The sequence below is a fragment of the Peromyscus maniculatus genome, chromosome 2 (genome assembly GCF_049852395.1).
Source record: "Peromyscus maniculatus bairdii isolate BWxNUB_F1_BW_parent chromosome 2, HU_Pman_BW_mat_3.1, whole genome shotgun sequence".
In the NCBI taxonomy this organism is placed as follows: Eukaryota; Metazoa; Chordata; class Mammalia; order Rodentia; family Cricetidae; genus Peromyscus; species Peromyscus maniculatus.
The window spans coordinates 50,864,424-51,008,602 of record NC_134853.1 but is presented as its reverse complement, the minus strand read 5'-3'; the positions used below and the strand labels follow the sequence as shown (position 1 = coordinate 51,008,602).

Below are 144,179 nucleotides of genomic sequence, written 5' to 3'. Positions count from 1 at the left end.
TCCTGCTCCTGCCACCATGCCTTTACCCACCATCAAGAACTCTAACCCTCTGGAACTATAAACCCAAATAAACTACTCCTGTAAATCACCCTCATCATGGTGTTTCAATGGAAAAGTAGCTGATACACTACATGATTCCAGTTTGTGTCAAGTTCACAAAAACTAACATAATTGACCCCTTGTCAGTCTGACAACACAATCACCTCACTATTAAACCATAACTTTTCATTTCTATCTTTTTATTATTATTATTATTATTATTATTATTATTATTATTATTATTATTATTTTACAACACCATTCAGTTCAACATAATAGCCACAGAATCCCCTGTTCTCCCCCTCTCGCCCACCCCTCCCCCTAGCCCACCCCCCATTCCCACCTCCTCCAGATCAAGGTCTCCCCCGAGGACCGGGGTTGACCTGGTAGACTCAGTCCAGGCAGGTCCATTCCCCCCTCCCAGACCGAGCCAAGTGTCCCTGCATAAGTCCCAGGATTCAAACAGCCAACTTATGCAACGAGCCCAGGACCTGGCACCAATGCACAGCTGCCTCCCAAACAGATCAAGCCAAATGACTGTCTCACCCGTTCAGGGGGCCTGATCCAGTTGGGGGCCCCTCAGCCTTTGGTTCATAGATCCTGTGCTTCCATTCATTTGGTTATTTGTCCCGGTGCTTTATCCAACCTTGGTTTCAACAATTCTCGATCATATAAACCCTCTTCTTACTCACTAATTAGACTCCCAGTGCTCCACCAGGGGCCCAGCCGTGGATGTCTGCCTTCAGATTCCTCAGTCCTTGGATGGGGTTTATGGCACCACTATGTGGGTGTCTGGCCATCCCATCACCAGAGTAGATCAGTTCCTGCCGTCTCATGACCATTGCCAGCAGTCTTTTGAGGGGGTATCTTTGTGGATCTCCGTGGGCCTCCCTGGCTCTCTGCTTCCTCCCCTTCTCACCTTCTCATGTGGTCTTCATTTACCATGGTCTCCTATTCCTTGTTCTCCCTCTCTTTTCTTGATCCAGTTAGGATCTCCCACTCTTTCCCTCGACTGTCGCCCTTCATTGTTCCCACTCATGACCAGGCTATTCATGTAGATCTCGTCCATTTCTCCGTGTCTTTTTTTGGGGTCCCGTTTTCCAGGTAGCCTCACTGGTGATGTGAGTAGCAGTCCAGTCATCCTTGTTCCACATCTAGTATCCTCTTATGAGTGAGTACATACCATATTTGTCTTTCTGAGTCTGGGTTACCTCACTCAGGATGATTTTTTCTAGATCCATCCATTTGCCTGCAAACCGTGTGATGTCATTGTTTTTCTCTGCTGAGTAGTATTCCATTGTGTATATGTGCCACAATTTATTTATCCATTCTTCAGTTGAAGGGCATCTAGGTTGTTTCCAGGTTTTGGCTATTACAAACAATGCTGATATGAACATAGCTGAGCAAGTGCTCTTGTGGTATGATTGAGCATTTCTTGGGTATATGCCCAGGAGTGGTATAGCTGGATCTTGGGGGAGATTGATTCCCAATTTTCTAAGAAAGTGCCATATTGATTTCCAGAGTGGTTGTACAAGCTTGCATTCCCACCAGCAGTGGAGGAGAGTTCCCCTAGTTCCACATCCTCTCCAGCATAAAGTGTCTTCAGTGTTTTTGATCTTAGCCACTCTGACAGGCGTAAGGTGGTATCTCAGAGTTGTCTTGATTTGCATTTCCCTGATGATTAGGGAAGTTGAGCAATTCCTTAAATGTCTTTCAGCCATTTGGGATTCCTCTGTTGAGAATTCTCTGTTTAGTTCTAAAGCCCATTTCTCAATTGGACTATTGGTCCTTTTGATGTCTAATTTCTTGAGTTCCTTATATATTCTGGATATCAGTCCTCTGTCAGATGTGGGGTTGGTGAAGATCTTTTCCCATTCTGTAGGCTGTCGCTTTGCCTTGTTGACCGTATCCTTTGCTCTACAAAAGCTTCTCAGTTTCAAGAGGTCCCATTGATTGATTGTTTGTCTCAGTGTCTGTGCTACTGGTGTTATATTTAGGAAGTGATCTCCTATGCCAAGGCGTTCAAGACTATTTCCTACTTTCTCTTCTAGCAGGTTCAGAGTAGCTGGATTTATGTTGAGGTCTTTGATCCACTTGGACTTAAGTTTTGTGCACAGTGACAGATATGGATCTATTTGCATCCTTCTACACGCTGATATCCAGTTATGCCAGCACCATTTGTTGAAGATGCTTTCTTTTTTCCATTGTATACTTTTGGCTTCTTTGTCAAAAATTATATGTCCATAGGTGTGTGGGTTAATGTCAGGGTCTTCAATTCGATTCCATTGGTCCACATGTCGGTTTTTATGCCAATACCAGGCTGTTTTTATTACTGTAGCTCTATAGTAGAGCTTGAAGTCGGGGATTGTGATGCCTCCAGAAGTTGTTTTATTGTACAGGTTTCTTTTAGCTATCCTGGGTTTTTTGTTTTTCCATATGAAGTTGAGTATTGTTCTTTCCAGATCTGTGAAGAATTGTGTTGGTATTTTGATGGGGATTGCATTGAATCTGTAAATTGCTTTTGGTAAGATTGCCATTTTTACTATGTTAACCCTGCCTATCCATGAGCATGGGAGATCTTTCCATTTTCTGAGATCTTCTTCAATTTCTTTTTTCAGGGACTTAAAGTTCTTGTCATATAGGTCCTTCACTTGCTTGGTTAGTGTTACCCCAAGGTATTTTATGTCATTTTTGGCTATTGTAAAGGGTGATGTATCTCTAATTGCCTTCTCAGCTTCTTTGTCCATTGTATATAGGAGGGCTACTGATTTTTTTGAGTTGATCTTGTATCCTGCTATGTTGCTGAAGGTGTTTATAAGCTTTATCAATTCCTGGGTGGAATCTTTGGGGTCACTCAAGTATACTATCATGTCGTCTGCAAATAGGGAAAGCTTGACTTCTTCCTTTCCAATTTGAATCCCCTTAATCTCCTTATGTTGTCTTATTGCTCTGGCTAGAACTTCAAGTACTATATTGAATAAGTATGGGGAGAGTGGACAGCCTTGTCTCGTTCCTGATTTTAGTGGAATTGCTTTGAGTTTCTCTCCATTTAATTTGATGTTGGCTGTTCATTTCTATCTTTTATCAGGGTCTCATGTAAATATTGCAATATAAAGATAATGTACTTTTAAGTTTTAAAAAATGTCAACATTTTAAAAGTTCTCTTTAAAAATCCAATGTCTTTTCACTGCGTGTTCCAGTAAAATCCAAATTAAGTTATACACTTGCTGATTTTAAAGGGAAGAGTCAGAACATAGCTGCAATCAGATCAAAGCAAAACCAAATTCCAACAGTATAAATAGCTTAATGCCCAGTATTTGGGATTCATTCATTATCTTCTGGGCTCTAAAGAGCCTAGATAGCTCCACTTCTCTGGCTCTTTCATCCACAGCACATTCAGCATTCTTGTCATCTCAGGCTGGCTCCATTCCACACCTATTGCTATCCTTGCTGGTCGTCCCATCATCCTGGTATCTCCAATATGCTGAATTTTCCACTACACCTGGAACTGCACCTTCACCAAATGCCTCCTGGCTTTCTGTGTGTACTCCAACCCTACTACATGTACTTCAACCCTACCAAGTCTCAGCTTCACTCCATGAACCTTTTATGCCTCCAAACTCAGCACCATATGAGAAACTCCTACATATTACAAAGTTGTGCTACCAGCTGTAGGCAAGCCTTGGCCACTTCTGAATGACAGCTTCTGTTTGCTGACATTAAGTAAATATTTCCCAGAATTCTTCTCAATTATGCTGGTCTCTTGTTAATCATAGCTGATTTTTTTTTTCATTGCCAGTTAACGAGCATCTCTTTTCCTGGTTGAGCAAAGGTAACATTTCAATTATGCTGGTCTCTTGTGTATCACAACTGACTCTTCAGATTACCAGAAACCACGGATTCTTAATAAAATGCAAATTCAAATTTGCATAGGAATGGCCTTTATAGAGTTTTTGAGGACCTCTCAAACTTCCTATTGAAACTTCACAAGCCAAGTCTGCATTTCCTCAAATATTATCTTCTAAATTCCAACAACAACTCATAAAGGTCTAAATATTCAATGACTTTTCCAACCTAAAGCTGCAGAATCCTCCATTTTCCTCTGTCAAAATAGTCCAAAGCATAAAAACCACATGGCCAGATCTGTAACAACAGTGCCCACTATCTTGTACCAATCTGTGTCCTAGTTTGCTGCTCTGTTTCTGTGATAAGAACTGACCAAAAGCAACTCAAGAGAGGAAGAGTTTAGTTTCACTTTACAGGTTACAAGGTAACAGTGTATGGTCAATTGAAATCAGGACCCAAACTCAGTGTAGGAAGCTGGAGGAAGAAACTGAAGCAGAACCAAGGAAGAATGCTGCTTATTGGCTTGCTCTCCATGGTTTCCTCAGTTTGCTTTCTCTTAGAATTCAGGGCCACCTGTTCAAGAGTGGCACCACCAGAGTGGACTGGGCCTCCCAAATCAATCAGTAGAAAATTCTCCTACAGATATTCTAGAAGTCAATCAGATGAAGGCAGTTCCTCAGCTGAGGTTCACTCTTCGAAGAGGAACCTAATTTGTGTGAAATTAAAAAGAAACTAACCAACACACTCAATGTACATTTCATTTTACACTGAGCTGGGGCAATTTCACTTTTCAGCTGTCCTCAAGGCATGACAGGATCTCCATAGCCCACACACTTATCTGCTGTGCATTTTCAGGTGGTATATGTTTAAAGATAACATGTGCATTAGGATCTCAATGCTTATAACAAGATAGGATTTAATTTAATGCTTCTGAAGTGCAAATACAGTACAATTATATATTTAAATTAGGAGTAGGCATCACATCAAAATATTACATTTATTACAGAATGTTGGATTATGCATAAGTAAAATGCAAGTGATAAAAACTATCTTTAGTTTTTTCCTTAGTATCATAACCGTGGGTTTTTTTTTCTTGACATGTTCAAATCCAATTCTAATCCATTCTTTTAAAGAGGATGCAAATCAACTCCATACTCAATTACATATTCAAATCTATTATGATATTTATTATTAATAATGCTAATCAATGACTTTCATTAAGCAAAACATGAAACTAAGAATTTCATAAACTGTGTGAGGTTGCAAAAACATGGAACAGAATAAAGCAAAATGACAAAACATTTTTGAGATAGAAGCCTAGTTTCTCTCTCTCTCTCTCTCTCTTTCTCTCTCTCTCTCTCTCTCTCACACACACACACACACACACACACAATTATCGTGATTTGTAATGACACTCAAGTGATAAGATTCCTCTTGGTAACTTATTACAATGGTTAGCAAATTTCTCTAGAAAAGAAAATTTATATGTAGCATGAATCCCTTGTGTTTCTCTTTGAACTTATTGTGAATAAATTCAAAATTTATTGAACATTTTCCTTGTTAAAGCCACTAGGGTAGGATCATTAAAGAAGAAAGAACATATTAAAACTATCTGTATCCTGATTAAGGCTAAATATGTATGGAAGATATATAAATATTCATGTAGTTAATTAAAAATATAAAGAATATGATAAATATTAATTAGATGGCAAAGACAACAATGAGTCTCTAGAAAGTACATATAAATGTGAGATGTTCCAATTAGTAGTGTTTCATAGAGAATATTCAACTTCCTTTGAACCTGTAATCACTCATCAGTAGTAGGGCTTGAGTTTGTGATGATACTGTGCTCCCCAAAATATTGTGCACCCTAATAAACTTACTTGAGGTCAGAGAACAGAACAGCCACTAAATATAAAGGCCAGAAAATGGCAGCACACACGCCTTTAATCCTATCACTTGGGAGGCAGAGAACCACCTGGATCTCTGTGAGTTTAAAGCCACACTGAAACAGCCAGGCATGGTGACTCACACCTTTAATCCCAGGAAGTAATAGCAGAAAGCAGAAAGGTATATAAGGCGTGAGTACTAGGAACTAGGGCTAGTTAAGTTTTTAAGCTTTTGAGCAGCACAATTCAGCTGAGAGGCGTCCAGTCTGAAGAAACAGGATCAGCTGAGGAATTGGCAGGTGAGGTGGCTGTGACTTGTTCTACTTCTCTGATCTTCCAGCATTCACCCCAATACCTGGTACTAGGTTTGTTTTTATTAATAAGACTCTTTAAGATTCATGCTACATGAGTTGGTAGAAGAAACCATGTGAGTGCATCCCAAATGAGGAAAATTCAGAAATGATTCCATACACAATAATGAGTATATATATAGTGCTTTGAAAACTAAGGGTAGATAATCTAAACAGAACACGAGATATGAGTGAGCACATGGCAGGGGGAAAGACAGTGTGGCAAGATGGACAGAGCTTATAGATAGCAATAAATACAGGCTAGCTTGACTGCTATGAAGAGCCATCAAATATCATTTTCAGAAAAGCAACATAGGAAAAGTATTTTTCAAAATGCACATGATTGTGATGCGCTGCCTGCATTGTAGAGGGAACAGTTTATTAAGTCTGCCTTTAGAACAGCCAGAGAAGGAGTTTATTGTGTGGGGTTCTTTTTTAAAATTAGCACATAAAGCATGAGGTATCACCAGTAGCATGTTCAAACAAAGTGTGTTTTAATAGAATCTGCTTGTCCCGTACCTCCACTCTCATCCTAGCTTTCAGCCCTCCTCCTGTCCGTCCTCTTTTACTTTCATGTCATGTGTCATTCGCTCTTCCCTGTCTTCCTCAGCACCTCTCTGTACTCACTTGATCTCCTCTCTAGCCTCTAAGGATTTACCAAAATTTACATCTATTTATCTGTACATACATGCATTAAAATGAGAATTCATATATAGAAGGACATGGAGGCTTTTTTCTTTCTGAATTCAAGGTCATCTCATTTATTATATTTTCCAGATCTACCCATTTTTTTCCAAAAAAAAAATTTTTTCAGGATAAAGAAGTGTTTAGCATTAGTAAAGGCATAAGTGAATCTACTCTGATCTAATTTTGTAAAGCAGGTAAGGCAGTGCTTAGATTAAATTAGTCGTGTAGGCTGTTGAAATGTCATGTTTTGGGGATTTGAGAATTTTCATTAAGGAGAGTTTCTATGATTATGGGTATGATATTTTAATAACCATATAACCTTCTATACACTCAGTTAGAAAACTCACTCTGAGAGAGCACACAGATTTAAAGTCTGTCATTGGCTTAACTTTATTAGCAACTCTTTCTTCACAAAAATAGACGAGTTCTACAAAAACACAATTTCCTTATTAACAAAATAAACTAGTAATGTTCCCATAGGGTAATTTGAGCCTGTTTCATTTTGGCTTCAGGCTTATTTCAACCCTGTGTGATAAAGCAAAACACATCTTTACCTTTACTTATCTAGAATAGACTGATGTGACTCAGACAACATAATATCTAGAGCACCTGCACACATCTGGAAACTTTAGCATGAAAACTAACACTAGCACTTGTAGTGGGTAGCCATTCCACCTTTGATCTGGAAGTTCCAACCCCCATTGAAGCTTCGGCAACTGTCACACCTACAAGGCGGGGCCAAGAGAGGCTCTGAGAGACCCGAGATCTGGATGGGCCAACACTCGCTCTGTTCCTGGACCCTAGACGGTGGAGGTTGACTGAGCAGGGCTCCAGAGAACACTGCTGGACTTCGATACACCTTCCCCAGACCCCGCGACCTACCTATCCCTTCATTTGTAAGTTATCCACTAAATAAATCTTCCTTTTAACTATGTGGAGTGGCCTTAATAATTTCACCAATAAATGCTAACCACAATACAAGCACATGAGACGAAATTGCTTCTTTCCTGATGCAAGATATTTCATTATACTGTGTCACTGTGATTGGTTTAATAAAACGCTAAATGGCCAATAGCTAGACAGCAGGTATAGGCAGGAAAGAAGAAAGGGGGAGTCGCCATCCAGACACAGAGAAAGCAGGACATGCAGGAGGAGAGGTAAAAGGCACAAGTCATATGGCAGCACATCGATTAATAGAAATGGGTTAATTTAAGTTATAAGAGCTAGTTAGAAACAAGTATCAGCTAAGGCTTAATAAAAAAAAAGATCTCTGTGTTGTTATTTGGGAGCTAGCTAACAGGACAGAGCTAGACTCATTACACATGCTGTCCAGAGTCTAGCCATGCATATCCACATAAGGCCAGAGTATGGTGATATATTGTATACCCTAATAAAATTTGCCTGAAGATGAGAGAACAGAACAAGCCACTAGATTAAACATAGTGGCCAGTCAGTGGTGGCACACACCTTTAATCCTAGCACTCCAGAGGCACAGATTTGTCTGGATCTCTGAGTGCAAAGCCACCCTGGTCTACATGAAACTGACTCAGTCTAGGCAGTGGTGGCACACACCTTTAATCCCATACTTGGGAATCACATGCCTTTAATTGTAGCACTTGAGATCTCATGACTTTGCTTGGGAAGCACACACTCCTTTATTCTCAGAAAGTTAAACCTGAAAAAAAAGAAAGATATATAAGATGTAAGGAGACAGGAACTAGAGATGTTTTCAGGCTGAGGAGCTAGTGAGGTAGGAAGTAGTGGCTGTCCGTTGTCTCTCGGATCTTTCAGCATTTACGACAATATCTGGCTCTGGGTTTTTTATTATAAGACCAATTTAAGATTCAAACAACATCTAGAATCCAACTTGTGGGGTACTAATTTACAAAAAGGCCACTTGCCTGTGGCCTTGCAGTCCTTGGCTCAGGCCCGAGATATACGAGATCAGAATCTCCACCCTACATGGGCCAAACTCCCTAACCTGCTGACTAAATTTTTATTGCAATCTCTCTGCAGCAAACATCATAGGTTTTCGGGCCCCCAAAACTGAAGGAGTTAGCCACATTTCTATATTTTCCTTGTGAGATAGCTGGATCTTTCACCCCTCTCTTCTCCTGGTGGGTTTTGGCTTTCTTTGAGCCCCCTCCTCGGGCTGCTGCCACACCATCATCTGAATCATCACTGTCAGCAGATTTGGTGAGTCAATGGGGATTTCATAAAGGGAGGAATCAGTTAAAAGAGAGTTTTTTTCCCCCACGTTCAAAGATGGGAAACTTTTTTACAATGGAAGACATTTGGTCTCTGTTTGATAATACATTAGTCACTCTGAAAATGGAACAATTAAAATGAGAGGATAATTAATGTTGATGGTATTTATTTAATGTCAATTATAAATGTTATTTGTTTGATCATTTCTGTTTTATCATTTAAAAAGTTGTTTAATATGAGTGCCAAGATAAAAGTTTTAGAAAAAAAAACTGTTAAAACAAATCATAACAATATTCAGACCCAGACAGAAGAATTTAAAGGAGAACCAATCTCAATGTTGCATTATAAGGTTACAGAGAAACAACCTAAGGCTTTCAAATAGCCAACCTTAATCTACCCAGTAACCTTACAGGTACTACCCAGTGGTCGATATCCTCAAGGCTGTGTAAGAGTTGACTGGATTATTGTGAAAATGTTAGATTTGAGGAGACTCAAAGAAGCAGTAGTCTCATATGGCATCCACTCATCTTTTGTGAAGCAGATGTTAAACTTGTCAAATTGTAATACAATTATCCCTCAAGACTGGAGAGATTTGGTTATAGCTGTCTTAGAGGCTGGTCCCCAATGGAGGACCTGGTGGAAGGATGAGGCTAAGACCATTGAACAATGGAGTAGGGCTAGAGGTATTGGAATTTGCCAAGATCAACTTCTTGGAGAAGGTAATTATGCTGACATACAAAGACAATCTTTATAAGAGGACCACACCCTGTCTTTATGCCACATGGTAGCCTTGAATACTTAAGACAGAATTGAAGAAGTAGGAAAGAAAATTGAGTCATTTACCAAAGTTATACAGGGCCCAAAAGAAACCTTCACTGATTTCTTACCAAGACTGACTTCAACAATAAATAGAATGTTACCAAATTCAGCAGCTAGACAGATAATAATTGAATCTTTGGCTTTAAAAAATGCTAATATAAAAAGGGTAATTAGGCTGTTAAAGGCAATATCAGTACCCTCGGAAGAATAGATCCATGATACAATAAATATTCAATCTCATGATCATGATGATGCTTGGATAGGAGAGATGATTTCCAGAGGATTGAAGAAAAATAGTAATGTCAAAAGTTTTAATTGCAGTAAACAAGGTCATCTAAAAAGTGCTGTAAACAGGGCATTCCTAGAAACAGTCTTTTTTCAAGGAATAGTCCCAACAGAATGCCCCTTCCTTCTGGATTAGGTAGAAAGTGTGGCAAATGCAGACATTGGACTAACAAATATAGATCAACAAGGGAGAGACAAGGTAATCCCTTACCTTTGCCATCAGGAAACTCCCTAAGGGGCCTCTCATAGGCCCCCATGTCAAATTCCATTCAGTCATTTCCTGCCATTGTAGAGGAAACACCTTCTCAGAGCAATTAAAGAATCTAATGCCTATTATAAAAGATCATACTGCTCTGAATGATAGAACAGCTATATAAGAGAAAAAAATCAGGAGAAACCATAAATCAAAATTGAAAAAGATTAGATTTGGAAACTCTCCAAAGTTAGGGTTAGGGAAGGGTTTTGCTTTTGTCTTTCAGGAGAATGGAGGCTAAGGCATCTGAGGAACACTGGACAAATGAGACATCTGGAGAAAAAGGACAAATAATCCAGAAAAAAAATGTCCCACAAGAAATATTTTATGCAGTGAACCATGACCAAACCTAAAAGCAACTTTGAAGTCTCCAAAAAGATGATGGAACCCCACAATGACATTCTATCAGGACAATGATAACTCCATTAAGCTGACAAACACCACCCAAAGATTGGCTTTGGACCACAAACTACTCAGGACAATATCAAGATAGTTACTTTAAAGGATACAGTCTCACAGACTATTCCAATCAGGACTTGACCATAATCTTAAATTTTCTTGGTCTCCTCACAAGTCTACCAGCACCCCCAATCAGCAGGAAGTAGCCTGGAAACCGATGCCCACATTCCCAAAAAAAAATGTATTATGGACCTTTGTCTTTGTTTAGAGGTTGGTTAAAAATTGTTATGGGTCACGGTCAATCTCTTTCTAAAAAAAAAGAAATGGAGATATGATATAGAAAGATATTATATAGAAATGATAGGCTAAAGAAGTAGATTATTGAATCTACTCTGAAAAGAAAAAAGAGAATATGAATAGGATAAGATAAAAAGTTAGATTATTGAATCTACTTTTAAAAGGCAACTACTAGTTTTAAATATTTAACATTGGATTGGATTTTTGTATATTGTATACAAATTGTGTAAACTGATACAAATTTGAGATTTTGTTAGAACATACTGTACATACATTTCTAATCTTGCTCAAGTTATTGTACCTATGAAACTCATTTAACAATGTAATGCATATTGCTAGTCCTTGAAAGTTATTATTATCAACTAATTAGGATATAAAGTAATGCAAGATAGTAGTTAGTCATTACAATCAAACTTGTAAGTCATATTAGGTATGTTTTCAAGGTCAAACAGATATATTTTAGATAGGTCATCTTCAAACACTTCAGAGATCTACAGATTATGGCATTGAAGATGTTTTAATAACATAGATTCTTATGTTTTTATGACTGTGCAACATATCTGCTCCTGGCAGCAGCAATCTACTTATAGAAGATGATGGACACTGAAGAAACTCCTTATGGAGTTTACTTTCCTTGTGGCAAAAGTTAGCTGGACAAGAAAGTGCCCCTGCCTCAACTGCTGGCAGTATGTTGTCTAAATGTACAAGCAGGACACAAAAGAAAGGACTGCTGAATCTTGCCAAGACAAGATGGGACAGCCCTTCAGAATACCCTGCTTCACAGAAAAGTCTGTCAGGTATGCTAAGCCTCTAGGCCAAAGATGGATGCCCCAATTTTGCAGAGCAACTTTGGGTGATTGTCCAGGGAGCCAGCTGTTTCTGTCAATTCTTACTTTTTTTTTTGGAAGTCATTTGTTTGCATTTCCTGCTTACTTAGGTAATATTATTTCCTTCTTGATTCTCTGACAGAGTTAAAGGCTAGATCATTATAGTTTTTGTTGTTGTTGTTGTTGTTGTTGTTGTTGTTGTTGTTGTTAACAAATTCTGAAAAGAAACTCACTAAAGAGGTGTCAAGTGTCTAAGTTTGAAAGACATCAAAAGATAGTTTTTGGTTGGTAATACAAGTTAGAACAGAACATGAATTAGGTACAATATTTTGGACTCACAAAAACAAGATGAATAATGGAGTATTTTCTCTGAATTTATCAAATGTTATGGACTGGACATTGTTAATGTAATGCTTAACTGTATATATTATATATACTTATTGTATATAGTTTTTCTTATATTAGTTATAACCTACTTTTATTATTTTAGAAAAAAAAGGGAAAAGTGGTGATACATTGTGTACCCTAATAAAATTTACCTGAAGATCAGAGGACAAAATAAGCCACTAGATTAAACATAGAAGCCAGGCAGTGGTGGCATACACCTTTAATCCTAGCACTTGGGAGGCAGAGATTCATCTAGATCTCTGTGAGTTCAAGGCCACCCTGGCTGAAAGCCTTAGGCTGTTTCTCTGTAACCTTATAACGCAATGCTGAGATTGGTTCCCCTTTAAATCCCTCTGTCTGGGTCTGAATATCTCTATGATCTACTTTACCAGGTTTTTCTAAAACTTTATCTTGGCACTCATATTAACCAATTTTTAATGATAAAACAGAAATGATCAAACAAATAATATTTATAATTGACATTACATAAATCCCATCAACAACATCCTCTCATCTAATTGTTCCATTTTCAGAGTGACTAATGTATTATCAAACAGAGAGCAAGTGCTTTCCATTGTATTGTTTCCCATCTTTGAACGTGGGGGAAAAAAAAACTCTCTTTTAACTGATTCCTCCCTTTAAGAAATCCCAATTGACTCACCAAATCTGCTGACAAAGACAGTTCAGATGATGGTGTGGCAGCAGCCCAAGGAGGGGTCCCAGAGGAAGCCAAAACTGGAGAGGGAAGAAGCAAAAGTTCCAGGGGTCTTCACAGGGGAACATACAATTGGAGCCTGATCCTGGGGAGTTCACCGTAGAGAGGCTGTAACAAAAACAGCCTGCAGGGTAGGGACTCCAGCCCAAGTGGAGTGGAGACTCCAGTCACATGCAGCTGGGGCCTCAGCTAGGGACTATAAGACCACAGGCAAGTGGCTTTTTCATGAATTTGTACCCCAAAAGTTGGACACCAGGTGTTGTTTGAATTTGTATAATGATCTTTTAATAAAAAAAAAAAAACTCAGTGCCAGATATTTGAGTAAATGCTGAAAGATCGGAGAGACAAAAGAACAAGCCACTGCCATCTCATGTCGCCAATTCCTCAGCCTGAAATGGCCTCAGTCAATAAGCCTCCAGCTAAATGAGCTTCCTCAGCTGAAAAGGTTTCAGTCAAGAAAGCCTTTAGTTCCTGTCTCCTTACACCTTATATACCTTTCTCCATCCAACCATATCACTTCCTTTTTTGTGCTGGGGTTAATGTTGTGTGTGCCTCCCAAGTACTGGGAGCAAAGGCATGAAATCCCAAGTGCTGGGATTAAAGGTGTGTGACTCCCAAGTACTAGGATTAAAGGTATGTGCCACCACTGCCTGGCTTCTATGTTTAATCTAGTAGCTTGTTCTGTTCTCTCATCTTCAGGCAAATTTTATTAGGGTACGAAATATATCACCACATATTCCAAAAGTAAAACTCCTTTTTCCTACGTCCATCTTTTGTGCTACTGCTTACAATACTTTTCCTGTATTCTAAACATATTATTAACCTCCAACGTCAACTATCTTAGACTAGAGATATAGCTCAGGAGCAAAGTCCTTGTCTGGTATGTGCAAAGCCCTAGGTTCAATCCATTCTACTGAAAAAAATGTCAACTATATTTAAAGAAAATTTTTAAAAAAGTATCTATGCCCCTTATATTTACCTACATATTTAACATGTATTGTCCTCTTCTTCCTTTTCAGTGGGGGTAAGATTCACAGAATGTCATTTTCCTCTTATGCCAAAGAACATTCTTTGCCACATCTTAAAAGCTCAGACATTGTAATATCTAATTATCTCTCATTTTGTTTTAATAAAAAATTAGTTTATTCAATCCTCATTTTAAAGATTTTTTACAGGAAATAAAATCCTTCACTGATAGCTATATTATCCTGCAGTGTTCTAAAGTACAAGTCTATTGTTTGAGTCCTTCAACATTCTGATAAGTAAACATGTGCTGTCCTAGTTTGTTCTGTGTTACTCTGATGAACCCTGACCTAAAGCAATTTAGGGAAGAAAACGGTTTGTTTTACCTCACACATTACAGTCCATCATAGAGCGAAGGTATAGAATGAACCCAAGGCAGGTACCTGGAGGCAGGAACTGAATCAGAGACCACAGAGAAATGATGTTCAGCATCTTGCCTCCCCTGGCTTGCTCTGCTTTGATTCTTATACAGTACAGCTCCACCTGCATCAGGATGGGACCACAAACAGTGGGCTGAAACTGCCTACATCACTTAGAAATTAAGAAAATGTCCCAAAGATATGTTATCAGGCCAATCCTTTGGAGGCAGTTTCTGGACCGATATTTCTTCATCCCAAGTAGATGTAGGTTTTTGTTAAGCTGACAAAAAGTGACCATGATGTCTGTCATTTGTACTTCTGCTACATATGTAATCTTCTTTTTTCCTCTTATAACTTTTTACCTTAACCTTGTCTTTTCGATGCTCTGACTAAGATGTGCCTAAGGTGTGGCTCTACGTGCACTCATGCTGTCTAGAGTACCCTAGTTCCTAGATCCAGACATTGATGTTTCCCATTTAACTTCAGTCAGTCTATCTTTGACAACTTGTCATGCTCATTCTGTGCCTTCTCTCTTTCTAAAGTTCAATTTAGGCAAGTATTACACTGTTTGGTGTCATCTCATAAGTCACTGAAACTATGCAAATCTTTCTGCAGTCACAATCTCCCCTATTTAGATTGAGTAATTATCATTGATCTGCCTTCTAGTTTATTGATTCTCTTCTGTGACATCCAATTTACCGAGAAGACCATTAGTGAATTTTTCATTTAAGAAATAAACTTTTCAGTTACAGGATTTCTAGGTTTTTCTATAATTGAATCTTTGAGACAGTGTTTTCCCATACTCCCCAGTCTGACATTTGCTATGCAGCTCATCCGGGACTTGAACTCATAATTTCCCTTAATTTCCCTCCCAAGCACTGAAATTACATATATGTACTTGATTATTTTAAATTTAATTTCTCACCTGAGATCCCCTGTATATTAGCTTCTTATTAGCAGAGCTTTCCATGGGTTATTCAACATTTTTTATAAAGGAAGGCTTAAGTTCCTCAGATGCTGCTTTCACAGATGAATCCCCTGCTTTTCTTTCTTGATTGTGAACTGTACTTCCCCAAAACTTTATTTTTTCATTGAAGAAATATGAGTCTATTCTTTTCTTCAGGAGCTCATTTTGTTTTGAAAATGAGTTACATTCCTGGCTTATCACCAAGAACCTGAGTAGTATATTGGAGCGTGGGTGGGAGGTCTATCAAGGTTCAGTTTGGAAAGGCTAATGTACTAAACTCTATCTTTTTTGCCACAAGAAAAATCTCAACTCTGTTATCTCTGGTTTTAGTAGCGACTTTCTAGTAGGCTTCTTGGTTTCTCTCCTGTGACTGCAGGGTGCACCAAGGAATGATGAGAATCTTTGGACGGAGTACATTTCTACAGATGCCTCTCCAACAAGTATCTTTAATTAGTCTTTCATCACTTCCTGTACTTGAACTCTATATTCTGATCCTTCGAGCCATTAGAATGTTGGTTTTCTGTGTAAATGTAGATATTTTATGTCATCCTAGTGGCAGAGTAAATTGTATTTTTAAAAAATCCTTATGAATGTGACTATCCCCAGGGAGTATGAATCTTTTACAACAGGTAACTCCCTTCAAAGCTCTGTCTGCATCAGGCCATTTGCCATTGCCTTTAAAACATTTGCACAAATACCTTTAATGGGTTGGTCTAATTTTCTGCAGTTACTGGGACTAGTATGTTTTTCTCAGCATTTACTTTCAAGTCATCTGTCTGAGGTACAGCAAGAGTCTCTAACTAGTTTCCAAGGGCCTTTAACTATTCTTTGGCTTATAATTTTCTCTGTTCAAATCCATTCTCTTAATGGCCTCCAGAGTTATTTTATTAAAACCACAATTTTATTTGATCATGCTACTCACCTTGAAATCTTTGAATTGAGTCTCATTATTTGTAGCATCCAGAATTCTTAGTTTGCAAATCTGTTCACCTGTTTCTTCCACTTTTTTCTACTTTCCTATTTGCCCCTTTAACTAAATTTATACCATGAATCCTTGAGTGAGGGAAGGGACCCAGGCAGAGATCACACATGCTGTTCATTCAGTTAGACCACTGTCCCTACAAGCTACCTTACTAATCCTTGCAATTTTAACCTAAATGCCACTTCTAGATCTGATTCCATTGTTTGTATCAGTGAAATGCTATACAGTCTTTTAGTAAAATCAATAAATTTCATAAAGAAGCCAAAAGCTATCACTCTTAGTGAGAGTGCATTCAAACAAGAGATATATATATTAAAGAATGAATAGGGCACTTCTGTGTTCCTATACAGACATCTGAAATTTCACAGACACATAGAAAAAATTTTTTTATTTATTTAGAAAATTCACAGAAGAAATGGGGAGGGGAACATTACAAGAAAATTAAAATATGTAAAATCCATAAATAAGTAAAAGTAACACAGTTGCTTGAAAATGAAAGAATATAAGCTTATCTGGCAAATAGAGCTTCCAGCATTACAGTAAGGCTTGGGAATTGGGAGCAGGATCGCATAAATTTGTCAGTGGTTATATAAAGTTGTTCATATAGAGTCTGGATGAAAGACTGAGTAAAAAGGCTAACCCTCTTTGCCACTCATCCATACTTATATTCACTGAACATGCATAGGAGGTAAGTAAAATCAGCAGTATTTGAGGAAGCTGAGTTCATAGGAGCTTGAAATTTGGTGATAGTATCCAGCTGGGGAAGAATGACATGTGATACTTGAAAGAAGAAAAGCAGCAAATGATACAATGAGGGGATGCATACCTATAACCCAACACAAATGGGCAAATACAGGGAGGGTCAAGGGTAGACAGAACAGCTGTGAAAAGAGTAAGAGAAGGAATAAGAACAAAAAGAGAGCCAACAGTAAACATATACATCATGAGTGGTGAGACTTTAGCATCATATTTCTTCATTCTGAAGAAGCCATCAGTCAAGATTCTACCCATTATACCTCCAAAGCTGGATTCCATATTTGCACACCCCTTCATTTTGGTTAACATGAGCTCTTTCTTTCTCCAAATGCAGTCTGCTTAAACCTTTGCATTCAGCATGCTCCCCTTTTCTGATCTCATATCATGTATGTCATGTGTGTTCTACTATCTTTGCTGTCTTGAGGCATTACCCCTCCCAAACTTTTCCCAACTCATTGGCTTCTACAGGAACTCCAAGCAGAATACACAAAGCTAGAGGTTCTGAGCTAGTATCTACATAGGAAAGAGAATATGTAGCATTTGTTTTCTAACCCTGAGCTACCTCCATCCATTCACAAGCAAATTTTGCAATTTCATTTTTTTCTTTACACCTTATGAAATTACATTATATATCTGTGCTATATCTTCCTGATACATTCATCACTTGATAGACATCTAGGATGTTTCCATTTCCTGAGAAGAGCAAAACAATGAACATAGATGAACAGGAATCTCTGTAGAAGAAGATAGCATTCTTTGAGAGGAAGCCCAGAATTAGCCATTCACAGAGCACTTCCATCTCTATCTTTCAGGGGATTCTACAATGATTTGCACAGTAGCTGTACCAGTCTTCACCACCATCAGTGGTGAATAAGGATCCCTCCTTCCCTGCATTTGTTGTCCTTTGATTTCCTCATGGCATTCATTCATACTCGGGTGAGATAGATTATCAGAGTAATTTAATTTGCATTTTCTGTTGACTGTAGATGATAGACATTTTTAAAAAGTGTTTATTAGCCATTTGTATCTTTTTCTTGAGAATTTTCAGTTCAGATATATATCTCACTTGTATTCGATTATTTATTCTCTTGGTGTTTTGTTTTTAAGTTATGTATTCTAGATGTTAAACTCTATCAAATGTATAGGTGGCTATTTCTTCAATTGTTTTCTATATGTTGTCATAAAATTTTAGAAACATAATAATAATAATAATAATAATAATAATATAGTTTGACTAATCCCAGACGCTGTGGGTTAGTAAACAAAACCTCAAGTGCCAGGGGTGAGGTGTGCCCTTCAAGGAGGCCCCAGAAGTACTTAATGTAATACAGGCTCTTGTCATTCCTTTGGGTAGCCCCACCAGAACTCGATTTATGATGCAATTTACTGCGGGGCTGGAGAGGTGACTCAAAAGTTAAGAGCACTTAATTGCAAAGGACCAAAGTTCAGTTCTGAGAACCCGTATGTGGGTAGTTCACAACTGTCTGTAACTCTAGCTTCAGATGATCTGATACCTCTGACCTCTAAGGTGCCAGCACACACATGCACACAACACACAATACACACATTTCAAAATAATAAAATAAGTATTTTCTGTTTCCAAAAAAATATTTTATTGATGAATACATCAAATACTTTGGATAAGCAATATATAGAAATCAAGCTGGAATGGAACTAGAAGCTTCCTCCTTTCTGATTAGTTTTCAAAGTTCCAGATGTGTAATATGAAGACTGCTTGGGTGGGGAAATGCATTAATTGTCTTAACCAGTTGTGAAACCCACAATCAACATGACCAACTTGCCAAGCAAAACCAACCCACTTCTGTAATAGAGGTACTATGATTATAGAATCAACCAAATGCTCTGTGATTATATTGAGGAGCAGCTCTGCAGGAGAGAATATATGTCTGGCACTAGACGCCTGGTCAAATATCCATGCTGAGAAGAAATAGGCCCTAGTGGAAAAATGAATACTTCCATTTAGCTAAATAGACAAAGCATCAAACTGCCTTCTAAATACTAAGACTTATACCAATAGATAGACATTAATGACACCTATAATCAGAGAAGCCTCTTTTCAGTGAATGGTGATGAATGCAGAGATACATGGGTAAACAAGATGCTGAGAATAAGTGATGGATGAGTGCTAATTCCTGTACAAGTCATTTATGCAAATTTTTAAGGCTCTTTGATTGCAGAATATGTGTTATAAAGATTGTAAGAGCCAGAAAATAGGGAGAAGCACTGGAAAATGTCATTCCTGGGCCATTGACACAGCCATTGCAGTCACAAGCTCATAACAATTGCAGATGTGTACATTGGGAGTACACAATAATGAACTCATTAACAGTAAAGGTGGAGTAGGAGCTCAGGAGTCCCTATCTCTTATGGCTGAACTATTTGCTACTGATAGATTCATGGAAGGGGAAGTCATTACCATCAGTTGTGTAACCACTGATTACCCCATCAGCCTCCAGTGGATAGTTCCAATCCATGGGATGATCCTGATCAAATGGGTCATCAAACAAAACCAAAAGTCCTGAATCTGGAAAGGATACTAGTAGAGATGTGTGGAGAAGATCAACAGGGAGAGGGGAGATAAGAGAAGATGTGTGGGGAAAAGGCATCAGAATCCCCTCTCTCTCTCTCTCTCTCTCTCTGTGTGTGTGTGTGTGTGTGTGTGTGTGTGTTATCATAAAATAACAAAATTAATCAAATAAAAAGGAAAAGGAGGAAAGAAAGAAAAATAAATAGAAAAATAAATAAATACATAAGATAGAGACCTGAGGATTGTTTTCATCAAAGGAAAGGAAGGACTAATGAGTCCCTTTTCACTAGAGTTTCCAGGTGGTTACATTACAGAGAAGCTGCCAAATAACAGCTCAGTCTCCATGCAAAAACAGCTTCCAGTCAACTCTTACTACCTGTCTCTACAACACAATCAGATAGCCAAAGATCACTAGACTATGGAAAGGATATCATGTAAAGAATGAAGGGTATAGGATGTCACACACTCCAAAATGAGTTTGCCAGAAACAGAAATTATAGATATTTTTAAAGGTTTGGTTAGAAACAACATTAATTTAGGAAAACAGCAGAAGTGAGTTCTCCTCTAGGTTTATGATTTCTCCAGTTACATGTAATTGGCTAGGGTTACAGTCCTAGGCATGAATTCCTACCTACTGAGCTGGCTTGAAATTCAGTTGGACAGGCATTGGATATCCTCATCATATAACTGTGATGACTGCACCACCAATGATGTCTTGCCAGGATAGTTATTCTGTGGTTCACAGGTGTACTGGCTAGTTTTATATCAACTTGATTGACACAAGCTGGGGTCATCAGTGAGGGAGCAGTCTTAATTTAGAAAATGCCTCCATTAGCTCCCACGATAGGCAAGCCTGTAGGGCATTTTCTTCATTAGTGACTGAACCCCTAATGAGCTGGGCCTTCCCTGGGCTGGTGGTGCTGGGTTCTATAAAGAAGCAAGCTGAGCAAGCCATGATGAGCAAGTCAGGAAGCAGCACTCCTCCATTGCATCTGTGTCAGCTTCTGCCTCCAGGGTCCTGCTTGAGTTGCTGTCCTGACTTCTTTTGATGATGAACTGTGGAGTGGAAGAGTTAGCTGAATAAACCCTTTCCTCCCTGAGTTGCTTTTGTCATGGTATTTCATTACAGCAATAGTAACCCTAAAGCAAGAGAGTTTACAGCTGGGGCAGGCCAGCTAATGTCTGAATGCTAACAATAAGAATTTTCAATCCAAAGTGAACAGCCCTAAACATGAAAACACACACACACACACACACACACACACACACACACACACACATCTATATCAGCAATACTATATGTACTCAGTAGATTATATGTTTTATTTAAGTGTATATAACAATAATAACCAAAGAAGAGGTCATTAATTTGAGGGTTAATGGGGGGATACAAAAGGAGTGAAAAGAAGGTGAGGGACTGGTGAAAACGATGCACTTATGTATGAAATTCTCAAAGAAAGAAATTAAAATTAAATTTTAAAATGTTTCTAAATAATAAATCATTGAGGGCTTGGAGAGCTAGCTCAATAATAAAGTACTTGCTATATAAGTATGGGAACTTAGGTTTAGATCCCAAGAACTATCCTAGAACCTAGGTGTGGTAGTGTATACCTTTGACCCCAGAGCTGAGGGGAAACAGATGAATCTCTGGAGTTCACCAGTCTAATTGTGAACTGGTGTGTTATACATTCAGTGCAAGAAACTGTCTCAGAAATAGGAGAGAAGCTGAAGAAGGTCACTGGAGGATGACCTCTAGCCTCCAAACTCACATGCATTCATGTGCTTGCACAATCACACACTTACACACTTATGCACACCATATAGCATAAACCAATCATTGATATCTTCACATGACTGAACTTTTGTTTCTATAAAAGATATAACAAGAAACTTCAACTGTGGCGCTGTAATTAACACCAGAAATAATATCAAGTCAAGAGCTAACAATATTAAGAATTTACACATTTTCCAACTGATATGGTTGAGAAGTAGTTGAACAACTAACTGCTCAGAGTTTTATCTGGTGAATGTATTTGGAGAAATTGTTTGGGAGAATTCCTTATGTGAGAGTTCACTGGATTCTGTGAGCAAAGGAGCAAAGAGGGTCTTCATTAGAGATATTCAAAGTGTCCTGAAATGTAGGGAGTCCTTGAAAAGCTGGGCCTGACTCCAGTCCAGCATCTCTGGTGTGGCAAGAGCACACTGTCAAGCGTATTTCTTTGTGGCAAGGATGAGAAATGCAGTGATCTTCCTTAAAAGTATGTGAAGAGCTGGAGAGAGTGCCTCATTCTGAGTCTCAAAAGATATTTCAGTCTCCAAGGAATTCACTAAACTGCTCATGAATAGAGGACCATCAGCATAAAACAACATCCAAGAGGCCCAAAGTGAAGTGACCATAAGGCAGGACACTCATCAAAGGATTAGTAATGCAGAGAGAATGCAAGCCAGGTGCTGATAGAACTGATGTTGATAGGATTGCTTGCTGCTCTTCCTCCTCACAACAGATCGGTAAAGTCGTGTTTACTGATCACTTATGAGAAATGATGGAAGACCAAACATTTATCCAGCACTGAGTATCTTCTAATTACTTCCTGTGAACTTCACAGGAAGAAAGCCATTTGAGCCTTACCACACAACAGAATTGTTGCTGGAGTTATCTCCAATCCCACCTGGGCCCGCAACCACTCAGACCCAAATAAACACACAGACGCTTAGATTATTTAAACTGTTTGGCCTAATGGCTCAGGCTTCTTGCTATCCAGTTCTTATATCTTAAATTAACCCATTTCTATTCATCTATAAGTTGCCACTTTTACATCTCACTTCCTCTGTGTCTGGCTGGTGACTCCTCACTCAGCCTTCCTGTTCCCAGAATCATCTTCTCTGCTTATCCCGTCTGTACTATACTTTCTGCCTGGCTACTGGCCAATCAGCGTTTTATTTATCAATCAATCAGAGCAACACATTCACAGCATCCTCAGCACAGAATAGGTGGTATCAGCAGGCGAATTGTTCAGATGATGAGTCTAAGGCCCTCAAAGGTCATGAATCACTATGGTCACACAGCTGGTAAGTGGCAATTCCAGTATCTAAGAACTTATTTATTGCTTCCTGTCCTACACTCATAACCACCATACTTTATGGTTAGCTCTCTCATTCAAACTGAATTAATTATCCTCTGGTAAATCTTGATAACAACACATACTACTAAGTATTCTGGTGTATGTCCAGCCTCGTGTAAACTGTGTTCTAAAGAAGCAAGTTTCTGCTGTTTCAGCTGCCTTTCTATGCATTACCTTTTTTCAGAAGAAACAAAAAGAATTTATGGTCCTCGGGGACTACTGCAATCACAGGACTTGACCTCTGAATACTGCAGTGCCAGCTTTGTGCTGAATTAAGCGGGAAGTGGATTTTTACATTGATGAAAAGTCTCCTGAATGAAGCTGCCACGCTAGTACAGGACTATAATCTCTGGACTGAGAAGGCTGAGATGAAAGGATTTTTGAATTCAAAGGTATTCTGAGCTTCATCTTGGGCCCATAGAAAGACCATGTCTCTCAAAAATAAAAGTTCTTTTGTTGGGACAATAATTAAATATAGTATATCATAATTTAATATTTGTTAATTTTTTTGTTTGTCGAAAAAGGGTTTGTCTGGGTAGTTTTGGTGCCTGTCCTGGATCTCGCTCAGTAGACAGGCTGATCTTGAACTCACAGAGATCCTCCTGGCTCTGCCTACCAAGTGCTAGGATTAAAGGCATGCACCACCACCACCCAACCAATATTTATTATTTGTAATGAATCTGGTTTAAGAACACTATAAAAAGATACCAATCAATCTTCTACTTAAAGATCATTATTTTAAATTTGTCTCAGTTTATGTTGTTGATAATGTGCATTTGTTTGTTGTTTATTTTATTATCAACTATGCCTTTAGGCTTAATTTTGCTTTCAATCTCTGTAATTGTCAATATTAACAATTAAAACTTCCATAATATAGGTCATTCAAGACAGAACTGACAAATTTCAAAATAGAATAGAATACATCCCACTTGAATTGTCTCTAAAAGGCAACACTGAGAGCATCATAACTGGGGTGTTTTGAATTTCAAGGTTATATCATGCATTTAGATTTCTTGACTAGGCTCAATTAATTTCCACCCATTCATTCTGCAAATATCCCTTGGCTGCTATTACACAGTAGGCATATGCTAGGCATAGGAAGTCAAGACTAAATAAGAGAAAAATGGTCCTTGCTCTTATGGGTTGACATACCTGTTCTACACTGGAGCTGCAGATAATCAGAAACACAGGAATGTCATGTAAAACACATATGTAACATCTGGAGAGTACCTAAGGGATTTTGCTATAAGCTGCAGGATTCATAATACAGTTCTATCAACAGGAGGCTTATTTTTTATTTTTTTCTTTACTCTCTACTTTTATTAGTCCTGCTACCATTTTTGTAAGAACTAGTAGCATTTGCCTTATTTTTAAATAAAAATCATAATCATCTGTGTTTTCAGTAATCATGTTTCAACCAACTTTTCAGCAGTCCTCCATACAGTGTGTTCATTTTGAAGGCAGAAAAGAACCAAGGACTGGATGAATATTGAAGTTTCATGCTAGGGAGGGCTCAGCAAACTCAGAACTTTGAAAGGAGTCACTTACTCAAACTTCCTGGAGTCAAGGTCAGAAAACTATAACAGAGATCGCTGCTGGAGGTAAATCTGAGCAGTTTTTATAGGCCAGAAATATGTCTAATTCTCACGGTCTTCCAAACAAATACCACAATGATAAAATGCCCAAAAAGAAAATATTGGCAATCTCTACAATTCTCACCACCAAAATTAAATGAAACAACTAAGCTAAGTACTTGTTTGTGCTCATCATAAATCCCCCCAGGGTGCTAAGCTAACAGGAGCCCCCAGAGCCAAGACTTGCAGGAGATGCCAAGAGCTGGGAATCAAGTCAACTGCTACTTAATTGACTCTGGGCACTTCCCATGCTCCCTCACCAAACCATTTTTGGAAATCCTTTCTGTGTGCAATCTGGTCTTTACAAATTTAAAAGATATTTTTGATCTTATTAATTTTTTTCAATTTATATCACTGCTTATTGCTTGGGATTCTTGTTGTTTTTCCTTAATTTTTTTTTTCAGGATATCCTGAAACAAAGGTTCTGCTTTGTTTTTTGTCTTGTTTGTTTGTTTTCTCATAGAATCTGCTGGGAGTGAAATCAACAAAGCTTGTTCATCCATATTTAATTTTCTTCCCAGCAGGTGCTGTGGCTCTGCAGCTCATCTGGATAGAAACATGATAGGGCTCTTGTTGAGGCTGTCATACTACTTGCCAGATCAAGAAATGATTAGAAGACCCAACTAACACACAATGATGGGTTCCAACAACTGCAATGACAAAACAGTAAAACCCTTAAAATGCATAGAATGCACATTTTGAGCTACCTAGATATTGTGTAGTGATTAAGTAGTTTTGGAAACTTCTATTTAACCATGAAAGTTTGTTTGTTGTTATGATTTTTACTTTTCTATATATAGTGAAAGAAAAAATTATTTTTCATCAATCATCCAAAAACCTTGTCACTTCAAAAAAGTACAAACACAATAAGTAATAAAGAACCCCAATGGAAAAATGGAAGAAATTACAGAGAAAGAATTTTAAAATTATTATAAGTATTGTCAAACAACTAAAAGAACATGGAAATGAATAAAATAAAAAAGTCAATCTAAGATGTGAAAACAGAGTTTGAAAATATTTTATTTATTGAAAATAACTTTTGTCTCACATATTATATCTTGATTATGGGTTCCCCTCTCTGTATTTCCCAGTTCCTTCCCAACTGCCCTCCCATCTAGATCCATCCCTTTCTGTCATTAGAAAACAAACAGACAACTAACAAATTATAATATAATAAATATAATATAATAAAATAAGAGAAAAAAAAATACATCAGAATAGGATAAAACAACAAACAGAGGAACAGAGCCCAAGAAATGGCACTTGAAAGACACAAAGATTTAATCATTTGCATCAAATATCCCATAAAAACACTAAACTAGATGTCAGACTATATAGGCCAAGGACCTATAGGGCAAAAGGAGAGGAAATACATACATACATACATACATACATACATACATATGTATAAATACATATATATGTGTAAGTATAACTTCTTTAAAATGTATGTATGTATAACTGCTGTGGGATGGTCTGTATGTCAAATTGCTCTGATTGGTCAATAAATAAAACACTGATTGGCCAGTGGCCAGGCAGGAAGTATAGGCAGGACTAACAGAGAGGAGAACAGAGAAAACAGGAAGGCGGAAGGAGTCACTGCCAGCCACCACCATGACAAGCAGCATGTGAAGATGCCAGTAAGCCACAAGCCATGTGGCAAGGTATAGATTTATGGAAATGGATTAATTTAAGCTATAGGAACAGTTAGCAAGAAGCCTGCTACTGCCATACAGTTTGTAAGCAATATAAGTCTCTGTGTTTACTTGGTTGGGACTGAGCGGCTGAGGGACTTGCGAGTGACAGAGATTTGTCCTGACTGTGGGCAAGGCAGGAAAATTCTAGTTCCATATGACTTCTTTAAAAAGCTCTGACATGACATTATGACACAAGGAACCACCAATAATGACACTGAGTTAGTTTTCTTTTGGCCATCAACTGGTAAGGATCCAATCTACACTTAAGAGAAGTTTGAGCTGATCGGCAGTGACACATGCCTTTAATCCCAGCACTTGGGAGGCAGAGCCAGGCAGATCTCTGTGAGTTCAAGGCCAGCCTGGTCTACAGAGTGAGATCCACGACAGGCACCAAAACTACACAGAGAAACCCTGTCTTGAAAAACAAAAACAACAACAACAAAAGAGTAGTTTGTTTCACCAAGTTTCCTTGTAGAAAACTAAATTTTAATTTGTAAGAGATTATCAGTTGGAGATTGATTCTGGGTTAGGGTTGGGAAATGTGTCGACTTCTCTTTTCAGAACTAGGACTCCATAGGTTCACACCCGTGCAGGCTCTTTGCATGTTGTCTCAGTCTCTGTGCATCAGTGTATATGGTAATTGGCCCCCATAATCTCATAAGGAGTAACACTATTAGTTGTGGCCTAGTTGGAGGAAATATATCACTTTAAGGGGCAGGCTTTGAAGTCTCTTTTGCTCAGGCTTTCCTCAGTGTGACACTGTCCATTTCCTGTTTCCTTCTGATCAAGATGTAGCCAGCACAATGTCTGCCTACATGCCACCATGCTCCTTGCCATGATGATAATGGACTGAACCTCTGAAACTGTAAGTGAGCCATCCCAAATGTAGGACATTTTCTTTATCCGTTCTTCCGTTGAGGAACATCTAAATTGTTTCCAATTCCTGGCTATTATAAATGAATATGAGTGAGAAAGTATGTTTATAGTAGGATAAAATGTCCTATGAGTATAAAACCAAGAGTGATACAGATGGATCTTGAGGGAGATGGATTCCCATCTTCTTGGGCAACCACCGCACTTTTTTCCATAGGGGCTATACATGTTTGCACTCCCAGGAATGGATGAGTGTTCCTTACTCCATATCCTCTCAAGCATGAGCTACTGAGAGAATCTTAACTATTTATTGATCTTAGCTATTCAGATAGATGTAAAATAAAACCTCAAAGTACCTTTGATTTGCATTTCCTTGATGGTTAAGGATGTTGAACACTTCTTTAAGAGTTTCTCAGCCATTTGGGTTTCCTCTTTTGGGAATTCTCGGTTTAGATATCTACACCACTTTTTAATTGGATTATTGCTTTTGTTTATCTCTAGTTTCTTGAGTTCTTTATATATTTTAAATATGAGTCCTCTATCAGATGTGGAGTTATGTGGCCAGCTACAAGAATACGTTATAAGGAGTCCAGCTGTGTATTAAAGCTGTACCTTGACTAGGCCAAGGGCCAGTCAGGTAGAAAGCCATCTAGCATGATCTATTTGGGGTTATACAGCTTAATATTCAGCTGTGCCTTGTTATGAATTTCTGGTGCTCACAATTCCCACAGAATGTGTGTGTGAACTTCCCTGTTCCAGTCAGTATTTGGATAAGGTCATGTAGGCAAAGACAAGCTGGTGGGAGATGCATAGATTTGCTTCTTGTGCTAACGAAGCTCAGACCATCCCCTTGCCTTGAGACCTAGTGGCTCTCCAGAGCAACTGACTGAAAACAAAAGAGATTTTTACATACCAAGGTGGAAGGTAGGATGGAGCAACATTCCTGAGGAGGCAGAAAACTACATGGTGAGAGGAAGAAGGAACAGGCATTTTCTGTAGAGGCAGACACAAAGGGAAGAACACAGAGGTTCTGTGGATGGTAAGGCGGAACTTTTATAGAGTTCATCAGAGCCAGCAGTAGAGAACAAGTAGAGATGGAGTGTGAAGAAACAGAGGATGAAGATGAGGCTGGAAGCATAAAAGCTTAGTCATTAGCAGGACCATGAGAGGGCAGTAAATGAGGGGACAAAGAGGAACTGAGTGTCAGGATAGAACTGAAGCTATGTAGACAGGATTTCATCTGAGAGAAATAAAGTAGACGGACAAGGAGCTTGGTGTATCTAGATTTATTTCTGCCCTGAATGCCTGATGGAGTTGTAGCTGTAAAGATAGAATTTTGTCATAGAGGAACAGACATAAGAGCATAGTGTACATAGATTTTTTTTCTCTCAGATATCCCACCCCAGACATAGTATCTTCCCTGGACTTTGGACAAACCATAGAGTTGGTAAAAATCTTTTCCCATTCTGAAGGTTGTCGTTTTATCCTAATGACAGTGTTCTTTGCAATATAGAAGGCTTTTAGTTTCCTGAGGTCCCATTTATTAGTTATTGCTCTTAGAGCAGTGTTAGCAATGTTCTATTCCAAAAAGTCTTTTCTTGTGCAAATTACCTCAAGGCTATTCCCCACTTGCTCTTCCTTCACATTCAGTGTATCTGGTTTTATGTTGAGGTCTTTGACCATTTGGAATTGAGTTTTGTGTAGGGGCATAACTATAGATCTATTTGAATCTTTCTACATGCAGCTGTTTAGTGGAACAAGCACCATTTGTTGAAGATGATGTCTTTTTTTCCCACTGTATTCCTGGCTTCCTTATCAGAACTCTTCTTTTGGTTCTAGAGCTTTCAGGTGTGGTGTTAAATTACTAGTATGAGATCTCTCTGTTTTTGTTTTTGTTTTTATGTAGGCACATAGTGCTATGAACTTGCCTCTAAGAACAACCTTCATTGTGTTCCACAAGTTTTGGTATGTTGTGTATTCATATTCATTTAATTCTATGAAGTCTTTAATTTCTTTTGTAATTTCTGTCTTGACCCATTTTTCATTCAGTAGAGAGTTGTTCTGTTTCCATGAATTTCTAAGCATTCTGTCTTTTCTGTTGTTGTTCATAGCCAGCTTTAATCCACGGTGGTCAGATAGGAGTCAAGTTGTTAATTTAAATTTTCCTGTAGCTATTGAGACTTTTTGCTTCCGAGTATGTGGTCAATTTTGGAGAAAGTTCCTTGAGGTGCTGAGAAGTAATATATTTATAGTAAGTACAGCTTACAGAAAGCATTAGAAAACAAGATTATTAAACACACATGTTTTAGTTCAAGGCAAGAACATGAATGATACCTGGTTACCCAGAATGCTGGAATGGATGTTTTCTAACAGCTTGGTGATCTTTTGCTAGTCTGTGGAGCCAGCCTTCAACTGAATTCCCCCAAATCTCTAGCCCTGGAGCCTTATCCTCAGCTTTGTTTCTTAGTGAATAGAACTCATCCTTATGAAAGAGGTCCCATAAACTCTGCATCCTCGATCAATAGAATAAGTTCTTGCTCCCTAGGCCCTTGACCTGAGAAACTGTTTATCAGTCAATAGAAGCCATTCTTGTAAAGATTACAGGTGCTTTGTTATAGAGATGTATGTTGCAACAGAGTTTCAGTGTAGCAATCCATAAAGCTTTGTTGTAAAAAGTTTCTTGTGGAATCCTTTTATTCCAAAGTATACTGTGTTTAAATTAAGGTCAGATTCTAGAAGTTTTTGCCCCAGCTCCTGTTAAGGTGGTGCTGACCTGAGTTTGGCCCTTTATCTCATTGTTTTCTTACCAGCCATGATACTTGTCTTGGGGTGAAATATTATGTAATTATCTCATCCATTTGGGTTGTAATGTCCATTCGCTCCAGCATTTCTCTGTTTAGTTTTTGTCTAAATGATCTGTGTCTATCAATGAGAGTGGGGTACTGAAGCTTCCCACTATCAGGGTATATGGTGAGTTGAAAGAAAATGGCCCCTAAAGGGAGTGAGAGGTACCATTAGGAGGTGTGGCTTTGTTAGAGTAGGTATGGCCTTTTTGGAGGAAATGTGTCACTGTGGAGATGGGTTTTGAGGTCTCATATATGCTCAAGCCACGCCCACTGTCTCAGAGTACTTCCTGTTGCTTGTCTATCAAGATGTAGGACTCTCGCCCCAGTAGTATGTCTGCCTCCATGCCACCACACTCCCAGCGGCCAAGCTCCCAACCAATATGATAATGGACTAAACCTCTAAAACTGTAAGCCACCATCTTAATTAAAGGTTTTCCTTAAAAGAGTTGTCATGGTCACGGTGTCTTTTCACAGCAATAGAAACACTGACTAAGACTGGGAGTGAGGGTCAAAATGTGATTCTTTTACAAACTTGTCCTCTTGGTGGATTTTTCCTTTGATAAGTATGTAGTGTCCTTCCCTATTTCTTTTGATTAGTTTTGGTTCGAAGTCCATTTTGAAGACATTAAAATGGCTACATCAGCTTGACTCTACTTTTTTTGTTATTGTTTTTGGGTTTTGCTTTTCAAGACAGAGTTTTTCCATGTAGCCCTGACTGTACTGGAACTCACTCTGTAGTCCAGGCTAGCTTCAAACTCACAGATCCACCTGCCTCTGCCTCTCAGTGCTGGGACTGAAGGCATGCACCACCACCACCAAGAAAGATTGCTTCTTTTTTAAAAATAAATGTTTAAGTATATTTTTATTATTTAAAACAATTTTTAAATTTAAATATATTTGATAGTATTCTTCCCCTTCCCATGTCCTTTTATGCCCCACTCTATCCAGCCAACTTCAAGTTTTTTTCTCAAAAAACAAACCAAAGCCTAATAAAACAACAAGCCCCCAAAATCAAGAAAACAAAATAAAACACTATACAAAAGGAAAAGCAAACAAACAAACAAACTGTAACCAAGCAAACACACACACACACACACACACACACACACACACACAGAAAAAAAAACCTGTGGAATCCATTATATGTTGATCAAACATTCCTGAACATGAGGCCTATTCTAGAGTGGTTGATATACCCAGTGTCACTCCTTTGAAGAAAACTGATTTCCCTCTCCCAACAGGTATAAATGACAATTCAATTGTTAAACTTTACCCAAGTGGCTAGTTATTCATTCATTCATTCATTCATTCATTGATTTTTTAAAAGATATTACAAAATAAAAGATAAAACAAAAGCTATCACATCAAAGTTCAATAAGACAAACTGCTAAAAAGAAAAGAGTCCAAAAAAAGGAAAATATATCAGAGACCAACTCATTACCACACTCAGAAATACCATAAAACAAACTGGAAGCCATAATATAAGCACACAGGACCCAGTGCAGACACATTTAGCCTCTGCACATGCTGCGTCAGTCTTTGTGAGTTCGTATGAGCTTTTTTCATGTTGATTTAGAAGGTCTTGTTTTCTTGGTGTCTTCCATCCCCTCTGCTTCTTACATTCATTCTACATACCCTTCGTAGGGGCTCCCTGAGCTCTAAGGGGAGGGATTTGATGGAAACATCCTATTTAGAGCTGAGTGTTCCAAGGTCTCTCACACTCTACATACTATCTGACTGTGGGTCTCTATATTTGTTTCCATTTGTTGAAGGAGGAAGCTTCTTGGAGGAAGCTTCTCTGATGATGACTGAACAAGGCACTTTGTAACTAGAGTTTTCCTGCCTTGCCCACAGTCAGGACAAATCTTTGTCACCCGCCAGTCCCACAGCTGCTCAGACCCAACCAAGTAAACACAGAGACTTATATTGCTTACAAACTGTATGGCCGTGGCAGGCATCTTGTTCTTATAGCTTAAATTAATCCATTTCTATAAATCTATACCCTGCCACATGGATCATGGCTTGCCAGCATCTTCACATGCTGCTTGTCATGGCAATGGCTGGCAGTGACTCCTTCCTCCTTCCTGTTCTTTCTTTTCTCCTCTCTGTTAGTCCCGCCTATGCTTCCTACCTAGCCACTGGCCAATCAGTGTTTTATTTATTGACCAATCAGAGCAATTTGACATACAGACCATCCCACAGCAGCACCTTTCATCTATCTATGAGTATAGAAAAATATCATTTGGAGTCATTTTATCACTGTATTTTTTTTCTTTTTTTAAACCAGTAGTATTTTGTTTTAACCTGTGGTTCCTGTTTGAGTTCTTAAATTTTTTATTTCCAGAATTACCTCAGTTTAGTTTTTCTAATTATAATTATTCTATTTCCACTTTTAGGTCTTGAACTGATTCATTTCATTCCACTGTTTTGAGGTAGAGGGCTCTTTTTTTTCTTTTTTGTATTTCCATAGCTTTCTTTAAGTGATTTTTCATTTCCTATTTTAGGACCTCTATCATATTCATAAAGGCTGTTTTAAGTTCCTCTACTTGAGTACTCTGGACATGCTGTGGGAGGGTTTCCGGGCTCTAGTGGAGCCACTTTGTGTTATTGATTGTGTTTTTATGCTCGTGTCTAGGAGTCGTTGATAGGGAAGATATAATTCTGGGTGTGATATCTGATCTTGTCTTTTTTTCGCTGGTGTTTTGTTCCTTGGTTTCTATTTCCTCTCTGGTTCTTGGGAGAGTGTGGTGGCTGTATGTTGCCCTGTAGAAAATTCTTCTGGGTTCCTGAGAGGTGTGGCAACTGGGGGTTCCTGGTAAAATGTGTTAGTGGGTATTGAGAACTGATACTTAGGAATGGGAATGGCTTGTGGGGGCTGACGGGGTCCACAGGAGGGAGGAAAACAGAGAGGTCTGCCAGTATCTGCGTAGTCCCCTGGAAATTGGGTCAGAGAGTAAGGAGAGGCCAGAGCATGTGTCCTGCTATGGAACTGGGGATGAGACTGGGGGATTGGACTTGGAGGAATAGAGCAAATGGTGGAGATCTGCAGTTAGCCTGCTTGCTTCCATGGCTGGGGTGATCTGTGGCTTTCCAAGGAGTGCCTGCTAAAGTTGGGGGAAGGGAGCCTTCGATAAAGCACTGTGTTGAGGGAGGTAGGCTAGGAGGGGAGGTCTGTATAGTTCACTGGAGATGGGTGCAGGACAGAAATGGAGCCTGCAGCAGGTGGTCTGCTACAAAACCAGGATGAGACTGAGGCATTGCTTCTGGAGAAGAGGGAGATGTGAAGATCTGTAGTGAGCCTACCTCCTTCTCTGGCAGGAGTGGCCTTTGGGTTCCCAGAGAATGCTTGCTGAATATGGATTCTGCTTCCCTGGTCAGAGTGTCATTTTGTTTTTTACAGGGTTTTAATGACAAACATAAATCATGTGAAGCCCCTGCATGCCAATGTGGGATTGTACGCTATAGAAGAGATTCTCTATTCCATCCATCCCAGCATGTATCATTTGCTCGAAACATGAGCAGTCTATACTGCAAAGACTGGTGTGGCTGTCTGTTAGAGTGATGAAAAAACTCTAGTGAACAATGTTTTCTAAATGGATTATAATTAATTGAGCGCCACTTCCACACTTAAATTAATTTATCCTCTCGTTAACAGCAAACATCACCCAACACCCTCCATCCTCACCTGTCAAAGTGAATATGATAGCAAAAACAAGATTTAAGAAAGCATTTCTCAGCCGGGCGTGGTGGCGCACGCCTTTAATCCCAGCACTCGGGAGGCAGAGCCAGGCGGATCTTTGTGAGTTCGAGGCCAGCCTGGGCTACCAAGTGAGCTCCAGGAAAGGCACAAAGCTACACAGAGAAACCCTGTCTCGAAAAACCAAAAAAAAAAAATAAAAAAAAAAAAAAAAAAAAAAAAAAAAAAAAGAAAGCATTTCTCAACAGTATTCAACCATAACCAAATTACAAACTTTATTTATGAAGAAAATCCACTGAGCTGTAATGTGTTGCAGGCTATCACAATGTAGAACATCATGTCATTTCAATATTTCAATGAAGCAATTTTTGTGAAAGTTGTTTCCACTTTAACCAACATAATTAGGAATTCCCAACAGTTTATAAATCACCATGCATGCCTTGAGACAGACATGGCAATAGCAACAATGTATTCACTGTCTGATCCATTACTTACACCTAAATTTTGAAAGACATAAAACCAAATGCTTTTTCTGTCTTTGTATAAATGGTAAAAAGTTTAAAAGAACCCACTTTTAACTCAATTTGACATTGTCTATATACAAGGTAGTCTACCAAACAGAAAAATTAGAAATGTCCTAAGGGCAATATGTATAAATTGAACATTAGTTACTCACCATGGTCATCTCCAAGACATTGTGTGATCACCCTTGCTTTGGAGGGCCATTTTTCAAAGGAAGAGATTTCCCCTTTTGCACCTGTTCACATTAGCTCACCATGACTTCCAAAAAATTAACGCATACTTTGTCATTTGGAACAACAGAAATGTCTTCTCTTCTTACATCTTCAAGCTTCCTGTGGTTCTCACTGTGTCAGACCACATGCCCCCAGTTTTCTTATCCTCTGTATCTCAGTCTTAAGGATGTCTCGACTTCTGTCCAATAACGATATATGAGATTGTGTTTAAGGCCCACCTATGCAATAATGGATAAGCCATTTGCCCTAAGAGCCTTAAAATTCATCGCATCTTTTATCGCATAAATAGTCTCAGGAATTTGACTTCGTTTTGGTTTGGATTAAAGTCTCGCTACCTGGACTAAGCCAGAGAGCTTCCTGCCTTGGCCTCTACCCTGAGTGCTGCTAGACAGGTGCACGTTACACAAGCAACTTGGCATGGATTTCTTTTGCTGCCACTTAACCGACCATGCCACTTTCCATGCCTTTAGTCCTACCTTCTCTGCTAAGCTTAAGGTTTTCTCCTCTGATCTTTCCCCTCTCCTTGCCTCCTCCTCTTTCCTCATCATCATAGATGCACAGTTTCAGTTTGCAGGGGCTGCCATAACACCTTACTACCACCTGGGAGGCTGAAAGCCAGAGTCAGGGAGACTTGGGTGTCCACAGATGTGGCTTTTTCTGAGTCTCCACCATGGTTTGTTACAGCCTCTTGCCATGTGTCTTCAGACAGTCTCCCCTCTGGAGATGCCTACTTTAACCTATTTTGTGAGTACCCAGACCTAAAGATGTCATTTAACTTAATTACTGCTTTATAGACTCTAACTTCAAACACAATCAATCATGTCCTGAAGTACTAGGCATTAGGACTTTAACCTATAAGTTTTGGAAGGACAGAATTGAACCTGTAATTCCTATCATTCTTTCCCATTCTTGAAAGAAAGATAAAACCTTCCATCTAAAAGTTGACTTCAAATTACCAAATGCATTAGACTTATAATTCTCATCAGGTGTGCTGTGCCTTTCCTTTTACTTAGGCTCTTGCTATGGGAGATGTGTTGGAACCAAGTTTGAGTATGTAGTATTACAATCCTAAATGACCGGAGAGGTTTGTACTTTGCGTATTAGAATAGGAGAAAGGAATGTAATTTCAGTTTGGAAAACACTGCCTCATAATACAGGTTTGGTGGTTTGAATGAGAATGGCCCCTATAAGCTCATACATTTGAATGATTGTTTCTTAGTTGGTGGAATAGTTTGGGAAGGATGAAGAAGTGTGGCCTTGCTGGAGAAGGTGTGTCACTGGGGATGTGTTCTCTTTGCCTCATGATTGTGGACCAGATGTAAGCTCTCAGCTAGTGCTCCGGTGCCATGCCTGCCTGTCTGCTGCAGTGCTCCCTACCATGATAGTGTTGAACTCTAGCCCTCTAGAATGGTAAGCCCCAAGTTCAGTGCTTTCTTTTGTATGTTGCTTAGGTCATGGTATTTTGTCACAGCAATAGAAAAGTGAATAAGACAACTGGCAACAATTAAATCACACTTTTTCCAAAAAGCAGTTTATATGATATTTTAGATGCATTTTTTTTTATTCACAGGCTCTCAGATTTTATCAGTAGAAGCTATAAAAAACAAAACTTCAAAAGTCAGTTGTGACATTAGCACATGAAAATTACCCACTACACTTCCAAAAATGTTTGTATCCCTTGATGATTTCTTTTAATCTTTTGGTCAGAAATAATCTTGTAATTGATTCATTTATTAAGTTGGGTCTTGCTTATCTTTGCTCTACCCAAAGCTTTACCTGTGATATAAGTTGCACAACTATAATATAATCACACTGGGAGCAACTGGTCTACCTTAATTATTTGCTTGTCATATTTCTAGAATAGGTATCCCATAAATATTTATTAAATAAACAAATCAGCTATTTGTAGCCTAAATATAACATTGTAATTTGGGAGAAATGTTGATCTTATTTTCTTATTTATATTTTTCTGAGCCTGATTTTTCTCTACTTGTGCTTGTAATTAATTCTATGGTAATAAGTTTGGGGGTATTTACTCTACATTATGAGTTTATACACTTACAAAAGTCCTAAGCCAAATGTGGTGGCACATGCCCGTGATCCCCACAGTTGGGAGGTGGAAGAAGGATCAGAAGCTGCACAGTGAGCTTGAGGCCAAACTGGAATATATAAGCTCTTATATACTGAAAGTATATCCAATAAACATTGAACAGAGTTGTATTAACATACAAGATGGCATATGCAAATTTCCTGTCCTTTTTCAATGATACAATGTAAAGGAGAATCCTAGCAAGGGATGTTCTGCATCTGCATTCATCTTACATCAAGTCATCAGTCACTTCAGGACTGGGTAAGGCGGCAGTTCGCAAAGTATAAGTCAAGAATCTGTGGTGTTTCTAAATCTCAGAGGAGGTCTGTTGGATTAAAACTGTTTTCAAAACTATACTAAGTCATTTGTCTTGTGCACTCTGATTTTCTCATGAGGATACAGTAGCATTTTCCAGATGACATATAGTGTCATAAATGAAGCAGTTCTACTAAGTCAAATATCTAAAATATTTGAGAAAATATAAAATTATACCAGTCTTATCAGTAAAATATTCTAAACTAATATAACATTTATGGTAGCTAGTTTTATTTGGCAAATTGAAATAGCCTACAACCATCTAGGAAGACAGCTTCAATTTAGGATTGTCTAAATCAGGTTGGCCTATGAGAATGCCTATGGGGGACTGTCTTGATTAGGTTAATTAATGTGGAAAGACCCAGAACACTGTGAATAACACAATGTTATAACTCAAATTCTGGGGTTTGAATTCTGAGCTATAGATGAGTAAAGAGGTAATAAATAATCTGACTAGTAGGCATGGATGCATTCATTTTTTTCTCTCTGCCCTTGCCTCTGGATGCAACTAGCTTCTAGAATGTTTAACAAAAAGTAAGAACCATGAGATAAAAAAAAAAAAAGGCCTTTTCTTCAATGTTATAGGAAACTAAAGCAAAAAGGAAAGGCCACCCCTTTTCACTGCTCCTTTGGATCATTGATCATAGGGAATACCCATGTTGCCATCATTGGGCACCACATTGGGCCATACAAAAAGTCACTCAATGGAAGGATAGAATTCTGAGTAATGGTGTCCCAGACAGGCAATCTAAGGGTCTAGGGACACACCCCAAAAGTGTGTATTCAATTTATTTCCTTTCTGTTTCTACCTTAAACCCAAACCCCTGTAAATTTCTAGCTCCTGATAAAAAGTGATATATCTATAGAGGCCTTCCAGCAACTATCCCTCATTCAGAGAGAGATTCCTGATCTCCATCAGTGGCCCTCATGTTGCTGATGCCATCACTCATGAAGTCACTTTAAACTTGATGCTATTTATCAGAGGCATGGCCTTGCTCTGTAAATGGCAAATATATCTCATAGCAAGCATCAATTCTGATGAATGGTTACTGGAACATTGTTTTAGATGGATTCTGAAGCTGTTTCTTGCCTTTGTAAAGCAAATGTCATAATTGATTAGTGCTCTACCAGGGTACCTAAGCTTCTATGCTGTGTATTTGCTGACCCTATGAAATTACCTGAATTCACAATGGTCAAACACACATTGAGCAAGACAATAAATGTCTAGTCAATATAAAAAATTGTACAGAAATATAGCTACTATGTGGAACAATAAAAAGCATCAGCATTAGCATCTCTCTCATCAAGAAAATGGACCTGCTTAAAATGTGAGCAAAGGAGAAAATGCATAAGGATATATAAATTGCTTTTAAGTTTGCAATAACATAGGTTATGAACCCACACACCTGTGCTGGTTAGGTTTTAGCAACTAAATACAAGCTAAGGTCATCTTGAAAACAAAACCTCAATTAAGAAAATGTCTTCAGCAGATTGGCCTGTAAACAAGATCTTTGTGGCATATTCTTAGCTAATTTTGATGCAGGTGGGGAGAAAAGCTCCTTGAGAGTAGTGAGGAGGTCCCAGATTATATAAAAACTCGGGCTGAGCAAGCCTTGTGTGATCAATAAATAGCATTCTAACATCTCTGCTTCAGTTTCTGCCTCCAGATTTCTGATGAGTTCCTGCCCTGTCTTCTTTCCATGATTGACTATGAGCTGTAAACTGAAATAAACCCTTTCCTCCCCAGATTGCTTTTGGTCATGGTCTTTTTTGGGTTTTTTGTTTGTTTGTTTATTTGTTTTGTTTTGTTTTGTTTTTGTTTTTCGAGTCAGGGTTTCTCTGTGTAGCTTTGCGCCTTTCCTGGAACTCGCTTTGGAGACCTCAAAAGTCGTGGTCTTTTATCACAGAAATAGAAAGCAAACTAAAACAATAGCGAAAGATGCATTTATTTTTCAGAACTCCCCTTAATATTGCCTTTTTCAGAAGCTTAGGCAGATCTTCTAATCAGAAATGACTTTTCTTGTATGGAATATTGGAAGGAAGATTCTAGGAATGCCAGCTGTGGCTCTGATCTCTTCTGGATGATGTCACTGCTGCTGCTGCAGTATAACATCTGTTGTTTTGGTATATGTTTTTAAAGCATGATTATATATCATCTCATTGATGTAACTAATACCTTATGCATAGAGGAAAAGGAGAAGATGGAGAAGATGAAGGAGGAAGAGGAAATAAAGGCAGACATGAGCTGTTCCTAGACATCTGGGAAATCTTGGCTTTCCCTTCCTTGGCAGGTGGGGCAGACATTTTGCATTTATTTAGAATGTGTTCCTACGGCTGTTAGCTGTACTGTGAACACTACTGCAGAGCAGTGATAAAAGCTGATGATATATTTTTTAAAATCACATTTGGTTGATAAAACAGGAGAATTTTCATCTCATTTGGGACTAGGACACATCCAAGCTCTGACAAGAACACTAACTGGTTCTTTTATGGATTTGCCTTTCGTCATTTTCCTGAGAGTTACACTGTAGAGAAGTACAGAGCAAAACAAGTGATGCCCACAGCTAATAAATCTGGCATTGTACAAGAAAGGGGAAAAGAGACTAATATAGAATTTGTTCCCTTGGAAACCAAAGAATACTTACTGTTTCTGGGAAAATATATTTACAGCAGAATTCTCACAAAGATGTGGTACTGAAATGAAATTCTGACAACATAATCACAAATAATACTAGTAAGAAGTAAGTGGAAGCAGAAATATAAAGAGATGATTTATACCTTTAAAGTACTTACATGGATTTGACTGGACAGGTCAAAGTACAAATATTACATACAAAATAATAAAATGATAGAGAACAAAGAAATGTAAGTCTCTGTTTCCTTAACAAGGGCTGAAGACCATAATCAGAGCCAGGCTGCCAATCTGTCAAGAAAACATGTAGCTAGTAAAAGGACTTTACACTATGTTGGGGTAATAAGAAGAAAAATAAACAAGAATGATTCTAAAACTAATAATTAAAAGAATAAGTTCACAGGTTGTACATTAAGCAAATGGTAATTAAGGACCAACATGAGTTCTTCTTTGTTGTTTTTGTGGTTTTTGTTTTTTGAGACTAGGTTTCTCTGTGTAGCCTTGGAGCCTGTCCTGAAACTCGCTCTATAGATGCTGGCCTGGAACTCACAAAGATCCACCTGCCTCTGCCTTCCAAGTGCTGGGATTAAAGGCATGAGCCACCACTGCCCCAGCCAGCAGGGCTTTAACAGGTACTCAACCACCCTAAGGACGGAATGTAGGGACAGGAGATACAAAGGAAATACACCAAGTCAAGATTCTGATCAAGGTGCAACTTTATTTTTCTCCAGGAAGGTTTATATAGTTCCTACAGGTTAGGGGGAGCAAGAAGCTGTCATCTGCATAAGGTGAGACAAGCTAACAGAATGTTTGTATAGGATGTTTACAGGGTGAAAGGGTCAAGGGCTCTGACTCAATGTCCTGTTGCTAGGCAACCTGACTGTAAAATAATCTAGTTCCCTGTCTTATGGAGGTCTGTATTTTTCCACTAACTAGAGAGTCTATCCTTGTCCCTGACACACCACCACCTGCAACAGTTCTTTAAGGTCAAATCTAGAAAAACTCTTCTTATAAAACTGAAAACTTGAATACTATAACTTTCCTTAAAGAAGATGTCATTCTATCATCTTCCCTTCTAATAGAAGAAGTGTGAGGCTTAGGAAAATCACATAAAATTATATCAAATAAATAATAGATAAAATACATTAAAATCTTTTTAAAGATTTAAATATATTAAATAAATAAATAAATAAATAAATAAATAAATATAAAATATCAAACTCTTTTTAAAGTTTTTTGTTTATTGTGTGCATTGTGAGGAGGGCCATGGAGTACATGAAGCACCTATGGAAACCAGAGGCATCAGATGTCCCAGACAGTTCTGAGCCACCTGACATACATACTGAGAATTTAACTCCAGTCTTTTGCAAGAGCTTAACTGTAGAGACCCACAAAGGTTTCCTAGTGAGATCTGAGCTTGCTTTACTCAGCAGGGCTGCATTTACAGGATTGCTTGACCATGTGCATGGTTACTAGGTGATTTGAAGGGTCTACACTTGACTGAGCTAGGGGGAAGTCTTTTGCTCCACCCCTTGGCATTCTTATAAATAGCCCTTTAGAATAGACAGAAGGGGCCAGTGGATAATGATCCAGACCCACCCTAGGGTATCTTTCTATCTGTTTCTCTCCCCTCTATCCTTCTATCTAATATCTCTCATCCATCACTCCTTAAGAGTAAACTATCATAAAATGTGGGAGCCAATCTCCCAGCTGGGCTCCCACAAATGGCATCAGGAACAGGGATGGGGACTTGATGAAAGAAGTGTTGGGAATGTCTCAGATGTAAGAGGGCATGCCCAATAATAAATGAAAAATAAATGTAACAGTATTTTATTCTTGGGAGTGAAAGTAAGGTAGCTGAATGCCAAAGTTAAAAGTGAACTTGCAGCATCTCTCTCTATGTTACTTTATTTTTCTCTCTCTTAATTTCTATCTATAAAAATTAAGAAAAAGATGTAAAATAGAATATAGGGCCGCACAGTGGTGCTCACGCCTTTAATCCCAGCACATGGGAGGCAGAGCCAGGCCGATCTCTGTGAGTTTGAGGTCAGCCTGGGCTACCATGTGAGTTCCAGGAAAGGCACAAAGCTACACAGAGAAACCTTGTCTCCAAAAACAACAACAAAAAAGAATATAGTGTAAGAAGAAATTGAGCATAAGAGTAGAATTATGAATATTGGGTAAAAAGAAATTCAGGGTTGGTAGAACAAGAGAAGCAACAAGACAGAGGAGCTATGTCCTTGATTTTCCAGCTATGGGACTATAAACACAAACTGGGAAGAATCAGAGTCATGAAAAAATACTATAAAAGAAAACAAGTAGAAAAAAAGATTCCTGTGGAAGCTTTTGGCCTGTGGATAGCTTAGATCTAAGCCCTGAGTGGCAGGGAAAGAATTTCCCCTGAGGTAGATGTGGATGAAATAAAACTCTTCACTCTGCTGGCATCGGCACTGTATGAAAACATCGTACCATCAGAATTAGTTTCCTCTTGGCCATGCAGGCAACATTTAGTAAACTGAAGTTTGGGGGAAAATTTAGTAATCTTTCTCTAAAAAATTGAAAGCTACTCAGGTCTTTCCTTCTATCGGATTTTTTTTCTTCTTGCAAGGGCAGAATTAAACTCACCTGGAAAATCTATCAGAATGAAAAAAAAAAAAAAGACCAGTAATTCTCATAGAAATAACGAAAAACCTCATGGTATATGGCAAATCCCCTCTACTTGTCCTGTCTCTCCTGTATTAGAAAAACAGCAGCCAGAATCCCCTGAGACCAGAGCCTATGCTCAAGAAAGTGCAGGTGGAAAGCTGAGCAGGACAGCTTCCCCCAGGGTGGAACCACAGCAGAGGTGGTGCAAGACCCAGGTAGGGGCTGCTAGCATGCAGGCAGCAATGGAGGCTTTGAAATCCTCCCTGCAATGAACGTAGGGTCTAAGTTCCTAGCAGTATATAAGCTGTTACCCTAGGACAGAAAGTAGAGAGCTGAACCATGGCTGAGGCATCACAGACTCTGCATCTTGGGAGAACAGACAAGCAGGGACAAGTAGGAGATCTACTGGGGGAACAAAATCTTTCTTAAAAAGCTTCTTTTTTCAAGTATTCTCTTTACTTTTTCACTGACCTGGTAAGGCAGGGGAGCAAAGGGTTACCAAATGCCTGTCCAAGTGTTCATGGGAACAGTGGCAGGTGGAAATTCTGATTAGAGGGGTCCATCTGTCAAACAGTAATGCAGGTATCCTAATGCAAGCTTGGGAAGGACAAAAATCTCCCATGGTAAAAACAGAAGCTTGATCTTGACTTCAGCATGAATACAGACCGTATGAACGCAAGTTTTCTCCTGGACCCAGAAAGGCAGCAGGGGAAATGCAGTTTGCAACAGCATGGCACTACAGAGAAAGGCAGCTTAGGGAATGTAGTTCGTAAAAGAGAGGAAACATAGGGTAGTAGGCCCGGAGAAAAGGCAGAGAAAAACTGGGACAAAAACCTTCAGACATTGCCCAAAAAACTGTACTTTTCAGCTCAAAACATTACTTTTTTCCAAGAACTGCTAGAAAGCTTAGCTTTACTTCCCCCAAAAAAACAAGAAACAGGTGATGCCTGTCAGGAGGCAATTAAAATGCTAATGATGCTTCTCAAGTCATTTTGAATGAGAGAAGTTCTTTGCCTTTTGAGCAGTAGCCTGTAGTGAGTGATTCCTCTGCAAATCTAATCAGGAATAAGGAAGCATCTATTCAGAAAGGAATGACTGTTTTGTAGATGGGGATCAAACTCCAGAAAATCTAGCTGTCTTACAAAATAGAGTCACTTCACTTGAAAGTTCTCTACAAGAAAACAATGCTAAATTAGAATGCTTGCTTAGCTAATGCACTGGTGAATGTGAGAATAGGAAAAACGCCCCAGGAACTGAAGGTTGAAAAGCTACAACTACAGTCTGAGCTGAATGACTCGTGGTCAGAGTGTATCACAGCTACTAGCAAGATGGCATCAGGGGTTGAGAAGCTAGTGAATGAAGTGAAAAATACTAAATCATGAAAATGTTCTTCCTCAGAGTAAGCTAATGAAAGATGTGTTTCATGATAAATAAAACAACACATCTATGTTCTTGACTTCTTTGAACAGTAGCAGTTCTTGTGAACAAATAACTTTATCAGAAACACTGGGCTAATAAAAATCTATCAAAGATGCCGGGCGGTGGTGGCGCACGCCTTTAATCCCAGCACTCAGGAGGCAGAGGCATGCGGATCTCTGTAAGTTCGAGGCCAGCCTGGGCTACCAAGTGAGTCCCAGGAAAGGCGCAAAGCTACACAGAGAAACCCTGTCTCGAAAAACCAAAAAAAAAAAAAAAACAAGCAAACAAAAAAAAATCTATCAAAGACAAGGCATCATTGAAAGATCTCATGGAAGTCTGAACCTGCAGCTTCAAAAAATTAAGAAGGAGGAAATTTTACCCTCAGAAGCTTGATGGCTGTTTTAGCATTTGGTACAATATGTGGAACAGAGAGGCTCTGACTTCAAACTGTCAGGATAACTTTCAGAAAGGTGTCAAAGCTGACCAAGAACTCTGAACTTTCATAAATAAAGCAGTGTTGAGTTCACTTATTATTTTTACTATGGTAACTCATGATTTGCATACTCTGTATCTTGTTGAAAGAAAATACAATAATTCTGTTAAGAAATCTTTTCTAGGTGTTTGCAAAAGTTTGGAAAGTAGTCCTATAGAGTTTGTTTTTGAATATAAGTTAGTTCTGTTAAGAGATTCTTCTAGATAAGTTTGTAAAATAGTTCTATAAAGTTTTGTTTTGAATATGTTTGTAAAAAGTGTAAATATTGAATGTAAAAAGTGTTAATATTGAATGTAAAAAAGGTAAATGTTGAGTGTAAGTTTGTAAAAAGTGTATAGTGATGTTCATACTAAAATTGTTTTTATTACTCTTTTATCTTCAGATATATTTGAACACATTTTATGGTAGTCCAAGATATAATTTTATGGTCAGTAGCACTTGGAGAACTTAAGCAAAGGTATAATAATTAGGGAAGCTTTTCTGTATTTTTCCTAAAAGTTTCCACTCTTTCTTATTTCTGTTTAGAACGAGGTAGGCTTCCCAAAAAGGGGTAGGCCTCTCACAATTGAGTTAGTTTGTACAGAAATTCTACTGCTGTGGTAGGAACACATGCATATATGAGCTACTTAAAAACCTAAAAGTGTCTTTATAATTAGCATGGATTTTTGTTTATTTGAGTGGATACTTTGAAGTTTTCTCTTGGGAATCAAAATATTCTCTTGAAAATTTTATTGAACATCTGTTAGGAGACATTTTTGAAAAGGGCTTGGTGCAGCTAACACTGCTATAGTCATTTTAGACCCATTCCAAAAAGGATATTCCATCTTTATTATCCTCTACTCCTTTACTGGGAGGTGTAGCAGCTAAGAAGATCACTGTAGATGTTTGCAAGCTCATAGTAGGGACCTGGGTCAGAGCTCTGTACCCCCTCCTGCCAAAGGTTGGTAGCCAAAGACGAGCTACTTTCTTCTTGATTGCTTCCTGAATGTACATATGTAAAATTAATCAAGAAAAGTGACCTAAGACAGGCACAGTTTATCTAAGGGGCCTGGAGGGCCCTTTATTATATCAAGAAGGGGAAGTTGTGGAGGCCCACAAAGGTTTCCTAGTGAGATCTGAGCTTGCTTTACTCAGCAGGGCTGCATTTAGAGACTTGCTTGACCATGTGCATGGTTACTAGGTAATTGGAAAGATCTACACTTGGCTGAGCTAGGGGAGAGGTCTTTTGCTCCATCCCTTGGCATTCCTATAAATAGCCCTTTAGAATAGACAGAAGGGGCCAGTGGATAATGATCCAGACCCTCCCTAGGCTATCCTGTGTTTCTATCTGTTTCTCTACCCCTCTATCCTTTTATCTAATATCTCTTATCCCTCACTCCTCAAAGGTACCCTATCATAAAATGTGGGAGCCAATCTCCCAGCTGGACTCCCACACTTAACCACTGAGCTATCTCTCCTGCTCCAAATATATGTCTTAACTTCTAAAATAACAAACAAATCTGGTGACCTCTGGTTCCAGTTTGTTAGGAGTCTAATAAATTGGATCACTGGCTTGTCTTTAATTCTCTCAATCAATATTGTTAGCCACTTTAATAAGCATATAAGCTTCATCAAATGTTGTGACAATGGGAAATGAGATATAATTTTAAAAATAATCTCAACTGATTTACACAACTTTTCTATAATATTTCCAGAACAAAGAGGCTGTTATACCAAAATCCTGATACCTGGTCTTTGATTTCCATAGGTTTAGAGAGCACTGTGCCAGGTCTCCAGTTTCTGCTGGACCAAGACTATTCCAAAATCTGGGAGCACCTGCAACCACCTCTCCAGCTAGTGCAGATTCAAAGAACACCATGGTACCAGAGATAACCACACAAAACAGCCCTCTAGCCCCACGAACAGTGGCTTCAGAAGTAAGTGCAAGGTCCAAGTTTTGGCTCCAATGTGTACAAAGTTCTTGAGGAGTCTAGACATTTAGCTCTACATCTCTCTCATGTCTGTGTGGTAGAGGGATTTGACTTCTGAGGTTCTAGTTGTTACTGTGGAACCAGGAGTCTATACTCTTGTTCTGGAGGGTACTTCTGGTCTGGCACTCTAACTACAGTCCTTAGTACACAGACTTGTCTAACATTTGGTATCCAAGAGATCAGCACTGAAATCATGTACACAGAAGCATCCCTAAGCAAACTCACCAAATTTTATTTATATATTTATGCATTTATAAATGTGTGTGTGTGCGCGCGTTTAAAACAACAATAATTCAAGAACAAAAGACCATGAATTTGAGAGGAGTGAAGAGGAAAAGGGAGAGAATGGAGGAAAGGGGGAGAGGGAAAATAATATTAATATATTTTAATTTTTAATAATTGTGAGAAAAAGATATTGGAGCAGTAAAAGACTTTCTTAGCAGAACATCAATAGCACAGCAACAGATGGAAGGTAGAAGCTTTCCTGTACAGGAAAGAAAACTAAATGAATATACCCATTATGGAAATCAGTTTGGGGTTTCCCAAAAAATTTAAAATATAGCTACCATATGACAAAACTATTTCAGTCCTGGGCATATACCCAGAGAACCCCATAGAAATATTGGAATCCTCATGATTTATTGCTGCTCTATTCACTATAGCAAGGAAATAGAACCAACCTATTTGCCCTCAGCAGATTAATAGACAATACAAATCTGGTGCATATATAAAATAAAATAATATTAAGTTCTAAGAAAATGAAATCCCAAAATTTGTAGGAAAATAGATGTAGAATATATAATATTAAGTAAGGTCATCCAATGGTAGAAAGAAAAAAAGCCACATGTTTTCCCTATATGTGAATCCTAGTCTATAATATATAGACATATGTATGTAAGCAAATGAATATGTAGATATAGTATAACATTTACAATGGAGAAGAAGAAAGGTACTTCAAAAAATATAAAATGCACACTGAGTTCACATAAGCATTAAACATTGTGCAAATCCTCTGAATAATCTCTCAAAAGAGATCTGAATTTTAAATTATGTTTATCCTTTGAATATTCCTGTAGACTAGTTCTTTGTAAGCACTACTAAATTTAGTGCATTTTATTCTTTAAGGATGGATTTTAGATAGTCCAATAATGGAGTGTGAGGATTGTTAGACATGTATTTAAAATAATCACAATTTTAAAATTTCTTAGAATTCCTGGGAATACTGATGAGTTGTCACTGAATCACAAAACATACCATGCCAGGAATTTGAAAACACTAAGAAATTTGTTTTATTTCACTGTGTGTTATCATTATAAAGTATACCATTGCTTCTGAATAACTGTACTTAAAATAAATTTAAAAATCATAAATTGTAAGAAAAAAGAAGTTGAATATAGATGTATCACACACACACACACACACACACACACACACACATAATCTTTTCTGATAAATGATAGACTAAACCTGGTTTGATGGCAATTTAGGTAACTATCGGTGAGATAGAGTTTATAATAGCTGAATTTAAGTCAAGAGAACAATTAACAGAGGAAAATATCTAACAAGATTAATCTTGCTGTCATTTTTCCTACTCAGATTATGTATTAAATACTAAGTTCCATATGGACAACCATGTTTCAAAACTGACATCAATGTTACTAAACTGTTCACCAGTCTAACCTGTGTCTCCAAAAATCCACAGGCCTGAGAATATTACCAGGAGATTTAATTGAAATATCTGGGATTTTTAACTTAAAAAAAGCAAACAGGAAAAGACACATTTCATATATTTAGATAGCCATTATATAAAAGCAATATTACCGATTCTGTCACCCAAGGAAAAGACACAGAAAGGACAGAAACAAGTCTTACTTTAGTACAGACATTGTAGTTTTACCAGATCTCTCCATAATGGATGATTCTGCCTTCCAAGAATCAGAACTCTCACCATGTTAAGAGTTCAAGAGAGAAAACTAACTACTCTGCCAGGAGTTTTGCAGGGCAATTATTCCTTTGTTGGGCTAGCCATTATTGGTGTATTAAAGAGCCTTCTATGATTCATGCAGGTCTGACAACTTCATCTTCAACATTATCTTGATCTTGCTTTCCATGATTTATCTTCTTTGTACGTAATGTCTCGTCAGGTCTAAGTCTATTTTTTCTGGCTCCAGTTTTTCTCTCTTCCTCCTCCTCCTCTGCCTCCTTCTCCTCCTCCTTTGTCTCCTCCTCCTCCTCTTCCCCCATTCCTCTCTCTCCGCATTTAACAGATACACACACACACACACACACACACACACACACACACACACGCGCGCGCGCGCGCGCGCGCGCATGTGTGTGTTCATATGTGTGTGTGTATATATATACACACACATATATATACATGTCATGTATAAATACATAAATATATATTAAAAACCTGTTCAATCCATTTAGTACTACTTGTTTCAGGGCTGACCACTTGGTATTGGGTAACCAATTTGGGGGCTCTTGCATGGGGAAGGTTATTTCTACTTCTCTCAGCATTCCTTAGTTGCCTGTAGTTTAGAGGTGATCCTCCATGAGGTTTCCATCTTCCATGTTAGCATGTGTGTTTGTGTTGTCATTGTCCAGGTCTTGTTTAGGCAGGCGTATTGTTGAGGTATCATGGATTTAGCTTCCCCGTCATTTCTAGGAGACAGAATCACACAGCTGGTTTCTTGATCCTCTGTCTCTTACAGTCTTTTCATCTGCACTTAAGTGATGTTTCCTGAGCCTGCAGGAATGGTTTTGTAGATGTATCTACTGAGACAAGGCATCCCATGGTTGGTTGTTCTCTGCATTTTGATCATTTGTGGTTTTCTGTAATGGTCACTGTCTATGGTAAAGAGAAGCATCTGTGATGAAGAATGAGAGCTACACTCTTTCTACCCCCTCCCCATTGTCCCATTTTACTTTCTTGGTTTCTTAGTTACTTGAGGTTACATACTCATGCCTGAAGATTGGGAGCTTGGAACTGCAAATTAGAGAGAATATGTATGTAGTGTTGTTCTTTCTGGCTCTTGGTTCCCCTCACTTAACATCATCTTTTCTAGTTCCATTTACCTGAAATTTACATGATTTCATTTTTCTTTATAGATGAATACTGTTCCATAGTGTACTTGTGCCACACTTTCATTATCTATTTATAAGTTGGAGGACAGTTAGGTTATTTCCACTTCTTAGGCATTGTAAATAGAATGGCAAGGATCATGGCTGTGGAGTAGGATGTTTAGTCCTTTGGGCATATGCCAAGGAGTATACAGCTGGGTCACAGGGTAGATTTATTTTTAGCTCTTTGAGAGTTTACCCTGATTTCTGGAGTGACTAGACCAATTTTCAACCACACCAACAGTGAATGAGAGTGCCCTTTCCCACATCCTTCCCAATATTTATTGTCAGTTATAGTAGTAGTAGTAGTAGTAGCAGCTTAGCCATTATGACTGGGTATGACAATATCTCAAAGTTGTTTTGAGTTGTATTTCCCAAATTGCTAACAATGATGACCATATTTTGCAACAATTCTTAGCCACTGTTCTTTCTTTGAGATCACTGTGTTCATCTCTATAATCCCCTAGTGTTGAGTGGGTCATTTTGTGCGAATTTTTGTTGTTGTTATTGTTCTTTGATTTTTTTCAATTATTTATATATTCTGGGTATTAATCACCTGACAGATGTGTAGCTGACAAAGAGTCCTTCCCATTGTGGGCTTCTTCACTTGTCTGATTGATTCCTTAGCTGTGCAGACAGTTCTTAGTTTTATGAGGTCCCACCTGCCAATTGGACAACCATGTACTTTATATCTTATAGCGCTAGAAGGAAGGATAATATTAAATGTCTTTTTCATGGATAGTATGTGAAGGGTTGGGAGTTTGACATAATTTAAATGCTATGCATGTTTGCATATGTTGAAGCATCACAGTGTTTCATTACTGTGTGTAATTTTATTATGTCAAAGGACAATAAGTAAGTCTGAGAATGTGTCATAACTCATGTACACATTGTAGTTAAAGACAATACCAGCTGTCTCCAGATTGTCTGCATATCAACATTAAGACGGTTTGCACACAACCACAGACAGCTATCAGAAAATTTTACAAAGAATAAAACTTCACCTCCCCAAATACACACAACGTTCATTTTTCAAAGGAATTGTCTGAGTCTAGAAAACAGCCACTTAGTGTTTGTTCCATTGATTCACTCAGTGCATTGCTTAAAGTACCTCTGTATATCGCTTATTGGGCAAAAGTGAAATATCCCTGATTCAAAAGCACTGAAGTTGGTGGGTGGGGAGAAGGTTCAGCGGTTAAAGGGCTCACTGTGCCAGCACAAGGACTTGAGTTCAGAGCCCAGAACTCAGGTCAGAAGCTGGATATGGTGATCAACATGCCAGGGAGGTGAAGCCAGGGCGATCTCCAGGGGCTTGCTGGCCGGTAAGTCTAGATGAAATGGGAGCACCGAGCTTGCTGAGAGACACCGCTTCAGAAGATAAGATAAAGACAAGTGTAATGATGGAGTTCTCTAAATTTTAATCAAAGCTAGGTACTTAGAAGACATATTTATTTGTTGGATGTGTTATCTATACCAATATATATTTACATTGAAACGAAGTAAAATATTCTTTACTAAGTAACAATACTAATTACTAAAATATTCTCTACCAGGTGATTTCCCCGCTGATTAAGTGGGGAACGTGGTGAATACAAATGAGCAATGGCAGTTGTCTTGTCTAAGGATGACAATGCGGAGAGGCAGTGTTATCTTGTGCTCCACCATTTCATTCCCAGCTATGGTCATTCCTTTGTCTGAGTATATATTCCCCCATAAGAAAACTAACAGCCTCTAGAATACATGAACTCAATTCCATGGCGTTTGCAATATCCAGATGGATTCATTTTGGGGAAACAAAATGTAGCGGTGATGTAGTAGTGAAGCCCACGTTTCTCCAGAAATGACTTCATTCTTGGCCCACGTAAAAGCCCGATTCATTGTTCCAAGTGGATTAGTCACGGTCTGCAATAGCCCGACAAAAGAAGTGTGTTTCGTCCCCTCAGCAAGGGCTGATGATCATTTGATGGTTGCTGAGCACAAACAGGCACCTTGCAAACCGAAGGATTACTGAGTCAGCCTTTAGCCAGGCTTTGAAGCGGTTTGCAGCCGCCTCCCGGAGGCCACGCCCATCCGAGGGCGCCGGGCGTGACCGCCACGCCCCTGTTGTTCGCGATTTGCGTCGGCGCGGGTGTCTTGGCCCTCGGCGCGGCCCGTCCCCGGACGCCTGCTGCCGGCTGAGGGCTGACGTGTCTGCTGGTTCCCGGTGTGGTGCGAGCGAGGCGGCGATGGCGGACGCCTGGGAGGAGATCCGGCGGCTGGCGGCTGACTTCCAGCGGGCGCAGTTTGCGGAAGCCGCGCAGAGGTGCTGGCCCCCTCGGGTCCGGAGCCGGTGTAGGCCCGGGACGCTGCCCCATTCCCGCGCTGCCTGCCGGGCGGGCCCCCGGAGCCCGGCTGCTGCAGCTGCCGGTAGAGGCGCTCGCTGCCCGGCCTAGAGCGAGCTCGCAAAGACCCCGGTGCAGTGCGCAGCAAGTAGCCTAGCCCTCCTCTAAATCCTTCCTTATCTGTGGCCACAGCCCTAAGCCAGATCCACACGCCATCTGTCATTTTCAGGGACTCCCGGACCCAGACTCTTCTGTACTCCACCAATCTTGGGAGGCGTGGCCAGAACACCCCGACTCCATGTCCAGGATTACAGATCACATATATAATGCGAATAGACTTTTTTTTCCCTCGTAAACGAGGTCTTGTAGTATTTTCTTACCACTGGATTTACACATAGAGTCCTTTCATGCTGCTTGTAGCATCGAGAGCTACAAACACATGTACAATCACCCACCAAACAAGCAACAACAACAACAAAACCCAAACCATCAAAAACCCAAGAAAACAAAATCTAGGGCACGGTAAACTGTGCGGGTAACTAACAGTAGTAACTGTGGTTTTGCTAAGTCAGATGTCCTGTCTGTACACCAACTATACTAGTGAGGTCAACATGCTGTGATTTTTAAGAAAAGTTTGTTTCATCGGAAAATTAAAGGCATAGCTGGTGTTTCTCCTTTTTTAAATTGTATGTTCACAATTATGGAATTTGAAGACTGAAGGCAGGGCTAGAAGAGAACACTTTTAGAATCATAATACAGTGATGTGTCTGGATTAAGAAAATAATTCAAACGGATGTAAACTTGCTAACTCTGAAGTTTTCTTTTTAAATTACTTATGTCATTGTACTAATAAAGGACAGAATTTGTAAAGTAGAAGTTACTCAAAATTTTGCTTTCAAACACTTTTGTGGAACATATCAACTACACTCTTAAACTTCTGGTTTCTCTCAGGTTGTCAGAGCGGAACTGCATTGAGATTGTGAATAAATTGATCTCTCAGAAACAGCTAGAAGTAGTTCATACGCTTGATGGAAAGGAATATATCACTCCAGCCCAAATCAGTAAAGAAATGAGAGATGAGCTCCATGTCCGAGGTGGTAAGTAGTTCCTTAGTGTTATGTTTTGGCTTTTACTGGGAGTTTGGGGAAATACATTAAAACTGTAAGTAAATAATCAACTCTATGGAGTTATAGGGTATTCTCCTCAATTGTTCCTTTTTCTCCCGCACTTAGTGTTTGTTGGGAATTAAACTTGGGCATGCACTAGCAAATGCTACCACTGAGCTGTAAACCTTCTCAACTGGTAGCTTCATAGGTTCATGCAGTCAGCCTTTCTAGGTTCACACAAACATGATCCTAAATATTGCCATGTAACAAATACCATGTTTTTGTTGTATTGAATCAAATGTGCTATATATGTGGGGTTTTTCTTTTCATATTAATTTACTTTGTGAACCAGGGGTGGGTACCTAGCTGCCAATGATGAGATGGTTAATTGTGTATGAAGAATAGTGATTTCATTAGATTATAAGTTCTCAAATATTAAAGCTATATTACTATTTTTCTTAAAAAAACTTTGTAAATCTATATACTATGACCTGAGGCCATCATATTATATAAAGTTCAATTGCTAGCAGCAAACATAAAATATTGTTTTGCTTTGTATTTTCAAAGTTTGAACAAGGACTTAAAATGATTGAGCACAGTTTGATTTGAACAAAACCCACTTTTCAGTGGCTACTATTAGGGTATAATATTGGTGTTTTGTTTCTTATCTTCCTGCAATAGTGCCAATAAAATACAAACTGTGATTTGGAATATCTAACAGATTCTATCTTGCTGGAGATAGACGCTTACCTTTTCAATTTCAAAGAATGGGGCATTCACAGATGTTTCTTTTGGTCATTTTTGATAAACTGAATTGTGTAGAGAGTTGAATGTCTCCCATAGGTTTGTCATATTGTGTTGGTTGATGTTCATAATTGGGTCTGATGTGATAAAAACAGCTTTGCAAACAATATTGCCTGTGTCTTTAACCGTGGTGATTGATCAACTAGTAACTTGTATCTCAATGCATCAGTTATTGTGCCCTTTGTAGAAGAACTTGGACTGATCAGCGCTGTCTCTGTTAGAATTGATGCTGTTTGGCTGTACTTCCATGTAATTTAAATGCCTGTCTTTTGTTCAAAGGTCGAGTAAACATTGTTGACTTACAACAGGTAAATTTATAAAAATTTTGCTTTTATTTCTTAAAAGTTTCTTAATTTCTGATACCATGGATTTGTTCAGTTCCTTTCTAAGTATTCACTAGTACTGGTGTCATATATGGTGTGATGTTTGTGAAGAAATAGTTGTGAAACCTTTGCTGATGCCTTGAGTTGATTTACTAAGTTTTCGTTCTTGTTTGAGAATATTCTTTACAGATAAACTCAACAGTTATTACTTTATAAAATTGTAAAGTCTGTGTAATTTTGGGTGAAATATCACTAGGAATTCATATTTATATATTTTAATATATAGAGAGTAAGTAATAGATAAATGTTTAAAAAAGGAAAGTATTTTTAAAATATTAAAGAGTGTATATGACCTCCAAGGTGGTCTAGAAACTAGAAAATTTTATATGAAATGCTGTTTTATGAAAATAGAGTTCACTGCTTAATACAAGTTTTCCAGGAAAAAAATGTAATTCTTCAGAACTCAAAAGTAAATAAATAAGCAATGTTTCTTTTTTTTTTACTTTGTCTCTCCTTTTTTCTTTTTATTTTTTTCTTTCTTTTTTTATAAATATAAAAAACATAATTTTAGAGCCGGGCGTTGGTGGCGCACGCCTTTAATCTCAGCACTCGGGAGGCAGAGCCAGGCGGATCTCTGTGAGTTCGGGGCCAGCCTGGGCTACCAAGTGAGCTCCAGGAAAGGCGCAAAGCTACACAGAGAAACCCTGTCTCGAAAAAAAAAACAAAAAAACAAAACAAACAAACAAACAAAAAAACATAATTTTATTTACATCAACCTATATATTAATCATTGCATTTCCACTAACTTGTCTATAATAACAGTTCATGAAACACTTACACTTTGAAAATCAAAGAGCCGAGTGTTGGTCACAGCAACCTGAAGTCTGAAATACATCTACTGCAGTTTTCTCAAAAACAACCAACCACTTTAACAAACAAGAATGCCTATAAACCTCAAAAAAATATACTACCAACAATTTTGTAGCCACATCAGACCTCATAAATGGAATCATTTGAACATGGAACACTTCACACAACCTCTATTACATTAGTAGTTTGTTTTCTTTGCAATAAAACACAAAATGGATACTCAAATATACAATTCAATTATACAATTTTCTTTCTTTCTTTTCTTTCTTTTTTTTTTTTTTCTATTAGCAGTGTCTTATCTTATTCTGTGGCCCTGTCTTACCTAGAACTGTCTCTGTAGACTACCTGACCTTGTACTTGTGGCTGCCCTCCTACATGTTAGGATATTATAGGTGTTTTCCACCATACTTAGCTATCAGTATTTTAAAGCAAGCCAAAATTCATGTAAGGATGAGTATAAAAACATAAATCTAAATGTATATCCTTAAATTTAACAACTAGTTCAAACTTCACATAATTTCTATCTAATTCTAGGTTATCAATGTGGACCTGACTCATATTGAAAATAGAATCAGTGACATTATTAAATCAGAGAAGCATGTCCAAATAGTATTGGGTCAACTGATAGATGAGTAAGTATAATATTTAGAAGCACTTTCTTTCCTTCTTTCAAATAATATATGTTTAGGCTGGTCATGGCCTGTAAGGCTTTTTGTTTAGAGCTCATGTAATACAGTATAAAAATTATTTCATGGCTGGGCAGTGGTGGTGCAAGCCTTTAATCCCAGCACTCAGGAGGCAGAGCTAGGTGGATCTCTGTGAGTTCGAGGCCAGCCTGGCTACAGTGTGAGTTCCGGGACAGGCACCAAAACTACACAGAGAAACCCTGTCTTGAAAAAACAAAAAAAAAAAAAAACAAAAAAAATCACTTCATTATAAAAAATCATTCCATTTTAAAAGTAAGTGCTAATTATGGGGAATACATATTCATAAATAATATAAATCCTGATCTTTTTCCTATTAAAGCAATATAAAAACATAACTTTTATTATTTGTCATGAGTTAACTGAATGCAAAGCAAATGTGTTCTAAAAATATGTGAAATGACTATAAAATCTATTGGTAAAAGAAAAAAAAACTACCATTTGATTAACCATACATTTGATTACATCCATGAGCAAAAAATTAGCTTTAGAGTCTGAGCAATGAATGTTGTTTATTCATATCCTGTTCATTACTTTGGGGACCTATCATACTCCAAGAAAAGCATGAATGGGAAAGAATACAGAAGGAAACATTTTAAGTTTTTAAAAACCTTTTCTTCAATATTAGGAACTATCTGGATCGGTTATCAGAAGAGGTAAATGACAAATTGCAAGAAAGTGGTCAAGTAACCATCTCAGAACTGTGTAAGACCTATGACCTTCCTGGGGACTTTCTGACACAGGTACTTTTCCCTTAATAGTGTTAAGAATTTAAAGCATCTCAGTGGGGGGCGGGGTCAGGCGGATTTATATAAGCTACAAGTGATTACCTCTCACAGCCATGGACTTTGGTTGTGCTTCCCATCTATGTCTCTAAAGAGATGTGTTGAAAATGATTACAAGTATCCCAAGTCCCAAGCCACAAGATGCCCAAGAGCACTTAATAAATACTGCCTTGGTGCCACGGAAGTGCATGTACCAACAGGTGCATGGATTTGCCTCGTGCTTATGATATCCACTGTACAGAAACTATCCAAATATACACCACTTTTCTATAATTGCTAAATGTTATAATGTAGAGGGGGATGATTCGGGCTGCTGCTGAACATTTTGCAATGCAAACACCTTCAGCAGAGGGTTTTCTTATTAAAATGTCAGTAGTACCATTCTTTCCTTGCCATCTGTTCTCCTTCTCTAAACTGTGACCATGACAAGAAAACAAAGAATCTCACATATTCTCTAACTTTGGGTATTTGTGTTGATACTAAATTCAGGTATCATGACTGTGGTGTAATAATGGTGTTACATAAAAACTGAAGCCATGTGTTGGCTGTATTTTAAAGTAGTTTGTTATAATCATAGATGTCCATGTGATACAGTGGAAAACCATACATAGGCTTTAGTGTTAAACAGACCTGGATTTGAATCCTATTGATGCCACTACTTAGTTACCTGACATTAAGATTATTTCATCTTATGGTGTTTCAAATATCATACCTTTGGAGAAGGAATAACTATGTCCTTTTCATTAGCATCAATGAGATATCTAATGAAGTGTTAGCACAAGGACAGCACTCTGCAAACAGTAGTCTGTTTGCCATTTACTGAAACAAGGAAATAGCCAAATCTCATTTTAACTACCATCTTAGTTACTGTTCTCTTGCTTTTATTAGACATCATGACCAAAGCAACACTTACAAAAGGAAGCATTTAATTGAGGGCTTGCTTACAGTTTCAGAGGGTTAGTCCATAATCATCTAATCATTGTGGCAGGCAGGCAGGTAGGCAGGCAGGCAGACATGGCACTGAGTGCTTACTTCCTGATCCACAGGTAGGTAGTCCAAAGCCCACCCCCCAGTGACATACCTCCTTCAACAACGCCACACCTCTTAATCCTTCTCAAACGGTTCCTTTGGGGACCAAACATTCAAATATATGAGTCTATGGGGGCAGGAGGTGCCTTCTCATTCAAACCTCCAAAACTACCTTTCACCTTAAGAAAACCCAACTTTTGAAAGTTACCAAACCATGATTACTTGAGGCCTATTTGTAGTATATTAGTAGAATAAGCTTGCCGGGTGGATAACACAATATAGAAACAATAGTTTTTTACAAAGCATTTAAGGGTCTAAGTCCTATTTTACCTGAGAAACTATAAATCATAGAAAGTTAAATTTAAAAACTATTAGGTTCAGACCAAATGATTTCTTGTGTAACTATGCTCCTGGGTACTTAAGACTTTTCAGCTCTATTTTTTGAATATCACAAGCATGTTCCTAAAAGCTTATTATGTTTTTCTTCATTATAAAACTATCAAAAAAAACCAGCTTGAATACATTTGCTTTTGGGGAGATATGAAATATGTCCAGACCTATTTCACACTACTTACACAGGTGTAGTATCTGAGGAGAAATGCTGTCTCAGATTTGAAAACAGTCAAGAAACCAGCAATCTGCCAGTTTAAATCTGGAAAAAGTCTTCTTACTGTTGGGGAATATCGTTTTTCAGATCTTATGTTTCCCTTAGTTGGAAAATGTTGGAATAACATTTATTCCTGTTAGTATCCAAAGGTCCAAGCAGAGCCTTCTCTGAGACTCGTCTTGCTATTTCTATGTTTAAAACCATTTATATCTAGAAAACTGGCTAATGGATCATTTTTATTTTCCATTAGAAATAAGTATTGTAAGCGAGGGCTATTATTAGAGTTAATCCTTTGTCAATTAACTAATGATAATCAATAATTACTATTATTATAGCTAATGCTTTAACAATTTGGTATGTTTCTGAACTCTGCTATGAGACAATGAAGCTTTCTAGATACTAATCCATCATTTTAGTTCATGTATGATGTAATATGTACAGTTGAAATTTCTGTCACAGCACATAGCATAAATTGAGTAGGATTGTACAAACACATATTTTAATTTTGTTATTTCAAATTATTAAATGTTGACCTCTTATTCCCAGGCACTAACTCAGCGACTTGGTCGAATTATCAATGGCCATATTGACCTTGATAACAGAGGGGTGATTTTCACTGAGGCCTTTGTAGCTCGCCATAAAGCACGCATCCGTGGGCTCTTCAGTGCTATTACCCGGTAAGCATGTTTTGAAGTATGTATATATGTATATTCTTATACATTTCTTTGATATGATTTGCATCTTTAACTGGTAGTTGAATCTTTTTAAAGCAAAATCTTGAAAGTATCCCAGTTTATTAAACGTGTAGAAAGAGAGCTCTGAATGGGACTAGTAAAGCCTCCAGGACCCCCAAACTCAGCTGTCTCCACTCACATTGCCTCCTTTCCCTGCTCCCACACCTTTTGTACTTTTACAGAAAACAGTGTACAATCTAATGCTAACATCACTATGTGAAGATCACCCTGAAATCATGGAAAGACCATGCCATTATTAACATAGGAGGACTTGGGTCCATGGTTCACATAGCAACCACGTGATGTGGGGCAGATAAGTCAGTAACCTGGCGTACTTTGCGTTTAAGTGGGACTGTTTTTGAAATCCTTTTTACTAGAAGTTCATAGTTGTAATGAATAGCAGTATTTAGACAGGCACATTTCTAACTAAGAGTCTGTGAGATGTTCAGATTTATTTAAATAGAGAATTCAGAAAGCGTATGTTCTTGGTTATCGCCTCCCCTGTCACATAGTTTCTGTTGAATAGCTTTGTGTCCCCATCAGTCTTTGAGATGTCCATACAACTCTGTGGATGGCATATTCCACTCTATCTAATACCCTGTTCAAAGTCTTTTCTCTTAAGGGCACTTAAGGCTGATGTCTGTGTTCATTGTCCATTTTCTTACCCTCTGTCACTTCTCAAGCCATTTGTCTGGTATCACAAATCTGTTATCTATTTTCTATCCTTATTTTACTTGTCTTTGCATCAGTATTTAAGGCAGACATTTCTTTTAAATAGAGCAGATTAACAGTATGTATTTATTTAGTATCAAACACATGCATGGCACAGGAGTACAAAAGATTGAAAGCTTTGGAGGGGAAGCTTATATTCAGTTGGAACAATTTTCTCCTTTCTCTTTTTATTCTTAAATAGTCTGGAATTTTTAAGTAAACTATTAGAGAGTGTTTCTATGACCAGTATAGAAGTTATTCAAGTTTTACCACAAATATTTTAATCTGTATTTCCTACAAAAAGAGCATTGTCCTGTATAATATGATACAGAACTCATAGTCAGAAAATTAACATTGATACATACACCCATCTAAGATTTGGATTCATTTTGATATACTGATTGCTTCAGCACTGCCCTTTCTAGCCCCTTCAGGTTCAGTTCAGAATCAAGAATTTTGTTTAGTTGTTATAGGTCTTTGATCACCTTCAACCTGGAATACTTGTTTGGTCTTTCTCTGACTCTCCTGATCTCGATATTGACACGGTCACAGATCAGTTCTTCTTTAAAATGTCAAGTTCTCAGGGCTGCTGTTTGTGCACGTTGGTGTCAGTATTTAGGCTGCCCATCGTTGGCAGGAATATGCAGAAGGGACTCATTATTCTTGTAATTAAATCTTAGCAGGTGATACACAATTAAGATTTTTCCAATTACTGATTAGTGTTATAATTACTTAACAGATATAGCTGATAAAATTCCTGAAAAGCTCCTTGCTTTCCTTTATAAAGAAAACAAATAGTCATGTGCAGGGATGAAATTTTAGTTCCATGTATCCCATTCTTCCTCAGACTTACAGTTTGTTAGTTAGTTTGTTTTTATTGGATACTTAGTGTTCCCTAAATTTCTCATTTGCTCTCAACATGTTATAAATTCCATTTTCAAATCACCTTTGATTTTTGCTGGTAGTTGGCCCTCAGACTGGCTTTTGACCTTCAGGCATGACCTCATCATTCCTGGGTTGAGTACTTTTTTACTGATAGAACCAAGTGTTTTGGGTTCAGTTTATATTTCCCTGACCCACTCAGCCTGTCTAGCTCTTTCTCTAAGGCTGCCTGATTCCTCTGTTGGAGTAGACTGTGTAGAAACCTACATCTGGATACTTAGTTGCTTTACATACTATTTGGGTCTCACTATTCCTTGGTCCTCTTCTAAACAGGTTAAAGTAGTGCTTCTCAACCTGTGTTGGGGTCAACTACCCTTTCACAGGGGTCACCTAAGACCATTGGAAAACACATATATTTACATTATGATTCATAACAGTACAAAATTACAGTTGTGAAAATAATTTTATAGTTGGGGGTTCACCACAACATGAGGAACTCTATTAAAGAGTTGCAGCATTAGGAAGGTTGAAAACCACTGAGATAGAGGATGTACTGACACAGGTGTGTGTACTTTCTGTTTCTATTTGTATATATAGCAAAACCATGTGATCAAACTGTTATCTCCAATTCAAGTCAAATACGAGGCTTCATTTCATTCTTTTTTCTTTTTCTTTCTTTTGCTGTTTTCTATATTTGTAATTCTCTTCTTTAACCGTGGTAAATTTCGCATGCATTGTCTTTAATGTGCTTACTTATTTCATCAATTCCCATTATGTACTTATGTACCTGACTTGCTTTTGCTGCTGTAGTCCCCCTCTCCCCACACCCATGGACTCTTTATCCTCCATGGCTTCTGACAGCCTATATGCGATCTCTCCAAATGCAAGTAAGTGATAGCTTTTAGAGGAGCTGAGCTGGGAAGCTGATTGGTAGAGATAGGGAGAGGCAGATCTGTAACTTTTGGGGCCCTTTGAATTCATAGTTTAGTCAAAAACTAAAAATACTTTCTTATTCATGTATGTGTCTTTTCTATGTTGCTGATTACTGTGGTGAGTATAAACTTTGTCACAGTCAGCAGTTTTTTTCTCTCATAGTAATCCTGGGTTTCTGTGTGCAGATATTGTCAACCTAATTCTGCACCTGACAAGATAGTGCTAAGACATGTAGCTTCCAGATAGTGGATTGAATTCACTGTATCTGTATACTAGTTTGAAACTTATGAACCATTCACTTTTCTGGTCTGAAGGCATATTGTCCACAAGGTTATGTTGATACTGGTACAGGTAGCTGGAGGAACAGGAAGTAAATACTAAGCCGAGTGTGACATGTAGGTACAATAGACCACATTCTGTTCCAAATCGAAATAAAATTTCATCAATCAAAGAACTTAGAAATTTAGTACATTTATTGACTGCCTACCCTGAGTAATACCTAAGTTCTAAGGTGGAGTCCTTTAAAGAAGCTCCTATTTTTGTAAGTATGTTTCCTTGACGAGAACAGAAAACACACACAAAATAACATGAAGAAGGTTGTGATAATTACTGTAAGATAACAGAGATGACACAATTTACAGCGTACTGGGACCTAATTAATTTGGCAACTTGAGAAAATTTGGGATCAAACAATTTAATAAAACAAATTGATCTGTATGAAATTTTGTTAAATAATTTAGTCAAAACTCTCCAGACATAGGAGCTTTAAGTGTTTCATTCATTTTTAAATAATGGTTCTTTTTTACCAAGCTTTTTCAAGGATTAAAAGGAAAAAAAGTTATGGCATTCTAACTACTCAGTAAGGCATTAAAAAGTTGGAATTAGTTAAAGGACTTTGAATATGCATAAAATTAAATCTAGCTGAGAACACAGATTATGGCTTTAAGTGAACAAAAACAAAATCTTACTTCCAAAACTGTGAGCAGTGAAAAGTAAGTGCAGGACCGGGCAGATGGCTCAGTGGGTAAGGTGTGTGCTCTAGGTGTGTCTTCACATGTTCTCAGCATGTTCTTTAAAGCCAAGCATGGAGGCACATCTGGACCCAAGTACTTTAAAGTGGAGACAAGCAAATCCTGGGAGGTTGCTAACCAGCAACCCTAACTAAATAGGAAGCTCCAAGTTGAGTGAAAAACGCTGTCTCAAAAAATAAAGGGGAGAGATAGTCCCTCTGGCCGCCACAGGCTCACACATAGGTTCACATACCTGAACACACATACATACATCACACACAAAGAAAGAAAAAAGTACACTCAGGTATATGTTCAACTACCTAAAAGCACACCGATGGTCTGGGGACACAAGTTAGTGATAGTAGGAGAGTGCCACCTGTGCACGCACAAAGCCCTGGAATGATCTATAGCACCCCTATCCCACTGCCACAGTCACACACAATGCCCATACAAAGACATGAATATATGATATTCATTAAATCTATTGATGATGCTTCAGACTATTGTAATAGACACCGTAAATATCTGTCAGCTGAACATATAAACAAACTGGGATATATCTATTATAGAGTGATGTTTATGACTGAACTACTTCATGCATGTTTCATTATTGATGAACATCTACTAATATAATACTTTGTAAAAGAAAACAGGGACACAAAACCTCCTATTGATTCAACGATATTGAATGTCTAAAAGGTCAAATTTATAGATGCAGGAAAGAGACGACTCTTATCTGCAGAGTAACAGCAGTGATTGACTGCAAATACTACTGAGTGGTAAAATCATTGTGAAACTGGATTGTTGTGATGGTTACACAAGTTTATGAATTTATTAAGATTAAGATCATTGAGTACACACTTGAAATTGAGTAGATGTTAATCATATATAAATCATACCCTATTAAAATAGTTTAGAAAATGTTACAGAAAGTACAGATAAGTAAAAAGAGCATAGAAACATTGATTTCTCTCAAACACTTTTGTCTAGAAATATTCCAGATGCATTTAAGTACACATATTATCTCACTCGAATATTCTCAAGTGAGTAGAGTGAAACCACAGTAAGGAAAATTATACTCACCCGCCCTCACATGTCTGTGAGTTCTGCATCATTCATGGATGCAGCCAGTACTGAAAATATTTGGAGAAATCACATATGCACTAAACTGTTCAGATAACACATTGCATTAGAAAATTAGGACATCTACAAATTCTAAGTGTACAAGTTATAGGGAGGTCCCACAGCATTTGATAACGAGAAATGTGAGCATCCTTGGATTTTAGTTTGCTGCACAGTGGGGGCAAGAGCAAGTCCAGCATCACAAAAAGAAAAGTTACTGGAATCATAATAGAAATTGATCTAGGTTATGAAGAAACTCATTCCTACTACCTGGGTAGCACAGTCCTGATCAGGTATCTAAGAGTTGATATAACTTTGCCGTTATTTTTTCTTTTAAATTAATTGGCTTTTTTTTTTAATAAACTCCATTTGGATTTTTTTTAATCATATACAATTCTATAGTGACTTCCAATTTTTTTTCTTTTAATTCCCATAAAGGCCTACAGCAGTGAATTCTTTGATTTCAAAATATGGATTTCAGGAGCAGCTCCTTTACTGTGAGTTTTATTTCAATTTGTATTGTTTGGGTTGTGGGTATAACTCAGTAATACAGTGTTTTTTGAGAATTCACGAGTACCTGGCTTTCATCTCCAATGATGAAAAAGAGAAAGTTTCACACAGTTCTCTTCAAGGGCATACATTTAATGATCCAAGGACTTCCCTGTGGGTTCTGCCTTCCGCAAGCTCCATCAGCTCAGTAGCTCCTCTTTAGGACCAAGAAGACATTCAGCATCAAGAGTATAGCACTGCTTTATAGACTTTTAATGAAACAAAGTAATTTATTTTCTCATTTTCTTTATTTTTTGAAATTATAGTGTAGCCATGTCATTTCTCCCTTCCCTTTCTGTGCTCTGAACTTCCCATATCTCCCTCCTTGTTCTCTTCCAAATTCATGACTTCTTTTTTTGGGGGGGGAGGGGTGGTGGTGGTGGTGGTGGTGGTGGTGGGTCTTATTGGATAACTAAATGGGGTGCTGTCCCTGGGAAAGACTTTCTCCTGCACTCAGCATTTCTGAGTTGCCTATAGTTGTATGTGTTAAGGTTGAGGCCTCCTGGCTTCTTTTTCCCTCCACATTACCATGTCCGTTGTTGTGGGCAGCCATGTTGGTGAGACTTTGACATTCCTAGGAGCCACTATTGCTCTGGCTCCTATAATCTTTCCACCGTCTCTTTCACAATGGTCCCTAAGCCTTAAGTGCAAGAGTTGTACTATATATGGATCCATTGTGACTGGGTATTTTGATTGGTTTTAGTTCTCTATAATGATCTCATTGTGTTACAGAAAGAGGTTTCCTTGATAAGGAGTGAGGACTGCACTGTGGGAATAAGGACAGTTATTTAGAATGTAGTTGGTTATGCTGCTTTAGTAAAGTGGTGGTTGTTGGTTCTCCTCCAAGATCCATAACTTCACTAGCCTCAGTCATTATTACCATATGAGGCATGATTTCCCTCTTGTTGAGCATGTTTAAAGTCCAATTAGCTTCCAGATTGCTGTAGACTTATGAGGATAGTGGTGGTGATGATGAAATATGTATTGAGTGCTCATGATATGCCAGCTGATGGTAACACTTTACTTGAATACAGCAGCCTTAGGAGATAGGTATTTTTATTGTCCCCATTTCACAGATAAGGAAATAAAGGCACTGAGGAAATTATTTTCCCAGTGTTTTATAGTTAGTAGATGGCAGAGGTAAGGTTTGTCCTTGACCACTGGCACCACAGCATTCATCCTCTCAGCTGTGGCATTTTACTTCTGCATTAAGAATGGTTGATATACTGCTTCAGGTTAAACAGAAATGTAGTAATAATGGAAAGTGACCCACTGCTGATTCTAATGTGTCCTGGTGTTTTGGTTCTTCTAAATACTAGTAAATTGAATGTATAATGCTAATGATTAAACACTATCTGTTCTTAAAGTATTTGCTCACCTGTTTTACATCAAATTATGAAAGAAATAATGGGGTGATGATTTTTTATCAAGTTTTTAAATTAACATACAAAGTAATGGGATTGATATGGCATTTTCATACATATGTGTCATAGTTGTCTTTTGTCTCCATTTCTACTACTCTCTCTTCCTGGTCCCTTCCGTCCCCCACATGGTCCCCTCCGTCTCCTACACGGTCCCCTCCCATTTGCTTTAATGTCACATGTGTTCCATGGCCCCCTCTTTTCAAGCTTTTCCCACTCTCTCGTGATGCTTCCTCCTCTTCCATGGCCTCCATTTTTGATTTCATGACCAGAATGTTGAGTTCTGTTCAAAATCACTCAGTGTCTGGTTTGAGTTATACTAGTTTGTAAATATTCCCTGAATTACAGCCTGAGTAGTCTCATAAAACAAGTATCAAGGATTTTGTTTAAAGTGTAATTTCATGCATGGTGTTTAAATTTTAATGTATCTTTAAAAAGCATGAAGTTTAGGAAAAGTTTAGCATGACTGGAAAGCTCTTGGCCTTTAAAACTGTGTCCCTGTTCTGATTCGTGTGTACTATGTGTGTGCTTTAAGCTGTGCTTGAGGAACTCGTTGGCACTGGACGTTTACGAGGCACTGTGGTTGGCGGGCGACAGGATAAAGCAGTGTTTGTCCCTGACATCTATTCCAGGACACAGAGTACATGGGTGGATTCCTTTTTCAGGCAGAACGGCTACCTAGGTAACTTTTTTTTTTCTTTTCTTTGAAACCAAAATTTCTTCCTAACACTGGAATATTCTTAGAAAATATTGCACTCCAGAGTCCACATGCGTTTTCCTGTGATTGATTAGATTGTCATGGTGCCCTTTGACTACAAAAGTTGTCACATTCAATTCTGTGGGGCTTAGGAATTGAAATTGATTCCATTATTATTGAAATTTAAAAATGCCAAATGATGTTATTGATAGTTACTAATCTTCAATTTGTATACAGGTGTTATAAAAATTTAAGTTTTTAAACTCCAAAAGCAATTATCATGTGTTTAATGTAGTGTGCTTATTGTTTCCAGTTATTTCATTTTAGAAGCGTTCATTGACTGTTAGCTTTACAATGCTTACATTTATCAGTTTTCTACAACACAGAAACATTAACATTATTCTAAAGTGTACTTCTGAGGTTCTACCGTCATTTCTGTAAAGTAGCCTGACTGATTTAAAGCAGTAGCCCCTTCGTTTCCTGAGTGCAGCCCTGATCTCCTAAGATTGTGAAGAACGGTTTGAATGTACGTCCAGTACAGGGCTCTGCTTATGCTCACTTCATCTCTGACAGTGTACATTCAACTTCTTCAACCACAGACTTAGGTTAGAGCGTTATTACTAGTTTTCTTAATAACTGTAATGCCTTCAGTACCAGTAACGTCTGTAAATCTGAGTCTGTTATGTTAAATGGTCTACTTTGGAGAATGGCTCTGTCCTATTGTACAGTAACACATTAAAAATAAAATTCATTCCATTAACTAAAATAAGCAAAATAGATTCCAGTTTTGAGTTTGAATGTGCACTGCTGCCATTTACTTTACTGCCGTTTTTCATTGTATTGCTCGGTAGTCCTGCTTTCCTTCAGCCCTTCAGCTGGGGAAGAGGTCACACAGCTTGTGTTTAGGGAGCACTTGAAGCAGGTTTCCTACAGAGACCTTCAGTAATAGACATCGAGGAAAACAGCCATTTAACAAGCTACACTGCGTTTATTGCATTCCTCAGAAAATACTGGAATACATTACATTCCCATTCAAAGAATGGGTTTGTGTAGAACTTAACTTTTTATAAGACTTCTGGAAGGTGTGAGTGATTGACAGTTCTGTTCAACTTTCTTGTGTATTTCTAGAATTTGATGCTTTATCCAGACTTGGAATCCCAGATGCCGTGAACTATATAAAGAAAAGATATAAGAATACACAACTCTTGTTTTTGAAGGCAGCTTGTGTTGGTCAAGGACTTGTGGACCAGGTGGAAGCATCAGTAGAGGAAGCCATCAGCTCGGGGACATGGGTTGATATTTCTGTATGTTTCACCTTTTTCTCTTAATTTTTGTTTAAATCAGTGATGGGTGATATTTTTCCAAAATATGCCCAGTTTAGAAATAGGCTATGTAAGCCAGGCGATGGTGGCGCATGCCTTTAATCCCAGCACTCGGGAGGCAGAGGCAGGCAGATCTCTGTGAATTCGAGGCCAGCCTGGGCTACTAAGTGAGTTCCAGGAAAGGCGCAAAGCTACACAGAGAAACCCTGTCTCGAAAAACCAAAAAAAAAAAAGAAATAGGCTATGTAAAGCTAATATTGCCTTTAGAAGTAAATTCTAGAAGTCATTGTTACAACAGAAATAAAATTTTAAGTATTTTAGGCTTAAAGTAATGTTATAAGTGTACATGATCAAATCCAGAATTTTATAAATCTCAAAAACAAAGAAAATAATATAGCAGTCATTTCAGTCCTGAGAGTAAAATTGATGAGATTTTGCACATCTAAGTTTTCTTTCCCGTTGTTTTGAAAAATACCCTGATACAACCAACTTCAGGGTGAACAGACTTGTTTTAGCTGATAGCTCCAAGTTGCCCATCTATAATGGAAGTCAAGGGAGCAGGAATGTGAAGCAGCTAGTCATAGTACATCTGCAGTCAAGGACAGAGAACAAACTCATGCATGCATGCTTGCTAGCACTAGATTTCCTTTCTCCCTTTATCCAGTTCTGGGCCCAAACCCAGGGAATGGTGACACTAACTTTTAGGCTGAGTCTTCCCATTACCAATTAACACAATCAAGGCAGTCCTTACAGATGTGCCCACAGGCCAACCTGATCTAGACTGTCCCTCACTGAGACTCTTCCCAGGTGATTCTAGATTGTGTGAATTAGCAGTTGAAAGTAGCCATTATAATGTCATACCCAAGCTTGTACAACCACCCTGACCTCAGACATCCTGGTGCATTTGCTTATCCCTTCTCCAGTAACCTCTTAATGTAGTAGCAGAAACTGTTTTATTACCTATAGTGCTTTACTTCATTGTTCAAGGTTCACCTGCCCTTTGTTATGCCACAGAGACACTTCACTATGGGTAATGGCTGGAGGCCAGTCTGTTACTTCTAATCAGAACATAGATGTTTTTACAAGGTAGGAAGACTCCTGCTGTGCTTGCCAAATTTCTTAAGGCATCCTTAGTCTTACAGCAGGTCTCAGGTAGTTTCTGTGTGGTAGGCACTGTTCCATATGCTAGAAATATGGTGGACAAACACGTATCTTCTCTTAAGATAGGCAGTTCATAGGAAGAGATGTGTAAAATAGTAATTAGTAATAGTAATTCAGATGATAGAGCTGAAAAGAAACTTTGTACAGGTAAATTTGTCAGGAATTACTGGTGAATTGTTTCTAAGTTTATAAGAGAGAAGCATAGAGAGGTCTGTAGGTTTGGGTGGTGTTTTGCCCAACTTGAGATTGCTATATCCAGGCATGCAAGTGGGGAAATTGGGTTTAAAAAAAATGTTATATGACTCTAGAGCTCCAAGTGCTGATGAGACTAGATAAACAGCTTGCAAAGTTGGGATCATAACTGCTTCTGAAAGTCACTGGCTTAAATGAGGTTCCTTGAAGGTAGTCACATTTATAAATATATCTACACATATATATGTATGTTTTACATATGAAACAGATAGCCTGTGTTTTCCTGTATTTCTCATTTTCATTTTGCTTATAATTCTAGCCTCTGCTACCCAGTTCTTTGTCAGTTGAAGATGCTGCCATGCTGCTTCAGCAGGTGATGAGACCATTCAGCAAGCAAGCTTCAGCTGTAGTCTTTAATGACACAGTTGTGGTCAGTGAAAAATTTATAAATGACTGTACAGAGCTGTTCAGTGAACAGATGCACCAAAAAGCTGAAAAGGTATCCAGAGTTTCTTCCACCTGCTCATCTTCACAGTGTTTTCTTTGCAGTTAGGATCATCTGATAGCTTTTGGGAAATGCTGTATGCAGTCTGACCACAAAGGAATATCATCTTGCACAGTTCTTTTTTTTATGTCCTCTAGGATTTATTATTCCTTTTCTTCATCTTCATTAGAACCTGTTAAAAGTTAGAGAACTAATTTTACAAATAAAATCTTACCAATAAAATTACATAGTTTTTAATTGAAGTCACCAAAGGATTTTATCCCCTGTTAAAACTTAAAATGTATGTAAGTCAAACTTACTTTGTGATCAGAGAGACATCAAAGAAAGAAAATCAGTGAACATATTTTTAGTACAAAGAATGAGTAGTACCACAAATAATTATTAAATCTGGCAAAACTTCATTGATTTTACCTGGTTAGAAGAAACAGGATAACTCAAGAAAAGAAATTTTATTACTGTCAAAGTTAATTAGTTTTCAAGAATGATGGTACATTTCTGTAATTCCAGCACTCAGGAGCTAAAGGCAAGGAATACTAGTTTTAGTCTAGTTAGGCTTAAGGTCAGCCCCAAACTGTATAGTAAGAGCCTATCTTAAACAATCAAAAACTGATGAATTTTTAAAAAATACTTATTTGTATTTATCCATGTATGTCTATGTATATGTATGTGTAACTGTATTTGGGTGCTCTCAGAGGTCAGCAAAAGCTATTGAATCCCCTAAGTTTAAGTTACAGGCAGCTGTGAGCCACCATGATGAGGTGGAACCAAACATGAATCCTCTGCAGGAGTAACTAGTGCTGGTCACCACTGAGCCTTCTCTCGAGCTCCTGAACGTCTTCTTTTTTAAGTTTTTGGTAGTTGACTGCTGTCTCAAAGGGTTCTGAAGTAGAGTTCTTGCCGGGCGTGTCTTCATAGCTGTCCAGTTCATGCTTGTAGTACAAACCCCCATGTCTGCACAAAGCCTGTTCTCAGAGAAAGCAAGCCCTATGTCTTAATACACTGTTGGTGAATTCATGCAGACCCATTCAATGTGTAAATCATTTGTGTTTAACTATATTCTTTTAAACCTTAGTAGTGTGACTGTGAGATAGTTTTCTGCAATTGTCTTGTTTAGCAGACAAGAATAAAATTATTGATGTGACATCAGTAAACTTTAGGTTTAAATGTGTTTATTCTGTACTGGGGACAAGTAGACCTTCATATTGCTTATCTTCAAATAAAAAAATGATACTCTGGTAAGAATGTTGTATGTCAATACAGGGCTGGAAGTGTGTGTGTGTGTGTGTGTGTGTGTGTGTGTGTGTGTGTGTGTGTGTGTGTGTGTGTGTGTGTTGTGTGTTGTGTGTGTTAGATATCACTTATTAAAAAATGTTCATCACCTTTCTTTGAACTCTGTTTAACCAGAAAAAAAAAAAAAGGAATGGACTTAGAGAAAGATAATCTTGTTACTGGACTCCTCATTATCCTAAGCATTTTTTCTAGGAAACCAAAAAGAAAATGATAATATTTTTACTGTAGAAGTATTCTTTTGTCACTAGAGATTAAAGAACTGTCTCATAAAAAAAAACTGATTTCTGAAGCTGGAAATAGTTCTAGTTCGTTGTTAATTGTTAACATAAAATTTAAGTAGTAGAGCTCTTCAGTAACTAATTCATAGGAAAAATAGATTTATTTGAAAAGGCTACAACTCATAGTCATTGGAGTGATAGCAGTGTCCATAGCTTTCTTATAATTTCAAGTATACTGGTGGCACAGTGCTCAAGAGTCTCCAAAAAAGAAAGGGACAAGGGGATTCTTTTCAGCTTGGCAAAGCCAGTGAGAGCTGGCAAAGAGTGTGTCTCTCCCTCTGCAGTAGATGCTCTGTGTTTACCTTGCTGCCTTCATTAGCCAGGGAGAGAAGAACAGCAGATGAGACTGAGACACAAAGACGGCAGGCTCAGAGCAGCACTTAAGAGCTCTATCATCTTCAGCAATGAAACCTAATAATGATCATTAGGATGTATGAGTTGATAAGCAACTTCTCTGCTGTTTGAAATGTTGTGTGTGTGTGTGTGTGTGTGTGTGTGTGTGTGTGTGTGTGTGTGTGTGTGTGTGTATCCTACTAAAAGAGCATGTTTTATTGCAGGAAATGAAAAATAATCCTGTGCATTTAATCACTGAAGAAGATCTGAAGCAAGTTTCCATTTTAGAAAGTGTAAATACAAATAAAAAGGATAAAAAAGATGAGCGCAGGAAGAAAGCAACAGGTAATAAATCCGGAATAAGTGAGACTCATTCATAGTGTTTGTAAGTACATGTTACTAGTACAAAGGGGTTTCACTAGCACATTTCCATACTTGCATGTCAGATAGCCCCATTCTGAGAAGAACAAATGTGAAGTAAAGAGCAGCACTGGAGCTGTCTCAGTCCCATACTAAAGTACCACAGCCATGGTGTACTAACAGACAGTGTGGTGCTGGAACAGGACAGACACACAGATCTGTGAGTGAGTGGAAAAGGAGTCAGCCCAAGTAGCTTCAGCTCTGGGGTCCCGATAAAGGGGCTGAAAATATGCATTGGAAAAATGATGCCTCTAGCAAGTGCTGCTAGGAAAGTTGAGTTTGTATTTTTTGTACTTTGAAAGACTTTTTATTTTAATGATTCATTTTTTATCTTAACTGCTAATCTGAATCAAATCCTGCTACTAAATTAAAATTTAAGTTTTTTGTTTTTTTTTTAATTTTATGTGTATATGTTTTACCTGCATGTATGTCTGTGCACCACATGTATACCTGGTGCCAGAGGAGGCCAGAAGAGGGCATCAGGGTGGAACTGGAGTTACAGACAGTTGTGAAGCTCCCATGTGTATGCTGGGGATGGAACATGAATTCTCTGTAAGAGCAGACAGTGCTCCTAACCATTGAGCCATCTATTCAGCTGCTAGTAAATTCAATTTTAATCATGAAAATTAAAACAACACAGTGTATTCTGATTTTGTATGTATTCATGAAAAGATAACAAAACCTTTTTCATGGCTATCCATCCCTTCTATTTTCCCTTCTGTGTTCTCATATTTGCCAAGTTCATATTCACTCCAAGGCCCCTGCACTAACTATGCTCTTAACTTGCTTCTTCCAAACTTCAAGCAGCTGGATTGTCTTTCACTTAGAGTTCAACTCCAAATGTTACTTCCTTGTGCCTTTCCAATCCCTCATAATAGTGACCATACATGTGGCCTCCACAGCTGACTTTGTCACTGTAGTGTATTATATTGTTTCGAAACCACATCCATGGTTGTATCCCTAGTACCTAAAACATGATTTGGCATAATTTCAGCTTTCCTGAGTGAGCAACTCTCCTGTTAAACATTGTGTTTGACCTGTATACTCAGTTGCAGTTGTTCTAGGGAGAACTTTCATCAGTAAGTTACTGTTGACAAGCACATGTATTTCCCTTCCCCCCCCCCCCCCCCCCCGCTTTTACTTGTAGCAACAAATCAGTGCTATGTCAGTGCTAAAAATCGTTGATATTCAACTTCTTTTATTAATAAACACAAAGGTGTCTAGCATGTATGCTTAAACATAATTTTTACTATGAAAATCTCTTCTTATTTCATTAGCTAAAATTTTTCCTCTTGTAAAACCTTTTTCTGTGAGACTTTGGAGATCTTTCTGATATTCTCTCCATCTTTCCAGAAAAGCCACAGAGAGTTACTCCAGTGACTCCCAATACTCAGATACACTTATATTATCCTTTTATTTAAGTGATATTTAAAAATACACATGTTGATTGGCAAGTTAAATCAGTATAGTTGATCTGTTTCTCTCAAAGTACTTTATTCTCAGTGACTGAAGTTGTGTGGCAGTAATTAATTATGGTGCACCAAATCATGTCCAACTCAAATGTCCTCCCATAAGAAGCTCAATACCAAATATTAAAGATAAATTTCACCTTAGGCATGTGGTTTTATTTTTCTTACTATTGTAAAGTTGAGGGAAATAAATTAATGAAATCTAAGGGAATTCTGCTTAGATGTTAGAAAAGTATGTTTAGTTTATAGAAATCACTTTATTTTACTCAATAAGTAATCTTTATGTTGGAAACTATTTAACACATAACCCACTGTAAGATGAGTATTCTGTTTTGTAGATGAGATCCTAAATGTAGACATCTAATGGCAGATAACGACCTCAGTAATGTGTCTTTACTCTCATGCACAGGACATAGGCTTCTCATGATTTGTGTTTATTAAGTCTTTAGTAAGTAAATTAATTGATTGAAAATTACCAATTGATAATTGATTAGTTAATAAACTAATTGATAATGCCATTTTTTGTTACTGATTTAATACCCACAGACATTTATCCAGTATCTGTTATTTTTCAACCACTACATCTTAGGAATTCTTAATCTAGATGAGTGGTGGGTCAGTCAGACTCCTCCAAACATGGATAATAACCTGTCTGTTAGCCAAGAAGGCAAAACCAATGGAATATGTCATAAGAGGGAAAATAATGCTGTGATAACAGAGATAACAAATGGAAGGATGTTTCTTTGATGGGACAAGAAAAGGTGAAGGGGTGGCTGGAAAGAGAGCACTGGCTGCTCTTCCAGAGTCGCAGCACCCACATGGCAGCTAACAGCCACCTGTAACTCCAGTTCCAGAGGATCTCACGCCCTCTCAGGCCACCATGAACACTGCATGCATTGGTACACAAACATATGTAGACAGAGCACTCATACTCATAAAGTAATTTTTTTAAAAAAGATGAAAAAGAAAAGGTGAAGGGATGGATTTGACTAAAAAGATACCAGCAAGCTACATAAAAGAGTCAGGATTGAGTAATTACAGTTAAAACAATCTTGAATTTGCTTAAGTTCAAGAGGTTTCTACTTTTAGTGCTAGAATTTATTATTGTTATTACCCTTATCACCTAAATATGGAAACTGACCATAAAAAGAATTTAAATTTTTCTTTAGATTGCTTTTCATTTTTCTATCATAATGTTTAATACAGCAGTATAGTATCTTCATTTTCTGAAACTTGTTAAATAAGTAATACTAACTAAGATATTTCCGCAGAGGGCACTGGAAGTGTGAGAGGAGGAGGAGGGGGCAATGCCCGAGAATACAAAATTAAAAAGGTCAAGAAGAAAGGAAGAAAAGACGATGATAGTGACGAGGAGTCGCAGTCATCTCACGCTGGTGCGTACTAACTTAGCTCACTGTTGATTTGTGTGTACGTGGTGTTAACATTTTTCGTAAGATACATATAATTGGGTATGTGTGTTTCCATAGAGAGTATTTGCTTTGCATTTCAGTGACTACAAACTTCACAGTTTAGTAATATAAAGAATAAACTTGTCTCTTAGTTTTCATACTGGAAACCACTAAACAGAAGGTGCCTATTATGGTCTTTGACAGTCAAGTCACTCATTTTAAGGTTTGTCAATACATAGTCGATCTTCATGCAAAAACAGCACAGCTTATAGTTAACTGTATTGCCACCCTTCTCCCCGTGATAAACCAGGTGACAGTTTACAAAAATGGACAGTTAAAAGATAAAAGAAGTGAAAAGTAGTAACGCTGGAAATAAAATTACTGTCAAGCCGTGTGTGGGGGCACACAGTTATAATCCCAGCACTTAAGAGATAGAGGCAGAACCAGGCATGGTGGTACATGCCTTTAGTCCCAGCACTCAGAAGGCAGCAGCAGGGGATTTCTGTGAGTTTGAGGCCAGCCTGGTCTACAAAGTGAGTTCCAGGACAGCCAGGGCTCTCTGTTACATAGAGAGACCTTGTTTTGAAAAAACACCAAAAAAAAAAAAAAAAAAGAGGTAGAAGTAGAGGCAGAAGAACTAGGAGTTTAGGACCAGCCTTGAGTTTTTGTCATTCTAGACTGACTACATGAGATGCTGTCCCTAAACTAAATCAAAATTGGAATCAAGCTTAATGCTGGGGTGGTGTCTAGAAATACTGACTAAATGGAGAAACTTAGTATTGGCTCACTTATCTCACTTATTCATATAACTGTAACAAAAAGGGTGACAAATTTTAGAAGATGGAGACTAGGCATAAAAAGGAAAGAAAAACACAAGAAAACAGAAGTCTCTGGGACGACCAGGGCCAGCAGAGTGTTGATCCACATGAAACAAGAAGGAACAGTTCAGCACAACTCAGTAGCTAGGGCTGGGTCAGACTTCTCGAGTCTGACCCGGGTAGTTTGTTTTAGACATAAAAAGTACAGTACAATTTGGAAAAAGGTTTACTGGTATGACACAATCCCCTGTGCATTTCATCGAAACTTGTCAAAGTACATGTTACTTCTTCCATGAAGGTGGGTTCTAGAGATAAGTTCCATGTGTTACCTTAAAGGCCTGTGAGATAGTACAGAGATCATCTGGGCTATTAGCCACCTCCAGTCCTGCTTGTGGGAGCTTGGCATGGCCTGGCCCTACAGACAGAACAAGGATCACCCAGGCTAGTAGCCACCTCTATTCCCGCCTTCCAGGCAGAAAACAAGTTCTACATCTTTTCTTTTGAAAAGACAACCCTGCATGTTTAATGTCCCTGGTTTCCTAGTGGTATCTGTGAACACAAAGACCTTTGTGCACCCAATACCTCTTCACCTTGAAAGAACTCTTGGAAGTAGTTGAAGACATTGAAAGGTGAAGAATAGATGTTGGAAGCTGATACAGAGAGAATGACATGCTTGTTTGAAATTTTTCCACACATGGCTGCCTTGTTACTTACATCTGAGAGGGGATGAATTAACTGCTCTTGCATCTTTCGTTGCCTAGACTTCATAATGTTTGCCAAGGTTGACTCTGCAAGAGACATCATATTTTGCTTTTCTACTACAATTATATTTTTTTCCATTTTAGAGATAGGATCATGAAACATAATGCTGCCTCCTCTTTATCCCCCGCAACAATTTAAAAAAAAACCAAAAACCTCAAATATGATAATATGCTACTGTTTGCAGCCTCACAGTTGCCTAGACTTTCCTTTAAATAATCTAAGAAAGATTGAACTACCTACTGTTGTTAATGTGCACAAAGTAATGTTTATTAAAGGAAAGTGTCCAATAGAAACTGTTTTTCTGTCTGTCCTGATTCTAAACAGCATTGATATGGTGTTGTGTGTTATTCCTTTTCACTTTGTACAATTGTTTATGAATTCCAAAGATACAGTGGGAGCAAGAATAAAGAGGAATTTTTAAAAAGTTATTCTCTAATACCTGTAATCGTAGAGAAATGAGGCATGTGACATTCTTTTGTGTATAGATTATTGAAGCACTATAACAGTGTAAAACCATTCTACCTTAAAAGTAATTTCAGTGCTTTGAAAAGGGGTTATGTTGTAATCTCTGAAATGGAGGGTGAAATTAGGTTCTCAACTAAAATACAGAATTAAGTCAGTATGAAATATTACTGGAAGAAATGTAATTTAACAACCTACAAAAGGCTTATGGGAAGCAAACAGGAAAAAAAACTGTTTACTGTGAACATCAGGATTGCAAAGCAGATCTTAGAAGGGACTAGAACTTGAGTATCTGCTTCGAAGCTATGATTTCAACTTTTTAGATCCTCATTAAGACTGAAAATTGATTTTTGAGCCATTTTATTTTATTGCTAAGGTTTCCCTTGTAGAATCAATAATCCGACTTAGCTGGAAATAATCACTTGTAGAAGGGTATAGCTTTATCATTTATAATGAAAATATTGTTCACGTTCTTTGCTACCAATACTCTTTCAAGTAAGTGGTTAGGCATGACATTTCCACAGTTAACAACATTTCCATTGCACTGGCTGCATACTAATTTTGTTAGTCATTAGTATAGAATTGTCTTTGGAAAAGCAAAAACAAATGATACGGGTTTTTCTGTTTTCTCCCTTTGTATCTTTCCAAAAGGGTAAATTTTAACTTAGTCCTGTCACTTTCTGAAGCTCTCAGGTCACATATCCAGGGCTGACTAGACTTCAGTAAGCACTAAGTTTTGTGAAGAAGGAAATTCTGCTCACTATCTGTTGTTGAAAGAAGAGAAATCACTCTTTTCTGAAAGACAGTCTATTGATTGTCCTGATACCTAAATATTTGCATTCCCAAGTTACATGAGAGTGAAGAGTTCCCCTCATCTTGTGACTGTCTTGTGGAAAACAGTCATTTTTAAAAGAAGTTAAGAAAAATGATCACCTAAAAGAAATTCTACTATATGAATGTTTAAAATTTAACTTTATTAGATATTTATATTTGGAAATTGCAGTTTTGTTGACATAAAAATGCATTTCTGTCTGGTGAGGTATGTATTACCTGCCTGGCTTTTGCTGTTGAGTGTGTGTTTGTTTTCCCATTGCTGACATGTGTTACAGGAAAGAAGAAGCCAGACATCATGTTCATGTTCCAGGATGAAATTGAAGATTATTTAAAGAAGCATGTGCAAGATGCCCCTGAGGAGTTTATTTCAGAACTTGCAGAATACTTAATAAAGCAAGTATCTCTTACCATTTTTGACAGAATGCGATTTTTACTAAGATCTCCAAAACCACATTTTAGCTTTTTTTTTTCCCTAGAAAGAATTTCCCTATGTAACCACCCTATCTATCCTGGAATTCACTCTATAGACCAGGCTGGCCTCACACTTACAGAGATCCACCTGCCTCTGCCTCCCGAGTGCTGGGATTAAAGGTGTGCACCACCACCTTCTTGCTAGACTTTTTTCCCCCCAACCCTTTGAATTTAATTTAATCATGGAATTCCAAATTTATTTTCCTTCAGAGGCAGCTCAGTTCAGCATTCAGTAAATGCTTTGGACAGTGTGAACAGTAGAAGCTGAGACCCTTTGAAGTGTTCACTGAAGTTGGGGTCTTAGGTCTTCGCTGGGACTAATTACTAACTGGTCCCTTACATAGCATGAAAAATAGCATCTAAAAGGAGAAAGGGATCATGTCAATTTTGATTTAGTCTCTGGAAGGGGAAATTGACTTCAAAAAGAGTAAGATTAGAAACATCTACTTTGTGAATGAGTCAAGCTAATGTTACATGCAAAAATGAAGGAAATTTTACATAACTTAACCACTGTTAACCAGACCTGGTCATCCCTCAAGTTAGACCCAGCACCTAAGTCTCATAGTGTAATCCAAGAGCTCAGGTAATCTAACTTTTTTATTTTGGGGTAGAACTCTTATAGTGAGATAGTGAGATTTTTTTTAATATAAGTAAATTTTATGCATAAATATATTATAGAGCCATAGTCTATAAAAATAGGAAATAGATACTGCTAGTTATGCATCATTTTTTAATTAATCTGTTGTAGAGCATATAGGTGGTTTTTTTTTTTTTTGATCCATCATCTTAAATAGTACTTTGGAAATTGAGACCTTCTGTTGTGATTCCTGAGAATGAAGAACAAACTTATATTCTACTATTTTGCAAATTAATTTTAAAGGTCTGCTTAGATTTGTAGAGTGTTTATTACTATCATTCTTGTCATCTTTCCTGCAATTACTTTGAATACTTTAAAGTTGTGAAAAAGATTTAAAAGTCCATTTAAGTTATTGTTCCTGACCCTGTAAAACAAATTCTTTACTGAACCTTGCTTCAAATTAATTTTATTTGTTAGAAAGATGGAGGCATTTTAAAGTATTATTTCACTAAAACAAAATTTATTATCTACATAAATGGAGTACATTTGAATTAACTATATTTATGTTGTCACAGACCTCTTAATAAAATGTATCTTGAGGTGGTACGTTCAGTGTTCATGTCTTCAACATCTGCTTCTGGAACTGGCAGAAAACGTACAATCAAGGACTTACGAGAAGAGGTTTCAAACCTATACAATAATATCAGATTATTTGAAAAGGGGATGAAGTATTTTGCAGGTATACTTAATAGTGTCTTTTTTATTGATTCTTGTAATCCTCAAGGAAGTTAGTCTTCATAAAGTGTCCTTCTTTTCCAGATGACACACAGACTGCCCTAACCAAACACCTGCTGAAGACAGTGTGTACTGATATCACCAACCTCATATTCAACTTTCTAGCCTCAGATTTAATGATGGCGGTAGAGGACCCTGCAGCCATTACAAGTGAAGTATGTTAGTGATTTGCTTGCTGATTGATGTAATTTGAATCTAAGCACATTTTTATTTCCTTTCATTTGAAATAGTTTAAAGGGAAAATAAGAGTTTTTATATGGCAAAAAAAAATACTGAAGAATTTAAGTATAGTACAGTGCTTATATATTTTATAAGGATTGATAATATGACCAAACTATTTACAGTAAAAATATTTAATTACTCTGATTCTATGATAAATAAGACTTTTTCTAATTGTTTCTATCAATCTTTCCCTTTTACTTGTTGATTTATAACTTCCTTAATAATTAGTTTCTTAAGTTCACAATCATTTTTGTCAATGTCAGTATACCACTTAAATATTGAGATGAGCTCAGATTCATTTGTTTAAAATTATGGTCTTAAGCTACAGCCCAAGTCCATCATGTCTGCACTTGCCATGTGACGTAGAGCCATGGCTCAGTTACCTACAGGTAAAAGAGTTAACTCTATTCCTGTGGGAATAATAACCATTCCGCCACCTCTTTCTCTTCCTTCTTTTCCTTCTAGGACCATCTTATGGTTAGAGATTCAGGCAAAATGAGTGAGAAGGTATTCCTGTAGCTATCTGCATTTATAACTGGCTTTGAAAGCAGTAAAACCACACCCATCTAATGCTGTGACCTCTATTACTGTGGTTTGTCGCCACAGAGGTGGCATGATTTTTCTTGGTCTGGTGACTCCCTTATTTAATAAAGACCACCCTCCAACGCAGACGGAAGTGCAGTTATTTATCTCTGCTATTACTGGGAAGATACTGGATTCCTCCTCTTTCACTTTGAACAACGATCCCCAACACTCGGAAATGTTGCATGTCTCCTGTCTCTTTACCGACTTCCACTCTAGAAAGTCTAATTCTGGGAGTCTTTCCCTGTGACCTTAAACAGAGCTAAGTAAGGATTGATAGGAGGCACAGCAAGGAGGCTCTGAGTAGCCTGTCTTCCCAGACACGGCACACCAGCCAGGTCCTTCGGTCAAGCATTTCAGCAGCCCCTCCTCCCTGAAATGTACTAGAAGGAATGATCTGTCTAATCCACAATACCATGAAATTCACAGTATCTACATCTGTGAAAGATGAAGAACGCTTCCTTATACCACTTATCACAAAAGCATCTAGCCACAGAACAAGGTCCACTGCCCTTCCTACTGACATCCCTTTCTGTGTGAGAGCCGTGGGGCTCAGTGGCCCTCTTTCAGGTGGCACTGAAAAGAAAAACCCCTGGCTGTCTGTTTACCCAGAGTCTCCTCCCACATGGCCAGTCACTCTGGTCATTTAATACCACTGGGGCTGTAAAGATGAGGGCTCACGTTTGGCTAGCTCTATGATTCTGTAATTTTTATCCCTGGTTTGAGACCTAAATTTCAGAACACAAGATATATTACATAGTACTAAATATAATATATGGGGGGTTTATTTGTCTGATCTTATATCAAGCATATATCAAAAACACAACGCCAAAAGAATTTTTCCCTTACAGATAAGAAGAAAAATTTTAAGTAAATTGACGGAAGAAACCAAAGTAGCTCTTACCAAACTGCACAACTCTCTGAATGAAAAAGTAAGTCAGCACTAGCTGGTGACTCCAGTTAGAACTTTGTGGGTACAGCGCTGTGTGTACATGATTCCAGTCAGAATCATTGTAAGCGGAATCTAAAACTAGTAACTCTGTGTGTGGGTACCTTTTGGGGAGATGAAGGGGAGAGAAAGATGGGAGCATATAACATTTTCAGTCCTAAAGCACAATTTCTGTGTGCCAAATACTCTGTTAAAAATTTTTGTTTGGTGTGTAAAATTGCAAATCAGTATTAAATGTCTATAAAAGTAAATTGTGTAATTAAATGTCTTCAGAGCATAGAAGACTTCCTTTCTTGTCTGGATTCTGCAACAGAAGCTTGTGACATTATGGTGAAAAAGGGAGACAAAAAAAGGGAAAGGTAACGTTCGTTCTCTTGTTACTCCTCCTCAGCATGAGCTACTTTCATATCTGATATTGGAGTGTGACTGTCGAGGGATTCATTGAGAGTCTACTCACTTCCCTAATCCAACGATGATTCATCCTGGGACGTTGTATTAGATTTGAGACCTTCTTTACCTGAAACCTTATTTAAGTCACTGTAGCTTGTTTGATTCCAGCAACCGAAGAAAGTATACTTTCTTCGGTTTCCTTGTCTCATAGCTTTGTAACTTCTTAGCATGTTTATCTACCTGTGCCAACTGAAGTTAAAGTAGTGTGTATACAGATTGTCCATATTTAAAGAATTCCTTAAAATGCTGTGGAACCGAGTCATTAAACTAGAGAAGGGAATGATAAAGGGAAAATATGTAAACGGTGAGCCCTTGTTAATTATGCATGTCTGTGATTGTGCTTTGCAGACAAATACTCTTCCAGCATCGGCAGGCGCTGGCGGAACAGCTGAAGGTCACAGAAGACCCCGCTCTTGTTTTGCACCTCACATCAGTCCTGTTATTTCAGTTCTCAACCCACAGCATGCTCCATGCACCTGGAAGATGTGTCCCACAGATCATTGCTTTTCTTCAGAACAAAATCCCAGAGGTATTGCATTTGAATACATGGGAAATTTTTCAAGCTTTTAATCTTGGAGTATTTTGGATGTGAATCATTGCCAGCACTGAGAGAGAGAGAGAGAGAGAGAGAGAGAGAGAGAGAGAGAGAGAGAGAGAGAGAGAGAGAAAGCCACTAATATCTGTCTGTATCCAGGAATGGGGACAGTGAGTTAGGGGTTGTTTTGTTTTGTTTTTTATAATTGAGTATAGTGCAAGAATCTTTTAGCATTCTCTAAGATCCATGGTGAAAAGTCCTCTAATTTTAGAAGTTAAGTTTTCAGAAAAGATAAAAGAATGTCAGAACTTCTCTCTGTTTCCCTAGTTTTCATTTAGCTTTCAAGGACCCCTCCAAATGTCTTGTCCAATTCGTCTAAGGAAGCCAACCCCCAGCTAAAAGCAATCTGGCTTCTTTGACTCTTATGATTTTGAGGGTTTTTTTTTTGTTTGTTTGTTTTTTATCTTTTTGATGATAGAACATAGCTAAATCAGCTTCCTATGGTGTAGTCTGCACAGGCTTTCCTTTTCCTGATCTGCACCCTATCTGCACTCTGAGAGAGCACAGACCTTGCTTGCCATACTCAGCTTTTCATTAACGTGGCCATTGTTTCATGAAGATAAGGCCTTTCAGTTTGTACTGCTCAAACAAATCTACTTTATCTGGTCATAGAAAATCAGATGTGCTTCGTACAGGTTCTTTGTTCTTTTCACAGGACCAGCATACTCTCCTGGTGAAATATCAAGGTTTGGTTGTAAAGCAGTTAGTCAATCAAACTAAGAAGAGTGGACAGAAGGAAGATCTGTCCTCTGATGAATTAGACAAGGAACAACACGATGTCACCAATACCACCCGGAAGGAGCTTCAGGAACTGTCTTCATCAGTTAAGGACCTTGTTCTGAAGTCCAGGAAATCATCTGTGACAGAGGAGTAGTGCCCTTAATTTACTTTTATTTTTCCCAAAGTTGAAGATAAGTGATCACCAAATTAGTCACTCAGCACACCCCAGTCTCCCCTGTTAATCCTCCCCACACAATGCAAATAAAACAGTGGTGTTGCATTAGATGAAAATCTTATGGAAATTTTTACAAGTTGAGTTCTCCATGAAACATTTTCTTTTTACATAATCCTATGTGTAATTTTTAATGTAATAAAAGTTCTTCAAGGAGTTCTGATTCTAGAACATATTATATGCTTTAATGTTTTCAAGAAGTTAAAATGAAGAATAAAATAGAATACTTTTCAACTCTAGGAAAGAAATTGTTTGCTATTTAATTTCTAAGTGTCATTCCTGTATTTTGGCAGATATTTAAAATAATGTATTTTTTCATGGAAAAAAAATGTCTTTGTTATGTCTGAAATAAAAATGAATCAGTTTTACTTTTAAATTAATAGAGAATGCTTTAAAACTAGAAAGTTTCAGATATATTTTGTATCACTAAGCTCCAGCTCTTGCTTTTGACAGATAGAAGGCCTCCGACATAAATGTTTGCAGAAGCCTGAGAGGTGGCTTGACAGGCGAGGACCCTGGAGAAGCAAGCCCCAGGAAACAGTGAGGGCAAGCCTGAGGTCACTGAGACAGTGCAAGGCACATTGTATCGTGGGGAGGCTGAAAGAACCGGGGTGTTTCTTTGATTAGATTTAGATTTTGTTTGTTTGACTTCAGTAGCTGCTTTACCCTGAGTTCTTTGTTGGAACCTGTATAACAGGTAGGTAGGCTGTTCTTTCTAATGAACACAGAATCTGTAAGTGTGATTAAACCAGGCAGAACTTTTATTCTAAAAACAGAAATTATAAAATATTTTCTTTTTTATTTTTGCTATTCTTAGTTAAGGCTTACTAAAATAGTTCCTTGGAACAATAATTCAAACCAAGTAAGTTCTAAGCAGTGTCCTATTACTTTTCAAAAAGTTTAGATATTCTGTGTAATAAAATGTTTAAAGAATGCTGATTTATATAATGCCTTAGGTGGCATTGTAATTTATATATTTTAAAAATGTTTAAATACAAAATAAGACTACCTCTTTTCCACAGTGACAGAGTATTAATACTGCATGGAAGTAATTAATTACTAACTAAGCATTTGTTAAAGTTTATGATGGAACTTTATAGAAAACATTAAGGGGCTGGAGAGGCGGCTCAGTGGGTACGAGCAGTGTCTGCTCTTCCAGAAGACCTGGGTTTGATTCCCAGCACCACCCACATGCCTGCTTTGTAACTCCAATCCCAGGAAATCCAATGCCTCTGGCCTCTGAGCACCAAGCACACCAGGGTGCATAGTCACACATGCAGACCAAACACCCTCCACACAAGAAAATGATAGACATGATTCCACATGGGTAACTTTCTATTGCATATTTTCATATAAGCAAAAGAAGAAAAGGAATAAATTCTCTGTGACTCCAAAATTATTTTATTTTTTTATTCAGCTTCCAAATTAATAAATACCTAGAATTTCAAATTTTGTTTAATAACATTATTTGTTTCAGGAAACACCAAAGTAATCCATGTTTGCATCACACTCTGCCTATAAAAATACAAGAAATGATCAGATAAACTCATTTTAATTTCACTTACAAAAGTAAAGTAGAAAAAAAGTGTAAAGCTTTGTTAATCTTACTTGCATTTATTTTATTTGTCCCAAATGTTATTTTTCCTTAGTAAATAAAAAGTGTTTGTTGTTTTATAGATAAAATTATATAGCTGACTTTGTAAAGAATTTATTTCTGATATATTCTTAACGGACTGGGTTGAGAACATTATTTAAAATAATGTTGTCTGTTCTATTAAATTTTATATGCTATTCTGAAAGTACTTAGCAAAAGCAATCTATATAATGCCTCTATTTTGAATTACTGATTGTTAAAGGAAGTGATATTTTTATTACTCAAAAATAATACCTTGCTTCCTGGTGTTCTTCATTGTTTGAAAGTTTGCTGTTAATCTTTGTAAATCATTTCTCAGCCAGATTTCAGCAATTGGATAGCCATGTTCTCATATCTGTAGTCAGTAGAGCTATGAGAAAACATGCCCCACTTGTAATGTTCGGTGTGTTCCATCTGTAGACAAGTATAGTCAGTGGAAACCCACTCCTGACCTGACCCCCAGAAGATAAGGTGACTGGGAACAGGTACATTCAGAATCTCAGTGTGCTTTGAGCAAAAGCCACAGTGCTATAGAGCGTGAGTGAATGGAAAGTGGCTGGAGCTCTGTGGGGGACTGACTACCTTGGACATTTGGGAAAGTGCTTTACTCAGATAATGAATGAGACCCAAGTGTAGCAGAGAGCTAGACAGACAAGGAGCCATTTATGGCTTTTGTTGAAATGTCATCAACCCCAGGCCCAAAGGTTTTCTTTTTGTTGTTTGTTGTTTTTCTGTCAAAAACTACTTATGACAAATTGAATGAAAAAAGGGTGGGGCAAAAGGTTTGTTTTTATTTTTGTTCTGTTTTTCACTTAAGTTCATGAAACCCTTACTTCAGTGTTACATAAGGAATAAGATTTAAAAAACTCCTCTGGGGTATATATTTTCCACATATGTCTTGAGTCACTATTATTAATAAGTTGTTATTTTTAATGAATGACATTTTTAAATATTAAAAAAATTAAATAATTTAAATAACCTTAAAGGGTCTTGCAGATTGTTCTACTTGTTTATTGCAGCCATTATTCATAGCTTCTGTACAGATGATATTTTATTGATTTGGAAAGTCTCAGTATATTAAGTAAAAGCCTAGAAGGCTAGCCGAGCATGGATAATCATGGCTTCCTACTGTGTGTCCTCTCTTTTACTACCCTAATGTCCTGCTCCCTCCCTGTCCAGTCACAATTCACAACTCGACACTCGTCAACAAACAAGCAAAAAAAAAAAAAGAAAGAAAGACTTTTTGAGACTTTCTGAAATGTCCAGGTCAAGTAAGAAATTTATATGCTGTAGCAGTTTGCTTTTGGTTTTGGTTTTTAGGCTTTTTTTGTGGGGAGTGGTTTTTTTGAGACAGGGTTTTTCTGTAATAGTCCTGGCTGTCCGGGAAGTCACTTTGTAGACCTCAAACTCAGAGATCCACCTGCCTCGGCCTCCTGAGTGCTGCGATTAAATGTGTGCGCCGCCACAGCCTGGCTGCTGCAGTGGGTTTTATGAGAAAGTCCCCCCATAGGCTCCGATGTTTGAATACTTGGTTCCTATTTAGTAGTGCTTTTTGAGTAGGTTTGGGATGTGTGGACTCAACAGGAAGAACACCAGTGAGGTTTCAAGAGCTGCATGCAATTTTGAGTTTCCTCTCTTGTTTCCGGCTTGGGTTCACAATGCGAGGTCTCAGCTCGCTGCTTCCGTCCCCATGCTTGCCTGCTGTCACACCTACCTGCCATGATAGTGATGCACTCCTATCCCCCTGGAACTGTAAGTCCTTCCCTCTATAAGGTGCCTTAACCATGATGTTTTATTACAGGATTAGAAGAGTGACTAATACATATGCTTTTCTCTTTAATTTGCCTTTTGTTATCAGTGAACCTAGAAATGGGAATACTTCCTTATAGCTATGTACTATGTAGTCCGTCTTTTCTGACTAAGTATATTCTGTAACTCTGAAGCTATATATAAACATTTATCCAAATACTTATATTGCCTTATGTAGTTAACATATACACACAAAATTCTAGGGGAAAAGGGTAAATATTTAGGTTATGCTGGAAAGTAATTTTAAATTCTGTATTTTTTTAATTCTTCCAGAGTTTAGGCAACATGCATTTTTATAATTCAATAAGACATTTTATAGTAAACATCACTCTGTAATAATATAAAGAAAGGATAAGAGGGAACCACACTAAGCAGAGGCAACTGTTTGTAATTGATAAAGCAATTTCTGTAGTTCTATTACATCTGGAATGACGGGGTAATGAATGATATGCCTAAGAGATGTTACTTACTAAAGTAGAGCCAACAGAAGCTGTCAGAATAGAGGCTGGTAGAGAGAGAGTAAGTGAGGGAACCTAAGATCTCAGATGACAGGTGGATACAGTGCCATGCCCTGAAGAGGATATAGGAAGAAGATAAAAAGCCTCATTCAGGACTGAGATGGCTACAAGTCACAGACGAAGATTCCAGTGATCACAGGCTACACTCCGGCAACCTAGTAGTGCCAGGGCAGATGACACCAAAGGTTTGCTGGTTGGAGTATGTAATTGTGAAGTGGCTCGTAAGGAGCACCGTGGAGTGCAGAGAAACACTACCTAAGGGGAGAAAGGGAAGGGGGACCAGAAGAGTCCCTTAGTGAAAGGAAAGAAGCGGGCTTCCAGAGCAGGCCCGGCCAGAGGGACTTCCTGTAAAATGTGACAGTGCTCTGGGAGATTCTAGTCAGCAGACTTCATGATCCTAAAGTGTTTGTTTGTTTGTTTGGGTTTTTTGTTTTTGTTTTGTTTTGTTTTTTGTCCTTTCTGGTGGAGAGTTCAAGTGAAAGACAAATTGCAATAAACTGAGGGGGTCAATGAAGTTGAATCCATGAGTGTAAGCCATTCTCTTGAAGAGTTTGTGTGTAAACCAAGAGGGCAGTGACCTCATAACTGGGTGGGGACATGGGTCTTGTGACATCACCGAGACTGCTTCCCTTCTTGTAGGTGGAAGAAAATTCCTATTTTCATTAGCAAGTACTCAATTCTATCACTAAGGAAAGGCAGATATGCTTTTGCGGATCAAATGTTGTTGCTAATCATGTTTCATCGCAATGCCCCACACATAAAACCCAAGTGAGTTTGACTTCAGGAAATATTAACATATGCCTTCATGGCTTAAAACAAGGACAGTGTAATTCTGGTCAGGAAATAAATCAAGTTATGACAGGGTATTCTCTTCTCCCACCTTCTAAACTGAAGGAATGGTCTCAAATGGAAATTCTAAGAACCAATACCATTTGTCACACAGGTCGGTGTGACCCACTGAGAATTCTCGTGCCCAAGCCTCCCTTCTGATACAGTGGACTTCTCTGGACACTTCATAGTTTGAAGATTTCAAAAGGCCAGATGAGTTCATGCTTAAATGAAGTCACATAGTGTGGATAATGACAGAATAATTGGTGCCAGCCCCTGGGGACACAGGCAGAAGTCCAGCCACACTGCAAGTGACATAACATAATGACAGGTGACATAACAATTGGTGCCAGCCCCTGGGACACAGGCAGAAGACCATCCACACTGCAAGTGCAGAAAGCAGGTAACTGTCCTGAGTTGTTTCATTCACGTCCAACCCTCCAAGTTCTCAAATTTCCCAAGAAAGACGTGGTGGAGGCAACCAGCAACGTTTCAGCTGCTCTACAAAGAACTCCAAAGGTGAGAGTTCTCATCTCCCAGACAACACAACAGGAAAGACTGCCCTTCAGATGTTTCCTACCCATAAGGAGGATTTGGGTAGCCACCAGAAAACAACCAAAACTGGATTGATTAAGAAAATACAAAACAATACTTTCGGGGAGCACTTTTTTACAGTTATGGCCTTAATTGAGCTTAGTCAGTGGAAAATCTCAAGTGTATGTGTCTATCTGCATAAGTGTTCTATATTTTAAACTCTGGGGCTTAGCCAGATACTTGAGCTGCTAACACTGGTCAAATTTCCCTTTAAGGATATTCTGAAGGGAAGTTTTTCCTTGCGGTTTTAAGTAGAAATTGACAAGGAGTGGTTTTTGGCTGAGGAGGAGCCTTGTGTGAGGTCACAGAGTTGGAGGAGAGAGCCTGTTTTTTCCTACAAAGTTGAAAGGCTGTAGGGAGGGTTAGTGCTGATGACCCATTCTGTTCCTTCTGGAATTGACATGCCTGTGATTGAGAGGTGAATCCACCATCTATCCCGGACTCTGTAAGTCAAAGGAAAAAGCAGCTTGAAGAAACAGTGAGTTTTCTCTAAAGTTTCCTTTGTTTGTTTATATGGCATTTTAGGGCTTCTTAAAATTTTGCACTGTGAGATTTTTACAAACTTTCCAGGAAATGCTTACGATAAACTTTTGCTTGGAGGGTGGGTACATACCATGAAGCCTTGGCTATTAGAGCTGATTCCTGCTTGATATTCTTTTTCTTGAGTTTTACAGATTCCTTATTTTGATGACACTCATGGAGGCAGCATGGTGGCAGGTAACTGGAATTGCCTCCTGGGTTTTTAATTGTCTTCATACAGGGACATTTTCCTTTTTCATAAAAGGGCAAGAGGAGATATTCCAGGTTTTATTCTGCTTAATTTATTTGAGTGAATAATGTTATCATTGGGATATTTCATGACTGAATTATTCATACAGAACATACCTTAAAGTCTTAGCCTTTAAGTAAAGGGGTTAATCAGAAGCCTCCTATATTCCAGAAAAATCTTACTACAGTCTAGAAGCAGGCATAGAACAATTCTAGTCTGTTTCCAGAGGTTGAAGTAAAATGCCTCTGTGTCCCACTCCCATAAATATATGATATATGCATCTAAAGTGCTGCTTTTTGAAATTGAGATGCCATTATTTGTGCAGAATGGACTCATCTGTCTCCCTTTTTAGGCATACCCTCTTTGGTAACTGTCATCCATTAGAAACCAAATTCAGCATGCTAGCTATTTTGGAGTATAGAAATGTGAAAACTTAAAACATTAATAAAATGAGCAATTCTTGTACCTACAAAGAAAGAAAATATTTGAGCCACTTTGGTCATTATTTCAGGTTTATAATACTGCCATGGTAAATCCTAGCAAATTTAGCACAAATACATGTACATCGCAGAAAATATTTCTAAGCATACATGTCAAGATAGATGCCTGAAGTCACAAGCCACGATGCTTAATGAGGAAGGTCAACGCATTGTGTCTGTTTTCTGCTTCTATAGATTCCCATGTTGACCTTAGTTGAGTGCCAGTTTTCCATCCAAAGCGATGTCATCTCACTGACAATCAGCTTTCTCTCCTCTTCAGCGTGTTTGCCCACAGCAGTATATTGAGTAAAGATGTTTTAATTTGGATTATGCAAGCCTAAGTATTTTCTACTTATAATACTTACATTATCTACTTATTATACTGAAAATAAATGTTTTTATAGAACATTTTAGGGAAGCTTTGTTTTTGTTTTTGTTTTTGTTTTTTTGATGGTTTTCAATATAGGCCTCTTTAGAAATGAAAATCAAAAACTTCAACTCATGAAAGTTTGACTCAACTGTCAGTTAAAGCTTGTATTTCATTACTCTTGTATAAATAACATCTTCCTGTCTTGGGTAACCACTGATACCATAGAAGGGCCTTTGAAGAGAGGGATGAGGAGTGGATAAGGGATGTTTCCCTTAAAAACACCTCAAATCCTCTCAAAATGATCAGCTTGAAAGTGTTCCTGCCTCTAAGTCAGACCACATGGCTCATGTGGCCAACAGCCCCGTCTCAGAACAACAACAACAATAAACTGAATGTAGTGGTGTCGGGGCACCCAGGGCACCAGCTGGAGTGTGACAGGGACAGCACTAGGATCCTTCCAGAATGGCCTAGTAACTTACGGTATTTCTGTCTGCTGCCTCTTTGGCCCTGGCTACACATCTCTCTGGTTGTCTGACAACATTCCCAAACTTCACACATTACAACCAGGTACTTCCTTCTGCTTCAAACTGTACTTCCAACAGGTACACGCTCCTACAATCAAAGATACCATGATCCAGGCTGTGACTCAGCCAAGACCCCGGATAGAGTCATCTCTTCCCTTCTCTTACTCTAGTCTTCTTTCACTTGGTTGACATTAGCCCTTTAACTGATTCCCTGCTGCTAGTTGAAGGAATAGCTCCCCTCCTCTGCCCACCTCTTGTTGAGACCTTATGAGCCCAACCTCCATTCATGACAGCTTTGCATTCTGAGTAAGTTCTGGTGATACTAACAGTCTACAGACTTCACTGAAAGGCAAGGGGAACTCTTGGACTGGATGAGCCGGTTCTCAAATAACAGTGTAGCAGCATCTCTGGTTGTCATTAGCACTAGACAAAAAAAATTGAATACATTAACCATTTTTTCTGTAGTGTTAAACTGGCTTAATCTAGTTGATGAGTAAATGAATTAATAGGTGAAAATGAGCAGATTACAGGCAGGCATATTTTCCTGGTTCTGAAAAAAAAAAAGGTAATCATTTGATAATTTTGTCAGAAGTGTTAGCACTCTTAAAAATATTAACCATCCTATGATTGTGACATGTAATTAAGATGAGGCTCCTATGGGGAATGGGGTCTCTATCATAAATTTTGATTAAATGCCTGCCAGTGTAGAACTAACCATGCTTCTAATGTGCAGGTTTTCTTCACATGGAGGTTAACATTTCTTTAGCAGCTGTGTGGATATGACTATCATTTGGGAAAATGTAAATACTGGCACTAAGCTGCTATGCAGTCTAAATTAAGATTCTGTTTCAAAAGTGATCTCCAGGAACATTTTTATAATTATGCTATGACAGAAACTTCTAACCTTTGACCAATGAATTTTCTAAATTGAACAGCTATACTTTAATTTTATCCAATATTTCTCTTATTATCAAAGTGATACTTTACAATATTTGATTTCCAGAGAACTACACATTAAAACATTTAAAAACTCTATGACCTCAGTCAAGAGGCTTAATATCTCGGCATGTTTACTTTTTAAAAATATTTATATAATTGATATTTAATTTATTCCATTTAATTTTCACTTAAAGCAATATACACATTTCATCATTCTGTTAAATACCATTACATACACCATGTTGATGATGTCTAACATTATTTTAAAAGTAGAGAACCCTTTCAAATCCTAGCCAAACTTAAGCTTATTTTAGCAACTGTCCAGAAGGCTATAATTAAAAGCACAAAATATATTTTGAAAATGCTAATCACTGGTCAGCAAATATTTATATAAAGAGCCACGGATAAACATTTGGGGCCTTAAGACTAGTGACCCTAGTGTTGCAGGTGCCAGGTAGCCAAAGCAAGAGTGCTAGTACATGTGCATAACTGCATTCCACTGCAACTAGCCAGTGTGCCGGCCATGAGTGTGCTTGCATTCCACTGCATCTAGCCAGTGTGCCGGGCACGAGTGTGCTTGCATTCCACTGCAACTAGCCAGTGTGCCGGGCACGAGTGTGCTTGCATTCCACTGCATCTAGCCAGTGTGCCGGGCACGAGTGTGCTTGCATTCCACTGCATCTAGCCAGTGTGCCGGGCACGAGTGTGCTTGCATTCCACTGCAACTAGCCAGTGTGCCGGGCATGAGTGTGCTTGCATTCCACTGCAACTAGCCAGTGTGCCGGGCATGAGTGTGCTTGCATTCCACTGCAACTAGCCAGTGTGCCGGGCATGCACTAAGAACAGGTTCTGGTCCCACTGCCTGGGGGCCTCCCAAACAGTTCAAGCTAATCAACTGTCTTACTTATCCAGAGGGCCTGATCCAGTTGGGGGTTCCTCAACTATTGGTTCATAGTTAATGTGTTTCCACTAGTTTGGCTATTTGTCCCTGTGCTTTTTCCAATCTTGGTCTCAACAATTCTCATTCATACAATCCCTCCTCTTTCCTGCCTTTAATCTTAGCACTCCAAAGGCAGAGACAGGTGGATCTCTGAAAGTTTGAGGCCATTCTGGCCTGCATATTGAGTCCCAGGCCAGCCAGGGCTGCATGGTGAGACCCTGCCCCCCCTCAAAAAAAAAATCATTGTTTTCATGGGGGGAGGAGGATTTTTTTGTTTTAGGTTACACTTTATAATAACCAGGATAAAAAGAAAATAGATCATGACTCCTCACTTAGTAATTACATTAATAAAGCATAATTATAACACTTTTAGACTCTTCGTTCTTCCCCTTTCTCAATACATGCACACACAAAGTCAGATAAGAAGGAAACCACCTGTTTTATAGTATACATGTAGATTTAAAATTTTCACTGAATCATGTTGCTTGTCTTTTTGGACTTTTGAAACAATCAAAATTAAACAACTATAATATGTGAATCAATTTATTACCAATTCATTATTGTTAAAGCTGTCTTAGGAGAGGACAACTTGTGTGAGAAGAGGATCCACCCCTGCCCCAAACTGCACTTTTCCCAGTGGGGAGACATGGGAGGAGCACCTTCATAACCTGGGCAGGTGCTGAGGGTGGGAGGATCACCTTCATAACCTGGGCAGGTGCTGAGGGTGGGAGGAGCACCTTCATAGCCTGGACAGGTGCTGAGGACAAGCAGAGCACCTTCATAACCTGGGCAGGTGCTGAGGACAAGCAGAGCACCTTCATAACCTGGGCAGGTGCTGAGGGCTCCTTCCAGGAAAGGCACCTGGCTCCTCAGCAGAGTAAATGAAAAATGTTGTGCGTGGGAGCCCTTCATTCCCAGTTACTTACAGATGAAGTGATTGGGGGGTGGGGGGGTGGGGGTGGGGAATAGAATGAGTCAATTAAGGGTGGGAAATTTTATGCTCGGTTCTTCCAAATGAGAGAAACTCATGCAAAAGAAGAGAGAGGGATAAAGCTTTTCTCATAGGACCTTTAATTCAAAAACTGCACTCTGGGTCTGTCTTCAATATTAGTCATACATGAAAATTGTTGAAATGACGAACAAGATAAAAATTTTAGTTACTCTGTCATGCATCTGCTTTTCCAATACTGTCTAAAACTGGACAAGAAGAAAATTTTGCCCTAGACTGTAGTTGTGGCCATGCAAAGCTGAGCTCTTAAGGCTCGAACAGTAGAAACGGCTTTACCAGTGACCATCAGTTGTCAGGGCATGGCCAAGGAGGCTGCCGGAAGCACTTCCTGCAGCTCTGCTCCACTGTGACCCCCACCCACTCCCCTCTATTCCACAGCCTGGACTGTGGCTGCCCTCGGCTTTGGAAACTCTCTCACCTTTTCTGGGTCTTTCTGCTATTCAGCTTTTAAGACATAATTCTGAATTCTACCTGCAGTTTTCTGAAAATTATTGTGACTTCCCTGAGCACCCCATTCACACCTCAAAGCATTTTCAAGGGTCTGCTTTCCTTTCTTCTCACACTTCTTTCATCCACGGATGTTCCTCAGGCTCATTGCAGACGGTTAACGCAACAGTCACTAGGAACCTGGTTGAAAACAGGCTTTCCTCTGCAATTTCTGCAGAACAGACTACTAACTAGAGATGATGAGAGCTATGGGTGGTAACTTACTGAGAGCCATGGGCACATACAGCCAGAGTCCAGTCTAAAAGAACGATGGAGTAAAGATGTATCTCTGTCCTGGTTTGGTTTCTATTCCTCTGATAAATACCGTGACTGGTGCTGAGGACCAACTTTGTCTAAATCTTTGAGAATTAGAACAGATAAAAATAAAAGCTGCATTTTAAATATTGCTCTCCACTTACTGTCATCATTTTAATCAACAAATTTTAACTGATTAAGAGTTTGCAACTCTCAAGTAGTGGTATCACCACTGTACCAGCTATAATTTTACTTTTAATCACATTCTGGTGAGAAGTAGATTACAGACCTCATGTATACATGTCACAGCCACATTATTGTAGGTGACGAGCCAGAAATTACTGCAAAACACATTTTTGTGTCTCATTTCCAATAGCCATAGTAATCCAATAATGATCACAATAAACAAAAACAAATATGGACTTGCACTGAATATTACATGGAACTTGTGCTTCCTTTTGAAGACAATTGGCTTCACTTTGTACAGCTGCCAGCCCGTTGGCTTCAAATACAGAACAAACCTCTGCATTTATGGGTAAGAGGCTGTTACCTGGCAGTAACTAAGACATGGTAAGGGGTGCAAATAAATAGCAGCCTTTCCCCCCCTTTTTCCTATTTTCAGAAAACACATCTGTAATGAAAGCCACCATTAAAAAAAAAAGCTTTCTGCCATGTGAAAAAACAAAATAAATTATATCTAGTAAGTGCTAGAAAGCTGAACTATTTTTACTAAATACTATGTCAGTGTAAAAACAAAACAAAAATAACAGTGTGTTCCTCTGAACCCAGTTTCTCTTCTTGTTAGACAAGAGAAACAGAACAGAGAACAAACCAAGGACTTCAAAGCCATCTCGGCTGCCAGACTTAGTGTTTCTGTGAAAGTGAGATCACAAGCACACTTTAAGCGAATGGGAACATAAATGAGCCCGGAAGGGCTGTGTCGTGCAGTCTTGCAGGCCATCCAAGGAGTCTCCCATCAGAGGCCCCCTCACCGACTCTGCCCTTCTCCCATTACTCCTTCTCTTCATCTTTGCTGAGAGAGTCTGATTTTTGGATATGGTATTGCATAGAATATTAATTGGCTATATAACTCATTTGTTTTAGAATGGATGTTCTTTCATGAGGAAATGAGATCACACAAGGTGAAGTGAGGTAACAATTTTCTTAAAGTTACCAAAACAGTAACAAATAAAAGACAGCCTTTAGCATCTAATTTGAGCTGATCTTAAAGGAAACCTTTTTCATTCTTAGCTCTTCAGTTAACTAAGCTTGGACCTCAATAGATCACACATGGAGAATTTGTAATGTAAAACAAGGGTTGTTTAAATGAATTTGGATTAACACTGTGAAGCCATCCTATTAAACATTTGCAAATTTTGATTTGGAGGTGCATTCAAATTTCCCAGGTGCCTCTGGAAAGAAGTCTGAAGGCAGGATAAATGCCTCCTTCATAACTTAGTCCCCACGTGTAACATAGTGGTGTTAAAATAAACTGAGTTTTTACATTCCATATTCAAGACCAAGAGACTATGTACAGATATGTGCTGAGATTTAATTGAAATTTTCGAGACAGGCAATTTCTGCCCATGATACAAAGTTCTCTACTACAAAAAGAAAACCTAGTGCTCCATGCATTGCCAACAGCACACTGTCCCTTGTGGTTGCAATAATGACTGCCTTTTTAAGTAAAACATTGGTTCACTGGAAATAGTGTAGATTTCAAGCACTATCCAATGTTATAGAACTATTGTATGTAAGAGATTACATACACATACTTAAATTTTGTTACTTTTCCTGTCTATTCATACTATATTTCCCACATGCTTTCCTCCTCCACAATTTTTACATTCTATAATTACTGGTAATATTTAATATAACCTGATTGATACATGTTATCTAATTTGTTCTATTGGTATAATATAAAAAAAATTACCCTGTAAGACATATTACAGTTACATTTTGGCATGTATTTAGATTTTGTCAATACACATATCATTGCCAAAATATGTGGTATAATGCTGATAATGCACTGTTTTGAATAGTATTACTATGAGCTATCACCCCCCATGCCATGAACACTGTCAACTGAGATTAAAATTTGCAGGTCAATTTCAAAGTTCATGACTATAACAAGGAGTTTATGTGACATACGATAAGCCCTTCCTGGTGGCCTGTTGCTCTTCCCAGAGATGCCTAGGACTAGGACCTCTCTCCAGGTCTGTGGAGAGCTGGAAAGAGCTCTAGTTGTCAAAACTCAGCCCTGTGCTACTCAGTCTCATGCAGACTGGAGAAGAGTCTGAAGACTGCAGGGGCCTCCATTTTTAAAGGAGAATGAAAGTGTGTGAAATGACAGTGAATCTGTAGTTCACACCTTTGCCCATCAGCAAAACCTCTGCCAGACCTGAACAATGGTAGGGTTTTATATCCAGTGACTTAGCACATCCATCTATAGGAAGAGAAACATGATTATCTGCAGGCTTCTTAGAAATCAAGGAAAATACGCCCACCAAACCTACAGGAGGCACTTCAGACATGAAGGAAACACAACAGCATCCCTCATAGAACATTCCAACAACCTGTTTTGTGGGCCTTGATAAATCTGATAAAGTAGGAATCCTTCACAAACTGCCATCAGTTTCATCTGAGACATTTTAAATTACCTGGTAGATGGGAGGTGCTGTTGGGCTCCAACTTGAAGACCAGCTTCAAGAAGGTGTGACTTGTTTATCCTGAGCTTAAGCTTTGGTTATGAGGGATACAGCCCACACTGAAATATGTGCAACACAAGGCAGAAGTTTAACATTTCTAAGAGAATCATAAATAATTCAAATTAGACAGATCTCAAATCACATAATTTCTGAATTTGCTCTCATAAACCTTTTAATTGAAACTGTTGAAGATTTCCTTAGAAGGACCAGAAATTATATCTTCTTTCATTCTTGTGTTTAATGATAAGATCTTCAGCATTACTGTACACACTAATGCCAGAAAATTTCAAAGGAAATGGGATTTGGCTAGTCTGCTACAAGCTCAAAAAAGAATGTGTGATTGGCTATAAAAGCTTATTTATTGCTTTTTCTTGAATAACTCAAAGTTCTTCCTCCCTTTTTTTTAAACTGGAGTTGTCATTTAGATGAATTGCAGATTAAACAAAAACTGTTCTGTAGACACTATTAAGTAAATAATGTCTATCACTAAAAATCACTGCAAAATAAATATATTCTTCATTTAACTGAACAACTTCCAATACTATCCATATATTAGAGATAGAAACTATTTCTTATATTTAAAGGCATATTTATTTTACAGAAAATCATAGAAGATAATTTTTGTTTGATGTTCTATATTATGAGATTTTTTAAAAAAATTTTAAAGATTACAGTGTTAGGATCAACCCACTACAGCATAGTGATTAGAACCCTGAGCAAGGCCCTGACTTCCTGGAATAGGAATTTTTAACTGGCCCTGCTCTGCAGCAATGAATATATTGGTCATCTTGTTTGTGGTGACTTAATGGAGTGAGGATTGCCTAGTGAATGAAATTATTTTAAAATATTGGAGAGATGAAGTGATCAATCGATTTTCTAGTGCTCAGCTCCTCACCTCTTTATGGCTTCTAACTGAGATCACTAATGGAGAGTTCATGGAAAGGCCATAGCTTCTCTTTCTGATTCTGTTTCCACAGACCATGGCAACTTCTTCTGACCCATGCACCCAAATGCCTGTCTTGGTGAGGGTTTTCTGATGATTAATTCGAGATGCAGACATGGCCCTGGTGATAGGCTTGCTCCTTCCTCAGTAGTCTTAGTTTCTACAATGCCAGATGGCAGTTTTTGCTGGCAAGCTTGAATTTTCCATTGGGCGCAAGGGAAGCCATTAAGAACAATGTTGGGTGTGCAGATTGATGACTGTCCACCACCACTCAAATCAGCTACCAGCTGGCAGTAGTTAGGAAGGTGATGAAGCAATTTCCAGCTAAGAAAGCATGACCAAAAACAAAATAAAAATAAAAAACCTGACATGATTAATAGCTTTCTGGAATTTTACAGATTGCTTGCTGACTATCCAAGGAGCATACAGAAGAGGTAGATGACACTTGCTAGTGTGTATTAGATTTTTCCTGATAGGCTCCATCACTAGGAAACAGGATTGCATTGTCTCTGACATACACAGAGCTTGTGTGATACTATTAGATATATCAGCTCTTTAAATCACTCCTAGTCTTTAACAAGGTCTGATGCTAAGATTCCCAAAAAGGCCTCAAAGAGAGTAAGACAACCCAGGAACTGGTTTTGCTTTTCTAAAACATTTTTTTCCAGGAATGACCAAGCAAGAACACAGGAAATGGAAGAAGAGGTTGAAATCACACCTTCTGAAACTTCCATCATTCTTTTTGTAATGATGGATTGAAAGAAAGCTGAGATATGGTTAGGACTTGGAGATACATTTACCTTACAAGCAAAATTCTTCTTGTCCTGAGAGTTGCTTTACACCAGTGGATTAAAAATCAAGGGTAGCATGAAGCCTGTGAATTGTTAGAGTCCTTTGCTTCTTGAAAGAGCGAAATGTCTGAAAAAATGTTATGCGTTTACCTTGGTGAGAATGATGATGTCTTAACTGTTTCAGTTAATGGCTACCATCACAGCACCATTCTAAAAGTAATTTCTCCATGAAACCATACAAAGTGCCTTTTTTTTTCCCTTTGTTCATCTCCACTGAATTAATTAACATATGGAAAGGTCTAGTCAGCTGCTCTGTTTCATGGGAGAGTACTTCACTGGCTCTCATGAGAATTCATGTTTGAACCATCCACACAAAACATTTGAGCTTCCAACAATCTGAGCCTGCAAGGATTCTCTAGAGACTAATATCAAACATTCCACCACAATTCTCTGTTGCTTGTTTTAGATTATTTTTGATTGATGCCCCGAAGTTATGGCTTTGGTTATTTTAAGACTGTTGAATTTTGTTTTTCTTTCAGTAGCACTTTGAGTGGGGGGTGGGGAATAGCTGCTCCTTCAAGATGGGAAGCAGTTCTGGCCATAGGGTCTCCACCAAGCGGAGCAACCTGCGGCCAACTTACTGTGACTCTTCTGTTTTACATCTACTTTGGGTATGATCATAGGCAGCCAATAGGATTCTCATTCTGTAGTTTAAAAAAAAAGGAGGGGGGCAGAAAGGTCAAGTGACTTATGTAATAGCAAACTAAAAGTTTGTACTAAAGTGAGTGATACGGGAATCTTCACCTTCTCATTTCCAAGCCAGCATTCATCTGATGTTTTGGTTATGAGCAAAAAAATCAAATAAGGTACTGCATTATATGTTTACCTATCCTCAGAATGAGAGAAAAACATGAAAGAAAAACCTAAAAGCAGAACCTACTTACTGGTTTGTCTAACTCTTTTGTGGGCTTTTAGTGTGTGTGTGTGTGTGTGTGTACATGTGTATGATGTGTGTGCGTACTGGCAAGCCGAGAGTACATGGAGACATCAGAGGACAAGTTTGTGGAGGGCATTCTCCCCTTCTACCGTTATGTGGGTCCAGGGATCAAACTGAGGTCGTAAAGCTTGCGTGGCCTCTCCCTGCTGAGGCCCCTGAATAGCTGCAAAGCACATGTATGTGGACTGTTCTGAGTAAGAGCACATATCTGTTTCTCTGCCATGGTGTGGATGAATAATAAACTTGAAAGGTTTGCTTTTGTCAGGAATCTCATTTAACTCTCCTCAGTCTTAAATTAAGCATCAACAACACCTGTGCTAACTATAGTGGACCTAGTGGCAATACCTTGACCTTTACCATAGTCATGGATTCTTCAAAGTCAGATGTGCCGACCTCTTAACAGAGAACTAAAATATAACTATTTGGGAACTTTTTCACTGGAGCTCAACTGCCCCCGTAAGTTTAGAGAAAAAAAGATCTTTTTAATGTCCTACTCCTGCTGTTTTATTAAAATATCTTTATTAGCCAGTGTTCAAAGGACACTTGAGAAGTCTTCTCAGTCACCCTTGTAGGGCCTGCAGAAGAGCCATCCCTGGCCTACAGGACCCTGAGGAACTTGATCTTCTACTCTCTAGTCTTTGTTGTTGAGCCTGTGGCATATCTGGCGCACCTATCATGTATATGAATTAATGCACTAGCATTGGAATCGAATCCTCTTCACACTTGGGCTTTTGACAGTACTTGTACTAGACTCCAGCTTTTCCACTCATTTATTCAGTTGTAACGTTTCGTTCGTGTTCTGAGATGCACAGGTGACGTAAATGCGCACCCCTTGAGGAGCCAACAACCCAGGGGGACACACTGGAAAAAAGAAATGAACAAAATGGGGCGAATAGAAATGTACCTTTGAACTCAGGAGAGAAATTTATGTCCTGAGAGATTAAAAACCCTTCATACAGAGTGGGTTTTTAGTTGGACCATGATTGGGGGAGAATTGTTAGGTTGGACAAATAAAGGACTACTATATGTATATTGTTTTACTTTCTTATCAGAGACACAAGGAGAGAAGTGCATCACAGATAGTCATACAGGAAAGTTCAAAGTCCTGAGGACATAGTGTTTCTGGGGAGGAGCGAATCATGGGAGGTAACTGGAAAGGGTGAGAGATAATAAGATGGTAGGAGAGAACATATTGTTTCTCTCCCTGTCTAGGCATCTAGAGCTATTGTTTCCGTCTTTGATTCTTCTGTTAGTCAACAAACTTCTCCTCGTCTTCCATGTTAGCACAAAGCATTCCCCTGAACACCATCAGCATGCAAAGCCCTGCCCAAAGTGTGCCCTATTCATTGGGTTCCTGCCACAGTTGGTATAAAGAGTAGACTACATGGATAGCTCAGGAATCCTGTTCCCCTTGATTCATCATCTGCTGTCTTAAAGAAAAAGAAAGGTTACATATACAGAAAGGAGCATGTGTGTAAAATGCAAAAAATACCAAAGCTTCATAAAGGAGAATTCATTGTATATTCAAAATATTTTATCTGACTTCCTTGTCCTCTTTCAACATCAAAAGTGAAATTTAAACTGAACTCTGATGTTATGTATTTATCACCACCATGCTTTTAAAAATTGTTCTGTCACATTGTGTGTACATGCATGCATTTATGATTGTGAGTGTATGCACATGCGCACTTGCGCGTGTGCGTGTGCGTGTGCGTGTGCGTGCGCGTGCGTGTGCGTGTGCGTGTGCGTGTGCGTGTGCGTGTGTGTGTGTGTGTGTGTGTGTGTGTAGTTTTCTGATGACTGCATTTGGCTGGTTGGAACTTATGTGAAAGACACAGCTTTTATAGAATCTTTTGTCACTACCTGTGTCATAGAATGTAAAGCTTGGTATTGGGAAGGATGCCTGTGCCTTGTCCCCTTTTATTACCATATGGTGAGATGGCATAGGACCATGTATTAATTACAATATGGTGAGATGGTGTAGGACCATGTATTTATTTGTCCTTTTGTCCTTCATGGACATTCAGACTGTGTCTTGATATATGGATAGTCTATTGTTCTGAGCAGGCATGTATGATTGTTATTTATCTATTGGTATAGTAGAATTTGCTGAACTCTTTCAGTAACTATGGATTAAACTGAGAAGATTTCCTGGTAACATCTTGGCTCTCTTCTAATGCATTTTCTTGGGTCTTTCTTCAGCTGCCCACCTTTTCTCCTTTATGAATTTGTTGGGCTCCTTTGTATGCTCTGGATGTGAGCTCTCAGTGGATAAACAACTTGCAAGACCTTCTTTGACTCTGTGGCTTATTTTCACTAATTTGTTTTTTTGACAAATAGAAGCTCTTACGTGTAACTGAACATGGATCCCATGCTGCTAGTACTTTTTCTGTCTTAAGAGCTTTTTCATATTGACATGTTCATAGAGACTGTATTGTCAAATTTTTCTTTTTCCTATCTTATAATCTGGCAGAAATGATATTGTCCCATGAAGGAAGATAATATGCATCTAATTTCATGCTTTTCACTTGGAAATTTAATTGCCCCAGGGCCATTTGCTGAAAAGACCATTCTGTCCCTCACCACTCATCTTGGTCTATAAACCTTTCCAACTTGTCGCACTGTCTCTTTGGTCACACTTCCGCATGTGTGAGTTCGTTGTGAGCCCCCTCCGTCCCAGGGATCTGTGTGGCTAAAGCTGTGTTTGAACCCCACAGTGTGTTGCAGCCGTTCTTCAAACATTCCCATCTTGTTCTTGATTGAATGTGACTTGATTGTTCTTGGGCTTCGTATTCCTCCGTGGGTTATAGAATAAGTTCATAAATGCCACCAAAAATAGCCCAGCACCGTTTTATCTCGATTTGCAGAGCAAGTAGAGGGGGAAAAAAAGACAGGTTCAGAACACTGAATTTTAACTCCATGAACATCTCATATCCTTCCACTTATTTGGATTTTCTTAATATTCCCCTCAAAGCTTTTTATAGCTTTCTATATAATGGCCACATGACACAGTAACTGAGCAGTTATGATGTTTCAAGAATCACTTTTGATAATTTTACTCTCTGATTATTGCCACTGAATGATAACAGGATAGATTTTCACCTACAGATTTTATCCATTCTGATACCTGAAGACATAACGGAATACTTGATTCCCCAATCAGGTTACCAATAAAGGATACATTTGTTTCTCTCCAGTCTTGTTTTTGTTATTGCTGTGGGGTTTTGAGTTTGTTTGTTGTCTTTTTCTTCTTTTCTGACTTGGATGCCGTGTATGACTTCCTGGCAAAGCTGAATAGAAGTAACTGCTGTAGGCATTCTTTGCTAATTTCTATTCTCTCACAGAGCCCTTTCTCCCAAACTCAAAGGGTCCCTTTTTATTTTCCTTGTTTCTGTTATTCCTCCAGTTTATATATTCACACCTGAAGATTTGGAGCTAAGAACCACAAGTGACAATACGCAGTGCTGAGATTTTGATTAGAGTGGTTTTAAATCAAACTTTTAATCCCAATGACTATTGATTTGTCTAGTAGAACCAATATTTATTCATGACTATGTACTAGCCAATGTCTTTCCCATTCACTCTTTACCCTTCATTTTATTCTCTCTTTGGAATTTTTCAGGCCTGGAATGACATAGAAATCCTCATAGTGTGTGTGTGTGTGTGTGTGTGTGTGTGTGTGTGTGTGTGTGTGTGTGTTCAAACCAGGTCCTGGGCACTACCAACCAAATTTCCTTGTTGATCTTAGTCTTTTAAACCAAAACCCAAAGGAAGATCTCAGAAATCAGTCCTCACTGGTTGTCATGGTCACCATAGCTGGGAAGGCTTCTCTGAGGAAGAGGCTCCTCGTGAGATTGTCCCTTTTCCTAGCTTGCTGATTTCTTTTTTTTTCTGACTGAATTTTTATTTTTTGCCAATTCTGCAATGCATTTTATTTTGTTTTCTATTCTTAGAACATTTTTGTACATGTAATTTTCCAAAGCTTCAACAATAACCACCTTTGCAATTAAATTTTAACTGAAATCTGGCATCACCTAGCATTAAAATTGTCCTTAACCTGCACTAAGTTGTTCCCTTTTAATGCCCATATTTCTTTTGTCTGCCACAACACAGTGGCCTTTTGCTGACTGCTTGGTCCCCTTCGCACTCCACAGCTTGGGTTTCTCCACAGCCTTTTCCCTTTTCTCCTTTTCTATGCTGCAGCCTTCCCTGACAGCCTCATCCAATACCATCACGTCAGCTCCCCCTGCCATTTATCCACCTCTAAATGGCTCAGCTGTGACAACGGTCAAACTTGCTTTAACGCAACACTCCACTCCAAGTCTGTGGACAGACAGCCTGATGCCTCTCTAACGAGGACTATGGGGGTCCAGCCCCTCGATAGTCCCCTCCCAGGGTCCGCAGAAGGCTCTATCAACCAGCAGAGAATCTTTAGGGTCGGTAAATCAGTCTACGCACGCAGAGTTCTTTGGTCCATTCGCTTTAATTCCTCTGGCATAACATCCTTTATACACAGCTTCAGTTCTGTTCTCATGTCTAGCTCCTTTCTTGCCTGATTTCTCTCTATATTTATCTACTGTCCCCTCTATGTTCTATCTTAATTCCTTCATCTAGTTCTGTCCCTTCTAGGTTCTCATCTATCTAGTTCTTTCCCCTATCAGCTCCTCTCCTGTCTCCTTCTCTCTCATCTGGCTCTTCCTCATCTTGTTCTTCCCCATCTGGCTCTTCCTCATCTTCCATCTCGTTCCTCTAGTCCTCTCTTTTAGCTCTTCAATCTAGTTCTTCCCCATCTCAGCTTGTTCCTCTCAAGTTCTTACCCATCTCGTTCTTCCATTCTCTTCTCTCTTCTCTCCTTCTGTCCTCTGCTTTACAGTTATATATCTCCCCAAAATCACGATCCTCCCCTCCACCCAGGACACTCAGCCTGAACTTCCTCAGGCAGTGATTGTCCACTATCAGGATCAAATGGAGGGTTGATAAGAATTACAAAGAAGGGCACTAGTTGTTAATTACCATTTGTGACCCAAAGGGGAAGTGACTAATGAATCAACTAAAGGCTAAATATGGGTAATATCTAAGAAGAGGGGTCTTACGTGCACAACTATAACCTTAAATGTGTTTGGTAAAGGATGTTAAAAATCTATAAGTTGCTAGGTCAATGGGAGAAAATAAAACTATCTTCTTTTTTCCTGTGGCTCCTATCTGTCCAAGCTGTCTGCCGTTTTTCTGCAGGGTGGGGGAAAGTGTGCTCAGTCTCTAGGCAACCTGTGCACAGCTAGATGCCTCTGGTGATAGTTAAAGGGAGATCTGGAACTGGAGGTAAGGTTTGGGAAAGGAGGAAATTAAGCTTAATTAGCACATCCACCAGGCCTTCTCAAACAGGTAGCCTGGATGCTTAAGTCTGTTCTTAGAGAGTACAAAGGTATCTCTGATAAGGTACTTTCCTCCATCCAGTGATGGACCTGGCCGGATGCTACCAATAATGATAATTACAGGGAGGCTTGAACTGGGAGTTCTGGCTGAGCACAGCTGTTAGCACAGAAGGTTATCTAAATATTCCTAGAGGTGGTTAGGTAAGTAGTTAGAGGTCTATAAAGTTAGTAAGGCTGTAAGAAAGGAGGGGTCTGAGCTAAATTGTGTAAAGCTATTACTTAATGTCTACTTGACTTGGGCGGTGTCCCCTTGTGGAATTTATCTTAAGTCAGGAGACTCGCCTGTGGGTTGCTATCACTGTTAATCCTCGGAAATTGGGTGACCACCTGGGTGATGTCTCCTTGTGGAATTTAAGTCAGGAGACTTTCAGGTGGGCTGTTATCATTGTTAGTCCTTGGCAGTTGGGCGCCCACCTGGGTGGTGTTTCCTGTAGTCCTTGAAAGTGGCTAAGGGAGATAACTGGTTCCAGAGAAAGCCTTTCCTGAGGCTGTTCTCCAAATTCCTGGAATGTGTATGTCTAGAGAGTGATAAGTCCACATTGTTAGCCCTTCTTAGGGAAAAATCAATTGGGAAAACTATGAAGACACACATGATTTTCATAACAGAATACAGCTGATATATAACAAGCCAAGTAACACCAAAAACTCCTTGGGATTTGGCTTCCTCTGGAGGAATTCCCTGATTCCTCCAGGTAGTGACTTTGCCATAACCAGCTGAGTTCTTATGATATATTTCTGCGGCCCGCAGCACCTCTCAAGTCCTGTTCCTCAAAATCAGTGCACATAAATTTGAATTAATCTTGCCCCTTATTAGTTTTCTTCATGCCCCATCTTCTTTAACACACTAATCCTTCAAGAAACCCAGATGTGAAACCTCAGGATGATTCTTTCTGACTCCTAAACACATTCAGTTAGGTCCTACTACATCCTGATTCACCCTCCCACAGCTCACATGTCCTCTTCTGAGTAAGATGGATATCACCTCCAGCCTGAGCACTTCAAATGCTTCCATCCTTTCCTAACTGCCAATTTCACTCCCATTCATCTCCCACGCTTCTCAGAATCCCAGGAGTAGATACATGAATCTCTAAAAGCCTGTCTCACACTGTCAGTTCTGGTCTCCATTTTATCAGCCTGCACATTTGGCAGGACACAGCACATAGCCCATGTGTGTGATTAAACTGTACCATCTACACTTGTGTAAACAAACTAGCCACTACTACAATAATGGAATTGATTAATGACACATCTCTCAGAACATATCCCTGCCTATAACAAGATACGGTTGGGCAAATCGTGATTTATGCCACTTGGCATTCATTGCTTGCTCTTGTTTATGAATGCCTCATATGTACAAGTGTGCTTCCCAATTGTGTTAGCCCCTAGTAAGGCCCTTCCTCATAACCACAAAGACAGAGAGGTTTATGCAGATATCGGACTCCAGTTTTTGAAAGGTGCAATTTGAATTTCTAGCTCCTGCATTTCATCATCCAAGTGATTTTGGCTTCAGAAAACAGTCTCTTCACCTGCCAAAGAGAAAATTTATAATAGGCTTTGGGGGATGGGATTATAGTGAAGATGAAAAGACTCGATATGCATTTGTTAAAATAGTATCTTCCTTTCAGGAAACTGGAGTATTACACACCATTGCTAATGTTTCTATTACACCAAGGGTGGTGCTGTTCATGTCCATTCTGCCTTATGATTCATGAGTCAGTTCCCCATCCCCTACCAACTGCTGCCTCTAACTCCACTACCACTACCGTCATTCACAGCCAGAAGCTAGTTATAGCACCTGGGAAAGTGACTGTAGGCACCCCACTGGGCAGTAATCATTCATAGCCACCAACCCACTTGCCAACATCACAGCATTTCATGTGATACTATTGCTAAGCTCACTCCAGGTAGGGGAGACAAAAAAACAAGAACATTACTCAAGCCAAACTTGAAGAACCAATTAGTTTACTAGGGTTTCTTACAGAGTATGAGTGAGAGGATACATACAGCAGCAGAAATGACTCCAAGACAGCTGCATCACCAAAGCCCACCTCTGTATGAGCCACGCCTCAGGAAGGCAGGGACCCTGAAGTGCACTGCACAACTTTTAGGCAGCTCCAGGTCAGTGTCTCCTCCAAACAGCTGGGCTCTTCTGGGCCTCTTCTAGGCAGCTTAGGTTATCTGAGAGTCTTCACAATTTGGGGATGGAGGGGTCTAGTGAATCTGGTCAGTTTCAGAGACAGTGTCACAGTTATTTATTTCAGGGGTTTTTAGGGGCTTCCTTGTAGAACGGAAACTATCAACTCAAAGGAAACTGTTATGCAATATGGAAGTAGGAACATTTCTTTCACTGTACATCTACTCTCCAGCTTTGGAGTTAGACGAGTTCAAGGAGTCTCCTGGACATTCACTCACTGGAAGAGGATTCAGGAAATAATTTTGGCTGACAATGTTTTCACCTAGAAAGAGAATAGAGCCAAGGTTGGCAAACTATAATACGTCCACTACAGGCACACAGGTGCAGCTTCTCCAAGTAGTTCCTGACTCTTTAATTGCTGAAAATAATTGTTCTGTCTCCTTCCTTGAAGAGGTAATTTTCAGAAAACACTGGACAGGAAATCATGTGAGAAATGAAAAATACTTATCTTCTGTCTCTACCCCTAGAATTCCAATTTGGGTTAAGGATGCACTTCAGACATTTAAAAATTTGTCACGCATAGAGCACTCCTCTAACTTCTGTGATGTTTCCTTTCTCTTTGCTGCTTCCAAATTGTCTTCAGATGTTTACAAACTGTACTAACCTTCTTAGTGGTTATGTGTATGCTCTCTGCCAATGCGATGTGAGTTTCGTGTGTTTTTATATAGCCTTTACAACTTCTAACTGTTTGCTTTGCAAATAAAACATATTTTACATATTTATTGAATCCATGGATAAATGACAGATATGTAAATGCCTAGTGAGCTTATGAAGGACCTCATGGATGACAGCTCGTTCTCCCTGCCCTCCTCCTTGGCATGCTCTGTCAAGTATACCCACGGTGAATCTCTTGATTCTGCTCAGCAGAAGAAAATATAAGTAGATGCTGTTCACAGCTTTAGCTTTCTCATCAGTACCTCACCATAAAATGTAACTTGACAGAAAAACATTCTTCATTTGAAAAAAATAGCACCTAGTAAACAGCCTTGCCAGCCAGGGAATTCACATCTTTTTATACACAAATTTAAAACCTAAAAGAACAATACAGAAAAGAAAACCTTATTTATCTTTCTATGCTGTATGATACATCATTTCACTTGTAAAGCCTACATCTGTAGCCACTACATCTGTAGTGGGTAGTGATAAAAATTATGGGCTTAAGTTTTATATCAACTGTGGGATGAGTTTGGAAGCTTGACACTGATATCTCAATTATGTACCACACATGAATGGCTGGCAGTGCATACCTACATGTGTTGAACGTAGCTTGTGGGGACACCACAGTAACACTAATAGTTCCTAAGCCTCCTAATCAAAACTTCAGTTTGCTTTAGCATTTAAAATCTCCAAAAACTCTTCTGCTGTCTTTGACAAATAGTACTGGGAAAAGGTACTCCCCCTCCCCCTCCCCCACCCTGCAGCTTTACCCCTTGGACAATGATTACAGACTGGCTGTTCAGCTTGTTTATGGACACAATTCTCCCATTAGTTAAAACATATTGGTTCCATAGACAAAGAAGGCAAGGAAACCCCACGTGTAAATAGTATGGACCAACCCGGAGTTTTTCATGCGGCTCTACCCTGTTTACTAAACCCCCTTTTCTACAAAATATGTGAATAAAAAGCCATTTTGATTCTAAAAAAAAAAAAAATGGTGCTCGGAAAAAAAGAAGTGGTAAAATTTCAGATAGCTGAAAAGACTCAGCTTATCTAACCTCTCCACCTCACCCCACTTAGTCAGAGGTCCAAAAAATTTAAAATTTCAAGGTCTTTCTGAATACCAATACCTTATCTAACCCAGTAAGAATCCTTTCTCAAAATTCAACATTCTATTTGAGATCCTATAGCAACCTCTTACACGTCTTTTCTCCTTCTTTATAAACTAGGAATGATTACTTCTTTCTTTCTTTCTTTCTTCCTTCCTTCCTTCCTTCCTTCCTTCCTTCCTTCCTTCCTTCCTTCCTCCCTCCCTCCCTCCCTCCCTCCCTCCCTCCCTCCCTCCCTTCCTCCCTTCTTTCTTTCTTTCTTTCTTTCTTTCTTTCTTTCTTTCTTTCTTTCTTTCTTTCTTTCTTTCTTTCTTTCTTTCTTTCTTTCTTTCTTCAGTCCTCCTTCCCTCCCTCTCTTCTCTCATTCTCTTCCTCCCTTGATTTGCAGATTTCCAGCAGCTTAACTCCCTTAAAACTTCCTAGGAAAGTTCTGCCCCATTTGTCTCTCTATTGGCTCCCTAAGAATTGTGTATGATACTAATAAATGTACTTATTTCTATAACATTTTTAAATAAAATATTTGAGCATATTTCTACATTCATGGTTAAGTGATAAACATCCTGAAATGAGGACTGAATTTTGTAATGTGTTTTTGCCAAGAAGAAAGTACACGTTCAGTTTGTTCATTACTTCAGATTATAGTCGCAATTCTCTGGGTAAGTTTGAGACTTGGTAAAGGTGGGGAGGTCAGCTACCACTGAGTTCATATTCAGTATAGTCTCATAGATGCAAAAATCATAAGATTTTAAGATATTGGACCAATTCTGTTTTTATCCTACTCAACTCTCTGATGATGTTTTTACAGAAAAGAGAGAAATAAGAGTAGCCCTTATCTTTTTAAAAAGTAAGGAAATATGCTCCAGCTGGTTTAAGATGTTTCCATGTCAGGGAGGTTTAAGATGTTTCCATGTCAGGGAGGGAGGATCATGTACTCCTGTCATTATATTTAGATTTCTGACCCGGCCAACAAATGAAATACAGAAATTACAATGTGGTGCATGAATTACTGTTTTAAATAAAATATTGGAGTAGCACATTTTTGAAATCCTTTGTCTTCATTTTTCTAACATACTAAAGTCTCATAAAATAGAAGTCACCTGAGCATTCCCAATCCAGGAGGGAACCCACTCTTTATGGTGGCACTGTACACATTTTAAACTAAGTACATATTCACAATGAAGATGACATTTCCATACTAAGTGAAAGAACTTAGAAGTATCCTATTTACTGTGGAGATTAAACACCTGGTCACTGTAAATGTAATTTAAAATATTTTTATCATTTCAAGGGAATCAGATCTATCTTCCTGCTGTTTATGTTTGAATTCACCAGGAATGGACATTTCTGTGAAATTAATCAAATAGGGAATTCAATGTTCTTTGCAGATAATTTTGGCCATATCCCATTGGGAACTTTCTAGTCTGGGTTTGTATCTTTCCTGGGAAAGACCCCTGTGTTCCAGATGGTCATTCTTTCCCTGCTTATTTGTGAAGAGTGATGAGCAAAGCCAACACACACAGAATTAACGATAGAGTGGATCTGCCAAGAAACTCTGCTGCAGACTTCATTACTAAAATAAGAAAATAAAACATATTTGAGAACAGCATTTAACATGGTGTAGATAGAAATTAGCATTAAAATATTTTAAAGCACAATATTAATTACTTGATGTACTATTTTTTTAAGTAAAAGAAATCTAGATTGGAGAATAAGAATACATTCCAACAAATCCAGAGATGGCAAATTCAATTTTTCCCAACGAAAATTAGTGCTATTGTTTTTGGCTATGATGAAATTGTCATGCTCACAGTTTTTCTAGGTTGAAAAAAAAATCCAACATCTTTTTATTTTTGTCAGTTTTCATTGTGCTGGAGGCTCTTGTGCTGATTCATGCCATATACATGCTGGTTTCGCCACGAAACTTAAAGAATCCTGTGGTTTTCTCTGACTCCCCATACCTGGGACACTGCTCATCCAAAGTCATGAAAACCTAGCATGTGGACTGAATCATACCTGCAGAGTTCTGTGTTTTCAGCTTGGCCCTGACATTTAAATGCAGAGTTCCAGGTGGCCTAGAGGGAGCAGGAAGCAGTGTTTGGAATTGTCATTAGAATAGCAGCTGAGGGTGTCCCGATAGAGAAGCGTATGTATAGGAAAGTCTTCGCATCAATATGCAGGACCCTTATTAGGAATCCGAAACAGAGTTTAAGAATTTAAAAAATGGAGTAAAAATAGCAATGTACTAATTGTTCAAGTTTGAATAAAAAAGAATTGTTATTTTTATCAGACTCCACTTCCAGAACTCTCTTGAGATAATTACGTAATGCCAGTTTTAAACATCCTGTCTCAGATCATATTATTATGTTTGGTATGGCACATGCTGCATGTATCGCATTCTCATTGATATCCATCTTGACACGTGGTGAATAAGATATTTTTGTTTCACCATTTGGCTGCTTTTACTTTTGAGAGGAAAAGAATACAGAAGAAATGCCAAGATGGAAGAGTAGCCTTTCCTAAATCACCATGACTATGAGCAACTTCCTAAATTTGTGATATTTTGCCAAGTAATAAATAAATTCAAGTGTTTGACTCACATTTTACAATGGATTTGCTATTTGTAATGAAGCTTTGTTTTTGTACACGAGAATCATTTTCTTATCCACAGGATCAAACAGAGATGACAAGTACTCAATTTGATTGTCAATACTGCACGGTATCCCTTCTTGGGAAGAAGTATGTGCTCAAGGATGATCATCTATACTGCGTCTCCTGCTATGATCAGATCTTTTCTAACTATTGTGAGCAGTGCAAAGAACCAATTGAATCAGACTCTAAGGTAGGCATCACTTCAGTTCAGTTACTGCTTGTGGACAGTGGGTGACTGCTTCAGAATGCCCCTTTCCTCTTCACGTTGACTTTTTACTTTCTAACATGTTAACGTATGGAGTCGCAATGTGTAGTTCTGTGAAATGCATGCTTTAATCTCACATTATCCTTAAGACAACTTTTTTCTTTTAGTATATGTATGTGTGGTAGTTTTTAGGATGAGTAAAAAAATTAAAGGAGTTAAATTATTTCCCCAGAGTTTTACAGCTAAATATTGAGTTATGTCTAGAATAGCTAATACATAAAGGAATACGTAAAAGAAGTTGGAGGCATAAAGAATTCAAGGTCTGTGTTTTCCAACTTAACAATCTGCCTTTCTCCCTTGCCCCCACGATGGCTCCTTTGCACGCCACACTTCCTCCTGCTCTGGACTTGCTATTTGCTTTCTTTCTTGCCTTTGCTTTAGCTAACTGTTGTTATTTGTTTGCTTGAAGTCAAAAGGAACAATAAGGTACTGTAACCTAAAAATTAAAATAATTCCATGTAAAACCTCTCTTGTAGGTTATAAAAGGAAGATAAAGTAACTTGACAAATTCCAGTGAGGTTTCTTTTTCAGTGGCCTTTAGTGGCCAATCCAACAAGCCCCAGGTTTTTGCTCTTAATTATTACCGCAGAGGGTCTTTCTGCAGATAACAGTATCAACAACTTTCCCCCAAGCTAGTGGTACTAGGGTCCTAAGAGTGTCCCATCTTGTCTTAGAAAACGTCTTGTTTCGTGTTAAGCACATTTAATTAACTTTATTTATTGTCTCAAAGGATCTTTGTTACAAAAACCGTCATTGGCATGAAGGATGCTTCAAGTGCACCAAATGTCATGAATCTTTGGTGGAAAAGCCTTTTGTTGCCAAGGATGAGCGCCTGCTGTGCACAGACTGCTATTCTAATGAGTGTTCCTCCAAGTGCTTCCACTGCAAGAAAAACATCATGCCAGGTGAGACCCAGACAGAGCTGTTGGCTCTGCCCAAGGAAAACCCTTCACTCTTCAGGAAGCACCAGGGGCTCACACCACTGGTTTGAAAAAGGCAATGCTCTTGCTTTCTTTTTCTGGTTCCCAATCATCTATTCTTCTTGATCAAAGTAAATTGCAGTGCTCTGTAATTTTGTAACTTTATCACAGTTCTCTATATTTAATTTTCAGAAAAACCTAATTCATAGAAACATGTTGAACCAGAGATAGAACTAAAGGATAAAACTTGCACCAGAAGCACAACTGAAATGCCCTGTCTAACCAATGGCATTGATAGGGATAATTCTTCATCAGACATTGAAGATGGTCCTCATTTTTTAATCAATTCATTCATTGTGTCTATTTTTTTCCGTTGTGGGGAGTGTCACTTCTCTCCTTCCACCAAGTGGGATCCAGGGATCAACTAAAGTCACTTGGCATAGCAGAAAGCCCTTTACCAGTTTATCCTTATCCCCGGGCCAAAAGGCATCATTTCATAGCTCTGTACAAACTGCTTTGAGGGACATTGTTTTCCCTTAGGGAAGAAAAGAGTCCATGTAAATAACTTCACTTTAAAAAATAATAATAATTTAAGGGGTTAGGGATTTAGCTCAGTGGTAGAGCGCTTGCCTAACAATCACAAGGCCCTGGGTTTGGTACTCAGTTCTGAAAAAACAAAAAAGAAAAAGAAAAAAGAATTTAATTAAAATACACTTATGTCATTTCCTCCCTCCTACCCATCCTAAGTTTCTTCCTCTCTCAAATTTGCAGCATCTTCTTCATTAACCTTTGTTGTTACAGACACAAAAGCAAAGAAGCATATAAACTCAACCTGCTGAGTTTTTTCAGTGTTTCCTGCAAGTGTGTGTGTTCTAGGACTGAGCATTTAGTATTAGATAACTAATCAGGAGCTCATCCCTAGGAAATACTAATATCCCCTCTCAGCAGCTCTTAGTTTCAGCTCTTCACCTAGGGATAGGACCCCATGAAATTTCCCACATCTGTGTTAGAACATCAACTGTTGTTGGGGTTGTCCAGGTCTGGTTTAGGTAGCCATGCTGTTGAGATTTCATGGGTATAGCTACCTTCTCACACTAAAAGACACAATCTCACGGCAGATTTCCTGTCGCTCTGGCTCAGAACACCTCTCTTTCCCGTGTTCCCTGGTTTTTGGTCCTTTCTATCCCTGTGGACAGCAGCATGAGAGCATGAGTCAATCACCCCCTCCTCGCAGCGCTCTGGTCATTATAACTACTGTCACTATTATTATTATGAGGTCGAATAAATCCAGAAGCCATTCCCACAATATGTATCACGGGAGCGGTGCCCTGGGCATTTATAATTATTCCTCTAATGACGGCTATGACTCAATCTGTCTGAACCATGAACCATTCCAAAGCTCTACATGCAGGACTTCCCCGCAGCTTTTGCAGAAACGGCAGGAGTTTTCTGTGCGTGATTCACTCTTATCGTAGCAGAACTGTAGCAATTTTCCTTTTCCCTAAGGAATAGCTCAGGAATGACAAAATGTTTTTCTAAAAGTTTTTCCCTGCTTATTTATACCGTAATGCAGTTTATTATGGTCATACTTAGACTATTTTAAATAATTGAGGTATGTTTTCTTAAAGAAAACACAAATATGCCTGGCTTGCTCTAACAGTCTTACGTTGGGATCCAGGTTCTCGGAAAATGGAATTCAAGGGCAACTACTGGCATGAAACCTGCTTTGTGTGTGAGCACTGCCGACAGCCAATAGGAACCAAGCCCCTGATCTCAAAGGAGAGTGGCAATTATTGTGTGCCGTGTTTCGAGAAGGAGTTTGCTCAATACTGCAACTTCTGTAAGAAGGTAACTATCTGCAGAGGGTAAAGCTAGGGAACCTTCCAGAACACTGGGTTGTTTTTTTGTTTTGTTTTGTTTTGGTTTTGGTTTTTTTTTTTTTTTTTTTTTTTTTTTTTTTTTTTTTTTTGGCTGCCTTATATATTTGGAATGAAGTGACCCTGTCATGCTGTATCTAATGCATGATGTAATCTTTAAATTTCAACACATCACAAACTAAAATTCTCATAGTGAAGATGTCTTCCTATTTTCGTAGCCATAAAATTCCACCTTAGATCATGACTAAGAAGCCTCATGGCTTCCAGAGCCAATGACATTTATAGCACATGCTGGAAACAAAATGAGTAGGCTTATCTTGTTCTGAGAGGCTTCAATCTTAGGTCTCAGTTTAGGCTAAGCCATTAATGAAACTTGTGGGATATGTCATGTAATTTACTGAACAGTAGCACAGGTCATTTGACCTCCCAGTTGCATTCACTGCCTTACAGAAACTTTGTTCTGGGATAGGCACATTGCTCTTTGCTTCCTAGAAGACAGTTTTGATTCATTTACTATTAACTATTTCAGGGAAATAGGGATTTGCCTCTGAGAGTAACTGGGGGGAGCAGATACTAGGAAAGCTGCCTGTTATTTTCTAGTAACTGAAATCTCTTCTTGTCTTGAGGCTTTGTGTTATCAAAGAGATTAGTAGGCTTAAATAAGTGACAGATTGGGAGAGAAATCCAGTTGGCATGAAGACACACAAAGCCAAGAGCTGTGATTTCCTTCATTTCCTGCTCCAGCACAAATGCAAGCACCCTCTGACTCGTTCCAATTCAAAGCATACTTTCCTGAAGGAAAAGTCATTTTTTAGGAATAAACATGGCCTAACATTTCACACTCTCTGCTTTTATGTGAAAAGCAACTCATGTCCATCATCTTGATGAAGGCTGTCTGTATTCATAAAATATATACTGATGTTCTCAAAGAAATCCTTGACACATGAAGCATCATGAGTTTAAAATGGCACTGTGAACTGTAGGAGAACGCTGAATCATGACAAGGGATTGGTGTTGGCTCCTGAATAGTGTTATCCATTAACTGTCATGACAGCTGCCCAAAACACTGTGTATTTGCACTTGGACTGCTGGAAAGCTCATCACACTTTCTCTAAGTGCATATGCAAGCATGTATGTATGCACACATGGTACAGTGATTTTCTGCTTCTATAGGTAATACCAGTGTTGCCTGTACAATAAAGTAACAAATACACTTTTCAGAGTTATGATTATTATATTGGTAGCTGATAGCTACAGTGAATAGTCAGGAGATGGGAAATCATCTACTACCTGAAAGTCTTTACTTTACCAGAAACACTGGCTTTGAAAATGATGATATGAGCAACAATCAAACCTTGTGCCATGACCTAAGAAGCCTCATGGCTTCCAGAGCCAATGGCATTTATAGCACATGTTGGAAACAAAATGAGTAGGCTTATCTTGTTCTGAGAGGCTTCAATCTTAGGTCTCAGCTTAGGCTAAGCCGTTAATGAAACTTGTGGGATATGTCATGTAATTTACTGGTCACAATGGAGTCTTCCTTTCAATGTTGTTATAAAGACTCAAGATGCCTGGGACAAAGTGCTGGGTTTTCCAGGCTATGGGAGACTGTGGCTATATGGAGGACAGGATCTGAAGTCATGAGAAGCTTATGAAGTGCTCTGATTGGATTGTACAGATGATGACTCAGATTATTTTCCATTTAATCATTAAACTATGCACTCTTTAAGAAAAGCTGGATATAAAAGTGCTAGAGAGGTCCACAAAAATCCACAAAGATACCTCCACAATAGACTACTGGCAATGGTCAAGAGACAGGCTGAACTGACCTACTCTGGTGATAGGATGGCCAAACACCCTAATTGTTGTGCTAGAAACCTCATCCAATGACTGAGGGAACTGGATGCAGAGATCCATGACCAGGCCCCAGGTGGAGCTCCAGTAGTCCAGTTGGTGAGGAAGAGGAGGGTTTGTATGAGCGAGAATTGTTGAGACCAAGATTGGAAAAAGCAATAGCCAAACAAATAGCCAAACTAGTGGAAACACATGAACTCTGAACCAATAGCTGAGGAGCCCCCAACTGGATCATGCTCTCTGGATAAGTAAGACAGTTGATTAGTTTGATCTGTTTGGGAGGCATCCAGGCACTGGGACCAGACCTGCCCTCAGTGCATGTGCTGGCTGTTAGGAACCTGGGCCTTATACAGGGACACTTGGCTCAGCTTAGGAGGAGGGGACTGGACCTGCCTGGACTGAATCTACCAGGTTGAACTCAATCCTCAGGGGAATCTTTGCCATGGAGGAGATGGGAATGGGGGGTAGGCTAGAGGGAAGGCAGGGGTGGGGGTGGTTGGGAGGGGGGAGAACAAGGCAATCCGTGGCTGATATGTAAAATTAAATTAAATTATAAAATAAAATAAAAAGAAAAGAAAAGCTGCATATAAATAATTGTGATCAAAGCTAAAGAAAGAGATTCTGTTTGATTCAAACCAGAAGCAAAACTTGGCATAAATAAAATCAAACTTCTTGGCAATCAGGCCTTTAAGTTTTCCCTCACCAATTTCATTTTGGTACACTGGAATTTTCTACTAAGCAACTGGTGGCTCAAACTGTAAGTGCTTTGAATTCAAATTCTTCAGGGTAAAAATGGAATTAAATCTGTCCTTCAGTTCTTTAACTGCTCTCTACTCGGTTCAAAATCCTTACTGTCAGTTGGGAAGATGACACTGTGGAGGATATACTGTGTAAGCATAGGAAGAAGAGTTCACATCCCCAGCACCAACATAAAGGCTGGGCCAGGCAGCATGAATCTGCAACCAGCACCAGTCCAGATGAAATGGAGAATTCCACATTCAGTGAGAGACCCGTTCTCAGAAACTAAGATGAAGAGTCATAGACAAGGACATTAATGTCAGCATCTAGCCTCTACACAGATACACATGCACATACATGCACATTCACACACATGCACACAGACAGACATATGCACACAGAAATGGACAGACATATGCACACACAGAGACACACAAAGACACACTCATACACATGCATATACACACAGACACATACACAGACATGCATGCAGAGACATACATACACATGTGTACACACACACACATACTGTTAATGTCTCCACTTTGCCAGAGAGAAACTTATTCTAAGTCAACAGTCAACCCAGACTTAGATAGTAGACTTCATTTTTGCTCTCTACTTCTTCAAAAGGAATATAATCATGGGCAAACTTTTTTTTTCAAATATTCCAGAGCTCTAGGATATATTATTTTGCTAGAAATCCATTTTTCAAGTTTCAGATCTTTTAAGCACTGCCTACAAATCATTTGACCAAACAAATCAAAGGAAGCACGATTTCGCTGGCGCCTGCTGTCAGACATTTGAAGTCAGTGGGAGGCATTTTAAATTGCTTTACTTCTCCCATACCACTGCGCTCCTCATTTACTTATTCAGAACAATAGAGTATGCTTTTTCTTTCTAGAAAAAAAAAAGACCCCTAACAAACATCTTTAGTTTCTGAGAAACTTGACATACAGTTAAAGTATGTTTAGAATATTTTCCAAAGACATGTATGATAGACAAGCAATATGTCTGTGTATGTCAGCAAACAAAGACAGCCTAAAGTAGGCTTGCATTTTTAACATCTAGAAAGACTGATACAGATCTGCAGCAGCCATCTTCCACATCACATTTCCTTGGTCTTTGAAAGAGATAGACATGAATATATTCAGTTTCCTCAGCAGCTGTATGAGGTCAGCATCTATGGATTTGAAAGAACAAATGACCAAAAAGTAGCTACACAGGAAGACTTAACCAGTATCTATCAACCTGATTCTCAAAAATATGTTTTGACCTTTTAAAGAACATGAGAATTAAATTGGTTTTTAAAAATAATGTATTATGGGCTAGCCAAGTAGTTAAATATCTTCCTGGAATGCACAGGGTCCTGGGTTCAATTCCCCACCACTATGCAAGCATTATAAGGGACTAATAAGTATCTGAGGCTCAACATACGTTACAAATTCGTGACTTCATGACCAGCTCTTATGTTCATAGCATTAATCTGAACTCTGTACACCATTTAAGACCTGAAGTTGAAAACTCACGCATTAGCTGAAATCAAGTTTCCTGTTCAAAGTACAGTGGTAGCATGGCTTTTCAACACAGCTGAGCACACAGATGGAGAGTATGTGCAAGGTTAGTGCCGTCTCTCTGTGGATGTAGCAAGTAACGCAGTCAGTCACCACTCAAGGACTGTTCGTCTACAGTAGGACCAAGTCTATGCCATGTAGAGGTGTTGAGAATATCCAGAGAGGGTCCTCCCTAACCCAGGACTGAGGATGGGGGTAATAAGTAAGTCGTTGCTCACACTGATGGCGCTCATCAGCTCCACCCAAGATCTCCAAAACTGAGATTTCTCAGTCATGCTGGGAGCTTTCAAGAAAAAGCACTAGGGCTTCTGTTTTGTTTTATCACCTTTTTCAGCATTCTTCAAAGTCTGATATTGATATAAATGTGTGGGGTAGAACTATGTGACCTATGTGAGCCCTAACTAAAGATCTTTAGAGATAAAAATAAAAGACTTCCAAACATGAAATATGTCAAGCACCTGCTCCCTTTATGATCTTCCTGAGTCCAAGGGCTTTCTGCCTCTTTTCTGATACAGTCTTTAAAAAAATCAAACTTATTTTCAGTTTTGAGGTTCTGTATAATCCCTCTAACATTTGGCTTCTCATATTGTTTTCTAAAAACTTACAGAGGTTTTCAAGGAAACGAGCATCCTACCGCAAGCTGGTACAGAGCTCAGAGTACTAACTGTGGGCACAGAGCAGCATCATGAGATGGTCTGAATTGCAAGGGTACTCACAATCATTGCCTTCTGTTAATGCTTTGGCAGGTGATTACTTCTGGTGGGATAACCTTCCGTGACCAGTTATGGCACAAAGAATGCTTTCTGTGTAGCGGCTGCAGGAAAGAGCTTTGTGAGGAGGCGTTTATGTCCAGGGATGATTTCCCATTCTGCTTAGATTGCTACAACCATCTTTATGCTAAAAAGTGTGCAGCCTGCACCAAACCCATCACTGGTAAGTGCTTCATCTTACCATGGTTCTACCATGATGCAATTGAAACTATGGAAAATGCTACCTAGTTGACTTGAGATATGTAAATAAAAAATGTAATTTTTTTCTACTACATTTCTTTTTGAGATAAACACAAGTAGATACTCACTTATAAATTTAAATTTTATGTGGACCCCTCAAGGGAATGACAGGATATAGTTTGGGGATTTGTACACTGTAAAAAGTAAATACTAAACCGAATAGTATGGTTTCTAAGGACAGTCTAGTCCAAGGAAGGAAAACAGGTAAGCCAGGAGGTCAGAGAAGGCCCTAGTGAGGAGGCTCAATTTGAGACTCAAGAATTGAGAGGGCAGAGGGATATTACTGAATTAGAATCCTACTAAATCCCAACAAGGGCCAAACATTTACAATACAAAAGCTTTTAATTAAACTATTCTATAAATTAGCCAAAGCTATAATTAGAGTAACATAGAACAGGAATTAATTTCATTTCTTTTTAAGATGCTTTAAACAAATGTATTACTCCTTCCTCTGTACTCACTTGCAACAACTTGATTATGAATGAAAACAATATAGTATTGTACTAAAGCAATAAAGTACAGGAGACACCATTTGAAAAATAACATAGATGACAAATCGATCCATGCTAAGTAGCTTCTCACAGGGTTAAAGGAGTGCATTGTGTTTTTCTCAGAACCATCTCTAAAATGTTAATCCTGTGGTAAAGAGGCAGAACCAGCATGAGACTTGAGAAACCCAGAAGCTATTCTTCCAGACAATTTATTGTCATTAATAATGTGACAGAACAGTATTTCCACTTTCTGTTTTCAGTATTCTTAGGTCATGTTTCATTTTTTAGCTAACATTGGATAGCAACAAATTAAAGATTATTCCCTTTTCTTCTCTCACCTCAAATATCTGTCTCTCTCTCTCTGTCTGTCTGTCTCTCTGTTTCTCTCTCTCTCTCTCTCTCTCTCTCTCTCTCTCTCTCTCTCTCTCTCTCTCGTGTGCACGCGCACGTGTGTGTGTGTGTGTGTGTGTGTGTGTGTGTGTGTGTGTGTGTGTGTTTTGAATCTACACGCATTTTCAAATGAAGGAAAGCATTTCCTCTGCTAAGCTAAACTTGAAGGCTTTCCACCGTTGAAAAGGGAGGATGTGGTCGCCTAGTAAAGCACTTGTTTGTCCATACATGTTTTTCACCAGATTCTCACTGGTCCATGGATTGTGTTTGGCTAGCAGACAGATTTTACTTGGCCAATGTTTAATTCACAGGGTTAGGGATGGGACTAATATAAAAGCCATTGTTACAAGGGAAAGCAAATTGAGAGCTTGCCCCGGATGGCCTGGCTGCCTTCACATTCCCAGTTCACTCTCCTAAGCAGCAGGATGGCTGCCCTATTACAGGGGGCAGGTCTTCTCACACTGTTCCTCTGTCATTCAGCTATGTCACCTCCTTGGCACTTACAAGGTTTCATGTTAATAATTCCAGACCACTGGGCTTCTCACCATGTGTTCCTAACCACTCTGCTTTCCAGTCTTCTATTCATCTGGCAGCTCCTGCCAAGGGAGGCAGCTACCAGCTCCATCACTTTTAGTTCGAACATGGGACTTCCTGATGTTTCAAATCACTAGGACTCCAGAATCTGATCCCTCCCATCACAGTCTGCTCTAATTTCACTTGAACTGGGCTAGAAAAAGAGACCCTCTGACGAGGAAATTAAGAGATGAAATAATTCAAAATGTTTTTACAGCTCTTTGAGAATTCTAACAGTTAATGGTGATCTCACAGAGCCTACACAAGCCCTGAACTTGATGGAGTTCAATTCTGATCCATCACAGACCCATGCATCTAAATGGTGTTTCTGGTAAATGTTCCACCAGCCAATTGTACCAAGCTTCATTCAGTATAGACAGAAACCAACAGTTTTGCACAAAAACATAAAACAGAAGACCAGATCCCAAATTAATCTAAATGTGACAGTATTTAAGTGAATAGAGTCAATCTAAAGGACTTTCTAAGTATTGTCTTAAGACTGAAATGCCTGCAAAAACAGCCAGCTCATTCTAACATTTCTTAAATATATGTAAAGCCCTAAAGTAAGGCTTTTTTAAAATGAGCCCTCTGGATTAACACACAACAGGGAATCCTGGAAATGCTGTGTTTATTCTCAGAAGTTGTGAATTTGTGCAAACACTTAGCCATCCTGGGAGCTATGCATTCTCACAGATAAGTTCAAGTTCAGGAAACTTACTGTACATTGTGGTGACTACAGTGAATGATAATGCATTATATAACTGAAAAGTCTATAAAAGACTGAATTTTAAAAGATGTATTTAAAGTAATTCATGTTAATTAGATTGATTTAGACATTCTATACTGTTTGCATGTATCATGACATCACGTTACATACTGCAAATATGTACAATTAAAAATCAATATTAATTTTAAGGAAAGCTATTTCTGTTAGGATGCTTTCAGTATAGTATCCTATGTTAACTAAATCTACCTACAAGTAGATGTATGTAATTTACTGATACTATTTCATTAAATTGACTTCATTTTAACTAATTACAGATATAACTATGATTTTCTTTTTTCAGTTTTATTTTCACTTAAAATATAATTACATCACTTTTTCTCTTCACTTTCTTCCCTTCATCCCTTCCCATTTTCTCTTCTCAAAGTCCTCCCATTTTCCTCCTCACTCTCAATTTGATAGTCCCCTTTCCTTTGATTATTGTTGCACTACACACACACACACACACACACACACACACACACACACACACACACACAAACGGGCACGCGTGCAAACATACAATAAGTACAGCCTACAGAGTCTGTTTTTGTTGTATGTGTACATATGCTTTCAGGGATGACTACTTTGTACTAGATAACCAGTTAGTAATGGTGGGAATCCCTGGAAGAGGCTAGTGACCCCTTTCTCAGCAGTCATCAGTTACCTGTGGTTCTTTGTCTAGGCATTGGAACCAGTGAGACTTTTTTCCCTCTCTGCATCTATTGATAGTGTCATTATGCAGGTCTTGTTAATGCAGCCACTTCTAGGAGACACAACCCTTTTCAAAGATGTTCCCTGAGATTTAAGTGCAGGAGTTATGTTGTACATGTAACTGTTGAGGCTGGGCTCCACGCCTCCCCTTGATCTCTACATTTTGTCCAGTTGTGGCTTTCCGTATTGGCCTCCATTTGCTATAAAGAGAAGCTTCTTTGATGGGAGATGGGAGCCACACTTATTTGTGAGTATAAGGATAAAATTTAGAGTGTGTAACTACAATTATCTCTCCTCTTTTAAGATTTCACTACCTCTTGAACTACCTGAGCTAGATGAAGTAGCTTGATGTAGTGAAAGTGCTCTGAACTTGGTGTTAACAGACCTTGGTCCTGTCTGTGTTGCTGGCCACTGTGTAACTATGGGTAAACGACTCCCCCTGGAGACCCGCACTTGCCATATCTACCAAATAAGTGGAAAAGGACCATACATGGGCTTCGCTTCATTTCTTTTTATTTAGAGAAAACGGAGTTTCAAGCACTAAAGTTTCTATAGAAAGAAGCATTAATGTTCCCAGTTCTGTTCTTTGAAAAGATAAAGTTAATTTAGTGAGGTTAACAGCATGGGCTGCGAAGCCTGACTGCAGAGTTTGAGTCACATCTTGCCAGCTGGTGACCTTAGAAGAGTGGCTGAATGTCACTGCTCCTCGGTGTTAGTCTACAAATTGAGGATGATGCTAATATCTACTCTAGGAAGGTTAGGTGAGGGCTATCTACACACACTGGGGCTGAGACTGGACAGTGACAAACTCCAGATCTCAACAAAAACTACCTTTTATTTTATTGGCTTATCAGGTACAAATGAAGCCAGATGAAATAGGCATCAATGATCAGTTTGCTTACTCTTTTTCTTTCTTCTTGAGACAAGGTCTCAGTATGTAGCCCTGGCTAGCCTGGAACTCAATATGTAGACTAGGCTGGCTTTGGACTCACATAGACATGCCTGTTTCTGCACCGTCCCAGTACCTGAGATTAAAGATGTGTACTACCACATCCAGCAGCAGATCAGTTTCCTAAAGAACTTTGTTACTTCAAATGACCCCAGTGACCTAAAAGAAGTAAACACAACCAAATGTGGAAAAATTTACAAAATCTCAAGGGTTGGGTCAGACCTTCTAACCTACTGTTAGATGCCTCTATTTTTCTTCTTTGTAAAATTCTATAGTTACTTTTACATTTGCCACTTGTATATGGCTTGCTAATAAAATTGAGAATAATTCATAAGTGTCAAAGTCCTACACATTCAATAGTTAGTTTTATTGATAGAGATTATCTATGTACGTACATACAGAACCTTATTCTTACAGTTAAAAAAAATTATTTGGTATATGTCTAAGTTAAGGTTTCTATTTCTGTAATAAAACACCATGACCAAAAAGCAAGTTAGGAAGAAAAGGGTTTATTAGGCTTATGCTTCATATCACTGTTCATCACTGAAGGAAGTCAGAACAGGAACTCAGACAGGGCAGGAACCTAGAGGCAGGAGCTGATGCAGAGGCCATGGATGGGTGCTGGTTACTGGATTGCTCCTCATGGCTTGCTCAGCCTGCTTTCTTACAGAACTCAGGACCACCTGACCAGGCATGGCTCCACCCATAATGGGCTAGACCCTCATTCACAAGTCACAAATTAAGAAAATGCCATATAGGCTTGCCTACAGCTGTTTGTTTGTTTGTTTGTTTGTTTGTTTCAAGACAGGGTTTCTCTGTGTAGCTTTGCGCCTTTTCCTGGAACTTGCTTTGGAGACCAGGCTGACCTCGAACTCACAGAAATCCACCTGCCTCTGCCTCCCGAGTGCTGGGATTAAAGGCGTGCGCCACCACCGCCTGGCTACAGCTGGTTTTTATGGAGGTATTTTATCAACTGAGGCTCCTTCCTCCCTGAAGACTCTAGCGTGTGTCAAGTTAACATAAAACTAGACAAGACTAGTTTACTCTCATTATAAGAAAATGATGACACTATCACAGATATATACACTATAGGTTTAATATTGAAAAGGAAGTAGGATCATAGTTTGTTTGTAAGCTAAACTCTGTATAAACTTAAACTCTGAGTGATGGCTCAGTGGTTAAGAGCTCTGCTTGCTGCTCAGTCATGAGCACCAGAGTTCAGATCCCAGCATCCATATTGCATAACTCATACCCACCTGTAAATTCAGCTCCAGTGGTTCTGACACCCTTGTCTGGCATACTCGGGCACCTGTACACACATGTGCACAAACACATAGACGCATATATAAGCATTTCAGACAAAAAGTTGTTAAAGTCATTTCTCATTTTCAGAGAACTTATCTGAAGTAGATTCATAGTCACACTTTGGGATTCTTTATCTCACAGGAGAATTAGGCAGTGCATGTGAGTCAGCACAGGAAATACTTTCATCATCCCATGGACGACAATAACATGACAGTAACCCATAACATAAACGTTACTTGGGGACAGCTTGTCAAACAAAATGAGTAGAGCCAACCTGTCACATTCTAATCACTTCCTAACTTCTGGAACTTTTCTTTTTCCTACAACTACTCGACACAATTTTGTTGAGCTGCATCTTGAAATTATATTAGACAGACAGGGGTCAGCATTTTGGTGAGTGCTTTAAAAAATAATTTAGCTAAAGTTATGGGGCTGAAGGCCTTCTTGGTATTTATCTCTAAATAAGGTGACCAGAAAGCTAGAGTGAAGAGATTCCTCCATTTACATCAGAACTCTGAGCTGAAGCTGCTGTACAGCCAGGTACTAAACATTGTTACTGCAGAATAGCTCTATGGTAATCTGAAAGAAATTCTCGACTTGAGTCTTTGGAGAATTGTGCCTCCAACCTCCCCAAATAGGATTTACTTCACGTAAAGTAAAGCATGAGAAAATGAGGAAGAAAGGAAAATTGAAGTCACTAAAACATCAAACCCCAGGCTCAGAAGTACATATTCCTTTCATTATGTTTTCAATTTGCGGCTAAGAAAACCTGCTCACATGGAGAGCAGGGCAAACTGCTTTCATGTTTGGATACCGTGAGCTTCTGCCTCCCCTTTGCACTGCAGTTTCTTTACTGTGCACAGTTTTCATCTGCCTCCCCCTCCCCAAAACAATTTAAAAAGCAATGCGTATCTAGCTTCACTTTACTTCCTTAGATTACAGCAGACTTGAGCTAGGAATCTCATGCGGCTAAAATTCTCAGCTGGACATGAGGCCAGCAGGCCACACCCTTCTGGGTTACTTGGGTCTACACTGTCTCGCTCACGACTCGATTTGGTAGTTGTAGAGTATTTGCTGACTTCTCAACCTGTCCGTGGAAAAGGATGGATTACTCTTTTCCTCCGATTCCTTTACAGGTCTCAGAGGTGCGAAGTTCATCTGCTTTCAAGACCGCCAGTGGCACAGTGAATGCTTCAACTGTGGGAAGTGCTCCGTCTCCCTGGTGGGTGAAGGATTCTTAACTCAGAACACGGAAATCTTCTGCCGCAAGTGTGGCTCCGGGACAGACATTGACATGTAGAAAGAGACAGCCTTTTCCCACCTGAAACCCACTTTGCCTTTGCTCTCACTAAATTGGGAACTCAGTGGCAATAATATTTTTTATTTGTATTTTAGAAAGCAGTTCAGGGGTGAGGGTACGTAGCTGGAAAAGTTGAGTATACTTTAAAACTGAACTCTAATAAGAAACACACAAAACCACAGTCTAATAGAAATGAATTACTAAGCCTCAATGCTCTATCTCCTTGCAAAATACTGCACTCTGCTGTTGGAAACATGGGATAATACTTCTTTATTATTGAGTATATGGCCTGTATTTAGTAATTGTGAATGTTAGTACTGAAGGGCGTTTTTCAAAACTGCAGAAGGAAAACAAGATCCAACAGAGAAGTATACAAGAGACAAATGTTTGCATTTTAAGCTAGCTGGTTATATACATAACATGACAGAAGGAATATGAATAGTCGAAGAACAAGATTTATGAAAAAATCAATTAGTAATCATCTCACTTAACAACCTTATCATTTTAGAAGCATTCTTTGTTCACAAGTACTGAATAAGAGTTGAAAAACAAAGCTGTGGATTTTCTTCATACACAGGGCTTCCATCATCAGCTGTCTCCATAGTCAATGGAATTGGACAGCTATGGTACCCTTATACTTAAAGTATAAAGGGCATCATCCCTGCCTGGGGAGAACCAAGCATGAATTTTGATTAGATTTAGATTACAGATTCAAATACATTTTAGATTAATTGTATTTCCAAAGCCCACAATGGTTTCTCTAAATGCTTACAGATTTCATCTATTCTTTTAAGTGAATCTAACCAGAATATTTGTTGTCCCCAAAGGCAAGCCTTTAAAGAAAATAAATCATTAAATTTTCACCCATGGTAATAAATGTTATGAAAGTAGTTCAGTGTTAGAACATGAGTTTCATCCAGATAGCTAAGGCATAATAGAATGCATAATTATTTCTAAGCCTCACACATTTTGCCTTTGAAAATTACATAGATAACTAATGCTCAAACATAAAATGCACTTTAAAGAAATCTAGTAAAAGTAACAACTTAAGAATAATACTTCACTCTTGATAATTCATGATCATAAGACAAATAAAATACCACAAAATGGGACTCAGAGAAGCCCTCCTCAGTTCTATTACTGAACCATTCCCTGTCCTGAAGCCTGCCAAGCCCAGGGCTCCAGTCTGCTATGTGACCAGGACTTCCACACCCTAAGTAGCCAGTCCAGAAATCAACATGTATTCTGTCACAGAGGAAGCTTTAGTGGGAATTCGGCCACCGTACAAACAACCTTCGCATTCAGCACCAATTGATTGTGGCCCTCCCTAGTGTAGGACGAAGAGAAAGCAGTCTGTGATCTCAGTGCTTGGTCATGAGGTCATGGTTACAGAGGTTCAGCTGTAGAGTGAAAGATCAGGAGAACTCTCCTGGATATAGTAATATGCTGACTTTCAGACTAGTGCAGATGCTTGAAATGTGAAGATTTTGAACTAAATAGAATAAAAGGCTGCTCCAGATGACAGTGGTTAAAAATGTATCATAGGAGATTCAATTACAATTGCTATTGAAACAATTTAAGTAGTGTAAAATGCAAGAGATGTTCAGAGATACTAATAATTTTGAAAAATTAATAGGTTAGGCTACATACACATTTTGAAAATCGAAATTTTGCTTTTGAATTAACAATGATCAAGATATTTTCTCATACTAGCATTGTGGTGTGCAGGCCAATTAGTACTTGCTTGCACTAAATGAAATGGCACAGATAAAACTAAACATGCTGGTTATTCTGTGACCTAAAAAATAATTCATTTACAACTGTAAAAATCTAAATTCTTCATAATTTATATGGATATACGAGATATGTCATTGTCTCTGTTAACCAATTACAGATAAACATGTAGCACATGATATTTCCTGGTTAAACAGTTAAAAAGATCAGGTGTTTGTTATGGTATGTGGGAATGAATAGGGTAAGGATTGCATTTTTTTAAATGCTGCTAGAGATCAAACCCAGGACCCTACACATGCTGTGCAAGGACTCTACCACTGGGATATATTCTTAGCCCTTTGAATTTAATCTTAACAATTAAATTCATGGAATCACTTGCTAGATAAACATTTTATTACCCTTTCTTAAGTACAGTTTATAAATACATAGAAACTGTTGTCTATTTTTGTATTGCTCAGTCACCAAATATACAATTAATGTTTGCTGCCCAGAATTTAAGGTCATGCTTCTGGGACTTTGATGTGGGAGGAGGGCAGATCTGTATTCAAAAATGTGGAGGTCTCACTGCAAAGACCCTTCCCTGGTGTTTAAGGAGAGTGCCACTGTAGATACAGCATTCATATGCAAAACAACTAGGAAAGACTTCTTCCCAATGACACACAAAGACAACTGTGGAAAACATGGATGATTTATCTGATTTATAGATGGAAAAGTTCTCTTAACTGGCTGATTAAAAAATGGAATGGGCTGCCTCAGTAGGCAGTGGGCATTCATGATCCAGGGTGACATCTGCATGGGCAGGGAAGTAGTTAGAAGCAAGTCTTTCACCAGATGGCTTGGAAGCTGCAGAGATGCTGTGCTATCGAGCAAGGAGAAATGGTATTGCTACAAGCAAAAGTCAAAGGAAGGGGAAACATTAACTGTCAGGACAAAAGGTACAGGTGTATATAAAAGGCCATGGAAGTTGCCAGTGTTCTTAGCTAGGACAAACAGAAAAAGGCTATGACAGTGTTCAAGGACAGTTATAGCAACATGTATACTGTGTGGAGTAGGACCAGAGTGGACCGGAGTGATTGGTCCCAATGATTGGTGATTTCCAATGCTCCTCATGTGCATGTGTGGTTGGTGGCTGCAGACATGAGAGAACAAGCAGAAGTTCAACCCTGGAGCTGTGTTTGCTGACGTGGCTGAGTGTACACATCAACAAATCAAGATGCTTGACACAGTTATATTTGGAGTTGAAGTTGATAAAACGGGATTTTTTTTCCCATAAAAAAAATGGGTAGGATGCCCAAGGGCTCAAGTTTTAATTAACAAAGCCACTAAAAACTTTGACTGAAATAAATTAGCACCAGTGGATAACTGAGATATGATCCTATCACATGGTTCACAACTCAGTCGTTATGGTTTTAGGAACACCGCATTGTACATTGCAGTAAAAAGGTCAGTCATGATGAAAAATGTGTGCCTCTGAGCATAAGTGACCTTCATTAAAAACCACTGCAGAATACCACCATGAAAAATCAGCCTTCTCACAGTTTTGATGTGGGTAATATCACTTTTTAATGTAAGTGTACAAGTATTTTTTAAAGTACTTGACATGCTGACATAGTTCATGTGTTAAATTTAAAAATGAATTTTACAATATGAGATGATTATATTTAACTGAGCATATAAATTATTCTTTGATGCTTTAATGGATATTTCATACCTGTAGCTGCCACAATACAGCTTTTTGTTTTACAAATGGTGGTTTTAGAAGTTTCTTATATTGAACAAATGTACACTACACATAGTAGATATTCTTGAAATGGATTTTGGATTTTTTTTTTACATTAGCTCTGCTGTGAACACAGCAGATACAGAATAACTTATTTAGAATTTCTACTTTTATTTCATGCTTCTTGTCTTATCATTTTTACAATATACAAATGACTATATTTGGTTATCATCTCTAGGCACAAATAGAAAAATACCTTAAGTACTGATCCAGATGGAATGTCTCTACTGCTAACTAAACTGTGCTGCATGACTCTTTTTTACAGTGTTGTATTTAGAAGACTACTAAATTAAATTTTTTTATTTCTAATTACTTCCTCAGAAGCCAGATTTTCCTGCCATAGCTCAGACTCTTTTGCTAGTGTTTTTCTAAGTCAGAGGGATTGTTAAAACTGTTGATAGTTTTAAGCACTTACCTATTTTATTGAAATCAAAGCTTTTGTAATACAAAACTTTTCCAAATCTCCACTGTTTTACAAACTATAATTACTTTAGAAAATAAATTTGTTTAATATTTGAACCAATAAATATTTGGAAAGATAACTCTAAATAGGTACTCTTAGTTTTTCTTTAAATTAATGATTTTGAAAAGTCATGTTGATTGTGACCCCTGAGGGACAGGGAGGTAAGTGGGATTGGAAAGTATTATGTGAAATCCACAAAGAACCAATAAAAATAAAAAGAGAAAAGGAAAGAAGGAAGGAAGAAAGAAGAAAAGAAAGGAAAGAAAAAGTGTTACTTATATGGATATATGAAAGTTAAAACTTAAGCCTTGTGTCTCCAAGTATTGTTTCTTCAACTAGAGTCATTCTATCATTGGATATTACGGGAGCTAGCAACATTGCCTTCATCCTGAACTTTCCCCCCAAGGAACATTGAACCTTTAGACTTCACTAAAGTACCAGGAATGTGTCATATAACATCACCATTAAGAAATGCCTGGGGCCTGAAGAGATGGCTCAGCCATTAGAAGCACATTCTAGGACCAGAATTGGATGCCTCACACCAAAGTCCAGTTGCTCATCAGCACCTGTAACTCCAACTCCAGGGGGATCCAGTGCCTCTAAGTTCAGCAAGCACCTGCACTCCCACGAGCATACACACACACACACACACACACACACACACACACACACACACACACACACACACACACTTAAAAATAAATCAGTATGGCGATTTCTCAGAAAATGGGGAATAGTCTTCCTCAAGACCCAGTTATACCACTCTTGGGCATATACCCAAGGAATGCTCAATCTTACCACAAGAACACATGCTCAACTATGTTCATGTCAGCATTATTCATAATAGCAAGAACCTGGAAACAACCTAAATGTCCCTCAACTGAAGAATGGATGAAGAAAATATGGCACAATGGAGTACTACTCAGCAGTAAAAAAAAAAAAATGATATCATGAAATGTGCAGGCAAATGGATTGATCTAGAAAATATCATCTTGAGTGAGGTAACCCAGACTCAGAAGGACAAACATAGTATGTACTCACTCATAAGTGGATTCTAAATGGGAGGGAAGGGATGGCCAGACTGCAACCCACACCTCCAGAGAGGCTATCTAACAGGGAAAGACCCTAGGAGGGACACATAGATGACCTTGTAAAGCAGAAGTGGATGAGATCTACATGAGTGGACTGGGGGGTGGTGGTGGCAGAGGGTGAGAAGTTGGGGATGAGAACATAGGGAAATGGGAGGGTCAAGCTGGAACAGGGACAGAGTGGGAGGGTAAGGAGGAAGATACCATGATAGATGAGGACATCATGGGAATAGAAAGAGGCAGGGTGCTGGGGAGGCTCTCAGGAATCCACAGGTTGACCCCACCTTGATCTGCTGGCAGTGGTCCAGAGGGGGCCTGGACCGGTCTACTCTAGTGACCAACCTAGCAAATAACCTAGCTGTCATCATCATAGAGCCTTTGTCCAGTGACAGATGGAGGCAGATACAGAAATCCATGGCCAGGCACCAGGCTGAGCTCTGGGAATCCAATTGATGAGAGAGAGGAGAGATACTGCAGGCGAGGAACATTGAGATCATGATGGGAGGACGTGCAGAGATGACCAACCACACTAGTGGAAGCCCATGAACTGCAGACTGGTGGCTGTGGAGCCTCCATGGGACTGGACTAGGCCCTCTGGATATGGAAGACGGTTGTTTGGCTCAAACTGTTTGGGGGGCACCCAGGCAGGGGGATCTGTCCCTGGTCTATGGGCAGGCTTCTGGAACCCGGTGCCTGTGGTATGACACCTTGAACAGCCTTGGTGCAGGGGGAAGGGGCTTGGACCTGCCTAGGCTCAGTGTGCTGGGCTCTGCTGACTCCCCATGGGAGACCTCGATTTGGGGGATGTGGGGTGGCTTGGGAAAGAGAAATGGGGGTAGGGAGGAGGGGGGTCTGTGGATAGCATGTGGAGTGAGTAGAAAATTTCTTAATAAAGAAAAATAAAATTAATTAATTAACTGAGTATAGTGGGAGTTCCTGGAATCTGTACTCCTCAGAGCCTGAGGAGAAAGGTTTGGAATTGAATACTGGAGCCCAGAGCATTGAGGCCTGGCTGAGAACACGGTAAGACCCAGTTCAAATGAGGAAAGCACTGTCTCAAAACTCTGGGTTCTTCACTGATACCTATAAGACTTAAGAAAGTATGATACATGGGCAGATGTAAACTCAGAGCTCAGAAATCACAAAATATGAATTTTATATAAATTATATATTACCAATGCAACTGAAAGATGCCATGGGAAAAGATAGCAAGGATCTTCATTTAAACCATACAAATTTCTTGTCAGTTGAAAGAATTGTAAAAACTCACAGTATGTTAATATTTATTTATTATTTTAAAAACAAAGTTACATAGGTAATACAAAAATGCAGGAGATGTCTTCCTGTATGCTATAAATGTGTGTTGCTCTGATTTGGTGGATAAATAAAATGTTGATTGGCCAATAACCAGGCAAGAAGTATAGGTGGGACAAAGAGAGAGAGAATTCTGGGAACAGGAGGGCTGAGTGAGGAGACACTGTCAGCCACCACCATGAGAAGCAAGATGTGAAGGCAGAACCGGGAAAAGGTACCAAGCCACGTGGTTAAACATGAATAAGAATTATGGGTAGGCACCATGTCGGGCTGCATAAGTGGCAAAAAGAAGCCCCTGAAACAGTCCAAGAAGCAGGCCGAGGAGATGGATGAGGAAGGCGAGGCTTTCAAGAGAAACAAAAAGAGAAGAAACTCGAGGAGCTAAAAGCCAAGGCCACAGGCAAGGGACCCCTGGTCACAGGTGAAATTAAGAAATCTGGTAAAAAGTAAGCTGTTCCTCATATCTGAGATGATGGTGACCCTCTTCCATCCCTATTTAAACATCTTTGCCACCTACAGCTAGAATGAAGCGGTACCCTGGAGCCTGTTGTACATTGTAATAAACTTTTGTAAATAATAATAATAATAATAATAAATACAATGACTCATTGTCTCTAGTGTTCAGCATTTCCTACCTCAGCTGTGAATTTAAAGTAAACCCAGTCTGAAATCCTACCAGAGCTGTTTCATCTTTGTTGTACTCTGAATTCTGTATCACTTCAAATTAATTAAACCAACTCACTAAAAGGCTAAAAAAAAGAATTATGGGTTAATTTAAGTGTAAGAGCTAATGAAAATAAGCTTGAGCTAATGGCCATACAGTCTGTGTGTTTACTTGGGTCTGAGAGGCTGCAAGACTGGAGGGTGAGAGAGATTTGTCCTGACCTCTGGCAGGTTGGGACACAGGAAAACTCAGCTACACAAAAATTTATAAAAAGTTTCTCAAATCTATACTTTTAAGAGAACATAGAAATAAACACCCACACTCATATCCATGTGTCTTCTTAAATGACCCCAAAATACATCCAGAAATGGAAAAAAAAAACTTTATTAGAACAATTATAGCTTTTGCTGATTGACTAGCCTTAAGGTCAGGTATACTCCAGAATAATGGAGGTAGAGGGGTTATTTCTAAAATTGAAAATCATTAAGGGAAAACACACACACACACACACACACACACACACACACACACACACACACACACACACACAAAAGGATCAGGCTCCAAGTTTAAGCGTATTAAAAGCCAGTCTGTGAGTATCCGTAGTAACAGGACTGGATAACTCTGTGGATGGGAAAGTAAGCAGCACAATTTGATAGAATTATAGCCCACATGAGAGGAAATGAGGATTTAGGTAAAGTATTTTCCCAGCAATGGACATGAACTTATGGGGCAGATCTCTATAAAATTTGTTTGACTGAGTAATATTAATGAGCTCAACAGACATCCATCCAGCAACACAGTGACTTTAAATGCTAGTCTGCCTCATTCAGAAAGGAAATTCTGAGTTGGTGTGTGCGGAAGGGTGCATATGGAATGCAGCAGTGTTCTCTTTAATCCCGAGTTGTGCCCGCAATGTCGTTGACAAGACTTTTCCTGGCAGCTCCACCCCAAGGTCTTGGACATAGGATGAATGAAGGAGTATGGACATGGTGAGAAGGAGGAAATGGAGTGTGGTGATTTAAAAAAGTGGCATTCCTAAAAGTATAGGTTAAACTTGAACTTCAAAGAATACTGTTTTCTTTACATAATACAGTAAAAATCCACCATAATTGCATGAAATTCAAAGGAGCAAAAATATATAAACAGGAAGTTAATGAAGTTTTATGACTGATACCTTCCCTTTCCATGGAAATCTGTCAGCTGGCACCGGCAGACACATTGATCTCGTTCCGTACTCCTGTGAGGTGTTTGTCATTGTTGACCTTTCTTTAGTCCTTCAAATCTTTTCTTCTGGTGGCATCCCTGATTCCAGCATCTCCTACTTCTCTGTCCTCATCCCTTCACTATAAACGGACATGAATGATCTTTGTGGAAGGAAAAGAAAACATTTTAAAACTGATTTGTGGGGGCTGGAGAAATGGCTCGGTGGTAAGAGCACTGGCTGCTCTTCCAGAGGACACAGGTTCAATCCCAGCACTCACAAGGTAGCTCAGTACTCCAGTCTAGGGAACTGGAGTCTGTAACTCCAGTTCTAGGGAATCCAACACCCTTCCTAGCCTCCATGGGCACATGGCACACAGAAATACCTGTAGGCAAAACACACACACACATAAAATTATAAAAATTGATGTTCTTAAACTGATTTATGGGAGTGTGGAGGAAAATATGCTCAACATACAATACATACCCATATGAAACTGTCCTCATGTGTTACCGTGTACAATGAATACAAGGAAAACTGAAAGTAGAACAAAAACTCATCCATGGTGATGATTGCACTATTTTGTAAAATTAGTAAAAATAATTTATTTGTACATTTAAAGTGAATAACTCTAGGGCGTATAAACTATATCAATAAAGCTTTCAAAAATACCTGCCTTCATTTTCCTCCCCTCAATCCCCCAGTTAAGCCAACAACTCAGTTGCTCCCCAGAATCTCTTCTCCAAGTCACCATTCCCCAGTTCTGTGTTCCTTCCCCAACTACGTTCTTTGCCAAAGACAGGCTCTCACCTGCCTGTCAAATTTTTAATTTACATGAAAAGCAAAGTCAGAATTACCTCATCTGGAACAAAATGTAATGTTTCTTTAAGTTCTTGTGTATTTTTTTAAATGTATTTATTATGTATACAGAAGAGGGAACCACTTCTCATTACAGATGGTTGCGAGCCACCACGTGGGTGCTGGGAATTGAACTCAGGACCTCTGGAAGAACAGTCGGGCTCTTAACCTCTGAGTCATCTCTCCAGCCCCATAGTTTCTTGTATATTTTTTAGAGAAGTTTAAATATCTTGGTTTATTACAATTAGGAATAAGAATAGTTAAAGGTTTAATCTTTATAGCAAAAAAACTGAGATTAAAATCCCAGTTCTCAAACTGGATCAGGCCCTCTGAATAGGTGAGACAGTTGATTGGCTTGATCTGTTTGGGAGGCATCTAGGCAGTGGTACCAGGTCCTGTGCTCATTGCATGAGTTGGCTGTTTGAAACTGGGGCTTATGCAGGGACGCTTGACTCAATCTGGGAGGAGGGGACTGGACCTGCCTGGACTGAGTCTACCAGGTCGATCTCAGTCCTCGGGGGAGGCTTTGCCCTGGAGGAGGTGGGAATGGGGGGGGGGTGGGCTGGAGGGAAGGGGATGGGGGCAGGAGGGGGGAAAACAAGGGAATCCGTGGCTGATATGTAGAACTGAATGGTATTGTAAAATAAAATAAAAGGGAAAAAAATAAAATAAAGTCCCAGTTCTATAAGTATAAGGGAAAACATTTAGAATATAGTTAGTAAAGCCATGGTTGTATTCTCCTCCATCATGCATGATTTCAATAGCCATACACAGTTTTGCTGTGGGATGGTCTGTATATCAAAGTGCTCTGATTGGTCAATAAAAAAAACACTGATTGGCCAGTGGCCAGGCAGGAAGTAGGTGGGACAAGGAGAGAGGAGAATTCTGGGAAGCGGAAGGCTGATTCGGAGAGACACTGCCAGCCACTGCCATGACCAGCAGCATGTGAAGACACCAGTAAGCCACCAGCCACATGGCAAGGTATAGATTTATGGAAATGGATTAATTTAAGCTATAAAAACAGTTAGCAAGAAGCCTGCCATGGCCATACAGTTTGTATGCAATATAAGTCTCTGTGTTTACTTGGTTGGGTCTAAGCGGCTGTGGGACTGGCGGGTGACAAAGATTTGTCCTGACTGTGGGCAAGGCAGGAAAACTCTAGTTACACAGTTGGCTATGTTTCAAGTAGTAGGCATGATTTCTTTCTTGTTGACCAGATCTTAAGTCCAGTTAGGTAATTGTTGGTTATTACTAAGGTATGCATGCCACTACTGAAACTTTAGGGTTCTTGTGCCATGCTGGTCATTGTTGTGATTAATTATATCCACATTTAAGTGTAGTAGTCCTCATCCCTCATCAAGAAAACTCTTTGAAACAGATGGAGACCATTAAGGCAAACCATAAAGAATCAAAATGCAAGGTCAGAGAGTCCAATCATAGTGAAAACACCCACACGACAGTTTTCACACCTAAGGCTCAGGGATCATTGTGGAAGATAAATGGAAAGATTGTAAGAGCCAGAAGAGCAGTTTGCTGCAAGCCTCTGTCTTCTAGGAATCTTAGAAGCCACAACCATACAGTCTTACCAACACTATTGCCTAAATGTGACCTGAACAAGGACAACAATAGACATGTCACAGCCGAAGGAGAAAGCCTGTGCAGCCTCGACCCTACACAAAGAACTGCAGGCAACTAAGGAATACTGAGTGGGAAATAGTCTTCCCCAGTGAAGAGCACATTAACCTATTATCCAATACTAAATAGTCGCCCTGAAAACACATATACAAATAACTTACAGGCTGAGCAGGTGATACTTATGAATATATATGTACATACATATACACATATGTGTGTAAAAACAATTAATGAAATAAAAAGTTATGGATTTAAAGAATAAGGAGAGGCAGGTGGAGGGGTTTGGAGAGAGGAATGGAAAGGGGCAAATGATGTAATTATAATCTCAAAAAATTAAAATAATCAAATAATCCCAGTTCTTCCCCTTGCTTGCTGTATTGCATTTGGTGAAGTACTAAACCGAGGTCCAAACTTCAGTTTTCTGTTTTCAACTGAGAAACTATAATATTAACCTTAAAAGGCTAAAGATATGAAACTAGATATGTGAAAGCTACTTCAAACCTTACTGGCACTTCCCAGTTTAGTCTAAAGTTTCGAATATCAGCTAGCCCTGCTGTGCTCTGGATCAGAGGTGTATTTGTATTTCATAAAATTAGCACTTAAGTAAATGTCTGGCACTTGGTTGTTACTCAGTGAGTACCCAACTTACTTGTAGTTGTGGAAGCACTATTGCTACACTTACATTCTTTCTATGCTGGTAATAACCATGATTAATGTGTAAATATTGTTAGTTAGTCATTTCAATCCCTGTATATGGAGTTTCGCTCATGTGAAAAACAGAAGGCAAATTCATTCCTGCCACTTTAAATAATTACTTAGAACCTTTCATTTTCATACCAGTTTCTGACCATGTGAATTTGGATACCCTTTCCAAGCAGCATCCACATGGTACCTGAAGATACCTCTAAGACCTCACAGTTTATTACATATAGAAAGCTTTTAGATTAAACCAGACCATCCCAAATCAGGAATCATTTGTCACATCATGTGATTATAGACAACTGGAATATAATTGTACCTGCTATCTTCAACTATGTCCTGGTTATCTTTTATTGCCAATTTGACACAACCTAGAGTCATCTGGAAAGAGGGAAACTCTATTGAAGAATTGCCTCCATCAGATTCGACTGCGGCCTTGGTAAATCATTGAACTGAGAGAGTCCAGCCCACTGTGGGAAGCACCAAGCCTACACATATGGGCCTGGGCTACATAGGAAAGCTATTTAAGAGAGAACTAGACAGCAAGGCAGCAAGCAGTGTTCCATGTTTTCTGCGTCAGTTCCTGCTTGAGTTTCTACCCTGGCGTCCTTCAATGATGAATTATGACCTCGAAATACAAGCTAAAATAAATCCTTTCATCTCCAAGATGCTATTGGTCATGGTGCTTATCACAGAAATGGAAAGCAAACTAGAATGGATCACCATGTATATTTACTGAGTCTCCCAAAGTACACACAATGTTTTTTAACCCACTATTGAGTGTGTGCAGCTGTGAACTTCTTAAATTTGATTATCATACTGGAACAGCATTCAGTGATAGGACCTTCCTCCTCTGTAAGCTTTACCTGTTCCTACACTTCCTGTCTCCCATCCTGCTGCTCTGAATGTGCACTAAGCCTTGTTGGCTGGACACTCAGATTATTCACATAATTACTCTGGTTTGAAGTCTAGAAAGTAGAGGCTCCTTACTTTAGAAAGTCATTACCTTCTCGACATTTCTGCTGCCAAATATTTCTACAGTGAGCTCAACATGAAACCTCGGGGGCTGAGAAACCCAAATTCAAAAGCTCAAGACTGCAAGAGAGGAAACACTACATCCTGGTACTTCCACTTTTATTCTTAGGTTTTTCAGAAAATCTTTTATCCCTCCTAAAAAGCATGTTTCCAGCTACCAAAATAAAGCTGTTAACACATTGCAGGAAGAGTAATGTCAAAGCTAACAACTATTTTGATTCTCAAATGTAAAAGCAAAATGATAACTTTTAATTTGTGACCATGAGGGAGAGTACTACTTTAAATTCTCTGCTAACTATCTTCCATATGTGAAATCATCACCTAACTTCCCCTCCATATACACCTGATACAAACACGGGCATAAAGGCACAGGTAAGTTTGTCTTTGTTTTTTCATCTGCTTCAAACCTCCTGAGTTGAGCACTCATCCTCAGCGATGCAGAATACACTTGTATGCACTTCTCACACATAATTCTTCCCTGACGGTGTGTTTTAATTCGTATCTGATAGTGGGCCAATCTTGCCTTGCTGGCTCTCCTTTATCTCCATTATCTCACTTCCAAAAATCCATCCCCTTTACAGTCCTCTTTCTCAGTATTTTCCACCCTGGGATATACGTTCTTGAGAATGGAATCTTTGCCTATTCCACCACAATCGTATAAAGAGTAAGCAGAAATATTTAGAAGGTAGTTAGGGATTATGCTGTTTTAGTAAAGTGGTGGTTATAAATTCTCCAATATCTATAACTTCACTAGCCCTGAGTAGCTGGCTAGGTTTCTAGTACCAGGCATAATTTCCCTCTTATTGAACAGACCTTAAGTCAATCGGAGAACATTTGTTAGCATCAACGTATGTGTGCCGCCACTACATATTTAGGGTTATTGTGCTGGCAAGGTTTTCATTGTTTCTATTTTTATTTTTGAGATTATAATATATTACATCATTTTCCCTTCCCTTCCCTCACACCAAAACCTCCCATATTCCCTTCCTTGCTGTCTTTCAGATTCATGGCCTCCTTTTTCTTTAATTGCTGTTACATATATGTGAACTGGCTCTTGTCACGGAAAAGGCCACTTCTAAACATCTTGGTCACGAGTAGTAAAAGTTAACACACATTAAACAACATTGGCAGGAACAATGACATGGAAAACTAAGTGTTTTGCGATGGTAAATCATTCCAGTAAACCTAGGAGGTGTCCACTGTCATCAGCAGAAAGAGAAACTGAAACACTAAGAAGCAGCATTCATTCTGTTTCCACAGGTGAGTGAAAGAAAAGACAGCATTTCATGTCAGAGGGTCAAGGGGAAGAAGGATATTCTCTCTGGACATAATTACTTCCAAGATGGGAAAGAAAAAACTTAAAAACTAAATATAAGCACATTTGCCTATATCACACACATCACACTAAACATTCAGAAATGGGGTGTCCTAATTTATGTATTGAGAGTGTCTGTAATTATTAAAAGATGTAAAAAATGCATCAAACATTAATAAAACAATAATTTTATACTGTATTTTTATTGAAAAAAATCATTTGAAGTTCAGTTAGTGGGAAAATTGTTTTACTACCACAAATTCTTTCCTTCCAGCCAGAGGGGGGATTCAGTAAAGTCACGGTTTATTCTCAGAATGATCCACTAGATGGCAGAAAATTGTTACTGCCCAGAGTGCAGTCAGTGGATCAGTACAGGCTGGGTTCTAAACCCCAGCAATATGCAAATCGCTTTCCACTCTACCCCTAGCAATGCTGTTTTCCACAAATGTCATTTTTAAGCAAACCACTGTTTTTAAGCTGGGAAAGAGAAATCAGAGGTTTTCACGGCAATGAATATTAAGTATGAGCCTACTAATGATACGTTGTGATACTCAGCTTCGCCTTGCAGAACAGCTGCAAGTCCATGGAGAAGGAACCACAGGCACTGTTCATCCTGATGCTGGAAAACCCCTGGTCGCAGTCCACATCTGCCTCGGTCCTTTGAACTCTCATGAGGGCTGGCTCCCACACCCAGCTTGCTGAAGCTGCTTTTATTTGGATTTAGTATGGGAGTTTCCATTTGTTGTTTTGTTTTTCCCGTGCTAGGAATGAATTCACAACTTCATACAAGCCAGGCAGGTGCTCTGCTACTGAACTCCATTTCCAGCCCTCAACTACAAACTGGGAGGGGTAGACTAATACAGCACTAATGTTTTAGACGGCATCTAACCCTGTGTCTATTACTGTGATTGCCCTGAATGTAAATGCTGCTTCTGTTCTACAGTTCTCACAAATAAGAATTACATTATACCGTACTGTCAAAGCCCAAAGGAATGCTTCACACTTTACCTTGGTGCTGCTCACAGGTACACGGGAAGCTGAAGAATATGCATAATCTGCTCATAAATATTTGGCTAATTAATGAACTATATCCATTTCACTGTCTGTGTACATAAAAAAAATAATCTCTCTGCTGGTATCATCCCTGCCTCATTCTGTATCTGATAGACTGGTTGGAAAAGCATAATATACCCTAGGACAGACCAACTCCAAAGCCATACCTACATCTCAGGGTTAAATTGTGTTTAAACTCAACAAGGCTTGGCTGGTATTTTGACGAAAAGCAAAACAAAATATACAATGCATCTAGAATTTTCCATTAACTAATTATTTTTCTAATTAATTTAATCTTACAAGCCTTTATGAGTATAAATTTAACTCTAGAGCTCTTAGACAGAGTCTAAACACACAGATATACTCGCTCCTCTCCTTTAGAGCCTCACTTTTTCCCAACTATCTGTCAGATCTCTGGATCCAGTGAGAAGGGCTTCCTTATGGCAGCTGGAGGTAGTGTGGGCCCTCATCCCACACTGCCTCCCATGCAGCCCCTTCTTGAAGTCACTATGACTTTTACCAACATGGCTCACTGAAGACCCACCTGGGGCACTGGGAACTGGAGAAAAAAGTGCAGACTCGCTCACTTCTCAGTGGTGTAATTGTGAGGATGGTAATGTTAAAAAAAACTACATACTTCTAAGGGTGACCGCTATAGGATGCTGCTTTAACAAATGCAAATGTGTGTAGGTGGCACAATAAATATTCAAAATTCAACTTGCCAAGTTTAACTCTTAAATCCAAGTCAATATTCTATTTTTACTCCTACCTATTCCTTTCTCCTTACAATGGTTTATTTTGAAGCATATATCATATTATCATTTTCATCTGTAAACATTTTAATTTAAAGAAATCTATTAAAGGAGACAAAACCATTGAATTACATTTAGAGACATATATATTTTTGGAAATTTGTTTAGGTCAATTCACTATTGAATTGTTTGGCCCTGGGGAGGGTGGGTAGGCACTGAGCAATGAATTTCCAGAAAGTAACTTATGAGGAAAACATCATGAAGAAAGCTATAAAGGACATCACCGTGCCCCCACTGTTCTTGTCCAGTGGATGCAATCTCCTCTGAAACTATTTTTAGAAAAAAAATCTACATGAAATGTCAGCAGTCTAGAGAGTCAAGACACTAGACCATGGTCACTTCACTAACCACAGAAATCTACCTTAGACTGCCGAGCTGTGGAACAGTGATGATCGTTTGGGGGGTGGGGGGCGGGGGGGGGGGGAGTCACGGCACAACAAAAGCGCCTGACTTTGAAGGAGGCATCTGGAGAGAAGGCTTTTGGACTGCCGCTCCTCAGGGCAGCCAGGGCAGCACAGAGGCTCTGTCCACAGAACGGAGGTGCTTATGGAAGTGCAGCCTGAGAGGCACCCGCCTCTGAAGGAAGTCGTTCTTCTGAGGTGTATGAAAACTCGCCAAAACTGACAAGTAAGAAACTGATTCTAAGCCAGTGTCTCAGCCAGGGCTGGCAACATCCCAGCAATTATCTGGGAAAGCCAGGCATAAACCCGCAGGAGTGCAGGGGTCCAGGAAGGGGAAGAAAACATTTAAACACAAGAACCTTTTATCTTTGAGATTCCCGAAGTGCTGTGGTGGCCTAATGTCAGAGTTAGAGTAAGACTCAGCGGTTGGCTGCAGCCCTGGTCCCTGGAGTGACTTTTAGCAGCAGAAATCCAAACGTGAGGAGAAATAAGAAAAGGCAAACTCCGTGGAAGGGATATTCGCATCAACCAGAATCGGCTAGAAGTCATGTACTGAAATAATTCAGCACAGTGAAATACTGTGTCTTAAACAGCTGGTGTTTTCTTCCAAGTCGTTTCATATCTATCACAAGATGCATTCAGGGTCAGCTCTATTTACCCTCAGGAGCCTGGGTTTTCCAACCTTTGCTCCATCACAGTCCATTTCTCTCCAAGCATGACACATCCAAACGAGCTTTGCCATTCCAACTGTCTTGAGTCACTGCTTCCACGTGTACTTCCCATCATGTCACCAACCTCTCTCATCTTTGTTCTCTAGAAGAAAGACTAACAAGTCTAGCAGAACTCGGTTATATAAACATGGCCTCACTCCACTCTTCTTTCTCTCCTCCTCCTTCTTCACCCAGACAGTTCTACTACCAATCTTTCTTAGTAAGAGGCACAACCATGACCCTTTTACCAGTACAAAATTTTCACCATTTTGCTCTTTTCTCTTAATGTTCAATTTCCTGGAGTGGAAACAGGGTGGTGGTGGGTTTTACACACTTGACTCAATGATTTATCTCATCGTAAATGTTCCCAAAAGATATTGCCACAAATGTATGTATTTTATTTCATTCTTATTTTTAATTGATGCATAAAATTGTATTTTTATGGAGTAAACATAATATACTAAAATGCATATAGTTTATGACATGGATAAATCAAGTTAATGTGAACTGTGTAGTGTTCATGTATTTACCTTTTAGAACACAAAATTCCTCCTAGCAGAAAAATATTCATTATTATACCCGCAATTGCTAAGTTGAACATTGGATATCTTGGACTTTGGGGTTCCCTCTGAGTAGCAGTACTCCACTCCACTGTTCTGTCTGTAAAGCATGTGGTGCTCTCGTGGGGATATGAGCTCTTAAGTGTTCAGAGTACGGGTGTTTACTACTCGATCCTCACCTCTTTCCCCATGACATTTCCGGAAGGGTGTTGGCTACACTCGCCCCTGGCAAGCATCTATATCATTGTGTCAGTCTGTCGAGTAAGAGCAGCGAAGAGCATAGAGGAGAGAACAGCTAACACATGTCTGACATGGATTTACCTACATTTGAATTTGAGTTCTGTCTCTCACAAGCTGTGATGATTTTGGAAAGCTTTATACCTCATCCTGTTTTGTTTACCTCATCTACAAAATGGGCATGGCATTAATAAAACTTTACTCAGGACATTCTTAGAAGGATTAATTTAGCAATTAAAGTACTTGTGTGATATCTGGCATGTGTTTATTATATGTGAACTGTCTGAGATAGAAAGTAAAGTGAGAAATTAATAGAAGCCCAACGACAAAATTATAGGATGTGGGTTCTGGCTAGTTTTATGTCAGCTTGACACAAGCTAGAGTTATCTGAAAGGAGGGAACCTTTTCATAAGATTCAGCTAGAAGGCATTTTCTTGATTAGGGATTGACTGGGGAGGGGCCAGCACATGAAGGGTAGTACTATTCCTGGGCTGGTGCTCCTGAGTTCTGTAAGAAAGCAAGCTGAGCAAAACAAGTAAGCAGCACTTCTCCATGGTCTCTGCATCAGCTCCTGCCTCCAGGTTCCTCTGCTTGAGTTCCTGCCTTGACTTCCTTTGATGATGAACAGTGATATGGCAGCATAAGCCTAATAAACCATTTCCTACCGAAGTTGCTTTGGTCATGGTGTTTCATCACAGCAATAGAAACCCTCACTAAGACAATGTGCCATTGTGCCATTCGTTCTCTTCCCTCTTTACCCTTCTACCTAAAATCTGCACATTTGCACCTACATGTGCATTCTACACACATACACATGCATGCACACACAGCGGAAGCAACAGAGAAAATGGTTGA

The 144,179-nt window shown here is 38.8% G+C and overlaps 2 protein-coding genes and 1 pseudogene across 4 annotated transcripts; all 3 read left to right on the top strand.

The window, feature by feature from the left end:
- The first annotated feature begins 51,079 nt into the window (after nucleotides 1-51,079).
- Nucleotides 51,080-82,785, top strand: Ufl1 (UFM1 specific ligase 1). Its single transcript, XM_006979245.4, has 19 exons — nucleotides 51,080-51,255; nucleotides 52,226-52,371; nucleotides 53,464-53,492; nucleotides 54,912-55,009; nucleotides 55,710-55,824; nucleotides 58,049-58,179; nucleotides 63,333-63,391; nucleotides 65,400-65,546; nucleotides 66,690-66,865; nucleotides 68,556-68,735; nucleotides 70,867-70,987; nucleotides 73,803-73,925; nucleotides 77,092-77,209; nucleotides 78,440-78,603; nucleotides 78,684-78,814; nucleotides 80,315-80,395; nucleotides 80,686-80,771; nucleotides 81,211-81,391; nucleotides 82,113-82,785. The coding sequence occupies exons 1-19, from the start codon at nucleotides 51,179-51,181 to the stop codon at nucleotides 82,329-82,331; spliced, it is 2,382 nt and encodes a 793-aa protein (XP_006979307.1). The 5' UTR covers nucleotides 51,080-51,178; the 3' UTR covers nucleotides 82,332-82,785.
- Nucleotides 82,786-87,349: 4,564 nt separating this feature from the next.
- Fhl5 (four and a half LIM domains 5) lies at nucleotides 87,350-125,836 on the top strand. 3 transcript variants are annotated; one of them, XM_042270941.2, is made up of 6 exons: nucleotides 87,350-87,716; nucleotides 111,062-111,232; nucleotides 112,038-112,212; nucleotides 113,906-114,075; nucleotides 119,014-119,200; nucleotides 125,599-125,836. In XM_042270941.2, exons 1-6 carry the CDS (start codon nucleotides 87,522-87,524, stop codon nucleotides 125,760-125,762), a joined length of 1,062 nt encoding a protein of 353 aa, XP_042126875.1. In that variant the 5' UTR covers nucleotides 87,350-87,521; the 3' UTR covers nucleotides 125,763-125,836. The 3 variants fall into 3 exon arrangements, with proteins under 3 accessions (XP_042126875.1, XP_042126876.1, XP_006979308.1); XM_042270942.2 differs by having other exon boundaries at nucleotides 87,492-87,600; XM_006979246.4 differs by lacking the exon at nucleotides 87,350-87,716 and adding an exon at nucleotides 88,106-88,269.
- A 5,973-nt stretch (nucleotides 125,837-131,809) lies between these two features.
- On the top strand, nucleotides 131,810-132,678 carry LOC143271640 (translation machinery-associated protein 7 pseudogene; annotated as a pseudogene).
- Nucleotides 132,679-144,179: the final 11,501 nt, after the last annotated feature.

Bases quoted from the DNA above. Each gene is read 5' to 3' on its own strand.
- Ufl1 (XM_006979245.4), top strand. From the start codon at position 51,179: ATGGCGGACGCCTGGGAGGAGATCCGGCGGCTGGCGGCTGACTTCCAG. The intron at 55,010-55,709 runs GTAAGTATAATA...CTTCAATATTAG, and splicing joins TTGGGTCAACTGATAGATGA to GAACTATCTGGATCGGTTAT. The intron at 55,825-58,048 runs GTACTTTTCCCT...TCTTATTCCCAG, and splicing joins CTGGGGACTTTCTGACACAG to GCACTAACTCAGCGACTTGG.
- Fhl5 (XM_042270941.2), top strand. From the start codon at position 87,522: ATGACAGGTGACATAACAATTGGTGCCAGCCCCTGGGACACAGGCAGA. The intron at 87,717-111,061 runs GTGAGAGTTCTC...TCTTATCCACAG, and splicing joins CTCTACAAAGAACTCCAAAG to GATCAAACAGAGATGACAAG. The intron at 111,233-112,037 runs GTAGGCATCACT...ATTGTCTCAAAG, and splicing joins CAATTGAATCAGACTCTAAG to GATCTTTGTTACAAAAACCG.